This window comes from Desmodus rotundus, chromosome 2 (genome assembly GCF_022682495.2).
Source record: "Desmodus rotundus isolate HL8 chromosome 2, HLdesRot8A.1, whole genome shotgun sequence".
Classification (NCBI taxonomy): domain Eukaryota; kingdom Metazoa; phylum Chordata; class Mammalia; order Chiroptera; family Phyllostomidae; genus Desmodus; species Desmodus rotundus.
The window spans coordinates 181378270-181502759 of NC_071388.1; the positions used below are offsets into that span (position 1 = coordinate 181378270).

The 124490-nt window shown below is 35.3% G+C and overlaps 4 protein-coding genes, 1 non-coding gene and 1 pseudogene across 23 annotated transcripts in view; 3 read left to right on the top strand and 3 right to left on the bottom strand.

Moving 5' to 3' along the window:
- The window catches only part of NIF3L1 (NGG1 interacting factor 3 like 1), a 35463-nt gene extending 17629 nt beyond the window's left edge, over nt 1–17834 (top strand). For 5 of the 7 annotated variants that reach the window (XM_071220685.1, XM_024563749.4, XM_024563750.3 and 2 more), the window contains one exon: nt 1–3042. This exon is cut by the window's left edge. Coding sequence is in view for 2 of the 7 variants with exons in the window: in XM_045198037.2 (XP_045053972.2) it covers nt 6281–6303 (23 nt within the window). In the remaining 5 variants the exon portion in view is untranslated. Of the gene's footprint in view, nt 3043–6280; nt 6426–17133 lie in introns of those variants that run through there. The other 2 variants (XM_045198038.3, XM_045198037.2) reach the window with 2 other exon arrangements.
- Nucleotides 3275–42792, bottom strand: ORC2 (origin recognition complex subunit 2). Its single transcript, XM_024563761.3, has 18 exons — nt 42398–42792; nt 39334–39382; nt 38333–38436; nt 37523–37666; nt 31523–31612; nt 29247–29339; nt 28544–28575; nt 26664–26724; nt 24188–24381; nt 23083–23181; nt 20224–20333; nt 18017–18149; nt 17108–17204; nt 12460–12606; nt 11699–11870; nt 7344–7405; nt 6420–6538; nt 3275–4183 (listed from the first exon to the last, which is right to left on the bottom strand). The coding sequence occupies exons 3-18, from the start codon at nt 38424–38426 to the stop codon at nt 4097–4099; spliced, it is 1734 nt and encodes a 577-aa protein (XP_024419529.2). The 5' UTR covers nt 38427–38436; nt 39334–39382; nt 42398–42792; the 3' UTR covers nt 3275–4096.
- On the bottom strand, nt 6683–6815 carry LOC112308140 (small nucleolar RNA SNORA5). Its single transcript, XR_002975139.1, has one exon. It is a non-coding gene; the product is annotated as a small nucleolar RNA SNORA5 (small nucleolar RNA).
- A 503-nt stretch (nt 42793–43295) lies between the features above and the next one.
- LOC112307827 (large ribosomal subunit protein eL42-like) lies at nt 43296–47243 on the top strand (annotated as a pseudogene).
- Nucleotides 47244–51664: 4421 nt separating this feature from the next.
- Nucleotides 51665–111945, bottom strand: HYCC2 (hyccin PI4KA lipid kinase complex subunit 2). 12 transcript variants are annotated; one of them, XM_045198029.3, is made up of 15 exons: nt 111809–111945; nt 111001–111034; nt 109413–109526; nt 102274–102373; nt 87330–87408; nt 86373–86474; nt 81331–81510; nt 78466–78546; nt 76384–76499; nt 72425–72520; nt 69667–69783; nt 67281–67368; nt 64731–64890; nt 63807–63974; nt 51665–59329 (listed from the first exon to the last, which is right to left on the bottom strand). In XM_045198029.3, the coding sequence occupies exons 5-15, from the start codon at nt 87378–87380 to the stop codon at nt 58728–58730; spliced, it is 1761 nt and encodes a 586-aa protein (XP_045053964.1). In that variant the 5' UTR covers nt 87381–87408; nt 102274–102373; nt 109413–109526; nt 111001–111034; nt 111809–111945; the 3' UTR covers nt 51665–58727. The 12 variants fall into 12 exon arrangements, with proteins under 12 accessions (XP_045053964.1, XP_045053963.1, XP_045053966.1 ...); XM_045198028.3 differs by having other exon boundaries at nt 109413–109529; XM_045198031.3 differs by having other exon boundaries at nt 109413–109557.
- Nucleotides 111946–111999: 54 nt separating this feature from the next.
- Nucleotides 112000–121555, top strand: NDUFB3 (NADH:ubiquinone oxidoreductase subunit B3). Of its 2 annotated transcripts, none has more exons than XM_024563973.3 (3): nt 112000–112142; nt 118150–118291; nt 121266–121555. In XM_024563973.3, exons 2-3 carry the CDS (start codon nt 118152–118154, stop codon nt 121420–121422), a joined length of 297 nt encoding a protein of 98 aa, XP_024419741.1. In that variant the 5' UTR covers nt 112000–112142; nt 118150–118151; the 3' UTR covers nt 121423–121555. The 2 variants fall into 2 exon arrangements, with proteins under 2 accessions (XP_024419741.1, XP_024419740.1); XM_024563972.3 differs by having other exon boundaries at nt 112089–112259.
- The last annotated feature ends 2935 nt before the right edge of the window (nt 121556–124490 follow it).

Consider the following 124490-nt stretch of genomic DNA (forward strand, 5'->3'; position numbering starts at 1 on the left):
GTGCAAGGAAGAGGGGGATAACAAAATTGGGGGGGAAACTACAAACTCTAGTCAAGGATGACTAAAATCTATTAACATTCTTGGGAAGTAGCTCAAGTAATCCTCTCCTTAGCTTAATTATAATGGGATGTGTCATTTTAGGCCCCTCTGCCTGTGGTCTGTTAAAATATACTTAAAAAATTTGGAATTGTGACACTCATTTCTAGGTAGTAACCTCTAGGAGGTGTTATGGTCTGTATGTGTATTCTTATTTTTAGATTAGTAAACTTCCCCCTAAATTTCAGAATCAGATTTATCAGGATGAAGTTTGGTTTTATTTAATATACACAATCATCATTTATATAACTTGTTTTAGTGTTTCTTAGGTAACTGATCTGTAGTTAGTAATATATAAAGATGATTGGTTCTCAAATAATACTAGTGATTATTTATACCATATTAATTTTGTGCCACTCTACTAGGTGCTTTGTAAACATTTTCAATTCCTTATATACAAGGATACAGATATTATTCCCATTTTTAAGGACTAGCAAACTGAAAGTCATCTCACCTCCTAGAATGCAGAAAAGTACTTTCTGAACAATACTGCTGGCTCCACACTTGAATTAGCTGAGGAAAAAATGTAGACTTCTAAAAGTGTTCTTCATTTGGCGGGGGGCAGTGCCAATTGTTCATTTACTGTAAGTAGAATTCCCATTTTACAAACAAACCTCTTATTTATGGGAAGAGGTTCAGGGTTTCGGAATGTCTTTGGTACTTGATAACAAAGGGGCAGAAGTCCCCTGCTGCCCATGAAATAACATGCACTCCCAGGAGTATTCTACTCCAGAATTAAATACTTACAAAACAGAGTTAAGTATATATGGAGACATAGTGCATACAGGATAATCCCCTAGTAACCATGCGTGCCCTCCAATCTTAATCGGACTACAGTGTGCTTACTGTCCTAAGTCGTATCTCTTCCCCCACTCCTTACTCCCCATTTCTCTCATCTGGAATGCTGTATAAGGTCCTACTCACATACTGCCATTTCAAGGAACAAAGTTCCATCTAGCTACTAAAAGACAAGTCTTCCCTGACTACAGTAATGTAGGCTCTGCCCTTCTTTCACATTTATTAAGCATTTGGCTTTAATCTTTGTACTGCCTCATACTGTTAATTAGCTTTTCAAAAGTTTTTGACCTATCTTCCAATTAGATTGTAAGCTTCTTAAAGTCAGATTCCTATATTCTGTTTTTCCTGTATTCTTCACGCACCTATGTAGTAGATGCTCTACATATCCTGGTTTTGAAAAGGAACATGGGTCTACAGCCATACCACCCTGAATGCACCCGATCTGAAAAGGAACATGGTCAATCCAAATGTGACACAACATGGACATGTAGGGGTTTTTACAGACTTTTCTAGAACTAATCTATATTCTCTGTGTAAACATGGAGTTTCTGCTAGCCCAATAAATTTGTCTTTGGTATCAGAACTTGTCAGCTGACTCTGTCCCAGCCACAGGACTGCAGTTGTTCGTCTTATGGGAACTCAATTTCAACGTCATTAACAGAATTTGAACCGTCCTTCTGATTTTTCTCAAAAAGTTCATCCATCATGCTCTTCCTTTTGGCAAGTTCCTTTTCATCTAGTTTGCTCAGGTCTTCCTCGGGATCAGTGATTGCTTCCCATGCACTTTGTTCCATTGTTTTGCCAAACTCTGCCCCAACAAGTAACCTCATAAACTTAATAACATAGCTCAGTGGGTTGAGCATGGGCCTGCAAACTAAAGGGTCACCAGTCGATTCCCAGTCAGGGCACATGCCTGGGTTGTGGGCCAGGCCCCCAGGTGGGGGTGTGCATAGATGTTCCTCCCTCCCTTTCCCCACTCTCTAAAAATAAATAAAATCTTAAAAACACTAGCTTTCTGAGGGACACTTGTTCCAGGTAACTCTTGTGACATGGATTATTTGATTGTTCAGCATCTCGTTTGCAAGCTGAAAATTTTGAAGTTTCAGACAGGCATGATGTGCTGGCAGCTTTCCCCCTTCATTTCATTCTCATAGATCAAGAAAACAGCTTGAGGCTAGAACTTAATTCCACATTTCTTGGCAGTGCACGACTTCTCACATACACTTCATAGAAAATCAGAGGAAATCTGATGAAAATGTGTTAGTCACATAATGACTTCCTGGAAGTGGAGGTGGGGCTGACAGCTGGGCAAGCCAACTCCCAAGCCAGTGTGCTGGTGTCAGGGTCAAACTGGGGGCCCACCTAAAAGTTTTCTTAGTAATTTTTTTTAAATTTAAGCAAAATCTATTAACCACTCCCCAAACTCAGTGATCTTATATATGAAGGAATTCAGTCTTATGCCAACTTTGTAGGGTGTAAATATGTGTTACATACTCTGTGCCTTTTTCTTGGCCTATTTACTATTAAGAGCAGCCAGAAAAATCTTTTAAGGTTTTAGGTCTGTTCAATCGTGTCAAAAGCAAATAATAGCAAAAATTGGAAGCTTCGCAGTCAAACTCTGATAGAGGCTAAGGCACATTGACACTGAAAAAGTTAATGAAGAGCATGTATTCTACCAAAATCTTCATCAGATTTGTAAGACGCACTCAAAATTTTTGAGGAATTTCAAGATGTTTTTAGTTAAAAAAAAATACTATAAATGTAAGATTCTACCCAAATTGGCTTTTTATTAATAGTAAAGACTATGGACACATACTGCTTGCAAAAAGTATAGGCACAAAAATAAATAGATTAGTAGATATTTAAGGGCAAATGTAAAGTTTGCACATTAAGTCATTAAAGATTTTGTATACTTTTTTATACTGTATTTATAAACTACATATATTAAGCAAAAAAAAAAGCAAGGTGCAAACCAGCAAGAATATGCTAACATTTCTATTTTTAAAAGGAAAAAATATAGTCAAAACCCCTTACATGTGCATAAAGTACCTCTGGAAGATGAAACTATCACTGGTTGCCGATGGGACTGGATCAGGAATAGGAAAGAAACTGCTTTTCATTGAATAGCCTTTGGCACAATTTAAAATATTTTAGGGTTAATCATGTACAAAATTCTTAAATATTTTAATTATTGTATTTAACACTAAACCTTTAGTATACAAATTTAACATAAAATTGATTAGTTATATGCTACAAAGAAATGATTCAAAAACTCAAGAGTTTTAGGTGTACTTGATAGAGAAGTCAAGATTAATTTAAAGCCAGCCATTAATATGCTACTTACCTGCATGTTATTCAAGACAAGAAAAATATGTCAATATACAAGAATAATTAAATTTTTATTTTCTGTTGAAAATAATGATTAAAATGTAATTCAGAAATGTATTTCTCTAGCCTGATTTCTCACTTGTATCATGAAGGTGATGGCACATTAACTGTTCTGAAAATCATATTTCATTATTTTTCATGTGCTTTCTAGGCTGGGTATACACCCTGTCTATATACGTGTTATGTTTTCCCCACTATCCCAACTGAACAGTGTCATGCCCCCTCTCCTACCCTAGTACGTAGCCTAAATCCAAAAGGAAAAAGCCAGATCACCTACTTTTCCCCAATTTTACACCTATTGTTAAGGCATTTCGGAAACAGAAATGATCTGCCTTCTCCATTTCACCAATCAGTTCTGACAGACAGAACAACAAACAATGCAGTTGCTGTGATGCCAATGTCTTTGTACTTCCACACTCTGGAACAAGCACATTTGCAAACAATCAGCTCCAGGAGTGTTAAAAGGCCCTCAAAAAATTAGGAGTAATATCATCTCTAGTATAAAAGAATTCAAAAACATCCAGTTCCAAAGAGTCCCTGAGCACACTGTTCATTCCAGCAAGAATCTCCAGAGAGGTAATGAATGAAAGGCACATTTTCTCCAACTTGAGGACCACCCCTAGCACAGTACTAGAGGTGGTACACCAGCCATGCTAAGCAAGGTTCTAATTCATGGCATTACCCCCTCCCAATTTTAAATCTTATACACTGGAAAAAGTCTGATGTTGGACAGTAAACACAACACTTTAGACTAGAGGAGTGGCAGCTGGAGTGTAACAACCTTCCACAGAATATTCAAAAATAGAGAATAGCTTCAAGACTCCTCTTCTTCCTTTTCCAGGAAATCAGTTAATGTTCCATTGTCAATAGGAATGAATAAATACTCTACTCCATCAGTTCCCTAAAAGACATAAGAATACCCTGGATGTTAGTCATTTGTAAGAGATAAATTTGAGTCCTATTGTATGTTTAAAAAATGCACAATATTTATATATATATATACGTATAAAATTTAAGGGAAAAGGGCACACAGACATACATCTATTTAAATACAAGGAATTTATGGTTAAGCCACTTAATAGCAGAAAAGAAGACTAGGGGGTGAATAAAGGGTTATTTTCTTCATCCTCCTGCTCTTTCTAGATCTTACACTGTTGATTTCTGTTCATTTCCCGTCCAACTGAAACTTTTCCACTGGTTCTAAAAATACATTTAGTTATCTCCTATTTTTAAGTAACCCTCACTAGACTCATTCTTTTCCAAATATCACCCAACCTCTGCAGCTTTCCAGCAGAGTTGCTGATAGTCTCCATCTCTTCACTTTTCCCTCAACCTAGTCCAGCCTAGCTACTGCCAGCATTTTCATATCCCCAAATGAGCTTTTGCTTATTTTCATTTTCACCAGTGATTTTCATTCATGTCATGGCACACACAAACTAATGACTAAAGTTCTGCGGCACACCAAAAAAACATATTTTTTGCTGATCTGACAAAAAAATAGGTATAATTTTGAGTCATTCATACCCAATGGCTATTGTTGTGTTGGCAGTTGTCTTTTTTTTTTGGCTATCTAAGGGAAAAGAGTCCATGCCGCTGACTAGGTAGTCAGATATGGCATTGATTGAAAATCATTGGCTTATCACCAAGGAATTCCATAAATCCAATAGGTATTTTTAGTCCTCTTTTGTCATCTCAGCAGCATCTGACACTGCTAACCATTCTTTTTTTCTTAAAACATGCTTTTCTTGGCTTTTGTGATATCATACCCTGGTTATCTTCCTGACTCTGGCTGTTTCTCTCAGCTTGCAGGCCATTAAATGTCACACTTCTAGACTAATCCCTGGTCCTCTAATCTCACTATGTCTTCTCTCTAGGTAGCCCCACCAATGCCTGGTTTCAGTCACAACCTAAATACACAGGAATCATAATCTTGTATGTCTAGCCCAGATCTTTCCTCTGGTTTCTTGTCCCAGGAATCCAACCCCCTAGGTGACATCTCCACTTGGAAATCTCGAAGGAATGTCAAACACAGTAAATCCAAACAAACCAAGATTATGAACTCATGATCTGTTTCCCCTAAAATGTTGCTCTTCCAACAAGCCCATTTCTCATCCAATGAGCCCACCATCTCTGGTTATGCAAGCCAGAAACCAGGAATTACTCTCGACACTTTGCCTTAGCTCCAATATCCAATCTATTATCAGTTCTTTTCAATTTTGCCTCCTAAGTATATCTTGAATCCAACCCCTTTTTTCCCTTCACCCTAGTCCAAGTTACCATCATCTCACCCAGACTACTGACACCGCCCTTGCTGGGCCTGATACATTGACTTTGGGCAATCCCCATTCCACTCTGATGCCAGAGTCAGAACATTTGTTTTTATAATGTCTTCCCATTTCCATTGAATAAAGATTAAAATCTTTTCCCTGGCCCAAAAGTCATACATACATGGTTCAGTCCTTCAATTACTACTTTTTCAAGCTTATTTTATGCCATGCTGGCTGCCCTTCTCTTCCTGGGTCTCTTTACATGCTGTTCCTGCCTGGAATGCTCTTCTCTTCCCTGTAAGACTAGTTATAACTTAGTGTTCCTTCAGATCTCAGCTCAGAGTTTCTGATTCCACAGTTAGGCTGAACCCAACTGTTTTAATATGCTCTTTCAGAACCATGTACCTTCTGATCATAGGGCTTATCACAGTAGAACTATACATGTGTCAGATTGTTGAACACGTCCATTTCCTCCACTAGATTTAAAGTTCTATGAGAAAAGGTTTTTTTCTTACTACTATATCCTAATATTTAGTGCAATATAAAATATATAGTTAGTGTCCAATAAAACTAGACCAGATTAATGAATGGGGTAGAATGAAGAGAGGGAGAAGGAAATAGAATTATTTGACTCATAATATATTCCTAATGACCTTTTACTCTAGATTAGAACTCTTAGGTTTTGTACTTTGCTCTAAAACCAAGTAGTTCTACCTTGTCTCTTTCTACAGAACTCAAGTGGCACATTGCCTAAATGGATCCTTGTGATACACCATGGAACCTCAGTTTCATAATCAGATCTCAGTCAAAGGCCCACTTGTCCAAGATATGCTAGCCCTGGAATATAATGCCATAATAGCAAAGTCTCACCTTCTTGGTTCTTATAAGCTTGTGGTCCCTAAATTCAGTTAACTGGGCCCGAAGTGTCAGGTCACTGTTGACAAGGAATGCCTCCCGACACTGCTGGTAGAAATCTTGAAAAGAAAGTCCTGAAGATTCAAAAGGAGATTTGAACATAAGTCAGCATTTAAGACGTGACCTGCATAGGGATACCCCCCATACCAAAGAACACAGAAGAGTGCTGTGGCCACAGTATTTCAAAGGAATGACTAAGTATTGATTTTTTTTCCCCTTGGTGTCTGTGACCAAATTCATCCCTGAGGCCCAGCAGGGGATCAGGGCCCATGAATCACAGTGCTTCTGTGGCAGCCTGCGGAGCCGGGGCCTGCCACGTGTGCGGCAGGCCCCGAATTTGACTCGACTGCAGATGATTTTTTTTTTAAAGTACCTCTGGAAGAAGCAAAACTAGAAAATACTGTGGCTTATATCTTTTAAACAAAACTGATCGGTTGAAAATTGTCAACTGTTATCAAGTTATTACATAGCCCTGTGGGAAGTTTTAAGTAAAAGTGGGAAGAGGGAACTAGTAAGCCGTGAGAGCTGAACGATTATTAAAATGTTTAAATTATATTATTTTTACTCAAAGTGAGGAAAATCTGCTAGGATGCCCAATATAGTAAATATATATAATTGATCAACATATATCCATAATTAGCATAAGAAATTTAAAAAGCAAGCTGGGGCTGCCTTTCAATTCACATCAACAAGCAGCCTGCTCAGCAGTGAATCTGTAGGGCTGTTAGAACATTTGCTATGTGGCACACACACTGATCACAGAGCAAACCATTCCATTCACTGCGGTGAAAAACTGCAGTGCTATTATTAGATTCCAGAAGAAGGAATTTATGGGGTGAAACAAAAGTCATACAATTTAATATCATAAATATTGGATACCAAGGTAAGAAGGGTTATCCTGGTTACCCAGCTGATGCTTTATTAGTAGCCTGAAAATCCCCCTAAGGAAAAAAACAAAAAACAAATGAATTAAAATCTAAAATGTTAATATCAAAAGATAACAGCTGGTAGTAAAATACATTAAGAGAATGTGAAATACTTGGCTTGTCTATATTAGTTGCTTCTGTTCCTTTCTCCAAGGAACATCATATACTGGCCTATATAAAAAGGAAAAGCTTTTTTACTTCCTTTTATGGAAAATCTAGGACTATTTTTTTAAGTCAATAGGTTAGTCCACTGTAGAAAACTTGGACTATATGATAAAATCTAATGAGGAAAATATCAATCCCATAGCCCTAAAATAGCCACTAACATTTGTGTGGAGATATTTGTGTACGCTGCCTTCTAAAACCTTTATAGAATGAGATATGATGGAAGTACATAAATTCATGCATTTATATATGTTATATATGCTATTTTATACCTCATATGCTATTTTATACCTCACTTTTTCACTGATTTTGAATTATTTCTGTAGGAGAGTGGACCAAGGGAATTACGGGGTTGGAAGCAGTGCTATACAAACTAAGATTCCCAGGAGTCCTTGGTAGAGCAAAAATTTTAAACCTCTTTTTTTCATTTTTGTGAGAATCTACAAAATAATTACTATAAGCATATTTTGAATTATCGAAATGACCACTTAATAATTTATAAATTGACCCTGGAACAATAAGGGGGGGATTAGGGACACCAACCCCGCAAGCAGTTGAAAATCCATGTATAACTTTTGAGTACCGGTTGTCCGTCAGTATCCTCAGGGGGATTGGCTCCAGGACCCCTGCAGATACCACACTCCAAGGATGCTCAGTGCCCTCATATGAAATGGGTGGAACAATGCATAGAACAATGCATAGAGGAACAATGATCCTCAGCACCTGCAGATTCCCAACCATGAACTAAAAATACTGTTTTTGATCTGCAGTTGATGAATCCATGGACGTGAAACAAGGGGATACAGAGGGCTTACTTTATATTTATTGAAAAATGTCTGAGTGTAAAAAAAGTGGACCTGTGCAGTTCAAACCCCTGTTGTTCAAGGGTCAACAGTACTGCCACTAACTCCACAGCTACATTTTGGTTAAGAGTTTTGATTAATCACATTCATACAAAGTAAAGACTAAATGATATTAGAGTTTGCAGAATGAACCAAAATTTCATAGTAGTTTAAATATATTTTTTAGTAAGTATTGAAGGCTAGCATACATTAAAGTATGCCAAACTAAAAAATATTTGCTCTAGTGTAGCTAGTATATTTATTCTTGCATTTATATTGCACAGATCCCCAACTTCATACATAGCAACCTGCAGTAGTCCATTAGCACTAAGCCTAATAGTAAAGCTGAATAAAGATTTTTTCTGTTCCTAATTCCATCAAAAATCTGAGTAGATACCCATTTAATACCTATTTCAGTATTAACACAGTGCTGATCTTATTTCAAGTGCACAAAAACGGCTTTATAAAGTAATAGGATTCATTAGCATTTGAGGGTTAACATGAAGGAGACTTGTGATGATACAGTTGAGTATGTTGATTCTGGCTGTAGTTGTGAAAAGCTACCCATGATAAAACTGCGCAAGTGAACACACACGCATGCACACCCCCTCAAACACAAATGAGAGCGTGTATCGGTGAAATCTAAATAAGCTCTATGGATCAGGCCAAAGTCATTTTCATGGTTTTCATACTGCACTTTGGTGTGACATGTCAGCCTGAGGGCCAGTTGGGAAAGAGGTGCTGGGACTTCCCTGTACATTTCTTTGCAGCCTCCTGTGAATCTAATTATTTCAAAACAAAAAGTTTTAAAAAGCAAAGAGAAACAAATAAATGGATAAGAAATTGCTAGCAAAAAAAAAAAAAAAAAAATCTAAGCTCTATTTGAAAGTTCCTGTGTACCCCAGTCTCCTATCTATTTCCCTTCCTTCTTTCCTAGGATCAGTACTATTCTAAATTAGGAATTTTTCATATCCACCTACATTAAAAAATTTTATTTATGCATGTGTAAAAATTTTTATTTATGTATGCACACACATATATACAGGGGTGGACAAAAGGATATTTTAGAGTTGTTTCTATGGAAAATAATACAATAATTCATACATAATAATGTTACCGAGGAGACCCAAGTAAGGGAGCTACTTCTACTTGGTTCTTGTCTTGCTCGCAAGAGGGAATTCAGGTGAAAGAGAAACATGTACAGTGGAAATAAAATAGCAAGTTTATTTCTGAAACATACGAGCACAAAGCTGCAAGCAGGCACCCGGCTAATCTGAATGTCCCACAAATGGAGAAAATAAAGTTGTTAGTAAGTTTGTTATCTATACACTTGAGCCCCTGGCTACAAGTGGGCACCTACCTAATCTGAGTGCCCTGACTATTGGGATTCAGGGGTTATATACTTTAACCTAGGTTCCCCCTCCTCCTCTCCCTTCCAGGCCGTGGGACATTTACAAAGGCTTTCTTTCCCAGCTAGTGAAGATGATACACACAGAATTTCAAGGGGTCCCCTCCTGCACTATCATAGTTTTGCTTGTGATGTTTGGAACGCCTGGCAATCTTATGAGACGGGGTCAGGACTCCTGGGTAATCGGGTGAGACATGACTCCCTTTTGTTTCTAGCGTCCTGTTTTGAGTTCTTTGTTAGATTGTAATGGTGGGGGCCCTGCCTTATTTCCCCTCCAGCCACTCATTACTAGCTGCTACCTAACAATAACACAATAAACTTTGCTTAGCTTACTCACAACTGTAAACCTACTTACTTTTGCCCATCCTGTATACATAAATGTGAACACTATATAGTAAGTCCTATTTTACATGCTTTTTATTTTTACATCTATCATCCTGTCCAGTTTAATATCTATTCTGAACAAAAATGTCTGGGGTTTGGACAATAAATAACATTGTCACACTACTGTTATCTCACGTAAGTCAATTCCTGGCTGCCGATGCTGCTTCTAGATCCAGGACACAGCCGGACTGTGGCTTCAACTCTCTCACTGCTTTATGATTCTGTCCCATGGAGATGTTCATATTTTTGAGTGAGGCTGTATCTTTTATTTTTGTTATTTTATATTTAATCTATTATGCAGCATGTTTGGCCCAAGAGGAAATGAATTGAAGTGTTAAAGTATTGTGCCATCTTGTATACAAGTGTCCCTTCATTGCTCTTTAAAATTTTTTTTTTAATTTTTCAATTACATTCAGTATTATTCTGTATTAGTTTCAGATGTACAGTGAAGTAGTTAGAAAATTAGGTGTGTTACAAAGTGGTCTTCCCCTGCTTCAAGTACCCACCTGGCCCCATACATACAAAGTTATCACAATATTAATGATTATATTACCTATGCTGTAATCTACATATATGGGACTAATCTATAACTTCCCTCATTACACTTTAAAGAAAAAAAAGACTTTGTTAGTCTCACCTGCTTATCTAGTCTCACCTGCTTATTCCTAAAAATGTTTGTATTTTAATTTCAAGCACAGAAATCACTTACAATTTGATTAACTTATAGATCTAATACATTTCTAACTTGGAAGGAATTGCTACCTTTATAATAGTCATTCCACTCATCCAAGAATATAGTATTTATATATATTCAAATCTTAATGATCTATTCTCAATATGTGCTTAAAAATAGTTCTAGGATTCTATGCTTTGGGGGGTAGGTTGCTACTAAAAGCCTCTTTCAACAGGTTAATTTTCTTACAATTTAATTTTTTTGCTGGCTTATGCTATATCCTGCTTTTCTTAGATTATGTAAATCAGATATACCTCTTGGTTAGGCTGCTGAAATTACTTCACTGGAGACATCACACAAAGGTATTTAAAAGCATGAGCTCTATAGAGCCAGGAAGATTTGAATCAAAATCTCTGTGCCCTTTACTATAGTATCTACCTTACAGTGGTAGTTATGAAAATCAAATGAACTATTTCATGTGAAGGAACCTGTGTTTGAATCACAGTATTCATGTATCATTAAAAATAACCATCAAATTTAAGTAAAGTCCATCAAAATTCTTCCACAATGACTGCTAACATGCTCTTATGCAGAAATACAAAAAAATCTATTATGGAAAAAAAAATGTTGCAACTCCTGCTTATTTTTGGACAATCTGATAGATGACTACTGCTCAGCAGTCTATTACATAATCCAGTACTAGCAACCATTATTACTACTATTTTCTTAATCCTTCAGACTAAGTAGGAACTTTAGCATTGCCACTAAACATAACAGTACATGTCTTTAAATGTATAGTTTTTTTTAAAAAAAGAAACAATAGTTTTCATTCTTACCTTGCATTAGGGGTAAGGCTTCGTAAGACATGAGTCAGGGAACTAAGTGTCAGTGATCCAGATTGTTGAACCAGAAGAGAATTCTCATAGGAGGTTTCTTCAGTATAAGGACTATATGTAGTAGTTTCATACCAGAGCCAGTTATAAAGACTCTGCTTTACATGATCCCACACTAGAGCACATGATCAAAGAAATAAAAAGTTAGTAATTATTTTCATATTGTCATGTTACTAAATTCCACTCTAGGGAAGAATGAGAAAGCATTAAGTGAAAACCACATATTGAAAACTTCCATTTTCGCCATTTTCCCCATCCAAATCAGTACCTAACAATCTAATTTCATTGTTAATCAACATCTAATCTTCGTTGGTATATTAAATACAAGTTAAAATATATTAGCACTACTAACGCATTCTTTTTAATAAATTAACATTTTGTTCAATAAGTCTCTGAATTAAACTGCATAAAGCAAATGTTGCAATACCACAAAGAGTGGGAAAAGACCAAAATAATAGTTGGGTCTCCTCTCTTCCATGAAGCTTTAGGTGTAAAACACCTCCTTTAGAACCTGAATTTTTATTTCCAACAATGTTCTAAATCAGATTGAGGACACCTAGATTTTTGGCAACCTGGATCTTTAAAGATGCAACAAAAAAACTGAAACTGTACTAAAAAACAGTAAAAATGCTGTGACAACATTAAGAATATTAATTTTCTAAGACTGCTATCTCAGGAAGGAAAAACAGTAATATTTAACTTACTAAGAGGAGCATTGAGGTGATCAATAGATGCTATAAGGTATACATTACGTAAAGATGACAACTGGCCAATAATTTGCTGGCTTTTGTCTCCTCTCAACATTTGGCTATCCAAATTGTGGATGAGAAGGAAGAGTTCTAAAGAGGAGTCTAAAAGTAAAGAGAATTCAGTTATTATTTTCAATGATATTTGTGAATTCCCTACCACACACAATATGGATTAAAGAATATACGACAGGACAAAGTAACTATTGCTTAGGCATATGCAATTTATTTGAGAAGATATGTCAGTTATTCATAAAATAGACAAGACATTACTAAAGCCTTTGAAAATAAAATTCATTGAAAATCAATAGGGACTGGAGGGATTAGAGATTTCACTGGAATGGTTAGCACTTGAATCAGACCATAAAGAAAGCAGTTGTAATAAGGCATAGGAAATAACGCAAGATGCCCTAGACAGTATGGCTCAGTGGATTGAGCACGGGCCTGTGAACCAAGAGGTTGGTGGTTCATTTCTGGTCAGGGCACATGCCTGGGATGCAGGGGCCAGGTCCCCAGTTGGGGGCATGCGAGAGGTGACCAATCAAAGTATCTCGTGCATCGATGTTTCTCTCCCTGTTTTTCTCTTCCCCTCTCTCTGAAAAGAAATAAAATCTTTTTTTTTTTTTAAAAGATGCATATTGGATTGGAGGTGAATCTGTGCATGTTGAATTGCAATGTGGGAGTGGAAGGGAAATGTACACATAAAGAGAGAGACAGAGAATTCTCATTAAAAATCAAGAGTTAATTTAGAAAACTCTTATTATTACAAAAGCCAAAGGAGACAAAAACTAGGAGAAGGGTTTAGGACATTGCTCAAGGAATCAGGAAAGTGAGAGCAGTAATTACCATAAATCAATGAAGAAAGAATTTGGGAGATGAACTTTGGTCATGATATGGCACAGGTAAGCACAGCTCACCTCCTTGCACAACCACAGCAAAAATTACAACCAGACTACAAAACAAATATCACTCAGAATCGTCAGAATATCAAGTTGTATGGAAGTCCAACAACCAAGGAATTAAAAAAGTCACATTCATCCAGACAGGTAGGAAGGATGGATGGGTGGAGACACGCAGAGAGGCACGGAGGCTTGGAGACACAGAAGGGGTGGAGAGATACTTCACGAGCCAGGGATCCTAGCCCCATACCAGACCACCCAGCCCAGGGTTTCAGTGCCAAGAAGATAAGTCCCCATAACTTCTGGCTGTAAAAACCAGCGGGGGTTGGGGAGGCAGAAGAAACTGTGGGATTCTTAGGAGTCTCCTCTTAAAGGGCCCACAATGGACTTAGGACTTACTCAGACTCACTCCCTTTCGGCTTCACCACCAGGGTAGTGGCTCTAAGGGCACCAGTGGCATACAAGGAGAAATTCAAGTGTCTTGCATCAGGCCAAGTGCCGGCAGACAGCTTCTTCCAGAACAAAACTCAAGAGGCCAGGCAGCAGCATAGACCCTTTCTGAGCCCTCTCCCACACAGAGCAATAGAGAGGCAACACCATATCGGAGACTCAATCAACCTGGTTCACACAGGTTGCCCCACCCTGGTGATTACCTAAGGCTCTGCCCCATCCAACTAACCAGTGTGCTTTTCTACAATAGGCCATGCTACTAAGACAGGGAATCAAAGCAGCTCTACTTAATACACAGAAACAAACACAGGGAGGCTACCAAAACAAGGAGACAAAGAAATTTGGCCCAAAAGAAATAACAGAACAAATTCTGGAAAAAGAACTAAACAACATGGAGATAACCAACCTATCAGATGCAAAGTTCAAAACAATGGTTATTAAGATGCTCAAAGAACTCATCGGGTACTCAACAGCATAAAAAAGACACAGGCTGAAATGAAGGTCACACTAAATGAAATAAAGACAAATTTACAGGGACCCAACAGTGGCGTGGATGAAGCTGAGAATCAAATCAATGATTTGGAACATAAGGAAGCAAAAAACTATCAATCAGAACAGCAAGGAGAAAAAAAAATCCAAAAAACAAGGATAGGCTAAAGAGCCTCTGGGACAGTCAACATTCGAATTGTAGGGGTGCTGGAAGGAGAAGAGAAAGAATAAGAAACTGAAAACTTGTTTGAAAAAATAATGAAAGAAAACTTCCCTTGGTGAAGGAAATTGACATACAACTCCAGGAAGCACAGAGAGTCCCAAACAAGATGGACCCAAAGAGGACTACACCAAGACACATCATAAAGAAAATGCCAAAGTTTAGCCCTGGCTGGTGTAGCTCAGTGGATTGAGCACAGGCTGCAAACCAAAGGGTTGCCAGTTTGATTCCCAGTCAGGCATATGCCTGGGTTGCAGGCCAGGTCCCCAGTGGGGGCCACATGAGGCAACCACACATTGATGTTTCTCTTCCTCTCTTTCTCCCTCCCTTACCCCTCTCTAAAAATAAATAAATAAAACCTTTTAAAAAATGCCAAAGGTTAAAGATAAACAGAGAATCTTAAAAGCAGCAAGAGAAAAGCAGAGTAACCTACAAGGAGTTCCCATAAGACTGTACTGATTTCTCAAAACAAACTTTATAGGTAGAAGGGACTGGCAAGAAGTATTCGAAGTGATGAAAAGCAAGGACCTGCCACCAAGGTTACTCGAGCAAAGCTAGAATCAATGTCATAGGGACTTATTTAAGAAAAAGAAAATCAAAACTATGAACATTAAAAGGGCAAATTCACAACTATTAATAATTGAATCTAAAAAAACAAACTAAGCATACAAGCAGAACAGAAACAGAATCATAGGGAGATCATTTGAGGGTTATCTGCTGGGTGCAGGAAGGGGGAGAATGAGGGCAAAGGTGCAGGGATTAAGAAGTATAAGTTTGTAGGTACAGAAGAGACAGGCAGATGTTAAGCACAGTATAGGAAATGGAATAGCCAAAGAACTTATATGCCTGACCCATGGACATGAACTAAGGACAGGTGTTTTGCCAGAGGGGATGGGGGTCCCAGGTAAAGGGGCACAAAGGGGGAAAAATTGGGACAACTGTAATAGCATAATGATTAAATTCTGTTAAAAAAAAAAAAGAATTTGGGCTGGTATATTCCTCCACACCCATGCCCCTCTCCTTTCTTAAAGAGTGAATAAAAACTTTACTCCCTACACTTTCTCTTTGTGAATTCTTTCACAGCCCATGTCATCAACCATGCTAACTAACAACAACCAATCGATGTTTCTCTCTCATATCGATGTCTCTCTCTCTACCTCCCTCCCTCCTTCTCTCACTTTCTCTCTCTCTCTAAAAGCAATGAAAAAATGTCCTTGGGTGAGGATAAAAAAAACTTTAAAAAAAAAAAAGAAGAATTTGGAGGATGAAACTGTCAACACCATCAAATACTGCAGAGATTAAGATAAAGGATGAGCCAAGGCCAACATGTTTAGTAAGAAGGAAATTACAGGTGATCTTCAAGCATCCAGTTCAGGTAACACAGGATCAAGAAATTAAGGAAATAGATAAAAAGCAGAAGGCAGGACATGGCTTCAAAAACCCTAAAATCATATTGAAACAGGGAAATAAAACAGCATTGGAAGGGCAGTACAAAAAGGTAAAATTTTTTTCCTAAGATGGAAGAAGTCCTCTACATTTTTAAAAGGTATTTGTAAGTCTCTTAGGGGTGGATAAGAAATGGGACATTTGGCAGTTATGTTGGAGGATGAGCCTTTTAGAGAGAATAAGTAAATTTCTCTTACACTGGGGACAGAAGAACAAGAAAGACAATATAGTGACAAAGATTCTGAGATGACACATTTTGAAAATCTAAGGTTCCTTGAATTCTAGAAGCCACCAGCCAATAGTATTTAAATTATGTATAAGGGAACATATAAATTATATATAAATAGTATATCCTATATTTATTTATATTATATAATTATGTGGTTATAAATATATATTATATATACCACATGCTATATATTTGGTACATACATGTGTGTGTGTGTGTACCAAACATACCATATATAACATGTATGACATATATAATACATATACTATATGGGCATATATGAACTGACTCAGGCATCTATTTTAATGAGCATACAAACAGTATCAAAATTATCCATCGAATGAGTTAAGCATAATCAAGCACTCCTTTTAATTCTTAAGCAATGACTAAATGAAAATTGTTAGAGCCTAAATAACTTTATTTCTAATTTTTTGAAATGCTCACATAACCAGAACATTCACACCAAAATAACAAAAAATGTTTTTTATTCCAGATTTTAGTATGTGAAATTATTGAAATGCAGTGATATTTACTCAGAATAAATAAAAACGTTTTATAAAAATATTAAATATAAAAATATCAGACAAAGTATACCAGTCAGCTGGAAGCACTTCACAACTGCCAAATAAAACCTTAAAATTATTCTGAAATAAGAAGCTTTGGCTATACAAATTCAAGGTAGTAGGAATAGTTCTTTCCTACTAGGTAATTAGTGAAGTTCACATAAAAAGAAAACACAAATTACTTCAGAGCAATCTAAATCAGCACTGAAAAAAGTGACATTATTAATCATTTTTGTGTGCGTTAATACATGAGTAAGTAGAAGTGTATGCTTAGCTTCACCCTAAAACCAGGGCATCTACTTCATGTTACCTTCTCTGAATTTGTTTATTATCCAGTCTAGCTGATCCAGTACACTGCGGAAGGTACCCGTATGATCGAGGACTTCTTCTGTTATAGAATTCAGGATCTATATCATAAAAGCGCAAGAGGTACATCAATTTTAACTTATTCTATCATATAAGATAAATACAACTAGCAAATCAATCCTTTTTTACAAATTAAAAATAAATTTGGATTTCCAACCAACTATGAAAAAATCACTTTAAAAATTGTACTGGTAGTTAAGTTTATTTATATTCACTTTTTTTGCATAAGTTATGGTTAAAAGAAAGAAAACAGAGAACAGGAAAGATGCAAAGATAATATATGAAGGATACAAAAATCCCCCCCAAACCCAACAATATGAGAAACATTAGGAAACTATAGATCTATCAAAGGAAACAGTACACAAACATTAAGAACACTTTTAGAAAGGAATATCCAGCACCCAAAAGGTTTATAATCATTTTCAAATGATGAAGAAATACAAGCATTTGGAGTAAAAATGATCTATAAATGTGTTATAAAACTAGAAAGTACTTATATTTTTATTATTTTTAGAGTACCAAAGTGACATAAAAGCATTATAAAATAAATTTATGCAAGACCCCCATTATCCCGTCCTTCAGAAAAGTACTGTTGGTATTTGGTGCAGTACACAAAGCTAACTTTTCTCTAGGATTTAATAGTTATCAGTTACAAAGCAGGAAATTCAAAGATGGCGATTTGGAGCCAGAACCCTCTGAGCCCAAGCACATGATCTTAAGCATTCTGCAATTCTACTAGTAGGATGGCTAGAAACAAACATTGAATACTCCAGAATGAGAAGTAGCATCCTCATTAACATGGGGGTATAAACTGGCAGGAGATGTTGTTCCTTTTAATATTTTTGAAACTTACTGATTTCACACTGATTCCAGGAAAGAAACCATTGATGACAACATGAATGGAATCTTGCAGCATGGTGGCTCGAAACCGTTCTAGTAAATCTCTCTTAGAACCCAAACCATAAAGTACAATGTTGAACCCCAGGCTGTTAGGAAAGATAGCATTCATGAAATTAAAGTTCAGTACCTCTTATTGCAGTTTTATAATCAACCAGTTTCCTTAATTTAAGCTTATAGAAGAATACAGGAAGAACTGAGATGGCTAAATAACTATATTGATTCCTAACTCATACAAGGTAAAAGTATAATTTTATTCTTTGTATAAAATTGGAGCTTAGAGTTCCAACTTTAGTAGCTCTCTCTCCAGCTCATATTACATTTAAGACATGTAAGTGACAGGTGCCTGGAGGTAAAAGGACAACATGGTTGGTACAAGGTACTAAAAAGTTTTACAGGCTGAAGAAGAGTTTTAATTGACAGATTAAATTGGGAAGATAGATTAAAATGGGCCAGGTCACAAAGGTCTTGTTAAGTCAACTAAAACAATCAGATTTTATTCCAAGGACTGTGAGCGTTTGTTAGTAACTAGTCAGTTGTTAACGGAAAGGTTTTAAGTAGGAAAGTAACATGATCTTTTTAGAAAGATCACAGTGGCTGAGTGGGAGGAATGGAGAAGGAGGAGGACAAAACTGACTTGAATTAGGTATCAAGGAGAAAAATGTAAGATGTCAATTGTTTCGTAAGTCAGATCAATAGGATTTGGGAGGTAGTCAAAAGTGGAAGATAATGGAAAGGGAATATTGGAAGAATAACTCAATTTTTGGCATAGGCGTCTTTCCATGAATGGGGTGGCATTCACTGTGCGAGGGAGCAGGGGTGGTTGGGAATGTAAATTTTATGTACACTGAATTATTTATAGGACTTCCAGTATTCAGATACCCATGTCTGCTCTTGGGAAGTGAGTCTGAGCTGGGCTGGCCTGGAGATACAGTTATGGGAGTTATTCACATACAAAAAGCAAATGAGGCCCAGAAAATGAATGAGATGATGCAGAATGTGGCACACTACAGGTCAAACTAAAATTCAACTCCATGTTTGTGTATGGAGGGCAGTCAGAAACAGTATTTATGTGATGCTCTGTAGCAATGCATGATAGCCTAGAAATAGAAGAACAGAAGAGAGAAAACTCCAAAGGTAGAGATTAGCAAGATAGAAGCAGCAAAAAAAAAGTAGCAAGGGAATTCAAAGTGCTAGCAAGTAGTTGACTATAAGGTACAAGCTAGGAAGCAAAGCAAATCAAGTTATTAAAGTTGGCATACTGGAAGAAGGAAGAATTGATGGACTGGGGAACGGGAATAGAGTGAAGAGCTGCTTTATAAATTTATAACAAACAAACCACAAAGGGTTGAGAGGAGCTAAGGTCAGAGCAGGGAAGACAATCACTTTCTTATTATTATAACCCTTTGTCCTATTATTGGAAAAACAAAAACAAAAAAACCACCATAATCAATTGGGGAAAATTGTGGCAATTTCTATGTTCCTACTGCTTGGTGATCCTGCCTTCTTATTAATCTCATTATACTAAAGTCCTTTTAAATACAAGTAATAAAAGTAATTATAGTTTAAAAAATTAGTTTTTTGATTTTAATCATTTTTCTAGGTATTCAATGAAAATTTAAAATTTAACATGAGGTATCTGAAAAATGATAAAATTGAAAAAATACTGGAAGAAATAATTTTGAAATAGTAAAATAATGTTCAAAGGACAGATATCACCAAATTCTAAAGGTCTACAGTATGTATATAGAATGAGATTGAAAGAATAGAGATACATATTCTTTCATTTTAGGAACTTTACTATGAAAAACTGGATTAAAATATAATTGATATATCCTGACAAATTAGATTTTTAAATATTTTTATGAATAATAACCTATAATTTTAAGAAAGGCTATTTAACTTACAAATGCCTTTCACATCTGTTAAACCTAGAAAAGACAAATTTCTTGAAAACAAGAATATCTAAGAGCCACATAATGACATTTCTACATGTGCATCATAAAATTGGAAAAAACACCTACGTTTTCAAATTTTTATACATGAATAAAAATATTGTTTGTTGCAAAAAGAAAATTAAATGTTATATTATTTTGATTTTAATAGACATGTATATATATTATTCTTTATTTTACAAGGGTTTGCAATGATGACAGTACTTACTGTAACTGCAACATCCATTTATGAAATAATTGTTCATATTGCTGATTTAGTTGTTTGAGTTCAGCAGAAAAGGTAGGGGAAACCTTGCTCAATAAATTACGCAAAGTTTGCTTTCAAATAAAAAAGGGAAGAGAGAGGGAAGAAAATTACTTTCAAACCACATACGTTAAATCAATCCAAACTAAAAATATTTCCTTACAGGTAGAGTTTAAAGGAGGCCGTTAGTTTGGTAATGAGTGCATCAACTAAATACACATAATGTTTCAAATATGATTTAAATATTTGTTTTCTTAAAGTTTTTAACACTCTTCTTGGTTCAAATATGTGATAGCAGTGAAGAATTTGCTAAGATTTTTTCTGGAACCATTTATATAATTATAAATTTGAAATATAAGGCTTTAATTTCTAAAAAGATCATTACCATAAAGAAAGAATTAAACCTGCCTCCCAGCTTTGACAACAAATCTAGGGTTTTAAAAACCTATGGATGTGAAAAAATCTAAAAGCTTAAGGTAACAGTTCAACATTAATTCTTAGAAAACATTAAAGTTTCTTTATAATTTACCATTATTATTAGTAAAATAAACTTTTATCACTACTCCTATTCCAAAAGCTATTCCTAACAAATCCTTTAACTTTGATAAGTATCTCATAGCTTTTTAAACAATAATGTAAATAAATTGAGGAAGATATATTGCCCTGCATTCAAAACTTGGAAATTCATGCTGGTGAATCAGCTCATTTTTTGAAATAATAACTCTAGCAAAAAGCCTTAAGTGCATGTTTACCCAGGCACTACCATGTTTTCATGATTCTACCTTCTAAGTAAAACATTCTTTTAATACTGAAGACTAGTTTTAATCAAGGCACTCTAGCCTGTACAGTTTTTATTTAACCACGTACTTAAATAGAAATAGGTCATTTTAAGAAAAACTGATTAAGTAGTTTACATTTTTTTCTCTCATTCCTTCTGAAATTTAGAGCCTTGAAAAATTTCTAGCTCTCTGGTGTGGTTCAGTGAATTGAGTGCCGGCCTGGGAACCAAAGGGTCATTGGTTTGATTCCCAATCGGGGCACATGCCTGGGTTGCAGGCCAGGTCCCGGGCAGGGGGTGCATGAGAGGCAACCACACATTGAGTTTCTCTTCCTCTTTTTCTCCCTCCCTTCCCCTCTCTAAAATAAATAAAATTAAAAAAAAAAATCATAATCCTTGAAATATTTTTTAAAATTTCCAGTCATGTATTATGGATTATCAGAGCATATTCACACTTGAATATGAATTCTGGAATGATATCTCATCTGTGAACTTTCATTTCAAATTTTAGTATCTGTAGAGAATTGCACTATTGGTCCCCAAACTTCCCCCCTCTCTATATCCATTCCTTTTGCCATGTGACTTTGCAGTCCTTCCCACTAAAGAAGTGGAGTCTAGTTCCCTGATCTCTGACTTTGCATTTCACCCATGTGATTTGCTGTGGTCACTGGAATAAGACAGAAGTGACACTGAGTCAGTATGACACAGAAGCTTTAAGAGGTCTTAACGTTTTTCTACTTCTCTTACCTCTCTAACATTATCATGAAAAGAACATGCCTCAGCTACCCTGCTAATCCAAGGAGGAAGATAAAAATATATGGAACAAATCCTAGATCAGCTAACCCCCAGCTGACCCACCAGACATGAGAAATAAATGCTTACTGACACATGCTACTGAGATTGCATTGGTTAGCTATGTCCGTAATAACTTAAAGACCTTCCTTTTCCTCGTTATTGGTAACAGGTGTGCCTTTCACCCTCCTAGAGGTCTTTTAGCCTCTAGGTCCCACGTAGCCCTAGTTTGACCCTAGACCTATTTATCCTTCTCCTATGTTACTTACGTTGTATATAGGGTGGACAAAAGTAGGTTTATAGTTGTAAGTATGCAAAACAGCTTATTCTTGTATTATTATTTATTAATTATTGTATTATTTATTATGAACAACTTTTGCCCACCCCTGTATAAAAATATATGCACTAAGCAGATGTTAGTGCCATCACTTCCTTGGATCCATTTGGCTTCTTGATACATGTTTTCGGCTACTCCCTGATCTAAGTCTCCATACCAATAGGCCAGATGACAAAACAAAAACAACCACACAGCACCATGTCATCCAAGTCACAGAGACTTTTCTATTGATTGAAAACTCTTGTCAAAACTCTGTATAGTATACCTTAGAAAATTACACTACAATCTAGCTTCCACAGAATAATAAATCTTAATACTTTGAGCCAATAATAATTTCTTTATTCTTAGATTATCAACCCAACTTTGAAAGATTTTTCTCTCTTGAAGAAGTATCAGTCAAAACCTCAACAAGTGTCACTATATGGTATTTTCAATAAAATGAGATAATGGAACCATTAGTATATAGTAACTTGTTACATTACTGCATTAAGCATAGTTTCCATAATAGCAAGAAGCAATATACCCTCTTGCTTTTTGCTAGGTTTGTAACTGAGAGTCAGGTTACTTATCTCATGATCAGTGTGAGGTTCAATAAATATGTGGGTTAAATGAATAACAGCAATGAATCGTACATGGATATCAAATAAACTATGACCCTAATGATTATTATAGATCCCGAAGAAATAATAAGTGGGGGAAAAGTGTATAATTATAGTATGCCAAATAGAATTCTAATCCAGTGAGTCATTCAGTATTAATATAATAAAATATGCAAGTTATGTTAATTTGTGTTAATTTGATCAGGACAATAATTCTGCTTATGTGCACTTACTCTTTAAATTAGGTACTTATCTAGTACAATTTTCAGCTTACGATAAGAAAAACTTAAGAAGTAATAACATTCCTTGTAACCTACCTGATCCAGTTTAGTTCTCTTCAGTTTCTGCAGTGTTCTATCAGAGGTTAAAACTTTGGAACTGCTGTGAGCTTCAAAATACTCTTCTACTAAGTCAGTCTGAAAATGCAAAGTCAGTTCTTAGTTTCAGATATTTCCTTCATATCAAAACTAGACTAATATTAGTGGAAAATATGTGAAATGCTTTTTTTGTCAGTCACTACTTTCTATTTAAAGCAATAACAGATTTTGGACTAAGTGGATTTAATTGTAGTGATAAAACTGAGTAACTCTTAAGATTGTAAAAGTTAGAGAAATGACTAGATTGAAGTAGTTACTCCCCCAAAACAATCCTTAAGTCCCAACATATAATTTCCATTTAGACTTAAAAAAAGGGGTCTTTACATATCAGAACCTTCATCTTGCCTCACAGTCCGAGCAAATCCTTTAATTTAGTACAGTTGAGGTACTGTGAAAATGAGGAAGATATCAACAGCAAGGTAAAAAAAAGACTTGCTTACTATTGATCCAATTAAATGTCTTATACTTGTTCCACTGATCTGGGGCAGGGCTAACCTCCACAGTGGTTAGGAAGGGATGAGAAGCCATTCAACTAGCATGCTTCCTAGACTGCTCTGAATCTTTTCACAGAATACCAGGATAGTTAGCCTTTTCTCTAGTCATGGTGTCGAAGGTGTTCTTCCAAACAACTCAGCATGACTTGTATGGATCCATTGCCACATTATTTATTAGTTATATTGACTTGAATACATCAACAATGTTACAAAAATAAAACTATTTAAGAAGGTATACACTGAGAACTCTTGCCCCCAATTATCCAGTCAATGCACTTTTAGATTAAAATCTCACTTTTACACAACGGAATTGAAATAGCCCCTTCAGTATATATTGCGGTATTATTACATAAATAGGGATACAGATGGCTATGACAGAAAGTCCAGAAAATAACATACATGGGAATTAATGTGAGAGGCTGATAAAATATAGAAAAATGAAGAAAAACAATTATTCTAATTCCCCCATTTGGATCTCTTCTCTTAAGGTAGCATATCTTTGAGATACTACACAATTTTTCTTGAAGGTTTAAGTCTCTCTCTTCACTTACCGTTTTATCTCTTTTCATTTTCTTAGAAGATGTTTCTTTGCAAACAGGAGCTGAAACTAGTCTATTCTGAGCCTGACTCTTTGGACTCAATATGATTTTATTAGTGTCCTCTTCATCTTCTTGTGCAACCCCTTCATCATCCTCTGAGTTGGAAGCAGAATATTCACTTTCACTCTCAGAATGAGACCTTGGGACTGTGGTGGGAAAAACAATTGGGAAAATTGGACAGTTTGACAAGAGAGGCATTGTGGAGGTAATAAAAAACATGGGCTTTGAAGTAAGAGCATTTGACTTCTGGTTTTATCATTCCCTGCTGACAGTTTCACCAGAGCTAGTTATATAAGTTTTCAGAGCACTGGTTTCCTCAATTATCAAACGAAACTAATAGTGCCTAATTTAATAGACTATTGTGAAAATTACAGTAAAATGTATGTAGAACTACTAACAATGCCTGACACACAGAAGCTGTCAATCATACCTAATACTTCTTTCCTTCTTCCTTGCTAATAGAACTCCACTTTTGTAATATGCGGCAATGTGCTCCACCCGAAGGGATAAATAATCATGGTCCTTTCCTTTGTCAGAAACTTGCTTTCTCAGACTCCTTTGCAGCTAGGGTTGGCTATGTAACCCTTTGACCAATGAAACTTGAGGGGAAATTTGCTGGAAGCCTCTGAAAAAGACTTACCTTGCTTAAAGAAGGAAAGTCCCTTGTTTATATTAATAGCTTAAAACTAAGGAAGCCATTCTGCAATATGAAATATCAAACTTAATGATGAAATGCTGGTGATAAAGCAAAAAGATAGGAAGAACATATCAGCTAACCCCCAGCTGACCCACCAGACATGAGAAATAAATGCTTATTTATTTACATCAGGTCCTTCATGACACTGTTGAGTCACTACATGATGGAACTCTGTATCCCTAGACTTCTTATGATGTGAGATAATTAAATGTCTATGGTTTAAGCTGCCTACTGAAAATGTCATCTTAAGTGATACCACACCCAGTACATGGTACTTACCATTGTAAGTACTACTAATATACAGGTACACTCTATTTCAGAACTGATACAATTACATTTTTAAACAAACCATAGAAGCCCCCCATTCCCCCAAATAAAGCAGGTTTTACACTCATAAAGTCAGGCTAAAACGAGGTTTTACATTCAACAAAGTATAAAACTATTATAAAAAGTTAACTTCAAAAATATGAATAACTTTAACCAAATCAGTATATTTATTTTGAACAATAAATATATTTCAGAATATCCAGAGTCAGCACGTAACAAATATAGATATTAAAAGAGGGGGAATAAAGGCTTGATTCTGTCGGCATATATAGCTGAGCAAATTCAGATTTGCAAAGATTGCTGCTGCCCATGGTAGACACATGGGTTAGAAGTGGTAGGAGCTACCAGAAAATGTATCTACTTCATTTACATCATATACACATCATACATGTAAGTGTATGTATTTGGTGCTGATGACTGAGACAGAAGAGGAAGTTCATCTTTTCTCTAAAAAGGATTCTTATTTGGGGTAAGGAGAAAACATAGAACCTGAGATATATTTGACACAAAATAATAACAATCACAGTTGCACATATCATCTTTTACTGCCTCAGATACCCAATCATTTAGTACTGCCATTTTTATGTTGATTAAAAATGCAGTAGTAATAGAAGCTCTATGAAATCTATAGTTTGAGAAGGGGGTACAGCATAATTTGACAACATTAGTTAATATTATTGTCAAGAAGTAAACCCCAAAGAGGAAGCTGACATTTTTCTGAAATATAAAGGTAAACAAATTATTTACCCTGAAGTTAAATATTTAAAAATCAAAAACCACCTTTAATTTTCCAGAAGGTAGGACACATGTCTATTTACTTGGCTGTGTAAAGCATTCCGTACAACTATGAATATTTAACACTATTTCATTATAAAATTTCTAAATAACAGAAAGTACTTCCAAAACTGTCTCAAAACAAATAAACTAAAAGCCTTGTTATTTTATTAGAGAAACATTTTAATTAACCTCAATACCTACTGACTATAATGTGAAAGATATAATGCTAAGTGTTGGAGTCAAAAATATAAGATATTTTGGAATCTACAGTTTAATTGGGAATATGAACATATCCTGTCTTTCATGAAAAGAAACAGCAATAAGTAGCTATAAGGAAAAAAGATAATAATAGCTAACACTTGTTAAGCACATATCGAAGTCAAGCAGTACACTAAGCACTTTGAACATCCTTTATTTCAATTAATTTCAAAACAACTCTGGGGCTGGTTACCATTATTATACCTATTTTGCAAATAAAAAAAATTGAGGAATAAAGAAATCTCTAATAAGTAGCTGGCCAAAGATAAAAAGCAAGCAGTCTAAGACTAAAACCTGTATACTTAACCATCACTGCCCTTGTTTAGATGCCTCTTTTTATAAAAACTCAGTGTAAAAAGAAATACATACCTATTAATCTTTTCCTTAGACCATGAGGTGCTATTGACAGAAATTCACTTTTATCACTGTCCTGTTTAAATATAAAAAAAAGCAATATAGTTTAGTCAAAAAATAATGATGACATGGAAATTAATGATGGATCTGAGTGAAAGAGGCTAGAAAAGAAGAAAAATATTTTGTTTTCAATAGACCACATTAGAAATACTTCCCATAACTAGAAGACAATGACAAACACATTGGTTGGGGAAAAAAACAACAAAAATGATACAACAAACTCCAAAGGATTGCTAGAGTGATTCTGTAAGTTGTATTCCAGACATCTGTAAAGTATATATGTACTTTTATTACTATGTAAAGAAAAAACATAAGTATATCAGCATTTTGAACCACTTTTCACCCACTAGATTAGCAGAATATTTTTTTAAAATACATTAATGTTCATTACTGATGAATAAACAAGGAAACGGGCACTCCTATGCATATGGCAATGGGCCTTTTAATATGGTGGGAATTTACTGGTGTTAAAGCATCATGTTCTGTGAGGAAAAAAGCAGAGATTCATACTTTCTGCTTTTGTATTTTTAAATTTTTAAGCATTTTACAAAAGTATAAAGTATTTTCTTCTCAGAGAATGTAACATTTTAACACCATTATAATACTAGCACATTAAAATGCCCACTGTGGTATACACGTTAATTTTTCATGGTACTGATAAAAAGAAAAAGTAGCTTTGTTTTGGGGCAAGATGAAAATATGACAAAAAACTTAAGTCTTCTGTTTTGTGATAGGTTGTTGGTGCTAGTTACAAATGTTAATAAATTTTGATTTGGGATATCAATAATGTACTATAGCCCTGGCCAAGTAGCTCAGTTGGTTAGAGCACTGTCCCAATATGCCAAGGTTGCAGGTTCAATCCACGGTCAGGGCACATACAAGATCAAGCAAGGAATGTGTAAATAAGCATAGGAACAAACTGATGTTTCTCTCTCTTTCCCCTTTCTCTAAAAAATCAATAAATAATAATAATAATAATAATAATAATAATAATAATAATAATAATAATAGTACTAAAATAAGTGAGCTGGTTCCAATGGATTTATGAAGTATAGTACATTTCAAATTTTTTTGATCTACCTAGCTTACACCTAACTCACTACACTCCAACTAAGTGAGCCACACCAGCCAGGGCTGCATATTCACATTCTTACAAAAGGTATGAATTTAGCCTGTACACAAGTCCAGGCATGTCTAAATCTATAGCCTCCCAGACCTGACACACTCACCACTCACAGACTCATCATCAGGGATTTGTCCCTGCCCATCTGGGCTTGCCCACGTTCAGGCCAGGCGGGGCCACTTGACAAGGCATAATGAAAAAACAAAACCACAAAAACACAAAGGAGAGAATAAAAATGGCCAATTCCTTTCATCTACTCTGGTATGAATTTACCAAAGCCAACTTAATTTTCAAAAATAAATCCTAAAAGGGTAGGCTAATGGACTTAATGGATCTTGGGACCAATCCCAAGAAACAACAGAATATTTTATATAAAAGCAAGCAAAACAAAACAAAACCACGAAATTTCCAGGCGAGGTCTACTAAGTTGTAAATATCCAGGGATAGTTCTGACACAAAAGAGGCACGACAGTAGGGTCCAAAAGACCTGGCTTCATTTTCCAGCTTTTCTCCCTCCTAGCTAGGTGAACTTAGACAAGTCACTTCACCTCTCTGAACCTCAGATTCTTCATTTATAAGTTAGGTATTTAATTGGCAAATACCTGTAAATTATAAAGCACTACATAAATTAAAAGATGAAATCGATATTTTTCATCATGTCTTACTTTACTATACTAAGGTTTTTGCTTATTTAATTTAGTCAATTGCTTACCTTCGACTGGACTTCATCTGAAGTTGAATGCCCTAAAGAATGAAATGAAAGCCATTCCTTACTATGAATACTTCACTTTTCGTCACAATCTAATTTCATTACAAGCAAAGTTGCAGTTTCTATCCAGAAGCCACCACATATTATTGAATTCTCAATTAATTGCATCTACAGGCTGAATTGTCACTATTAATTACATGTTTACTCCCATTAGTGACAGCAATGTCCTGCATTTCTATAGCATTCATTAAAAAAAAAAAAGGAGCCCTTTTCATTGTTCTTTATTTAAAAGTACATGTTTAACCTAGTTGGAATGGGTCACTCAAAAACAACTGCTCCACAATTCTCCACAAACTATAAGACTTTCAAACCCCCAAAGCATTATTTCAAATATTACTTGCCAAAGCAAATATTCCATGAACATGTGGCTACCTCAGGCAAATGACAACAAGAATTTAAGCCTCTTTCTAGTTGGCCTTATCAATCCGCACAACTTCAACCAGCAAAAATATTTATTGATAGCTAAATATTGGTATACTAAAGCACACAGTTTTAGGTATTAACTGCATTTTGTTGAATGAATTTGCAGAACAGAAAATAAAAGATATAAAAATGTACTTATGACAAGGAAAGAAAAGTAACATACTATTGGATAACTTGAAGCAATTATGAAAACCCTCTTCAAAGAACTGAGGTAAAATCTCACCCTTGCTACACTGAGGAATGTTTGTCATAATTTCAGGATCATTCTTCAAATTGAATGACACATTCTTTCTTGGTGTTTTTGCTAGTTCTGAAGCTGTAGACAGAAGAAATATATAAAATACCTTTTAATGGACAATCATAGATGAAGGGGGGAAATAGCCTTATTTCACTTTCATAAATTCTTAAAAGAAAAAAAAAAAAAGAAACCTGCCTGCTACTATTATGTCTCTCATTTTTTTTTTTAAAGGGAGAAAATATAGTTGAATTTGTGTAAATTAAACCACTTTACCGACTCTTTCTAACCCATTTTAAACAGTTTGGTTTATTCTCCAATCTTGAAACTGACCCAAGATACTCATGAGAGTCCCCATGACAGAAGCAAATGCACTGGCTGCTTCTTTATTCCTTAACCTCCTTGGTTCTCATTCACTAGAGCTTTTCAATGTTTCTTTGACATTACTGTTCTATTTCGGTTCAGTAACATTATCCTGGTCCCCTGGCTCCTGTTGGTAGTTATTCCATCTCTTTCACTGCCCTCATCCTCCCCTCATCCTCCCCAACCATCTATCTTAGGTATGCCTAAGACTCAGGCCTTGGCCGCCTTCTCATTACACTTGAACAATATATGGATAACATTTTTAGACAAAAGGCTGCTGATCCACAGGATTGGAAAAAACTTCACATCAACAAAAAGCCCTGAAGTACAAAGCAACTCAGCTGGCATCATTTTGGTTTTATATTAAAACATAAAAATTATCTTTTCATGACTTTTCTTTCAGGCATGATGATGGAAACGTACAACATAACAACATTTAAGTTTCCTGCAGCACATACCGATACAACACATATCATTTTGGTTCTGTGCATGTTGATGATCTACTTGATTACTTCTCTGGGGTTCCACTCTTTTCACTATTAGTTCTCCTCTTTCTCCAACGTTCTTTGTCCTGCTTCATTGTCCTAGGGCTTCATTTTGGTCTTGGTGTCTATCTGATCCTCCCTCTAATAATTACATTGATATTTCTTCTCTGGTTTCTCAGATATCCTATACAGAATTCAGTCATTTTTGGAGATCAAAAAACTTTTACTTTCTTACTATAGATAAGAAGTATCAATTAATGTAAATTATTGTATATACAATGTTAGGTTCAAAATTAATGACTGTATTTGATATTACACTTTTCAGAAAAACTGAATTTTTTTTTTGCAATTGACTGAATCATATTATTTTCAGAAACAGGTCTTATAATTATTTCTTATATGTTCCTATTCAGTGTCAACACTTAACAAGAGAGCTTTTCTCTTGACCTTGAACATTTACATGATCATTGGCTAGAATGATTGCATAAAAATATACCAGTTAAGAAATATATGTTGCCCTGGCTGGGTAGCTCAGTTGGTTGGAGCATCATCCCGTAAACCAAAAGGTTGTGGGTTTGACTCCCACTCAGGGCATATACAGGAGGCAACCGATCCATGTTTCTCTCTGACCTGACATTGATGTTTCTTTCCCTCGCTTTCTCCCTCACTCTTCCCTCTCTAAAAGTAAATAAATAAAATCTGTTTAAAAAAGAAATATATGTTGATGCTTTATAATTATAGATTACAAACTTTCTTACCAGGTAGTTAGTAATTATTACTCTATTGCTCCTGACATTTTAGTATTCCCAAACCTTCCAATACTTATAGACCACCTTAATTTTCAAAGTACTTTCACATGTTATTTTCTTTCCTCAAGGCTTTCAAAAGTGATAACTCCTCATACCACAGGATCCAAATATAGTGCTATCTGAATTTTTTTCAAAGAATTAAATTGCTAGTTTAATTTTAATGTTATATGTAATTTATTATAGTCTAACTCTCTGAAAATCAGTAACTCATGTGTAATTGGTATAAGTGGTAACTTGAGTAAGAAAATGTTAGAACAGACCATTCCCAACAATTTATATAAATAGTTTTCTATACATAGTGTAAAATTCTTGTGCAATAAATTCAGAACATATCTTTGTGACTTAAGTCACTCATTTACTTAACAAAAACTTGTTAAGAACCTATATGAGATACAGAAAAGGAAAACAGGGTTCCTACTATGAGAAACTTCTAACCTCACTGAGAACAGAAGACATCTGAGCACGGAGAAACAAAAACTAATGACTTTAAGTATGCTTGATAATACATGAAATGACATCCTTCATCATTCTAGGGGATGCAATTGAGAATGTGGTTAAAGGCACCTTCTTCAGGTGAATAACAATTAAATCAGAAAAATTAACATACCTAATTTAGCCATCTTTTCAGGGTGTTTTCTACTCTGAAAAGAATAAACTTTATTCCCACCAACGGTAGTAGAGCCATTTTTCAAAGATTCTGAAAGAGAAAATACAACATGCATTTAGAAAAAATAGAATTAACAGGAAAAAAATCAATACATATTTATACATAAAATATTTTAAAATACACAACAGACTATGATACTGTTTATATAAATTTTAAAAAACACAAAAAATTTATTCACAGATACACAAAAATATATACATAGATAAAATTTGTTTTTAAAAGCCCACTACAAAAACCCTCCACACTAGAGGGCTATGCATTCAATTCATGATAGTAGCTGCCCCTGTGGAGGAAGCACAGAAGTGACTTTATTAGTTATGTTTCCTTCCAGAAGCAAAAATGCAAAGTACAATTGCTAATTGAGGTTAAGTTTAAACACCGTTGTTACATGGTAAAAGCTCTTACTCTCAAGACCCTGAGTTAACTTTATTTCTCAATCTTCCTTTTAAGTAACAACTGCTACCTATAACATACTGGACACTCACAGCTAGCAGCCTGCTCTTTAGCACAGCAGTTCTCAAAGTGTGGTCTGAAAGGTCTCTGAGGTCCTCAGGCCAAAACTATCTCATAATAACACAGACATTATTTGACTTTCTGACTTTCAATCAAGAGTGTATAGTGAGGTATTCCAGAGACTATAAGATGTGTGATGACATCACCACCCTGTTGGCTACTGGAATGTGAAGAAGCAGACAGGAAAATCCAGCTGTCTTCTATTAAGCCAGACGTTAAAGAGATTTGCAAAAATGTAAAACAATGCCCTCTGCACTAATTTCTTTTGTAAATAAATTATTTTTATGATTTCCTGATTCTGACATTTTGATTGACCAACTAACAATGTTTCTAATCACACTGGCCAAGAGGGCTTTACATTATATATTATATGTATTTATGTCCATATAAAACTTTGACATAAATTTTATATTACTCAATTTTTAAATAATTTTTAAATTATTCAAAATACATTATGAATATATAATTCAGAGAAGAAATTAAAGTGGCTAATAAATACAAGAAAAAAAATTAGAAAAAGTTGAGGGGCCTCAATACTAGTTGACATAATCTTCCCAAAAGTAATTTGGCAATATTTATACTTCATGAGGTTCATACACTTTGACAAATAATTCCACTTGTAGGAGTTTCTTATGTGGAAATAGGAGATTTCAACAAGGATTTATGTCCAAGGATAATGACTACTGCACTGGTTACAACAATAAAAAGTTAAAAACAACCCCCAAATCTAATATAGAACATTACATACTATTTACAGATTAAAATGCAGTATTAACAGTTATTAAACTTCTTTTTGTCAAGAGTATAATCTCTAAGAATTTAACAATATGTGGAAAATACTATGGCAGTTCCTCGAAATATTAACAATTACCCTTTGACCCAGCAAATTCCACTTCTGGGAATATACCCAAAAGAATTCACATCAGGGCCTCGAGATATTTGTACATCCACGTTCATAGCAGCATTACTCATAATAGTCAAAAGTTCACTGACAGATTAATGAATAAACAAAATGTGTCATATACATACAATGCAATTATTATTCAGCCTCAAAAAGGAAGAAAATTCTGACACCTGTTATAACATGGATAAATATTGAGGACATTATGCTAAGTGAAATAAGCCAGTCACAAAAGACAAATATAGTATGGTGCCACTTATATGAGGTACCTAGAGTACTTAAATTCATAAGGAAAAGTAAAATTTTAATTGTCATGGGTTAAGGGGATTGGGAGTTGTTTAATGGGAACAGAATTTCAGTTTTATAAGGTAAAAAGAGTTTTAGAGGTTGCTTACAAAAAAAATGAATGTACTTCATATTAAACTATACACTTAAAAATGGTTAAGAAGATAAATGTTATATTATATATATTTTACCACAATTTTTAAAAACATATTTCTTAGAGATTAACATGGTCTCTATGCAAGGATAATAGGCAAATTTGTGAAGTGTGCCATATTCTAAATAAATAAATAAAGTAAAAAATGAAAAGGTTTCTTAAAACTTAACCACAATTAGCCCTGGCTGGTGTGGTTCAGTAGGTTGAGTGCTGGCTTGCAAACCAAAGGGTCGCCCATTCGATTCTCAGTCAGGGCACATGCCTGGGCTGCAGGCCAGGTCCCCAGTAGGAGGCAAGCGAGAGGCAACCACACAGTGATGTTTCTCTCCCACTCTTTCTCCCTCCTTTCCCCTCTCTCTAAAAATAAATAAATATAATCTTGAAAAAAAAAATTAGCCACAATTAAAAACCTGTCATAGTACTTAAGTTCAAAAGTAGAACTATGAATAAGACAAAATTAAAAGTACTATGAATGGACCACATATTTGTATCAGAATTTTCTAACAGCCAACTTATAAGATTAAAAAACAAACTAATTAAAAAAAACCTAATTGTCCAAAAGAAGAACTGATAAGACTAATTGTTCTTGCATTTAATGCTTGAGATCACCTAGCACATCCATGTGGTGATTTTTCTCCAATTTAGATGCATTAATGTACTATGTGAATTACACCAGGCATGTCAAAATGTATGTTATTTATAAGAAACTTAAAAATACACTTTATACTTTATTAGAAAGTAAAGGGATTAATTAACAAAGTATTTAAAGGTCCTTGTTGAGAAGGACTTTTTTTTAACTATCCTAAAGATTGTTTGTCAAATGTCCCCCTGTGTTTTAAAAACAATGTTTACTTAGCCCTAGAAGGCTAGTTAAGTGGGTTAGAGCATTGTGCTGATATGCCAAGACTGCAGGTTCGTTCCCTTGTCAGGCACATATAAGAATCAACCAATGAAATGCATCAATAAGTGGAACAATAAATCAATGTTTCTTTCTCACTCTCCTTTCCTTTCTTTCACTCTAAAATCAATAAATAACCCTGGCTGGTTTGGCTCAGTGGATTGAGTGCCAGCCTGTGAACCCTAAGGTCTTGTCAGTCAATTTCCAGTCAGGGCACATGCCTGGATTGTGGACCAAGTCACCATCTGGGGGTGTGCGAGAGGCAACCAATCAAATGTACCATATTTTGCCATGTATAATGTGTTCCTGTGTATAATGCACACCTGCCTTTTTGGCCCAAACTTTCAGGAAAAAAACCTTTCATTTTAATTTTTTTATCAAAGTATTTATGTATTTATATTTAGATGCTTGTTTTTGGTGATATAAAGGAATTTTAGCATTTATTGTTGAACATCTTTTATGTATCAAATAATTACAAAACATAAGAACAGATATAAGGTATTTCAGGTACTACCCATGTATAATACGCATCCTTATTTTTCCCTCAAAAATTTGGGCAACACAGTGTGCATTACACATGGCAAAATACAGTATCGCACATTGACATTTCTCTCTCTCTCTTTCTTCCTTCTCTTTTAAAAGTAAATGAAATATTTTTAGAAAACTATATGGACAATAACTATGTATTTTAAAAAATAAATAAAATCCATCAATAAAAAATCTTTTAAAAGCTCACTTTTTTTTTCTGTTTATAATAAAAAAGACAGAAACTTATTGTTCAGTATCTAAAGTAAGGTTAAAGAAGGCTATGATAGATGTCACCATTCCTTCCCTGGAAAAAACAATTGAAAAAAAGTTTCCTTGCCCTGACTGGTATGACTCAGTGAGCTGAGTGACATTCCTGCAAACCAAAAGGTCCTGATTTAATTCCTGGTCAGGGCACATGCCTACGTTGGGGCCAGTACGTGCAAGGTAACTGATCGATGTTTCTTTCACACATTGATGTTTCTCTTTCTCCCACCCTTCCCCCACTCTCTAAACAAACAAACAAACAAATAAAATATTTAAAACGAAAGAAAGAAAAGAAAATTCTCTTTCTTACAGCTTATCTGAAACACCATTCTCCACCCCTATACACATTTTGGCAAACAAGAAAAAACTGGAAGAGTCATGTCTGCAAGACTTAACTATGTTATGGGCTCCTCTGTTGTACATGCCCCTAGCCTAATGAACAGCTCCATTTCCTGGACTGAGAGACTGTTGACACAAGCTTACATGTGTATACAAATAGATGAAGATACACACCAAAGAGAAGATATACAGCAAATTGTTAAACAATCCCATGTTTTCTAAAGCATGAATTTTCAAAAGGAACAGTATTACTCCTGTTAGAATAAAAACTGGTTCTAGGTGCAAGGAAGAGAAGTATGAAAAACATCTTAGATATTACAATGGTCTGTGGCCCTCCAAAGATCATAGTACATGAAGAGATATACAGCATATATGTAGTATTAAAATTTCATGGATGGGGTGATTAGCAGAAAACATTTAAAAGCACTCTTTAGAGAATGATAATTTTTATTTTAAAAACAGAGGTTGAGAAACACTGCTCCAAGGCAAAATTTCCCTACCCAGTCTGCAGAAATTAAAGGTATGGGTTACAGGTGAGCTGAGTATTGCTCCAATTAGGCGTTGAGGATGTCTGCAGGTTGGGTGGGAATAAGGTCAGAAGCCATAGGGCACTTGTCCCTGATCTGGGCCACTTTCCTTCATTTATTCTAGTATGTTTCCAAGTATTATTTGCTATTGGTGCTATTAGGTGAAAAAGGTTGGAAGCACTGAGTTTCTATTACAGATGATAAAAAACAATTTTTAAGAAAATACTTTTAAAAATATTGCTTTCAATTTATTCTTAGATCTAGCACAATAGGTAGTCAAGAATCCTAAGTTGTACTTACAACATGCCTTAATAATGTCAACTCTCCATTGGGAACACTTTTCAGAGAATCCAACCTGCCCACTAAGCCCATTGAAGGACAGTGGTCACTTTCTGTATTGTGTCATTTAACACTTATAACAAAAGCAAAAGCAATGACTCCAGATGTAACAAAAAAAGTCAGGAGTAATCATAATGGCTATTTATAAACCAAATATAATTAAGAGAGTAAAAAATATGTACACAAGGGAGACAGAGGCTACAGAGAACAGAACAGATACACAGACATGAGGGAGACTAGGAGACCCATGAAAAAGCAAAGTCTCAGTTTTTAATTGGTACCAGTTCCAATGGCCCTAGAGCCCAACAATACTGATTTCATTCCTTGATCTTTATTTTTTTAAGCCAACTACAGTAGACTTGTGCTCCTTGCACCGTATTATAAATCTGTGCTCCTTGAGCCCTAATTAAATATAATCCAAGTCTGCCCTGGTTGGGTGGCTCAGTTGGTTTGAATATCGTCCCATGTACTGAAAGGCTGTGGTTCTATGCTCAGTCAGGCCACATACCTAGGTTGCAAGTTTGATCCCCAGTCGGGGCACGTGTGGGAGGCAACCAATCGATATTTTTCTCTCACATCGATGGTTCTCAAGCCTAAAGAACTGTAAGTATAATCTGGCAGGAATTTGGTATGTATAGGTTAAAACAACATTATTTCTTGGAATATTCTTCTAACTCTTTCTATAAAGATCACAGTAATAGTGAAGTGACTTGCTTTATGAAATTATTTCAGATTGGTTAAAAAAAAATCTTAAAAAATAACTTTGGAGTGGCTAGTCTATAAAATCTGTGTTTCTAAAAGTAATTAAGAGCAGGACTAGTTGTTTGTAGAGAACAAACCTATAGTAGAAACTCGGTACTTCCAAACTTTTCAATTGTAGAGACTAAATGTGAAATTTAAAATGCTGCTTTTCAAATGAGAAATTATTAAGATAGCACGCCACATGAAAAAGAGTTCTGGAGCTAGATGGTGGGAATGGTAGCACAACAATATTTAATACAAGTGAACCAACTGAACTAAACTCTTAAAAATGGTAAAGATGGTAAAATTTTTATGTATATTTACAGTAAAAGAAAAATTAGAAAAAAATAATATGGCACACCATTGCCTAAGTTAACAGACTACTTTTATGTATCCTGCAAAGCAATTCTGGCTATTTATAAATATACATTCCCTCACCCTCCCCAAGTACCTTGAACATTTTGTCCTAAAACTGCCACATAGTTCTTATCTTTAAAGACTTCCTGGCCATCTTCCTCCAAATCATATTCTGGCTTCTTTATTATTTTTTTTGTGTTGACCAAAAGTTGAGGTCGCTCCTTCTTTAATTTAACTCCTGTAAGAACATCAAAAGAATCAGAACATGAAAGGTATAAATTCTTTGTAAACATTACATTTAAATAAGTAAACAAATTGTACTACTTATATTGTCATTACCAAAAAGATGGAAAAAAATTCAGTGTTCTCCCTTTGATTAAAGTACAGACCAAGCTTCCACAGCTTATACAACTAAGTTAAAAAAATAGAAAAACCTTGAAAGTGTATATTTTGAGGGGTCAAAATAACTACATTTCTATCACAATGGGTAGTTATTTACCACCACTATTGAGCATTTCATATTGGAAAAGGCTTATTTTTAATTTTCAATAAAGTTTGAAAGGAATGAACTAAAAATTAGTTTTTATTTAGATTCTTACTAGATCAACTACTTCGTGCTAATTTTCAAACTAGAAGGTTAAGATATTTTAAAAAGTGAAATAATCCAGCACTGATTTTTGTGGTTCAGTTGACTGGTTGTCATCACACAGGCGAAAGGTCACCAGTTCGATTCCTGGTCAGGGCACATGCCTGGGTTGCGGGTTTGGTCCCCAATTGGGGCATGTATGAGAGGCAACCAATCGACATTTCCCTCCTTCTTCTCCCTCCCTTCCCCTTTCCCTAAAAACAAAGTCTTTAAAAAAAAATCCATAACCATTACAAAGATTGTATGAACACCTAATACCTTCTTCTCTATCAAGAATATGATGAAGAACATCATCATCTCCCACAAACCGAACCTCCAGCATCTTGTCTTCCTTTAAGTTCAATTTACTCATCCTTGCCAACCTAAACGAAAGCAATAAAGCACTCAAAAGTGATGAAAAATTCATATCAACAGCCAAATAAATTAAACATTTACACAATGAATACATGTATATGTATAACACTTTCAAAAGTCTTCTTGAAGAAAAAAAGTCTTAATTATGAAAACCATATTATGCATTATTATATTGGCATAATGTTTCTGATAAAAATAAAAGAGGAAGGAGTGTCTCAGATTTGGAAAAAAGCCAAATTCAATCAAGGCAACTAAATGTAGTGACAAGAAAATAATTCTGCCTATACAGAAAGCTCTAACCAATATACAGAATAACATTACCAGAAAGGGAATGGTTAATACATGAGAGTTTAGAAAAGGTATGACCAAACAAAAGAATATGGTTTGGTGGATTTTAATTTCTGCTCACCAGGAAGATATAGTCCATTTGGAGAAGTGTGTGTACTTCACTGGTGTACCAAGCCTGGACCAAATAATCCTCAAGTACCTCCCTTTACTATTACTGCATGCTTACCAAACCACTTTAAAAATATGAATATGGCTTTCTTGGTATCTTGGTAATTAAACAGTAAGCATAATCTTTCCAATACATTTACAGTCAGTTCTTCACTGAACAAGCATGAGTTTGGCAGGCAAAAGATCAGTCAGCTCTAGCTACTCTGACAAAATTTAGCTTCATAACTTAAAATACAAATAGCCTGAAATTAATTATGATTCCAATCAGCAGCCAGCTAATTTGTCTACCCCCCAAAATTATTTTTTCCTCATAGAAATCCTATTTTTGCCTTTTCTCCTGACAAGAGGAACTACTAACTGTGCCCCTCATGAGTCAGCTATCTGCATGCAGATAACTTACTAAATGTTGTAAGTAGCACTTAAAATGACCTGACTTAGTTTTCACTTACCCTTAAAGGCACTGCACATTCTGCAGTTGAAAAATGCAGGTAGAGTCACCTGTAATTAAAAAAAGAAGTCAATCAGCATCAGCTACTAGGAAAACCAAAGCAACCAAAGAAAATCATGAGTTTTAACAAACAAAATGAATTGATAAATGTGGTTCTTACAAAGCCAAAGTTATTATGGTAGTTATTATTTACAGTAAAGGGTAAAATAACCATTACCATTTTGGCCAGGAAACTTTAGAAATTGAGATCTAGACTGGGGAGTGGATAGAGGGAGGAAGCCAAAATATGAGTACTTACTATACGCTAGACATAGTTTTGAATATTCTATATGTATTCTCTTTATTCTTCACAATGATTCTATTAGGTTTATATTTTTGTGTATAATGACAATACTTCATTTATAATTTATATGACCATTGCCAGTACAATATATCCTTTTGGGCCATCTTTCTAGTCACAATAGTGCTTATTACAGGAATACAGGTGTATAGAGAAAAAGGTTACTACATCTACATGACATTTGTATAAAATAAACTTATGATTTTTTTAATGTTTGTATAAAATAAAGTCTTTTTGAGGGGCAATTTGTCAGGCTCTGTTTTAGGCACTTTTATGTATACACCATCATTAAATCCTCAGATTCACTGAGGTAAAATATATATAATTCCCCCTATTTATAGATAAGTAAACCGAGTTAAATATTAAATTACTCAAATTCACACAATTAGAAAGTGTGTTAAGGCTAAAACCCAAGTTTGACTAATTACAAACTGATCATTCTGTTTAACCACACTTCTGCCATTAAATACAAATCTATTATCCTAAATGCCTGTTTTGACCTCTGTAAACTATTCACAGTATGTTTAATCACTTTCCCATAGGACAGTACAAATATCCAAAGACATCTAGAGCTCCTTTAGGTTTCCAGTTCATTAGGTTAAACATCACTAGTTCTACCAAGCATACTTTTAAAAGCATGGCCAGATTCAGCATAGTGTACATTATTTAAAACTGTATACTGCTGTGTTCTACAAAGGATTGGAAGCAGTGATAATAAGCAAATGCAATAAAACAATGATAAACTACAATTACCAATAGGGAGTTCCGGATCAGGGAAAAGATAAAGCAAAGCAGAAAATAAAATCATACAAAGAATTTTGGCTTTTTGTCCATTTCAATGCTTCCCATTAACTGTTGTTATATTACGTCTGTCATTTTCACCAGTGGCAAACTGTTATGTGTTGTAAAGCAGAATAAATTTATTAGTAACAATGAAACAAAAAAGAATTTTAGCTTTAAGCTTCCTAGCATCAAAGTGAAAATGGAGGAAAGTCAATTACCAGTACATTAATTCTCATTAGCAAAAGTTTAGTAGTTCCATCAGGAAGGAAAAAAGATTTTCAAATGAAATTTAAAAACAAATATTCCAGACAACTGAATATTTTCCTAGGCAATTTCCCTATGGTATTTTACTTAAGAATTGCCTGGACAGAGGTAGCCTAACTTGGTCTTGTAATTTCCTTTTCTAGTTGTTTGTTTGTTTGTGTGATTGTTTTTTTAAGAAAGACATCAATAGGCCACCTCTCCTAGGCTCCCAGATGTCAGGACCTGGGACCTCCAGTATGGGCGGGCCCCCACCAGTACAAATCCACGTGTGCCCTTACCAGAAACCAACCCACGACCTTCAGGTTTATGGGGTGACTCCCCAGCCAAGAGAGCCACACCGACCAGGGCCCCTTTCCAGATTTTTAAGTTATCTATTATACAGGACGGAATCATCAAGGTGAAGAAATTCCTACAAAGACTTTGAAAGAAACCTTTCCTTGCTTTTTCTCCAAGAATTCCTGAAAACAAAAACAAACAAAAAAAACCCCACAAAAAAACCTACCCAACAAATCACAATAAAATGCAGTCTTAAGCACTTACTTTTTTTTTAAGTGGACTCCTTTCAAGGAATTAACAAGGTAATATAGCAGCACCAAGCGAGTGTTAAAACAGCAACACTCTCCTTTGAAAGCAAATAAAGGATTGGCTGCAAATTTTAAAAACACAATCCTTTTTTTAAAAGGGGGTATAGATTAGTAGCTAAGTACCAATTTTAATATCAGATAAACTTGGGTACCGATGTTAACTCCACACTAATAACTGTGACTGAGACTTTGCACAAAGTCGTGGCTATTAAATGAAACCATGTGCTTGGCACATGAAAATGCTAAACGCTAGCCCTAACACTAACCCTAACCCTAAATGCTAATGCTAATTAAATGTTCTCTATTATGGGTACTTTTACTTTTAACTTCTACTTAACCATGCAGATCTCTTGTAGTTCTCTATATCCCATTTGAGAGAAAAAGGACTGAATGAAATCGGTCCATGACGCAAAGCTGTAGGACCACGCTATCGTTCTTCAGACTGCAATTTAACTAGGGAAAGCTGTGATGGTTCCATTAGGATTTCAGTTGTAAAATGACAAGTGACGCATCAACATCCTTTTAGTTTAAAAAGCTCTACCAAAAGAGCCTGGCTTATTGACACTTTAAAACCAAGCGTTGTCCCCAGCGACTGCTCAATTAGGGTTACTGTGGGGCTTCCACGCAGGGATGACATCAAAGGGTTTCGCTCCGGTGGTAGTTCTGGGACGAAATCGCTTCCTCCGCAGCGCTCGTGGTACCTGCTTCTCTCCCAGGACACTTTTTACTTCGCTGGGCCCCATTTCAGATATTTGCAGTTCTCTCTTTACAGTCACAAGAATCCTTACGCCGGGAAGCAGGCATGTCGTTACAGGCATCCCTTGCACAGAAGACTTACCACGGCCGGACAGACCGACCAACGGTCTTTCTAGGGGGAGCCTGTCACCCCAAATATTTACGGACTTCGGCCTGGGCCTCGCACCACTGGCCACTAGTTGGCTGCGCTCCGCTCGCCGGGGGTCCTCAGGACCGCAGGGCTGGGGGGACAGCCTAGAGAAGGAAAAGGGGGAGACACAGAGACCCTGCCCCGAGTGCCAAGGGGAAGCCCGGGACACGCGCGCCCCTGCTGGATCGCTAGGCTGGACGCACCTCACCTTACAAGCTGGAGCTAAGCAGGAGAAGGAGGCAGGCTGCACGCGCGCCACCCCCCCGCACCGCTAGGTCTCCCCCGGGCGCGGCTCTGGCCACCTCGTGCCTGCCCGATGCTACCCCGCTGAGTGATCGCGGAGGGAAAAAGCTTGGGCCCGAGGGGAAGGCCAAGTTCTCGTAGGAGGTGCGGGAGCCAGGTCTCAGGGTCGCACGGAAGCAGGATGCAGCAGGGCTGGCGCGGGGTGGGACGCCTGCTGCTGCACACCGAATCTCCCGCCCTGTTCAGGGGGCGGAGCCCCGGGAAACCAATAGGAAGAGGCATAGGCCGAGAGCGAAGGCTCTGCTGGCCACCCGGCGCAGACCTGCGGGCCCGGCCCGCCAAGAATCCTGAGGAAAACTAGTCCCGACGCTACATTTGGGGCCTTTCCTCTTTCCGTTTCCGGGGGAGGAAGAAGGAAGCTTTGGTTAGATCCCAGGAAGATTGCGGAGATGTGTCGGGCTCAGCGGTTTCTCTGTCTTGAGGGACTCTTAAAAGTGTTCTTTTGGCTTCTCTAGATACCTTCTTTTAAGGAAAAAACATAATGGGAATGAATTTGCGTTTTTTGTTTAAACTTTACTTCCTTTGGCGTGAAATGTAGGATCCTGTGTATCTCAAAGGTTAGGGGTGAGGAGGAGGGGATTAAGTCCTCTCTGTTAAGAGAATTAGAGCCCTGGCACTCAATATGGAGTTAGGATGAGACTGCTAATGGAATGACGAGACTGGGACCGGGTGGGAGGGAAGCTCGCCTGGGCTCCGCCTCCTGGCCCTCCGGCCACTCACCCCCACCACCGCTTCCCTGGAAAAACCGGTCCCTGGTGCCAAAAAGGTTAGGAACCTCTGATCTAGAGGATTATCCTCTTGGACCTGTCCAGAGACTAAATGCAGGACCGATTCTTCTTAAATGTACTTTTTACTGTAAGAACTCAGCTTTTCTTTTTTCTGTGGATGATTCAGGGTATGGCCTAGTGGTGCTTATTTATGGTTTGCAAACCATGAGACCCTTGAATAAATCTTCATCATTTATTTCTAGCCAAAGCCACCACCACACTCTTTAATGCAAAACCTACCAAATAATAAAGGTGTACTATTAAGTGAGCCAACGTAACTTCTGCCCTCACAGTAACTACTGTATGGGAAGATAATGAAAACACAAGAGTGAGAAAAATGATATGATATTGGAAGTCCAGTGTTTATTAGACCATAGTGTGGCAGGAATATCTAATTAAAGGATAGAAGGAATTATAATTTCCTTAAAGCAAGAGATATATTTTAACTAAACCTGAGAGTTGAATAGATTTAAGCCAGGAAAAGAAAAGGAGTAAAATTTTCCAGGTAGAAGGCCCAAATCAATACAGCAAGTGTGTGAAGTACCAAGAGGCAAATGCCAAGTTTTGGTCTGTTGTTTTGAAGGGCTAGTTTGTAATGAAAAATTACTAGTCAGATTTGTACTGAGAGATTACTAGATAAAGGGGGTAAGAGTGGGAGCAGAGGGAAAGGAGAGATGGAGTTACAACCATTTTGGAAGCTGTTTAGGACGTCAACTGAGAAACTGAAATGATGGAAGCCTGGATAACGTTTTCCCTGAATTCCAAACCGTTTACCTACACTTTTCTTTTCCTTATAAAAAGGGTCGGTTTAAAATGGAATTTAAGACAGTCTGTTAGGGTACATAGCCGGCCGTCTTCTCAGATCACTGGCCATCTGAATAAAGCGCCCATAAAGATTTAATCCCTATCTCTGCTTATTGGTTCTGGTAGTGACAGGCTGCATGAATACCAGCTTTTCCGGTTTCAGGTTTGAAATTTAGCGCCTGGCTTAAAAAATCTCTAATATAATCTGATTAAACATGGTGAATTGAACACTCTTGAAATGTGACTAAAATAACAAAAAAAAATTTTTTTTTAAGTTGTTGAGGAATAAAGACTCAACTGAATAAGTTTAACAACCTAATTGGCTTTATTGAATGATTCATGAATCTGGCAGCATCCCATCTAATAAACAGAAAGTTGCCCTAAGGAGTTACACAAAATGGAAGGTTTTTACAGGCATAAAGATGGTGGGACAAGGAAGTTAAAGGAGTCCATTATTTCAGGCAAGTTGACACTTCCCACGAGGCAGGAGGCGGGGTGGGACAGGATTCTTATCAAGCAGATTACCTCACTAGTGCTGACTAGGAAATTCCAGTTTGATTGGTTTAAAATCCTACTCCTGGGAGAGGCTGAAACTGCAATTAGGTTGGGTATTAAGTCTTGATGTGACTTGCCACAAGTGACTCCATTTTGGGTCTGTTGTTTGTTTTTAACAAAGTATAAACATACACACAATTAATATAACAGGCCGTGGCTAGTGTGGCTCAGTGGATTGAGTGCTGGCCTGTGAACCAAAAGGTTGCCAGTCCCAAAGAAGTGGGAGCCAAAGAAGCACACACCAAGGCACATCATAATTACATTACCCAAGATTAAAGATAAGGAGAGAATCTTAAAAGCAGCAAGAGGAAAGGAGAGAGTTACCTAGAAAGGAGTTCCCATAAGACTGTCAGCTGATTTCTCAAAAGAAACCTTGCAGACAAGAAGGGGATAGAAAGCAGTATTCAAAGTCAAGGCAAGGACCTACATCCAAGATTACTCTATCCAGCAAAGCTATCATTTAGAATGGAAGGGCAGATAAAATGCTTCCCATATAAGGTCAAGTTAAAGGACTTCATCCCTCAGCCCTTATTATATGAAATGTTAAAAGAACTTATCTAAGAAAAAGAAGATCAAACTCTGAACAGTAAAATGACAACAAACCCACAACTATCAACAACCGAACCTAAAAAAACAAAAACAAACTAAGCAAACAACTAGAGCAGGGACAAAATCACAGAAATAGAGATCACATGGAGGGTTATCAGTTGGGAGGGGTTGGGGAGAGAGTGGGAGAAAAAGTACAGGGAATAAGAAGCATAAATAGTAGATACAAAATCAGGGTTAAGAATAGTACAGGAAATGTAGAAGCCAAAGAACCTATAAGTATGACCCATGGACATGAACTAAGGGGGGTGGGGAATTCAGGGGGGAAGGTGGGTACAGGGCGGCAGGGAAAAGAGGGGACAAATAGGACAACTGTAATGGCATAATCAATAACATTTAAAAAAATAAAAATCTCAGAGATAAAGATTTTATATCTATAAAGCAAAGAATATAAAAAATGTGAGTCATCAAATTTACATTTTTAAATTATGATTTGCTGGAGTCCCAGGTAGTTCCTCTTAAAGACTAAATAAAAAATAATTCTTAAAGTTTTGATTAATTTTTGAGAGAGAGAGAGAGAGAGAGAGAGAGAGAGAGAGAAAGGGGGAGAGAGAACTTTCTGTAAGGAGTGTGGCAAGCATCAACCCCACATAGTAACACAGTACAAGAAGGGAAAGGATTCTCTGTATCCATGGGGACAGTGGCATTATGACAGGAAACAGAACGGCTATGGTGGGCAGACTAAGCCGATTTTCTGAAAAAAGGCTAAAACTACAAAGAATGTGTGGAGGCTTGACTGCAGTGAGCCTAACTGCAGATCTAAGAGAGTGCTGGTTATTAAGAGACAGAGCATTTTGAACTGGGAGGAGGTAAGAAGAGAAAGGGCCAAGTGATCCAGTTCTAAGCTTCATAATATATGACAATAAACTCTTGAGGATAAAAAAGAAATATAATCTAAACAGCTGTATAGATAGATGTCAGTGAGAGATCTACATTAACCAATGATGAGCCCTGGCTGGTGTGGCTCAGTGGATCGAGCACCGGCCTGTGAACCAAAGGGTCGCTGGTTTGATTCCCAGTGAGGGCACATGCCTGGGTTGTGGGCCAGGTCCCCAGTTAATGGCGCACAAAAGGCAACCACACATTGATGTTTCTCTCCCTCTCTTTCTCCCTTCCCCTCTGTCTAAAAATAAATAAAATCTTTAAACAACCAGGACGAGGCAGGATGAGGAGGGTCTTATGGACATTTGCATTGCCTCATTGCCTCTGTGGATGAAAGAGTGGGCAGATCATGATGGTTGATGGTTAGTCATTTCTCAGGCCTATACCTTCCCTAGTAAAAGGTTTATCTCAGGATGTAGTGCCCAGGGTATATCCCTTGCCCTTAAGGAACTTAGATTCTAGCTGGTAGGATCAGGTAATTTCAATGCAGTGAGTTGTTAAGTGCAATTATAGAATTTCCTGAGAACTATTAATTAGGACAACTACCACTTAGCTCAGCCTGGACGGTGGATGTTAAGGGGGCGGATACCAGAGGTGAGATGTATCCAGCTTCGAAGGATAGAGAATGGGGTGGAGAAGGGATTTCAGGAAGAAAGCACGGTAATACAAACTGGATGGGTGTGGTAGTACAAAGCAGTCTGGTGTTACTTCAACCTTCAGTGAAGTAAGAATGATAGGAGGAAATGGGCTGGGAGAAGTACATCTCAGGCTAAGGAACATAGACTTTATGCTCTATGATGGAACCATTGAATAATGGATCAATGGTTATACCCAGGAGACTGATAGGTGTTTTACATCAAACACTAAGGAACATAAATTTGAGAGGAACAAGGGGTCTAGTAAGGAGGCTATTGAAGCAGTCTGGATATGAAGATGAAGACACAAGTTGTAGTTGTGCTAGTGAAAGTGGAGAGGTAAGGATGGGCTTGAAGAAAAGACAACGTCAATAGAATTTGGAGGCTGAATATAGAGGTAAGGAAGAGGAAAGATAATCTCCAGGCTTCTAGTTTGGTTGCCTGGATATCAGAGTATGCTGTAAAAGAGACTACAGATACAGGGAAAGGATAGGAGAAGAACTGAGTTTGGCGTGGGGCATTTTGCCTTTGATGTGGCCGAGGGATATACAGTTATCCTGCAAGCAGTTGGATATGAGTTTGAAATTCATTCAAGAAGTCAAGACCTAGAAAGAGAAATCTGGGGATCATCAACATATAAGTCAAAACCAAAGGGGAAAAAATGAGAACCGCCCACAGATGTTAAGTAAAATAAGAAATGAAGCAAGAAACCACATCTTCTGAGACAGGTAGTAAGGGGATGAGGATAGTTGTAGTGATGGTTGACGTGGCAGGGGGAGCAGGAAATTAAGAATATTTTAACTTGATGGCCTTCATTTTATGGAGTTGAGGCTGCTAAGAAAGTGGTACATAAAGTGATGAAGGATTGGAACAGAAACCGAAGGGAATGAGAAAGGGGGCAGGCCAAGAAATTCACGGACCTCAAAGTGTTGGGAGCTTAAGTTTGGGGCCAACTGAAATGGTACTGATATGTATAGTGTTCAGTAATGGAACAGAGAAAGCAGATTCAGCATTGATAAGAATTAGTCTATTTAAAAAATATTGATGGAATGGATTAATACCTCTTTCTTACATTGTTACACAGAAAGAAGAAAAACTTAGGTATGAAGGCCAGAGATTGTTAAAGGATTAAAGAGAGTTTTCAATGCCAATTGCACATGAGAATTATCTGGGGGGCTTTTAAAAAACTGCTGATACCAGATCACAATCCCAGAGTCTGAATGTGCCCTGGTCATGAAAATATAAAAACCGAAATTCCCCAGATGATTTTAATGTGCAGCTAGGGAGAACTACTGAGCTAGGGGGAATGAAAAATTGACAATAAAAATTCTTGTTAGATATGCCCTGACCAGCGTGGCTCAGTTGGTTGGGCTGTCATCGTCCTGCAAAGTGGAAGGTCGCTGGTTCCATCCCCGGTCAGGGCACATGCCTGGGTCATGGGTTTGGTCCCTGGTTGGGGCATGTCTGAGAAGCAACTGATTGATGTTTCTCTCTTACATCGATTCTCCCTCCCTTCCCCTCTCTAAAAATAAATAAAAAATAAAATCTAAAAATAAAATTTTTTGTCAGATATGAAATGACCTAGATGCTATACATTAAGCACATACTTGAAGCAGATGCCTTAGCAAATAATCTCTACCCAGATTTTTTTAATTCCTTTTCTTTTTTCTTTACCCAGAGATTTTTTAAAGATATCAATTTGATTTCAACCATACTCAGGAAAGAAGTGATTATTTCTATCTGAACATCTAAGAATAAAGGAGAATACAGTAACCGGAACCTACTTTACTCCAGGATTTTTAAGAATTGATTTTAGAGAAAGAAATGTTGATTTGTTGTTCCACTCCTCTATGTATTCATTTGTTGATTCCTGTATGTACCCTGATTGGGAACTGAACCTGCACCTTTGGTGTATTAAGACAACACTAACCAATGAGCTACCTGGCCAGGGCTTCTCCTGGCTTTTCTTGTACCAGAGGTGATAAGGCCCTCATATAGCACACACGAATTAGTGAAAGATTTGGCAAAGTAAGCCTTAAAAAATGTACATATACTAATTCAAATTCTGGGAACTAGCTTTAAAATATCTTCAATACAGAAAGTTTTAGTGTGCATTAAAAGCCATGCACAATTTCAAAGCATTTTATTTTGATATGATTATTATAAAGTTAGTTTACTAAAAAAAACCACACACACACACACATTTGATCACCTGGCTCTATTTCCAAACTGTAACAGCTGTTAGTAAGTTAATTATCTATAGATTTTTTAAAACCCTGTAATTATTTTACTTTAAGAAAATGGAAAACCGGTTTGGGGAATTCCTAATCAGTGTTGGAGAGAATGAAAAAATCTTTTTGACTGTAATAGTGTTTTTAGTTAAATTATATGAAGGGTTTTCAGGAACCCTGTAATACAGAAATTATTAACCCATGTATAAAGGACACATGGATAAAACCAAAGTAGGGTAGGATCAAGGGTGGGAAGTGGGGAGAGCTGGGGTTGGGGGGAGTGATGGGGGCAAGGAATGGAGACAACTGTACTTGAACAACAATAAAAAAATGTGAAAACAAAAACAAAAAAAATCTTAAGCCTGTATTAGTCAGCATGACCTGGCCATAAAAAAATGTTTCCATTCCTAATGTGTATTAAACATTGTTCCTTAAGATAAAGTGCCAAAAATGACTGGCCCACCCAGGGAGTTTTAGTTTAGTTCCACCCCTTTCTAATGTAACATCTTGAACAAAACAAGGACTGTTTCGACGGATTATATCAATCCTATATATTTGGGTTATGGCCCAGGGCCAGATTGAAAAATGACTTTTCTACCCTCTCCCATGTAGTTTAAAATAACATTAAATCATAAAATAATTTCAAGTCGAACAAAATTCTGATTTCCTCCCAAGCTATCTGGAAGCTTTTTCTCTGCGGTGGTTGGGGCCAAGGGCCTATAAAATATTTTTTATTTTTGGGAGTCTACTTTGCTTTATTATGGTCTAAACTAGCTTTTCTCAACTGAGGTTGCTCATATGAATCATAGAACTGTTTTCTCATTTATCCTAAGAATAGTACATAATTAAGGATAATACACAACTAGAACCACTGTATATGTGTAGAGGTTTGGAGTATTAGGGCTTCTTTCATGGACTTAGTTTGCCTGTTAGCAATCTAACTCTACTGAAATCCAATCTTCTTCCTTCCTATCCCTCACAGGGGCCTTGACCTTGTACTAACACTTGAGAAGAGTCAACACTGTGTGAAGCAATATCTTATGAGGTTAAGTGCACAAGTCCATGAGCCTGAGTGGGTTCAAGTCCAGTTCTACCACTTACTAGCTCTGTGCACTTTCCTTTTCTTATAAAAGGAGAATAGTACTTATTGGATATTGTATTGAGTATTGAAGTAATGCATTTTCTTTAAAGTGTTTAGAACAGTGGCCTGACATATCCTAACACCCAATTAATATTAGTTGTTATTGTATAATTCACAAGAAAAAAAATCTTTGGACCATAAAATATTGTGACCTGGACCAGAGTTGTATGTGAGCGGAGGGATATCTTATTAATATTCACTATTTTATTACAATATCTTAGTGCCTTTTCTTTTTCTCTTTTCTCTACATTTTCTAAGGTTTTCAAAATGAGCAAATATTACATTTTTATTGATTGATTTTAGAGAGGAAAGGAGATCTATTTGTTGCTCTACTTATGCACTCACTAGTTGATTCTTGTATGTGTTCTGATCAGGAATCGAACCTGCAAATTTGGTGTATCAGGACGATGCTTTAACTCAGTGAACTACCCAGCCAGGGCCCATTACATTTTTAATAAAAGGAAAAATCTTAAACTGTCAACTGGTGAATTGTATTTTTCCTAACTAATGCAGATCCACAGTCAAGGAGAAAACAAGAGGCTTGGTGAGTTGTACAATTCCATCCTCTTCTGGAACTGCTAATCCATAACATATAAAGAAACCTAATGTGCTCTATCTAGCCCGTATGTTCAGTTGGTTGGGCGTCATCACACAAACTGAAAGGTTGAGGGTTCAGTTCCTGGTCAGGGCACATGCCTGGGTTGTTGGGTTTGGTCCCTGGATGGAGCATGTGCAAGAGGCAACCAATCGATGTTTCTCTCCCTTTCTTTCTCCCTCCCTTCCTCTCTCTCTGGAATCATAAAAGAAAAGAAACCTAATGTATTCAAACCAAATTGCTTGAATATGAATAAAAGAGAGAACAAAGCCTGGGTCTGTAAGTAAGGAATAATAGTCAAAGGGGGAAAAAGCACAAAGGAGGTTTTTCTAGGAAGTACATTAAAGGGAAAGGAAAAGAGGGTCTGGGGCTCAGCCCTTCATTAAACCATTTTTCCAAGGGAAGGCTAAAGTATACATTAGAAAACACAGTGTGGGGAAGATGAAGTTTAATGATGAAAGGAAATAGACACTTTCAAAACACACTGCTGAAGAGAGTGTATGTGGTACTGTAATAATGATGGCTACTTATAAGGACCCACGAAGAAAATTTTCTAACATTTCAGTAATACAAACAATTGTGCTTCACATGCAAAACTGATTTATCTTAATACATGGAAATCACATACTTAATCATACTTCTCTCTGCAATTAGCTACTTTAACGTTCAGAGATAAAATTTGTATCTCAATAACATACAGAAACGTATGGCAGTATTTTATGTATTAATTTTACTTCTGCCTTCATGTTCATTCTTACTTATTTTATGGTGCTAAATGTAGTTTTATATATTGCCTTAATAATTTTATAAATTACCTTTAATAGGGTGTCATATGAATAAAAGGTTCAGATATAAATAAAATAAATTGCTTTGAAAAAATGCAATAAAAATGCAAAGAAGGATCATTTTAAGATATGAAATTTAGGTTAAGATATAAAATCAACTCAGAAATCCAGTCAAAAGCCAAATAAAGCTATATTTTTATACTGTACAAAAGAAAATTTACATTCTTAATGTAACTAGATACAACTAGGGAAAAATTACACATCTCTCAGGAAACACAATATTTAACATCTCAGATATGTTTCTGCATTGCAGACTGATATTGAATTTTATACATCTTTATTTACAATACCTTAAAATATTTTTTCATCTCTGGAAGATATTTACAGGTCAACAGTGACTACATTTCACATTTCAACAATCAACAGTATTACCCAGTTCAGTAAGACAGTTAAGATGATGGCTTACATGCACCAATAAATGTGATCTTAACTGTGCGGTGTTTTTCTTCAGCTCTGAAAAAAAATGAAGGTTTTCACTAGCCCTAGGTTGAAAGGACATCAGTCAATAGAGATCATATTTTCTTCATGCCTATCATATTTAAATTTTCACCAGCAGTATTCTCTGAACACTTGGGAAGTTATACCAAATAGGTTGATGCTAGTTTTAAAAAAAGAGAGAGAGAGAGAGCTGATCCATACATTCCATATCCTTTTATGAAGCAAACACATGGAAGTGGGTTATCTCCTTTTTACTTGTCCATTTTGACAGAGATCAGACTCCATAATGCTCAAGTAGTACAACTTCAGAAATTGTAGCATAGGAGAGCCAATTATTATGGGGAAAATCATTGCACCATAAATACTGTTTTACTTAACCACTTAAACAATGCAAAGCCAGCATAATTTTTAGAACAAGAAAAAAAAGATTCACTGTAAAATAGTTGATGTACTTATTACAAATATCTTAAACAAAAGGAGCATTCAGCATTATCTCCCAATTCAGTTTGGATGATAAACCCCACAAACCCCACAAACCTACATTTGTAATTGTTAGAAAGCCAATCTTCTCTTTCTAAGATAGCTGATTGATACATTCATTATTTTTAACTACCATCTGACATGGAAGAAATAATACATAAAACCTGTTTGGAACATCAGTTAATATACAATTACACTTCATATTTTCCAAAGAAATCATTATTCAATAGTTTAAGTAAATCTTTTAGTTTTTATTGGTCTACACACTAAAAAAGAATATTTCAGTTTTCCATAATCCAACTGTTTTTCTCCAAAGTAAAAATACACCCGGAGTGATCATGTACATACATTATGTAAACATGCCATTCTAGCCCATATCATACTTACTAGAAATAATTGCCACTGCCCATTTGAAAAGGGGCATCTCCATAATTTCCCCCTCAATTTTACTTTTAAAAAGTCACAATATCATACAATGTACTAATTTTAGGAACTTGCTCACTTTTTTCTTCAATACTGATGAACAGAATCCTTAATTTGAGTTAAGGAGACATGAAAATGTGCCACAGTAATACCATTTTGACTTAACCTTCAACTGGTACTTTTGCTGGAAGTGTAAATGTTGACATTTTACTAACGTAATAAGAACTTCAAATGGAATCTTGTAGGTACTATATATCTATGTTCCAGACCAAAGAACATTTTAATATCTATTCCCCTTAGGGGTAGAAAGCCATCCTTCATGTTAAGTCATCTCATTCCTTAACAGTTAGGTACTTTAAAATTATATTTGGTTGAAACATTTTCTTTGGTAAATTTTGAAATCAATGAAGATGTGAAGAATTTCCTCTGATATAATTAACACTAAGCTGTTGACACAAATATAGCAAACCAAATGGATGTCAATTCTGTAGTTGGGGATAGACTGTCCAGTTAAGTTAATTTCTCTTTGAAAATTTAAAAAAAATCTGTATTTTTACCTACTTCCAGATACATGACTATTAAAAAAAGACTCATTTATACTTTAAGACACACCTAATTATAATTTTTTGGGTAAAGTCTATATTAAACATAGTAACATAATAGCAGACATTTGAATGTGTTTTAGTTTGTAAACATTTTCTCAAATCCAGAAGCAAAACACAGAACCTGCATTTCTGCACTATGCTGCCAGGTATTTCACTCACATCATTCCTAGCTTCCTGCTCACTTTTATCCTGAATTGTCTGTCTGGCATAAATTTCTCCTGTGACCAACGGCTAAGACTACAAGAATACTGAAGGGATCGAAGTTACCAAAATTTTGTGGGTTTATGGTCAAATTTAGAAGAAATGTGCCTACATGGGCAGGAGATGTTTTTAGGTGATGACGACGCCCCTGATTCTCATGGCTTGGGACCACCACACAAATTTCTGACACTGTCAAAAATCTGGTACAGTGTAAGTACACATTGGAGGATTCTATGAATAGTATTTTCTATGTTCAGTGCCAGTATGATATACCCATTAGGTACATAACATAGGTAATACCTAAAATTTATGTCTTTCATTAATCACCATAAACACCTTGGCAACGGAAAATCGTACCAATCTAGTAACACATTATGATTTTATTTGCACTGTTAACAATTTTATACAGCATTCCATCTTCTTATAATCTGGCAAATATGCTAATATTTAGAATTTCAGTTATCAATAATATCTAGCTGTTTTTCAAACAACTTGTTTCTAAAAAGCACTTTAGAAAAAAATTAAAGTATTACAAATAAGGGTCTCAACCAACAATAATCATTCAACTTGAAAGATAAAAAATATCATGTTCAGACTGTTTAACATAACCATAGTATAGGAAAGTTGCTCTAAAATTCTTATAGATTTTCCAACCACTGGCATGACCTACTAAACATTTTTAAACTGAAAGACAAACATGTAACTGAAATACTGATTTTAAAAAAACACAGAACAAAATTTACTTTGTAATCCAACATCAGAGATGGAGGGATCCTCCTTGCCAGTGTTTGTATAAATAGTGTGCTACCCCGAGACACATACTAATTTTTATTTACAAATGAACATGCAGAGCATTAAATGAGACACCTGATTGTCAAACAACTAAAGTACTCAAAAATGGACCCATAACAAACCTCACAAAGTGAGGTGTGAAAAACACCCTACTTCATTAAAATATTCACAGATATAGTGCAAACAAACCAATCTGAAAAGTTATTTTCAGTATTCCAGTGTCTAATAAATAATTATAATTAATTTAAAGCTACTGAGTGGAATTTAAGAATATAGGTTGAAAATATTGAGCTTATATAGCTGAAACTACCACATTTAAGATATTTTATATGGTATATATACACTCTGAATAACATGATGGTCACCATCCCATTACGCATCATGAGCTTTGCACTACAAACCTTTTTTAACCACGTAAGTAAATGTTGTTTTCATCTATCTGCTCTAAGCACAATCTTCTGACATTAGAAATTAATGGAATCAAGTTTCATCTTTACTTTGCAATACTCCGTTGTGCAATACAATTAACTTGCTATCTAGGTGACTGTGAAAGCTGGCTGATTCAAAAATCACTTTAAAATAGCTAGAAACACTGATTGAAGCCATTTCATTGGGTTTATTTTTGCACTTAAATAAATCCCCAGCAGTATAATCAACTATAAAATGGCAGCATACACTGTTATGTGGCAGAAAATAGTAAGGCATAAATTAGAATAAGAAAAATGTATCTATCCTTATATCTCTGGTATAGATACCTACATTTCTAACACTTCCCCATCTATGTTTAGTACTCCACATTATTCTGGACTTAATACCTTCCTTAATGTGCTATATTCACCAACTACTAGTCCAATATTCACCAACCACTAGTCCAAAACTGTACAGAACCGCAGGAGGAGGAGTGCTACATAACACACTTACCATAGTACGAGTAAAGGGAGGCAGTAGGGTGCTAATATGCATTTGACAGGAGACAGGAGTTTTATTCTGGCTCTGCTTCTTAGTTATGTGACCTTGACTATGTCACAATCTTTTTGAGCCTCAGTTTCCTGAGGATGGATATGGGGGTGGGAGGAGTGGGTGTTAAGAGACTATCGAGATTATCTCTAGGGTCTCTCTCGGCTAGCACGAAAATTCTGACTCTGTAATAAATAGGCACAGAAGAGTAATTAGGAGAATAAGGGGTCAGGATTTCACATTACAACCACCCCTCCAGCTTCTAAATTATTTTTTATTTAAAAATCTTACTTCTAACTTAGCTTTTCACTTTAGATTTTAGTTTGCTTTTTAGTAACATGATTTCAAATTAATGTCATAGGGAAGTTCCCCAAACCTTCAGATATTTCTTGATCTGACCTGGTACAGATGACATCAAACTATTTTATTATAGAAAACAAGTATTTTCTCCCTAAATAGCTTTTCCATAGAAGAAAAAAAAAGACTTTTTTTTTGAAAAAAGAAAGTTAGGAAGTATAAAACAAAAGGATGTTAAATGATAAAATATGAATATTGCTGGCATATATTTTTAACAAGTATTGTATATCTGAGAACTATTTTTGTTTAAATCCAATAAATAATGCAAATGAATAACAAAACTCTCACAAAATTTGACTTATGGTTTGTTTAAAGCAACTCATTCCATTTAAACAATATCGTGCACAGGAACTCTGTTGTAAAATCCTTAATGTAAAGTTTGAACTAAATTAAATGTTTCTTCAGTGGGGCCAAATCATCCCTCTTAAGAGAATGAAACATAAATGTTAAAGGCCATATAACATTAATGGGTTATGTATACGTAGAAAATATATACATATACACACAGATAAGTGAAACCTTCTAAGTTGAAAGTTTTCAAAACCAACTTTGCACATAAAGATTTCTAACAAACCAAAGGGAGATCTTATAATATTTATTACAGCTTTTGCTGTAATTTGATATTATTTGTTGGGGTTTTTTGTGCTTTAATTAAAACTTACTAGATACAAACAATTCTTCAGCCTCCTAAGTCAACTGGGCATTTCTGCCATAAAAGTGACTCACCTACAGCCATGGCTAAAATCTCACTCCCTGGTAAGTAAAATGTTCTTTTCCTTTCATACCTAAACTTTGCTGTCCTTACTATGTTACAGATCTTTACACTTTACAGATCTTTATTTTGGCTACTTTTAAATTCATTTATCTGACATCTCTTAGTTAAATTAGAAGTAAGGGATACCTAAAATATGTCTTTGTGATATATATACACACACACACACACACAAATCAATAAAGCTCTCTCAACTTTTAGCTTTATGCTGGACTTTGGCAATTTTGTAGACACTAGTTCAGGTTCTAGTTTTCCATTTTAATATGAGCTGAAAAAATGTTACAGACCACCAAATTCAAACAAGCATTTCACCGTCCTTATAAAGACTCTAAATCCCTTAAAAAACAAGCAAAACAAACAAACAAAAAAACCCTCTTACAATTGAAAAAAGGGAGGGAGATTTATAGGTATGGAAAAAAATGAAGCATTTTTAAATTTTATTTATCAAAATCTATTGTAATTTTAATTGGTAGAGATGACATTTTAAACTTTGTTAATTAGGAGAATACTTGCTTTCTATAAATTCAGTATATTTTTCTTTCACAATAATAAAATAAAAATGTCTAAATGTACAAAGCACTAAAATTCTGATGTATTTTGTGGAAGGATAACGCATAGCAGTTCAAGTCACAATATACTGATTTTAAAAAACCAATATATTCTTTTCTATTTCAATCAAGTATTAGAACCTGAGACCCAGAAAAGGTCATAATGAAATCTTAACCAACCAAATCAGAATTTTTTTTTAACCAATAATGCATTTTTGTAGCACAGTTACCAAATGCTACTTTACATACATTCAACATTCACCTTACTGGCATGATTTCCAAGTTTTATAAAAATGAGAAACTTTTTCAGATATATGATTAGAAGGTACACAAATTGCATTACATTAAACACAAAGGCAGTGTGGTCCTTGTAGGAGAAATCAAGTCAGTACCCCCTGGTAGAAATGTTCTATAAAAATGTATCACATTGAAGCGTCAGTGTTTTCAGCCAATTATCTGTCCCTGATGTATTTCCTTGGAGTATATAATATGTCAGGACTTCAGGTTTCTTAATCCAAAATATCTGACTGAACTTAGGTACATCTAGAAAGCAGCTGAAAGGGTTTCTCCTATAGTCTGACATCACAGAAAGTAGGTTGAGAAATCCCTCTCTTTACCTGAAGACGTACTTGTTCTACTTCAGTCATCAACTCACAAAGGAAAAGAAAGAAAACCAATCAATACTTCCCCTCACATACACAATCCCACACAAGCTAAACAAAAACCACCCCTCCCTCCACAAAACCCCAGCACCAAAGTGTCAGTCATTCCTGGAAAATAGAACATGCCCCTTGGATTCTCTGATTTGTTAGTTGTTCAAACTTCAAGGACAGAAATGACCTTATGTCCTTGTAGGGAAGAGGGAAGACAAGTTAATGACTATAGAGCCATTGAGAAAGTGCATTATCAATTACACAATCAACTTAGAGCCCTGACCTCCAATGGAGGTGGTCACAACTTGATTTAAATGCCTCAGTAACTAAACTTTTATGTCTTCAAGATAAAGGAGATGGGAGAAAAAGAGCCACTCTCATTTTAATGAAAAAGTGCAGCAGTCTATCACCTTTCCCCATGCTTCTCAAGAAAATGATTGCACAGACACAGAGAAGTCCAAAGTCATAGCAGAATCTCTGAGGCACTCCTGGTTAAGAGAGAAAAAAATATGACCCAGTAATCATAGTTTATAGATTATGAGAACAAACCCGTTTTTTCTTTTTTTTAAGAAAGCTAAAGAATCATTTCATAGGGATCATATACACCATTTCCTCTAACGTATCCTCAGTCTCACAGTGTTGAAATGGGACCGATCAGCCTACAATGGATTGCACATCACCCAGGGAGAAAGGAAGGCATGGAAAATGCAGACATTTTATACTGCTTCACAAACACATTTACAAGGAATAGGTGAAGAGAAGGTAGAGGAAGGAGGGGAAAGAAAACCTTATTGCTGTTTCCATACAAAATACAGTATGAACATACCTAAACTAAATCAAATCTGACTACAATGACCAATATTTTCACAATGTGGGATGAAGTTTCTTCTTGCACAATGAAATGTTCAGTTTAAAAGGTAAGCAGAACGATAAGAGAGGATGTCAAAACTACACCTGGGATATTAGCTGCATATTGAAACTTGGGGATCGAGACTGCTTGGTTAAGGGAGCCCCTGGGCTGAGGAGCTCTTTACCGTCTCCAGCTTGACCTAGCCGGTCTTCCTGTAGACTGATAGTTGAGTATCGATTAGCATTGTTAGCTGCTAAATTAGTAACTCCCTCAGTGCCAACCCCAATGCTGGTACTTGCTTGACTGACATTTACATAGTCAAATGATTTACTTGAGGAAGCACTGGCTGTCCGGATTAAACTTAAACTATTGGTTTTTGGCACCACCTGGCCAGCAGGCAGGCTCAGGTGTTTCTTCATCGGTGTCAGCTCAATTGAATCTACACTAAGATCAGTAGGTTGCTGTACATACTGTCTGCGAACTACTGAATCTCGAGGGCTCTCATTGGATTTGATGGCAGAGGGTGTTTCTTTATCCTTGACTGAACGCCCAGTTGCTACTTTCTTTAAGCTTCCCCTCTGAGAAGAGGAGGATGGTTTGGTCCCAATTGGCTGACTGCTAAGGGAAGCCCCTGATGAAAATCCTTCATCTGCATCATTCAGGTTTACTGGCTCCTCTCCTCCATTTACACCTTCAGCACCTAAAAAACAAATCAGAAAGACTCAGCAATACCTAAATTAAATAAGCAGTAGCTGTGAATAACAACTCAACTGACTATCTCTTAGGTAATGTTTGCTATAGGTTGGCAATGGCTTTGCTTTCAACGCTTCCCCTAAATAATTTAAGGGAAGAAATCTTAATTTATACAGAATTCTAATGTTATTTGTTCTGTTTATTTAGCTTTAATTAGTCCAGCTTTTATAAAACTATCCACAAATGAACTTAATATACTATCAGTATTTAGGAATACAAAACAATTTTAGGTAAAACACCGTATTTTGTCATCATAAATCTTTATAATACATCCATATCAATTTGAAGTGACCATATCTATTTAAAAAAACAAGAATTTTTCCTCCTATCTTCCTTAACCCACAATAAAATAGACATCCTTCTAATTTCAGTCACCCAGAATAATGCCCAAAACATTTATCCCTACAATAAAAGTTTATATTTCTTTAAGAGCTAACTGCTTCTAAATGGCTTTAAAATCTTTGACATGGAACTAGTAAATTTTCTAATCCAAAAGTAAAAAATCTTTACATTATTTCAAGTTACTTCCTAATTGTATTTTGTCTTATGGACATAACTACTCACTGGTTTCCAGATTTTCTTGATCAAATAATGTGAAGAAAATACTTGGTTATCAGAGGGCAAGCTAGGGAACCAGCAGGAATATTTAAGAAGGATTTTTACTTTCTGTATTATGTATTTCTGTAATATTTAAAATTTTTAGTTTGAGATGTATAATTTTCATAATCACAAAATACTACAGTACCCAATTATGTTTCATGCAGAAACTGCAGTTAACAAAAGAGTCCTTTTCTTGGCATTTTCTAAGGGGAGAAGCACATATAATACATCGAGCTTGGGGTTTCCAGAAAGCTCAATTCTCTTACTGAAAGTATGAACAACATTCTCTTAGAAAACTGTACATTTGCTTCTTTCAAAAACTGATAGCAGTTTGCTACAACATTAAGTATGTTAACCAGACTGTGACAAGTTTAATCTGAATCTACATACAGATAGCAACATTAAAATTAAAATGTTAGGGAAGAAATCTAAACAAGTATTACCTTGAAATAGGGTTACCTAATTAAACTATACAAGAAATATTTAAACACAATTTTAATTTAACATAGTACCTGAAAAAATAAAAATATTTTCTTAATTATATTTTCTCATAGGGATTACTTATTTTCTTCCTTCAAAAGAAAAATGAAATAAGCTACCCTTAAAGCAAAAGGCATGTTGTTATTTTTATCCAGCAGTTTAATAACCTTTAATCATCATGCAAAGCCATATGAAAATGCGGCTGACACCACTTCTCTCAACCCCTTGTTCAAAGCAATAGTATATAATGTATCTCAAATAAAAACTTTAAATTATATTCATATGATATCATCTTAGCAACTTACTTACAATTAATATAAAAACTCTCAAATGCCCAAGAAAGGATAGTTACTGGTTCAGAATTGATATCAATAATATAAAACTAGGAGTGAATAGAAATGTTATTGGGTATACACAGATGTAGGAAAGGAGACTGAGAGACATGGTGCTAGCTTTTGAATTTTGCCACATGCCGATCTGATGCACAAGCAACATGGCCATAAAAGAGATGATGATAACGTAAGAGCCGCCATGCAAGAGAATCTACAGGTATTTTATATACTAAAAATGCTGTTTCAGTAGAATAGAACACTGACTATAATCACAGGCGTCCTCAGTTTAATAATTTTAAGTCCAGCTTTAAAAGTCACCAATAAAATATTACTGGACAGTCAAGATAAAGGCAGGTGATGGGCTCATATTCCCTTTAATTTCAATATACAATAAATACACTTTTAATTGTAAATTTATTTATTTATTTATATATTTAAAAGATTTTGTTTATTTATTTTTAGGGAGAGGGGAAGGGAGGGAGAAAGACAGGGAGAGAAACATCAATGTGCGAGAGATACATCAATTCGTTGCCTCTCACATGCCCCCAACTGGGCACCTGGCCCGCAACCCAGGCATGTGCCCTGACTGGGAATCAAACCAGCGACCTTTTGGTTCGCAGGCTGACACTCAATCCACTGAGCTACACCAGCCAGGGCAACTGTAAAACTATTTAAAACCACACACTAAAAAACAGGTTTTCTTTTTTTAAAGGTCAATTATAAATGTTTATCCAAAAGTTCCAGCAAACTTCAGAATTACTAAAACTTCACATAGGTTTTAGTAATTTCCTTCCTTCTGTTTAAAGAACAAAAGGTAATTGTGCCTCACAACTTTTTTCTTAATTTTCTCCCTGAGTGGTAATAACACTATTGATGGTCCAAAGAAGAGACAACCGAAAAGGATTTTTAATGACCTTTTCCATTCATGTCTACCTCTCCTTATAAATTTAGTGTCTACTAATACTGACTTAAAACTACAATTAATCTAGATTATAAAGCAAAATAATTTTTGAGAAATTTCAAACACAATGAAGGAATTCATTCCTCTTTCCTTGTGGCTATACTCCACCCTCACAAACTGAAATTTTCTACTAGTGATAGGATATTATTTAAATATAATATTTTAATATTTAAAAGGAACTATCATTTTGGTTCCTTTTTCAAAGTGTATGACTTTTAATGAACTATAAGAAATGTTTCAACCTTATCCCACACTTTCTAGAATATCATTGTGTTAATTAATATAGCATAGCTACGTTTGGCACAAATACTCCAACAATCTAAAAATGGTAGGACATACCCATTAACTGGTTTATTTAGTCATCTAGAATGTTGAGAAACACCTAAAACCTGTACAGGGTCCGGCAGAAGTAACGCCTGCTTGAGTGTGGTTGGTAGGGTAATAATGTAGGTGTAATAATTTATAGTTTTAATTTGAACATTTCACCTAAAATGTCATATGGTGTGCTTGAGTGATATTGTTATGTTATAGAATTACATGCTTGATTTTGTAATAGAAAAGGAGTGTTATTTGTGCTGGACCCTGTATAATTTTATTAACCAATATCACCCCAATAAATTCAATTTTTTTAAAAAGGAAAAAAATGTTAAGAAATAGGCTGTTGTTCAATTTACATCAACTCTGCGTTCAACATCTATTCATATACTTATTTTTATGCCTTTTTACAAGATAAAACTGACTCCCAGAGATAACAAAGAGACACAGAAAAAATGAAAAGGGATCTCTGTAAAACAGCGCCGACTCTTTGGGTCCCTAGATCATGCACATGCAACACCGGTAAAGGACATGGGGTCGATATGGGAGAATGGGCAAGGGAACAGAGGACTGATTTACAATAGATTCTTACTGAGCATGCTCAAAATTTTAATGCACCAAAGAGCAAGAAACTTCCTTAAGATGGAAGTAACTGCTTCATGTGTGTTTGATCTTTAAGTAAAATTTTGTACCCTATTTTAAAACTACTTGCTGTATTTCATAAATTAGTATAAAGGTTATACAATAGCAATACATTAAATAATGAAAAAATGCTTAAGCTACAGTTCTCTCTTTTACAAAGCCAACTCCTATGGCATCACATGTAAAGCAGCAAATAAATACTTTCCTATAAGGGAGAAGTATTCTTTTACAGATAGTGGTGGTGGCGGCAGTGGTGGTGGTGGTGGTGGTGGTGGTGGGAGGGATGGGACAGTGGGGAGTTTGGAAGAGGGGGGATGACTCTCATTTTGAGATTCCTCCATTGTAGAAACAAGAATCTATTGGATACCTGACCTCTAAATAATACATTTCAATTCTGTTTGGGAGCTTTATAAGATTATCATTACTTACAGTAAATGTTAAATGTAGTGTGCACCAGGCTAGTACATTTATAGAGGAAAGATGTAAGTAGTTCACTAGTTAGACCCAGGCAATTTGACCTGCAGATTATAAAAAGCCAATCAACACTGGTTTACTCTTTAAAGAGATTAGAAATTCTTGTTAATTGACAACCTTGGGATTAGAGATAAATTGCTGGCTCCACTTTAGTTCAATTTCTCAAAGATAATGTATTAATGTGTTAAAATTCTCCTCACACATTTTTAAAGAATAAATTGCTGTATGGATTAAATCAACTCATATTGACTAAGGCGGCTCATGTTCATTGGGTGCATTTTTCCTTTCCTAATGTTAGAATAAACATGCTCAGTAATGAGAAAATTCCAAGCATTTGCAGACCTTTCGGAGACAGGCCTCTGCCTTGTTAGTAGCCATGCCAAGCTATTTTTTGATTACACAGGGATGCAGACTCCAGGCCAGCACAAATGGTAACTGAAGATTGTACTTGACCTGGCACTAGGCATATGGGGATTTGTGCTTTGCAAGGAGGAGCTAATATACTCTGGGGTAGTAGAAACACACACTAGAATGGAAAGATGTTCTGCTTGGAGTTAGAGAGCCAGGATCCTTCTCCAGCAACTGCCTCACTGATTTCTGCCTCCTCATCTCTGTCCTACCCTCTGTTGTGGCTGCTGCTGAGTTGGGCTCCGGTGAGCCGTGCTCAGGGGTCCTGCGCACCAGCACCTCCCCCTCTTGCACACGTTTGATCCCTAGGTCAGTGGAGCCGTGTTGGATCGGGGAGCCAGGAATACTCGAGTCAGCCTCGTTTGAGAAGTCAAAGCCATCTGGGATTCAACATATAAAATTTTAGTGCTTTTATGCTCCTCTATTCTTTTCTGAGCATTTTGACCCAGGCAGATAAGAGAATGTATATATGGATATGATATAAACACAAATGCTACTTATATAGTTACATGTGTGTGCACAGCATACACACACATAAGGCACATGTGAGGATGAACAATGTGAGGTTTGCAAATGAATAGGATAGAAAAATAGGGATCATTAAAATGGTAATTAATATCTCTTAAGCAAGACAGGTTGACTATTCAAGTACCGTATGACTGAAATACTGCTGGATTCAGCACTTCTAAAACAGGAAAAGCAAAGAGAAAAATCTAAAAAACAATAGTAACTTCTTTTATGATTTCATGAATAGCCTGCATTATACCATGAGTTTGGCTAGTTACACAGTTTTCTCCCACAATGCTCACACGTGCACCTTGTTTTCCCATTACAGTAAGAGGCTTAAAGAAACTTCTTTCCCATTGTTATTACTAGTTCAAACAAAGACAAAAATTAACTAGATTTTCTGTTTTAACATTCATAGAGCATTCTAAATAACATCTTTCTACTTTATTAAAAAATTGTACTAAAATAAATTCAGGCATTTAAACCAAATTTCTAATGCTATTTTTAAAAACTGAACAATTTTACTTTAATTATAAAGACTACTACAATATCATGTTCTAATATAGTCTATAAAAACAGTGATAAATTTACTTGAATCCATGAGTAAGCTATAGGGATTCTGTACTCACCTTCTCTCCTCCATCTATGGCGACGGATGGAAGCTGTTGTAATTGCAGTCCGAGAAATCCTCGGCACTGTTGGAGTGACTTCTACTTTAAGTACTTTCTGGCCTTCTTGTGAAGAATCAGGAGCATCGAATGGTAATGAGTTTTTCATGGCATTAGCAACCTAAAATGATAATTTAAGTCCATAGATATTTACACCCTATATACAATTTGTACTTATTCTACACTTCTTTGTGTCTGTGATTTTTTTGAGTATGTATTTAAAACTTGTACTATAAAATATGAAAGTACAAGGTGTCCAAATATTTGTATCTTTATTGTTCTGCATTCTTCTAGGCAGGCTTTTCAAATGAGAATTTATTTTTAAAAATGTCAGCCACCCTACCAATTCCTTGAAGTTGTTGATTTTCAAAGAAAAAAAAACATTCCAAAGGAAAAAAAATTATTTAATATTTGAACCCTGACATAAGAAAAATTATAGTAAGTTTCCAATTCTTCAGATGATAAATAACACACAAAATCTAATCTCTGATTTTAAAAAATTAGCCTCTTCTGCACTCCTTGGTTTCCATTAAGAACTTTCCCTCAAATATATCTGGCATTTTGTCCCATCACTTTTTGCCCTCCATCATTTTTGAGAATAATTGTCATTCATTTGTTTATGTTTCTAAATTGGGTAGTGCTAATCTGGCAAAGATCTTGAAATAGGAGTATTTATTGTTCTCCCTCCTCCACTTAGACAAGGATAAGTGGAATGTAGCAAGCCTTCTCTACCAACTCAAACATTCTCTCCTGGGGGCTGTTCCAAGGTCTAGATTGAGGGGTAGGGAGTAAGTCTTTCAATTTAACCATCATTAGTACTAAAGATGATGTTTGTTTCTCTGCCAACTATTTTAGCTACTTATCTCATCTGGCTCTAGATTTGAATACAGAAGAAGAGTGTTATTATTGGGTTCCTCAGAGATCCCCAATAATAAAGAACTATCCCAGGTCTAGAGATTACTAATCTCTTTAACTATTTTGCCTTGGAAATGCCCCTTCTACTTAATTTATAAAATCATTACAAAGATAAAACTATGAATTTAAAGAGTCTCACAAATGCAAGGTATTATTATAAATGTGAAAAATCTTGTTATCCATTTGTTCTAATGTACCTCTTAGATTAAAATTAGAGATGATGACTTAGAAAACAACGGAAATTTAAAATATATAAAGAAAATGGCCTTTATAAAGAGTATTATTTTAAAGTGCTGCAAGTAAAAATAAACAGTATTTTTAAAATACCATTACAAAAATACTATACAAAGTTTAGAAAACAGAAAATTGCAAAGAAAAATCATCTACAGCTGAATCACTTACACAACTATTGGCATTCTGTATGTTTCATCTGTCCTATCTAGATTTAAAAAATAGTTGTATGCTGCTTTCTAACTTGACACCAACTAGCATCTTTCTTTAAAATAAATTTTCAAATACATAATTTCATCAAGCAAATATTATATAACTTAATTATTCTCTGCTGTGGAATATTTAAACTGTTTTGATTCCTTTGAAATTAAAAATAACACTAATGCTGTGCTTACAACACCTTTTAAACATATTCAAAGTAGTTTTCTGGGATATGTTGCTAGACATGGGATAGTGAGTCCAACAAAACAAATACTGATTACAAAACTGCTTCTGCAGAGGGGTGTTAAGGGCTGCGTTACACGGCTCCTGGGAACACAAAGAACGCCCTCCTTAGCCCACTACTGGATATTTACATTTGGTTTTAGATGGCCCATTTATCTTTTGGAGATATATTTATTTTTTGTGGCGGAGTATAAAATCTTTCATATAAACAAAATATTAATTGGCTTTCTTGTCATGCTTGTTGAAAATATTTTATGCACTGCATATTAATTTTGTTTTTAAGACACTGATGGTTTTGAATTTAGATGTTTATATGGTCAAAAAAATCATCAACCTTTTTTAGTGACTTGTCATATCACTTGAGCTTAGAAAGTCCTTCCTCCTATAGAAATTTGAATAAATATTTATAACCTTTTCCCATCTCCTTCCTTAAAGAAGTTTCTCTCCCTCTCTTTTTCCTTCCTTAAAGGAAAACATGTAATTCTTTAATTAATTTGAAGTTTATTTTGATATATGGGAAAAGGAGAGGTTCTAAACCAACTTTTTAAAAAAGATTTTATGTATTTATTTTTAGGGATAGGGGAAGGGAAGGAAAAAGGAGGGAGAGAAACATCAATGTGTTGCCTCTTGCGCACCCCCCCCCACTGGGGACCTGGCCCACAACCCAGGCATGTGGTCCAACGGGGAGTCAAACTGGCAACCCTTTGGTTCACAGGCCAGCACTCAATCCACTGAGCCACACCAGCCAAGGTGGATCTAAACCAATTTTGTCTTCACTCCAACAGTTAACCAACTGTTACTGTGGAATAAACCTTTTTCCTCAGTGATATGGATTGCCTCATGTTACATACTAATTTTTTACCCACTTTTACCCTTGACAGGCACAGTTATGTTTAATAAAAAGTAAATACTTTCACTTACCAATAGCGGTTGAGAAAAGAGTTCTAGCTGCGCTCTATAAATGATGTCATCAAGGACTTCCTGGCCAAGGTCCCACTGTCCATTATACCTAAGGAGAAGCAGACTGTTTACTATCTATAGCAAATATCTCTAATACTCAACAACAACCTTTTTTATTGTTCCATGTCCTATTATTGTGGTTCTGAAACAAGATTTTCAACAACAATTTTCACATCATTCCATTTCTAAACTATCCCACTTTTACTTATAGGAACAAAATGAAGATTTCAGATATTTACATTTAAAATAGTTTACAAATGTCTCTTCACATATATTATTTTTTATCATATGTTGATATTTAGGGTACTCTGTTTATTGCATTCATGAAAAACTGGGTTATAAACTACATAGAGAGATACAGTTTTCCATACAGAAAACCTCAACAATTTCTAGACTCCAATTTAATAACTACTTATGTTATATTTTGGCCGTTTTAAAAAACCAAAAGGATTATGAAAAAGTATACACCAACAAATTGGACAACCTATAAGAAATGGATAAATTCTTAGAAATATACAACCTACCAAGACTGAGTCATGAAGAAATAGAAAATCTGAGCAGACTACTAGTAATGAGATTGAATCAGCAATCAAAAACTTCCCGATAAACAAAAGTCCAGGACTAGACAGCTTTGTGGGTGAACATTACCAAACATTTAAATAAGAATTAATACCAAACCTTCTCAAACTCTTCCAAAAACCAGAGAAAGAGGGAACACTTCCAAACTCATTTTATGTGGCCAGCATTAACCTGATACCAAAAACAGCCAAGGACACTACAAGAAAATTACAGGCCAATATCCTTAATGAACATAGATGCAAAGTTCCTCAAAAAAGTATTAGCAAACCTAATTGAACACTACATTAAAAAGACCATAAACAATGATCAAGTGGTGTTTAGCCCTGGGATGCAAGGATGGTTCAATACCTGCAATTCAATCAATGAGAGACACCATATTAACAAAATGAAGGATAAAAATCATATGATCACCTCAATAGATGCAAAAAAGCATCTGACAAAATTTAACATCCATTCATGATAAAAACTCTCAACAAAGTGGGTATAGAGGGGATGTACCTCAACAAAATAAAGGCCATATATGACAAGCCCACAGCTAACATGATACTCAACAGTGAAAAACAGGCCTTTCCTCTAGTCACTTTTATTCAACATAGAACTGGACAGTCCTTGTAAGAGCAATTAGGCAAACCCTGGCTGGTGTGGCTCAGTGGCTTGAGCGTTGGCCTGTGAACAGAAAGGTCGGTGTGTGGATTCCCAGTGAGGGCACGTGTCTTGGTTGTGGACCAAGTCCCCATTTGGGGAATGTGAGAGGCAACCGATCGATGTTTCTCTTGCACATGTTTCTTTCCCTCTCTTTCTCCCTCCCTTCCCCTCTCTCTAAAAATAAATAAAATCTTTAAAAAAAAAAACTCTAAAGATTCCACCAAAAAGCTCTTAGAACTAATAAACAAATTCAGTACAGTATACAAAAATCAGTTGTGTTTCTGTACATTAATAACGAACTGTCAGAAAGAGAAAGTAGGAAAACAGTCTCATTTACAATTACATCAAAAAAATACCCAGGAATAAGTTTAATTAAGGAGAAAATGACTTGTACACTGTACACTTACAGTTTTTATATAAGATACTGATGAAAGAAATTGAAGAACACAAATAAATGCAAACATATTCCATGCTCATTAACTGGAAGAATTAATATTGTTAAAATATACTACTGAAAGCAATCTACAGAATCAATGTAATCCCTATCTAATTTGTGATGGCATTTTTCACAGAAATAGAACAAACAACCCTAAAATCTGTATGGAACCACAAAAGACCCCAAACAGCCAAACCAATCTTGAGAAAGAACAACAAAGCTGGAGGCATTATACTTCCTGATTTCAAACTAAACTATGGTTATCAAAACAACATGGTACTGGCATAAAAATACACATAGATCAATGGCACAGAATACAGACATTGCAAAGAGTGTAAGTCTTAAAAGTTCTCATCTTAAGAAAAAAAAAGTTTGTAACTAAGTGTGGTAATGGATGTTAACTAAACTTCAATGCATGTTTCTTTCTCATATTGTTTCTCTCTCTTTGTTTCCCTCATCCTCTCTCTAAAATCAATAAACATCCTCAGGAGAGAATTTTTTTAAATAATAAAAAATAAATAAAAATGAAAAAGTACTGAGAGAAGTTCATATTAAGAAAAATAAGATAATGGGTCCATCATGGAGCAAAAAAGTTCACTTTTGTGCAAGTGATAAGGAAAAAAAGAGAGATATTAGGTTTCCAAACATTAGGAAGAATTCTCCCAATTTCATAGTCCACCTACTTACATGGCATAATAAACCCCTGTGAGAAGTTGCACCATAAATTCGGGATCCAATACTATTCGACCACAGAGTTCTTTCCAGTGTTTTTCATGTTGTCGTGGAAACCCACTCACACAAACCCTAGGAAAATATAGTATTTATCATGTGTGATTTCCTGTTTCATTGAATCAGATATTTTTGCTTTCATAAATTCCTCAAATATTTACTGAATACCTGCCATATTCTAGTAACTGTCCTGGGCCTCAGTATACAGTTGTGAAGAGGCAAAAAGGAAAAATAAATAAAAATAAAAACTGTGCCCTCATAAACACACACATCCTACTGGACTATATCAATAAAACAACTTTTCTCAAATAGCTAAGTCTGTCAAATTCATCTTTCCCTCTCTTCACATAAATAAATGCATAATTTTCTCGCATCCCAAATTTTATCACGACGAATTAGTGGGAGATATAGAAATCTAAAGCAAATAAAAGGACATTTAAACTACTAATATCAGAACCATAAACACTTCTCTACCATCCATCTTCTTAAAAGATGCTTCCAGAAAATTATGTTTAATAATTATAAAAAGTTGTATCTATATTATTTTAATCAATTAATTTATTAGAATAACTGCAATGGTGAGTCTAGAAGATATATTTTAGTTTTCAGTGCATTCATAGTCTCAGGAATTTTTTTTCAAATTTCAGTTTACATATATATGTTTGAAGTAGAGATGTATAATTAGGTGATCAATAAAAGACTTATAAGTATAGAATAGCATTATATTAGTATAAAATACATGGGTAAAATATAATGGAAATTCAATTTCAGGAAGGAAATGAATAATAAAGGGTGGGGCAAAAGTAAATTTACAGTTGTTTGTATGGAAAGTAATACAATAATTAATAAATAATAATACAAGAATAAATTGTGTTTCATGTACTCACAACTGTAAGCCTACTTTTGCCCCACCCTCTATAATGTCAGACTGTTAAAGAAAAGCTTGTTCATTTATTCCTCAGATGGATGATGGTGGGCATTAGATCACTGCAATATTCACATTATGCACATTTGACCCAACCACTAGTTGTCTTATAATGCCAATATTTACATATTAGAAATAATACCAATTTTTACTATTTAAGATAGGATGAAAAAATTTAAATGTTAACTTAAAAATGTGCAAGGGATATACAGTTTTTCAAAATTATTTAGGGGATGTGTGAACAAAAGTTTGAGGACCATTAAATCTGCCATCACTTCTGTTGTTAAAAAACTTTCTTAAATGCCACAATAGTGTTGCCAATTAAAGATTCAGCAGATTTGTTTTAATAAACCAAAAATAGTAACTTATAAATAAATTTATCTGTACATAGGCAATAAGTGCTTAAACAGTGTATTCTCTTGATAACAGCTTCTAGGTCAGAGACAAGAACTTTGTTAGTCATTAATCATGTTATTACAGGCAAGTGAAAATAATATACTTATTTTAAGATCATCTATAAAATCAAACTTACAGATAATTTGGATTGGCCTTCCTCCAATTAGCAAAATTTAATTTTGTTATCAACAGGACCACACTCTCTTCCCAGTAGCACAATAACATGAACTTGAGCAAAGAATCTGTGGTGAACCAACCCCCTTGGGGGCTGGGACCTCTATGATCTCTCCTTCCTGGTATTCAGGCCCTGTGTCATTTTCTCTTCTTGAGTGTGAGTGGGACCTGTGATTTGTTCCTAACCAATAAAGCATGGGTAAGGTGATGTGATTTCCATGATTATATGTACTTGATTATGTTATTTAACAATGTAGTGCAGGTCTCTCTTCTACTTTGAAGAAGTAAGCTGCCATGTTATAGGTAGGCTACGTTGAGAAGCCCACATGACAAAGAACTAAGACTGGTCTTTAGCAGACAGCCAAGAAGAAATGGAAGCACTCAGTCCTACAACTACAGGAACCAAATTCTGTCAACAAAAGTGTGTAATTCCTCAATCAAGCCTAGATAAGACTACAAACCTACCCAATGTCATAACTGCAGCTTTGTAGACCCTAAGCAAAGGAGCCGACGAAGGCATGACTCCTGACACACCGAAACTATAAAATAACAAAGGTGTGCTGTTTTAAAGTGCTAAGTTTGTGGTAATTTGTCATGAGGCAATAGAAAACTAATATAGTACTTAACACTTTTGGGGGCTCAGTTTCCTCAAGTAAAAATCAGTTGAACAGGATGAACTCAGGGTTCCTTCTACAACTAAAATTCTGTGACTCTAAATGTCCTCCATCTCCAAACTGATTTCTATTACTTAAATTTTCTTTCTATAGTGGACATTTCACCCTAGATCTGTCAAAAGTATTAGAAATTTTGCTTTAGTAAAAATTACGAAACACAAATACAAATGAGATATACAATTAGTACTATAACTAATTTTCTCATACAAAGCAGTGATAGTTATTTGTGAAATAGATAAAGAAACTGGTCCACATTTCTTAAGACTTCCTTTACATATGAAAATTGGTATATCACTAAACCACCCTAAGCTTAAGATACCTTGGCTGAACTTGATGTTCAGACACAAAATACTTTTTTAATGCTGTAATATTTTCAGGAAGTCATGATACGTAAGCTGATAAGGATTCCTACAGGAATATAAGCTCCATGAGTTTTATTTACTGCTATGTCATCGTAAGTTGTAACAGTGCTTACCATAGAGAATATGCTCAATAAATATTTGTCAAATAAATAAATATGAAGGGTAATGATAATTATTACTCTCACCTGGAGCCCATCCGACAAAGAGATTGATAAGATGAAGCAGGCATATACACAATAGCAGAATTGTAACACAACATGAGAAAACTCAGGACTTCAAACCTAGAAAAACAAAAAAAAGGGGAAAGGATTATAAACAATCATTTCTACTAGAGACTCTAGTAAGTGATTTCTTCATTGGATGGTTATAACAACAATGCCTTAATATTGACTTTCATGATTTCTTAGTCCGATTACCAGAGTCTCTTCCTCAATGCTTCCCATTTCCATTTTCCTTTTTTTTTAAAGGTCATATCTCTTGCTGTCATCTATATTTTCTTCCTCAAAAAATAAACCACCATGGTTGAACAGATGACTCCCCTATCTACATTAGTCCACTTTCCTACCGACTGAATGATGAAATCCAAACTCATCAAGGCATACAAGGCCCTTTACAATTCACCCTCAACCTCTCTCTCCAACCTTACCCTCCCTCCGCAGACTACCACATACATACACCACAGAACATCCATCTTCTTACCACTCTGCAAATATGCCATAACCTTTCATAACAACTTGCTTCTATGCTTGCTGTTCTTTCTCATTAGAACATACTTACGAAACTCCTGCTAAGGTTTCAAGTTCTAGCTCAAATTTTTACTTTAGACATAAAGCTGTTCATAATTCCCCCAGCTGAAGGAAACTACCATTTTTTTGCCATGTATAATGCTCACTTTTTGCCCAAATTTTTGAGGGAAAAATAAGGATGTACATTATACTCAGTAAAATATGGTATTCCCTTATCCGTGTAGCTCTAATATAGCATTTATTCCACTGAATCATAATTCTCTGTCTTTATCTCTGTTTTACCCATTTGGTAATAAACAATTTTAGGGTAGAGACCCTGATTTATCATCTCTACCTCTAGTATCCAACACAGTGTCTAATACATTATGATATTATAATAAATAGTTATTGAATAAATAAATGATTTCCTAATATTTACAATGTCTAAGAAAGTGGCTCCTAAACCTTAATGCACATTATAATTATTTAAAGACCTTTTGGAAAAATATATTCTTGTGTCTCAACCCAGACTGACCCATTACAATCTCTGTAGGCAGAACCCTAGGGAATTTGTGCTTCTAAAAAGCTTCCCACAGGTGGTGAAGAGTATATTGAAACTATTTGTACCATTTTTGCACATTTTTTGTAAGTCTGAAATTATTTCAAAATGAAAGGCTAAAAACTGAGTTGAGGGGAGGGGTGGGGGAAAAGGCAGAAAACTGTACTTGAACAACAATAAAAAAATGTTAAAAAAAAAACTGAGTTGAAAGTCTGACTCAGAAGCAGTCATGTTCAGGCCCCTTCCTCCCTATATCATTGGGTTTATTGAATATTTATATTCTGAAATTTAAAATTTCTTTTCTGAAAGGATAAAAAGGAAACTTCTACCTAGAAACCACCAGGCACAACTGTGGCTTGGGGTGGGGGTTGGAGGAGAAAGAGACCATACTGAAAAAAGCAATATAAAGTGAAACACACCTTACTGGAAATTAGGACCTCAAGCTCTCCTTCCCCACCTGGCTCCAGAGTGCAAGCAGCTAGCCCTCTACTTAACAGACTACTAGTTTTCTCTAGGGAGTTTGACCACCCTAAGAAGAAAGATTTAAAGACATGGACTTAAAAAATTCCCCAACTGAATGGCCCAGAGAGCAGTTGTGAAGTTCATGGTCAACCAGCCCTATTAACATGGTAAAAGCTTCTCAATCTTCATTCTCCTACTCTTAAATTTAAGGGAGAAAAAAGATACCTGAGGAAATCCATTAACATGAAAACAAGATCAAAAATAAAAACGTAGAAAAAAAGTACAATTTGAAGGAAACATAATATACAAAGAGAAAAAACTTTGAACAAAGCAAATTATCATTAATATTCTCAAAAATATAAGAGAATATGTTTCCACACAAAAAAATGCCCAGCAAAGCAAAACCAGAATTTATTTTAAAAACCACTCAGAAAATAAGAAAAACTTTTAGATATATAAAATAATTGTAGAAATTAAAAACTCACACACACAAAAAAGGTGAATGAAGTTGAGGATGTAAATAAATTAAAGCTGAAGAAAAAAGAGATGGCAAATAGGAGAGAAGACAACTCCAAGAGTTTCAACATCCAAATAATAAAAGCTCCAGAAGACAAACAATAAAAGACCAGATAAAATGGAGAGGCCAAAGTAATTAATGAAAATAACTCAAAAAATTTTCTCAGCCTCAAAGACAGAAATTTCCAAATCAAAAGAGTCCACTTAGTGCTCAGCCCAATGGAGGAAATAAGCCCACCCCAAGCAATATCACAGTGGAATTTCAGAACACCAGGAACAAAGAAGGAGGATCTAGGGTACAACCAACAGTAGATCCAGAGGAAAAAGATAGCATAAGAAGGAAGGAGATCCTGAGATAAGTATGTACCAGGCAAAGAGGGTAACACAGCCCAGACTGGAGTAAGTAAAAAGACTCTAGGAGCCCCCTTTTCAGGAAAATAAAACTGAGAGAATGATCAATGTGAATGAAGACTTGAAAGGAAATTACAGCAGTAGATAGAGAATTTGCAAGGACTGGATTACAAGGCACAAAATAAACAAAGAAAAAAAACAATTATGAACTCCAAGGAAAACAAAAAAGGTATAAAGGAAAGGAAAAGTAACCAGTTAATCACAAAGCTAAGCACTGAATAGCTCTGAATGAACCATGGTCATTCAGAAATCTGAATAATGAATTCCCCACAATTATAACATAACTACCTTGAAAATATAGGAGAATGATAAAGGTAGTGAACTAAATCATTATCTTTCCTAGAGATACGTTAATAAATAATGTCTACAACTGAAAAACTAAGAATCAGCAAGTTACTCAAAGATGAGGAGGTAAATATTAAGAGTCAGTTGAAAGCAAGATTTTTTTAACTTCAGCATTATTGTCATTTTGGGCCAGATAAGTGTGGGTTGTGGGGGATTGACCAAGGCATTGTGGAATGTTGAGTAGCATCCCTGACCTCTACACATGAGATACCTATAGTAGCCCTTCCTCAACCCAGTTGTGGTAATCTAAAAAGTCTCCAGACATTGCCAAATGTTCCTGGGGCGGGAGTGGTGGGTCCAGATCTGCCCTGGTTGAGAACCCTTGTTGAAAGTCATTACATTTGGGAAAGGAGAAATGGGAGAGGGAGCTGGTGAAGGCAGATTTTTACAATAAACTGTATAGAATTAGTACATATTTAACTTTGAATATATACATATATATATACACACACACGTGTCTATATTCCTGATACATCTGTACAAAAAAAATGAAAACATATGCAAAAACAAAACAATAGCACAATGAGATATCACTCTTTACTTAGTGGTAAGAGGGCTATAATAAAAAAGATGAAAAAAATAAGTGTTGCTCAGGACATGGCTGATTTCAATGTCTACCCTTTCCTTGAAATAAACTATAACTGTGAATATAACAACTTTCATGCATTGAGTTTTGTGAGTCCTTCTAGTGAGTTGTCAAACCTAAGAGTAATTATGGGAATGCCCCACCAAACCTTGCAATTGGTATCAGATGTGAGGGTATTCTTATGGACTATGCATTCAAACTTTGCAGTTTGTCTAACTTCAAGTAGGTAGGTACTCTCATTAACCCATTCTACAATGAAAAAAGCAAGGTGTAGAGACTAGATAAACTGCCCCTGAGGGCAAGCTTCTAAGTTTGGCTGACTTCATGCCTGCACTTTTAGGTTTTACATTGCTTTATACAAGATGACCATAACACAGTACCAAGCATTGGATGGACAGGTATTTTACTGCTATGATGTATTCACTAGTATCACATATTTAACTTTTTGCCTCTTCTCACACCAAACTTGAACCAAAGTAATTAGAGTTAACCACTAAGCATAAATGAACAATTCTCACTCTCTACAGTTTTGACCATTACCGGTTTTGTGCAGTGAATGTTTCCCTCTGAGGATGAAGATCGCTATAAACAACCCTGATGAGATCATGCTGACACAATGCCCCTTCCGTCAGAGCCATGGATCCAATTGTTGAGGGCTGTAAAAACAAGGCAGAGTATGAGATTGTGTCTCCAAAATGAACCAGAAGTCTGTACCAAATAATGATATTTAATTTTGTTTCAATAAAAGGCAGTTTCAGACCATTTCTTTTTAAAACCCTTACCATTTTTCAATTATACAAGCAGTGACCCCAAAACACTGGAATTGGTGGAAAATTGTGTATTTATTCTTACATGTTTAAACTTCAAGTCACCTTCAAAACACTACCCATTTGATGCAATACACCTGTTGAGATGTTTTTCCCACTGCTCAGTTCCTGAGCCCATTGATTTTGATACCTTTTAGTGCTTCTGCTATTTTTTGTTTCACCTCTTCCACATCGGCAAAACATTTCCCTTTGAGGACTTTTTTTTTTTCATCCAGGGAAACAAAAAAAAGTCACAAGGGGCAAGATCGTGCAAATAGGGTCAAAAACTGCTGAATGTGCAGTGTGGTGTGGGCAGGTGCACCCATAAATCACCCATCATGAAATGGGCAAATGAGTTGAGTCTTCAAAAAAAATTCACTGAAGCTGAATGCAGCCTCTCACAACAATGCTAGCTGGTACACTGATGCAGATGGGTTCCTAGAACACTCACCTAGCAGGGGAAGCCTGTACTACAAGGGGCCCACCCTCCAGAAGATAATTCTGGGGGTTTTTGGGTCCTTCCTATTCTACAGCTATCAATCTATCTAGATATCTGTTTGTTTATTTATTTATTTATTTGAGAGAGAGAGAGAGAGAGGAAGGAAGTGGGGGACAGAGAGAGAAATATTGGTTTGTTGTTCCACTTATTTATGCATTCAGTGGTTGATTTCTGTATGTGCCCTGACTGGGGATGGAACCTGCAACCTTGTACTGCTGTGACAACACTCTAACCAACCGAGCTACCCGGCCAGGACTCTATAGCTCTTTTTGAAAATTATGCTGAAAATATACTGATTTAATTTTTCAAAGATTATGAAATAAATCTATATTTAGGGCACAGATAAGAATAGTTGCTAAAAAGACTAAAGGTTACAAATACATCAATTTTAATTTGTTTGTACTCTACAACAGTGGTCCCCAACCTTTTTGGCACCAGGGACCAGTTCAGTGGGAGACATTTTTCCCCGGACCAGGTTGGGGGGATGGTTTCAGAATGATTCAAGTACATTACATTCAAGTTCACCTCCTGCTGTGCGGCCCAATCCCTAACAAGCCCGGAGATTGATTGGGGACCCCTGTTGTAGAAAACAAGCAGTCTTGAGGACTGCGCAATCAAACTATTAAGTTTATCTAACTTCAGGTAGGTGAGTACTCCCTACTCCCATTAATCTCATTCTACAATGAAGACAGCAAGGTGCAGAGAGTTATCATTACAAAGCACAAACAATATTGAAGGCTATGATCAAATGTCTCTTTAAAAGTGACATAATTGAGTTCATGTTTCTACAGTTAGAAGAACCATCCATTCATAAATGTTTCACTATCGTCCATTTTATTTCATAACATGATACACAGAACTTAATTAAAATTAAATTACTCAGAAATATTCTGTGCTAGAATGAGTCCTGGCTAAACAAGAAGCACTCTATTTCCAACACAAAACAAAGTCCCAGAGGGCTTTATTACGAAAAAAAATAGCTGCATAGAGCTATGAGACAAGAGGATACTGACTGTTGATAAGCAAATGGCATACATATATTTTTTAAAGATTTTTATTTATTTTTTTTTACAGAGAGGGGAAGGGAGGAAGAGAGGGAGAGAAGCATCAATGTGTGATTGCCTCAGGAAAATGTTCCATTAATTACTTTCTGTCTCTCTTGACAACAGCTCAACTTTATATCACTAATGGTAAACATTTACTTTTAGGAAGTAAATCAGTAAAGATGTGTTAGGAATATTTATCTCCAGTAAGAAGTTGAATTTTATCTTTATTCAGTATAATTTAAAATAATTCTACCTTTTCAATCTTACTTACCTCATGGTATATTGAAGGTTTAGATAAGGAAGGGATAGTAAAAGACAGAACTTTATTGTTTCCATCTTTATCAGCAATTTCCTATAGTTAAAGAAATATACAAAGATAATGAAATAATCACAGGACTTTAAGAAATAATACTTTCTTAATTTACCAAATATATCATTGGTAACTGAGGAAAATTTTTAGAAAAGTAATATATTAAAAAATATTACTATCCTAGTATAGCTTTGCTAATCTATTAGCAAATTTGTACACTTTGGTAGCTGAATTATTCTTTGAGAGATTTGAGTGTAATACTAAAGTAAATGAAATACAACATGACAGCAAAGACATAAATCAGGCACACACATCAATTTTCATGATAAATTTATATACAGGTCAGAGAGAGTACAAGTGATTAGATCTTTCAGTAAGGTAATTCTTACTGAAGTGCAAGAAAATTCTTGTGAATTTTAAAAGCACTTTAGCTTTCATTGAATAGGACAACAGAGTCCATCATTTCTACAGTCTCTGGCACCTCCACACTTCTACAGTTATCAATAAAAACCTGCCCACAGGCGCCCTCAATTAAAGGGATGAAATGCTCCTCCTGCATCAATCCCTTTCTCTACTGCCTCATTTTAGTTCTATGTTTCTTTTACAACTACCATTAGTACATATAATGGGCATACAATTCATAGAGAAGATTGTCCTTGCTAGACCTAGCAGGAAGGTGGTCAGAGAGAGACCTCAGAGTTAAACAACATAAAAGAAAGAAAACAAACAATAAAAACAACTACCATCACCAAAACACAAACCCAGAAGGACATCCCTAGAGGGCTCATTTCTGAGTTTTGTATGTCATAGGAGAGTACTAATTATATGTGAATTAATGGTCCTACCTCTAATTCTGGCAGGAAAATAGGTTTAAAAATTCCTTAGAGAGATTATTTAACTACTTTGTAGTCAAACTAGTTATTACCACATCTGGGCCATTGTGCCTCAGAGAAAGTCTATGCTAGCTAAGATGAATGGAGTTGATTAAGTTAGGCAAAAAAATTTTAATTTTTATTCCTAAATTTTTAATTAAGCCAAATACTTTTGATGTACATTTGTATTTGTGGAGAAGGGTGTTCTGAACTTTGTTTAAGCTGAAGGAAATATAAAACTCTCCTGAGGCTATCTTAAAGAAGTGCTAGGGAGGGAAAGAAAAAAGAGAAATGAACATATAAAAGAAAACCAGTGTGATAACAAAAAATGACAACCACAGAGAAGACAGAACACAGATATCAAATGAATTAAAAGAAGACAGAGAAGCCTGAGGTTACATTTCTGACATACAATTGAACAATTTTTTAATAATACACTCTACTTGAGATACCAAAAGATAATTGAACCACAGCACTAAGTACTGTCAAGAATTTGTCAAGCCTTCCACTATACAAAATATTTTTGGTTCATTTGTCCCACTACTGAATTTTGTTACACTAATCAAATTAATAAAAATGTCAGCATAATGATAAACATCATCTGAAACACTGAATTCAATCAACATTTACTAAGTACCTGTGCTAAGCACTACAGAAGACACATAAAACAAATGGAACAAATGAAACAGTGATGTATGAAACAAATTTCCTGCTTTTAAAGAAAAAAACAATCAGACAAATTAGCAAAATAGAGAATTTTATACCTGGAACAGGTTTTCATTTTAAAAAGTCATCTTCGATTTGATACTACTGCTAATAATGATAAACATTTATCAAACACCACAGTCATGATGTTGGATTTTTCTAATTATTTTTAATCCTATAACAATGTTTTATTTCTGCTTTACAGAGGAGGCAACTGAAGTCAAAATATTAAGTAACTTGTCCAAATTTAATACAGCCAATAAGTGGCAGGGCCTGGTTTTAAACAAAATATAAGTGACTCGAAAGGCCATCCATGCTCCACTCTTCAGATATATGTCCTAGTGATGGAAATGTTTTCTAATTATTTTTTTATTAGATTTTAAAGATTTTATTTAATTATTTTTAGAAAGAGGGGAATGGAGGGAGAAAAAAAGGGAGAGCAACATCAATGTGTGGTTGCCTCTCATGTGACCCGGATTGGGGACCTGGCCCGCAACCCAGGCATGTGCCCTGACTGGAAATCAAACCTGCAACCCTTTGGTTTGCAGGCCAACTCTCAATCCACTGAGCCACACCGGCCAGGGTTGTTTTCTAATGATTTTTAAGAGACAATACTTAGAGGATCAAGCACTGGTGCAGAACATTATTTATTGCGAGACTCAATATTTTATGAGGTACTTTATTGCCTCTCAACCACATGATGCTTCAACCAACTGAGCCACATGGCCAGGGTTCAATTATAAACCTTTATTTATTTTATTATGTGGAGTGTTTGTTTATAAGGAATACTGAATACACAAAATATAAGACTTCAAAGGGCAGTTTCAATACCAGTGTTCTAAAATGGGCACCACAAGAAATAAAACAGAAGAATAATGTTTAAGGTACTTCAGAATTCCTCTGAAAAAAGTTTCATAAACATTGTAGTATCAGAGATATAATACATTATCAAATAATTGTTAAAAACAAATTTTAAAAAGTTTAAATGTACAGCATTTATAAATAATGGTCAAGTGAAATAACTTCAAGAAATAAGTCATAAAAGATTAACAATGCTGTCATTTATAATAGTTGTACCTACTTTATAAAACATATTATCAGCAATTACTTATTAAGTACCTCTGTCCTCAATTTAATTAACTCAAATAGATTATTCAGTAGATATTTCCAATTTTTTTCTCTAAATATTCTTTAAGTATTGGTTCAGAGAACTTTTAAAAAAATTCCCAAATTATCATTTTCAACTTACCAAATTATAAATTCCTAACAGAAGTGCTTCAATGCAACCATTACTTTGTCTGTCTCGGCTAACTGTAAGCCGTAAATAAACCCACATTAACTCTGGCAAGAACTGCAGTGTGAACCTCTTAAGTCGAACTTCAGAGCTACGATAGAGTTCAAACAGCTGATGGCAGACAGGCTCCAGGAGCTAAAAGAAAAATAAAGTGCATTAGTTATTTCCATTCTTTTGGCTATAACTGTATTTTTTAAAGGCACATATATGTTTTCCAACTAAATTCTCAACATTAATTCTCGCATATTTTGAATCAATGCAACCAAAACCTTAATCTCTATATACAGAGACTACATATTAAACTAATATACTAACTATAAAAAGCACTTTGTGTCCATTTAATATCAACATAACTTTTAATACACCATACTATCAAATTATTAATTAGTTCTTTAACGAATGTACTACACTTATATTTAATGAGTTCCCTTTTACCAATCCTTACTTATCCCCCAGTTTTTAAAAAGCATTTTATTTATTTATTTTTAGAGAGAGGGGAAGGGAGAGAGAAAAAGAGGGAGAGAAAAATCAGTGTGTGGTTGCCTCTCACACACTCCCTATTGGAGGCCTGGCCTGCAACCCAGACATGTGCCCTGAGTGGGAATTGAACCAGCAACCCTTTGGTTAGAAGGTGGCGCTCAATCCACTGAGCCACACCAGCCCGCATTTAAATGCAGCTTATCCCGCATTTTTAAAAGTTTCTATTAGAAGAAAGTAATTTCAAATGATCTTGTTGAAAATAAACTTTAAATATTGACTTAAGACTATGATTTTAACAAATTATATACCACTCAGTAGAGAAAGGGATTTTTTTCAGTATGTAATATTTGGACATCCAAGTTGCTAGCTAGTATTTTAAATTAATGCTAGCTAATATGTAAAACAAAACAGATTACTTTTATGTTTGAAACTGACAAGTTCTACTAATTATATTTATTTGAAACATTTTGAAAAGGAGGAAGTTATACAGAAATAGTTTTTGTAATATTTAATTGGGTAATTCTTCATATGATATTCCACAACATGACTTATAAGGTACTTCATAATCTTGAAAGCTGAAAAAAATGAGCTGAAATAAATCTTCCCCCTTTCCCTAAACATGAACTGCCAATTTAGAATGGTTCTTTTGGAAAAACTGCAGACTAAAAAAAAGTATGACTTTAAAATGAAGGCAAAACACTGACAAGAAATTATAAAATAATGTTTAAAATTTAATACTAGCTTTAAAAATGAATTGTTGACTTAATTATATGCTTACCTCTATTCTGAATGATTAAGATAATACATATACATTTGGAAATCTGTTAGAAATAGTTATATATATATATCTGTAATAATCTAACACTCTAGAATAAAGTCATTATTTTCACAATTGTAAATTAATAGTCAACAAATTCTATGTTGACTGTATATGTTATATATTGAGATGAGTTAAGTTTAGCTCTTAAGGAGCACTCTACAGGTAAAAAAATTTATGCACACACATCCTAGTCCAGTAACTTCTAACCCTTTTATGTGAAATTACTATCACTGCATTTGAAATCTTAAAAAACATTCCAGCTTCCCCACTACAATGAAGTCTAGATCAGACAATTGCCCAGGTCACAGAAGTTAGTGGTGGAGGAAGACGCTGGAATTCAGGTCTTCCAACACCAAGCTGATGTTCCCATATACCCCATTTCTTTTATTAGAGCAAAGGTGGAGTAGGAGGTGAGAGTTGTTTAATTACAAATAGTATATTCCACACAGTGTCAATAATGAAGCCATAAACTTTTGAAAATGGTCAATTGCTGGTATCTTTTTAAAGTACTAACAATAATATTCAGGTCTTTTAGGAAATTAAGGAGTTGCTCTCATTATTTATTGAAAAATATATACATGTTTTAAATTTACTTCCCTCTTTAGTAACTAAGACTGCCTTCTCTAAATGTTATTATCCATGGAGCAATTATGATTTGTTTATGTTATAAGGATCTTAACTTCCCTTCCTCAGTAGCAAGAACCGCACTGGCGTGTAGGAGGCTATATTTTAATTAAGCATAACAAAGAAACATAGAGTGAGAAAAATTATCACTCTTTTTTAAAAAGTGGGAAGAGGGGTGGATGGCAATCCAGTAACTTTTAATGAAATAACACTACAAAATTAGATGGTTAAAAACTTGTCAATGCTATCTCTTAAAAATCTTTAATTCTAAGAGTATGTATCAGGCTGCTGTGTTCTAAATTTTCAGTATCATAGATGACGCTGACCTCCCCTAAATGACACTATCACCCACATCAAAAGGTGTTAAAAGTCATTGTATTATCCTCTGGCTAAAAAAAAGCTTCAGAATAACTGACACCCAAATTTAGCAAACAGTTTGATATGATAATTACTAAGAGGCAAGCTATCTAATGAACATACTGAGACAGTTTGGGTGGAATGATGGAGACTGAAGCCCAATTTAGGTTAAAGAGAGAATGTGAGGTGAGGAAAAGGGGTCAGCAGAAAGAGACTATACATAAGCAATACTTTATAAGGTTCACCTATGAAGAGGGACAGAAAAATGGGAGAGATGATTAAAAACAAGGCAAATCAAAATAGTTTTTAAAAAATAGAATACGAAATAGAATATGGAATAGAATGGACTATATTCCATTCAGAAGAAAAGGAAAAATCAATCATGGAGGAAAGAGAGGAGATAATTGCAGGATTAATCTTTGAGGTGCTAGAGAAGATAGGCCGTAGGCCTAACTGAAAGAGAGGCCTTTGATACACCCTGGGATACTTCATCCACTGAATAGCAGAAAAGGCAGGAGAGGATGGGTAGAGATGTTGGTACAGTGGTATATACATTTGAATGGGAAAAAAAGAGAGCTCCCTACTACTTTCTTATTCTTTTTTAATGACATAAAAAGTAAGCTGAAGATGAGTTAGGAGAGTAAAAGTATGAGAAAAGAGGTGTAAAATGAACAGTGGGAGAGTGTACCAAAGAAGTAAGACAGCAAGAGATTGTTAGTCTTGAGTTTAAAGTGCAGAGAGATGGACGTCTCCTTGAAGTGGAAGAACTGCTAGAGTGACTACGGTATCTGGGAGGAAGGAAAGGAGAAAAGAAAAACAATTTGTTGGTGTAGAGATTAAAACTTAAGTGATAGCAAAGCTGGCCATGATATGTAATATTAAACTTCTAGGAAATAAACTTTCTTAAGAACTTTTATGGCTGTTAAAGTAAAAATGTTTGTCATAACAGTGTCATGCGTTTCAAATAATATTATATATGGCATGTGACATTTTTCTGAAATAACTTCCCATTAACTAAATAACATTTGATTATGTTTTAGAATATAACAAAATCAGAACTAAAAGGACCTTCCTTCTAGGACTAAAATGCAGAATTGCTTTGAGAATCTATAGAGCTTAACATTCTGTTTTTCTGAAGAGTTAATACATGGTTAGAACTTGATGACCTGAGAGGAGAAAGAATGGACAGACAGACCTGCTCTGGCAACTGGTTGATTATAATGACTGCTGAGTTTTAACCTTGAATCTCTCAAGTTGTAATTTTTCCATTTCTATCCATGATGAGGTCTGACATGTTAACATTTTGAAGTAAAATAATGTGAATAACTTTTTTTTTAATGTCATAGCTTCAAGTATAACAGAAGGGAAACTGGTACTTTTTATACACTTGTTGAGTCCCAATGAAAATGACTGTGTTTTAGAATCACATTTTGCATTTCACCGTTCTTCTAATCAGTATTTATTAAGTGTTCATTATGTTCATGATAAAATACTAGGTTCTAGGAAGTAGCAAATATAGAATATATGACCACTGCCCATGAAGAGCTTACAATCTAAAGAGAAAGCATAAAACAAATTTTAAAAGCTTATATGTTAAGACAGTATAAAACAAGGGGTGGGGAATACACACATTCATTATTCAAACAGAATTTTGAAAACTCCTGACCAAGGATACGCATATATGTACACTACCACATCTAAAGTTATAAAACATTCATAAATGCACAGCAAGAGAAAAAAAAGCAAATGAATCCTGCAACTGCTGCTAGAAATAGCAACAGGAGCAAGTCTAACTGAGAGCCAATCCAAGTTTAGGAGATAGGAAAGAAAGAGGTCAATAAGCAGGCTTTTAGTGATAGGACAAAAATGAAGATGCACTTAAAGTTAAGCTGCTGGTTAGGAGATGATTACCTGAACTTCTTCAAACTCACTGCAGTACACAGCAGAGGCACTCGTGGAGGCTGTATCTGGGAAGATAAGAAGCTACTTTCCTGTGTGTTCCTTTTATTTCCATTTTAAATCATACATGAATCCAGTGGTGATAAAACTGTATGTCATACTATTGTGTTAATGAAAAGATAATGTGTGTATTTCGCATAAATTAACAAATAGATTCAATAGCTGCATTTTTTTCCTCTTATGACAAAACTGAATAATAGGACACTCTTATTCTAAGTTTTTAAATCTTCACTCTTTAGGTTAAAAAGTGCTTTCTCTGATCATTTTCAAGCTAAATTTACTAGCAGTATCATGTTATGTTACCAGTCTAAGTTCACTGGTTAGGTGATTATACATAGTTCTATGCTGTCAATAAAATAACTGCAAACAATACTCAAAAATAAATAAATCTTAACTAGTATATGGTTAAAATTTGGCTTCCAGAAAAGAAAACATTCCGAACCGGAAACAGAGAAGAGCTTCAAATTAAACAAATAATCTGAGTGATGGCCACTCAGATGAAGAATCAAAACATACTCCCCTCAACAGGAAAAAATTTGATCAAAACATTTAAAAATATGAAGAGAGAAGGCATGGGGAAAGCCAAAGCAACTATCAGAATGAAAAACAGCAGAAAGAAAGTTTTCCAGTCCCCTAAGAAGGATTTTTAAAAAAGAAAAAAAAGAGTAGGGAAAACTACAAAACTTAAATATATGTGTTTTAGTACACATATTTCAGTTTATTATGTTGAAGTTATTTTTCTCATAAACTCTCCTACCTCATTATTTGAATCTTGAATAACTTTATAGAGGGCTGGTACCAGTGTTTTTTTCCGATGTAAAGTTGCTGCATAATTGGTGATCTGAGTATCAGGTAATGCCTGAAAAAACATCAAAGGAAAATAAAAGTGAACTTAATATTTGAGAAGTCAGAAACTTTATTTTAAAGGAGCTCCTCTTAAAAATATATGCAATAGAGCCAACTAAGAAAAAATTAATTAATATAAGAAATAACCATGAATGTTAATAAAACAAATTAAGTTGTACAGGGTGGGGCAAAAGTAGGTTTACAGTTGTAATACAAATAAATAATAATTAACAAATAATAATACAAGAAAGTATACAAAACATAGATTTTATTCTTATATTACTTGTTAATTATTATATTATTTATTTGTATTACAACTGTAAACGTACTTTTGCCCCACCCTGTATAATTCTAACTACTCAACCATAAAAATGATTAGAAATCACGTATTGTACCAAGATTTGCTGAAATGGCTCATCTTAAACTAATCTACTCTAAAAAAGTAGTGTAGGATATATTCCAGTTCTTCCACATTATGTTTACAAAACCCTCATTTCCATAGTGTTCATAAATTATAGTTTTCAATCAACTCAACGAATGATTTTAAATTACAGGAAATAAAACATAAAAGGCAAAAATTCTATTTCTAAGCCTTATTAAAACTTGGAGGCTTCCCCTCTTTTATTCAAATAGTTTAAAAGTTATATCCTCTCAAAAATACTAACAACTATTTTCACTTTTACATATTGTCTTATCATTATTCACATTAGTGACTTTTTGAAGAGCTGCAATTATAGAAATGTCATTTCACATTTTGCCATTTCTACTTCGTATCATAATATTTCAGTTTCTCCAAAGAACACATATTAACTGTCTGAATTAGTGACATACAGAATCATGATACATTCTTATCCCCAAGCCAATTTACCTTGAATTCTGATAACCATTCTTCCACAACACCACGTTCGGATCCCAGCATCTTCTTCTACCTTCTGTTACTCTTAACTCTGAAAGAAAAAAAAGCTCTGAATTGAAGAGAGCAATACTATTTACAGAAACTACCAAAGGTAAAAGATGTGCACCTTTCACTAAAGGAGAAACTTATTTAGTATATATTTTAGAAGAGGAGGCTTACTTTTAGAACAGAATTCAATTAAACTAAAAATTTTAAAGAAAGAAATTCTATTTTTAATGGTACATTTGAAACCTATTTTCGTAATGCTTTTATATTTCCCATAACAATTATACTTTAAGGTGGCAAAAACAAGTTTATTGAGTGAAATTAAACTTCCACTACCCAGTGCACAGTCTGGAATAAGTTATACATCACAGAATAAACCATGTAACAGATTATAAATGTCAAAGGTAAAAAAGCTAGAAATCAAGGGTCATAAATTTAGTGAACTGACCTCAAATGTATATATACTACACAAAATAAAGCCTTTGAAGAAGACAGATTTCTCTTTTCTAAAATGGAAAAATGTCCAAGTAGAAAAGCAAGTTATACAATAGTATGAAACTATAATTCTTTTTAAAATTTACATAAAATATATATTTTAAAAAACCCTGGAAGCGTATACAGGCACGGGCAAAGTAGATTTATAGTTGTTCATATGGAAAAATACAAATAATAAAAATACTATAATAATTAATAAATAAGTAATGATACAAGAATAAACCATTTCACAACTGTAAACCCACTTTGCCTACCTCTGTATACACCAAATTTGAAGTGTTTGCCTCTGAAGGAAGGATTACTGAGGATATATTATGTAACTTTGAATTATTGAAAAAATAAATAAGCATGTATTTTTTATTTTTTGAAAGATTTTATGTATTTATTTTCAGAGAGAGAAGAAGGGGAAAGAGGGAGAGAAACATTGATTGGTTGCCTCTAACACGCACCCAAACTGGGGACCTGAACCACAAGCCAGGCATGTGCCCTGACTAGGAATCGAACAGGTGATCTTTTAGTTCGCAGGCTGGAACTCAGTCCACTGGGCCACACCAGCCAGGGCATCATGTGTTATTTTTAAAGTGAGAAAAACAATAAAAGGTTTTGGTTTTTAATTTAAGTCTTAAAAGGTAACAACTAGAAGAAATAAAGAACTTGTGGGAGGACTAAAGTGTCTTCAAAGCAACTCAAAGTTCCTTTATTAAAAAGGCAGTATTTCCTAAGAGTGTGTCGAATTGCACACTAAATTTCTACCTAAAAAATATTGGATTTTCCAAATCTGCCCCCCCAATCCCAAAAGGATAAAAATATCCCTATGTAATGCATTCTACCAAGTACTATGTAAGCAAGGAGTATAAAAAGGAGTAATACATGACCCTTATTTTCAAATAGCAAGTGTTCTTAAGATAGACTGATAAACTGAAACAGAAAAAGAGATAGTAGAGAAACCTACAGATTAAAAGAGAGGTAAAAAGAAAAATCAATAACCAAAGTGTGACCGTTATTTGGACTGTGATTCAAACAATTAAAAAGAGTATGACAAGTGGAGGAAGTTGAACATGACAAATTATTTAACGATATTAAATTAAGGATTATAGGTTATTTTTATATTTGATAATATATCATACTTTTTTAAAAACAGTGCTTACGTCTTAGAGATACATACTGAAATATTTATTAGTGAAATAATGACTGGGATTTACTTTAAACTAATCAGGGACAGAAGGGAGAGCCACAGGAGGACAGTGCAATGGGTATAGATGAAATATGACTGGCCATGATGAGTTGATAGCCACTGAAACTGAGTAATCGCTTACTGAAACTTATGCTTCATTATACTATTCTCTCCACTTTGTCACGGGTTTGAAATGTTGCACAATGAACTGTAAGAAAAAATAAAGAACTGATGAACTAACTCTACATATAAATCATGATATGTAAGATATAAAGCAATGGTTCTTAATCTTTTTGAGGAGGCAAAAGCAGAAAGTCACAGACCCTTTCCCCCTTTGAAATCTGAACAAAACTATGGATCCCTAATTCGGAAAAAGATAAGTATGATGCTCATATGTACGTGATTTTGCAAATAATTTTATGGAGTTCATAGATACAGTAAAGCCAAGGTAGACATGGATCCCATGTTAAAACTCTTGCTGAAGAAATGAGACTCTTAAAAATAACTTCACAAAATGGAGTACAACTACACATTCAAATGATAATGTCTTTCAATGAAGTAATTTCATCAGGCTCATTCATTTATTACAATGACTGTTCAAATCACTGTCAGAATTCCCTTTCAAATATCAGTTAAGTGATACTAAATACTCTTTAAAACCTAGTTCTTCACCTAAAAATGAATTTTGATATAACTATGATTACTGTGCATCTTATTCTGTGTAAATTATACCTCAATAAAAATAACAAGCATGGATTCACCATACATTATAATTTCCAGTTTGAACAACTGTCTAAACATGCTAAGGTAGTTGCCCTGGAAGCTTCTCAGAACTCAAGCAGACATCTGAGCAAAGGAGGGTCTGGTCAGAAATTCACTGATCTATTCCATAAATATTTAAGTACCAATTATATCCCAGCTATTATGCTAGGAGCTGGAATACAATGGTAAACAATACTTGATGTAGACTCACTCTACTGGAGCATTTGTCTAGTGGAAGAGATTATATTTTTGCAAAAAGATGTGTAAGAAGGAAAGGCACACAAAACCATAACGCAAAGGAAACTAACACCAATGAAAGCAAAAGAGGCTTCTCTGAGGTAGTGTTTAAATAGAGGTATCAAAGATCAGTAGGAGTTAAGTAGGAAAAGAACATACTAGAAAGAGGGAACAGCCTAAAGGTCCTGTGGCAAGAAAATACAAAATTTTTGAAATGTTTGCTCTATATCTGTGAAATATGTCACTGGTATTTTAATAGGGATTGCACTGAATATATAAATTGCTTCAGGTAGTTTGGGCATTTTGAAGATGTTAATTTTTCCATCCATGAACACGGTATATACTTCCATTTGTTTGTGTCTTCCTTAATGTCTTTCTTCAGTGTTGTGTAGTTTTCTGAGTACAGGTCTTTTACCTCCTTGCTTAGGTTTATTCCTAGGTATTTTATTTTTCTTGTTGCTATAGCAAATGGGATTTTTTTCCCCTGATTTCTGTTTCTGGTATTTCATTGTTGGTGTACACAAATGCCTTTGATTTCTGCATATTGACTTTGCATCCTGCTGTTTTGCCAAATTCACTTATTAGGTCGAGTAGTTTGGTGGAGTCTATAGGGTTTTCTATGTACACTATCATGTCATCTGCAAACAATGACAGTTTTGCTTCCTCCTTTCCAATTTGGATGCCTTTTATTTCTATTTCTTGTCTGATTGCTGTGGCTACAATTTAAATGACCCTGAAGAGCTGCAGCAATTTTGAGAAAGAAGAACAAAGTAGGAGCGATCACAATACCTGATATCAAACTATATTACAAGGCCACCATAATCAAAAACAGCCTGGTACTGGCATAAGAACAGACACATAGATCAATGGAACAGAACAGAGAGCCCAGAAATAAACCCAAGTCTCTGTGGTCAATTAATATTTGACAAAGGGGGAAGAAGCATAAAATGGAGTAAAAATAGCCTCTTCAACAGATGGTATTTGGAGATCTGGACAGCTAATATGCAAAAAAAATGAAACTTGACCACCAACTTACACCATACACAAAAATAAACTCAAAACGGATAAAAGTCTTAAATATAAGTCACAACACCATAAAAGTCCTAGAGGAGAACACAGGCAGGAAAATCTCAGATATTCCAAGCAGCAATATTTTCACTGATATGTCCCCTAAAGCAAGGGACATAAAGGAAAGAATAAGCAAATGGGACTTCATTAAGATAAAAAAACTTTGGCACTGCTAAAGAAAACATCAGCAAAATGAAAAGGGAACTAATCATATGGGAAAATATATTTGCAAATGATACCTCGGACAAGTGTTTGATCTCCCAAATATATAAAGAACTCGCATGACTCCACTCCAAGAAGACAAACAACCCAATTAAAAAACTGGGCAAAGGACCTGAACAGACACTTCTCCAAGGAGGACATACAGAGGGCCCAAAGACATATAAAAGGATGCTCAGCATCACTAGCCATCAGAGAGATGCAAATTAAAACTACAGTGAGATAGTACTTCACACCAGTCAGAATGGCCATCATAAACAAATCAACAAACAACAAGTGCTGGTGAGGTTGTGGAGAAAAGGGAACCCTAGTGCACTGTTGGTGGGAATGCAGACTGGTGCAGCCACTGTGGAAAACAATATGGAATTTCCTCAGAAAACTAAAAATGGAACTGCCTTTTGACTTGGCAGTTCCACTACTGGTATTATACCCTAAGAACCCTGAAACACCAATTCAAAGGAACCTATGCACCCAATGTTCATAGCAGCACAATTTATAATAGCCAAGTGCTGGAAGCAACCTAAGTGCCCATCAGTAAATGAATGGATCAAAAAACTATGGTATATTTACACAACGGAATAGTATGCAGCAGAAAGAAAAAAGGAGCTCCTACCCCTTGCCAACAGCATGGATAGATTTGGAGAGCATTATACTAAGTGAAATAAGCCATGCAGTGAAATACAAATAGCATATGGTCTCACCTAAAAGTGGAACCTAATCAACAAAACAAGCAAGCAAAATATAACCAGGGACATGGTAATAAAGAACAAACTGGCAGTAACCAGAGGTGAGGTGGTAGGGTGATGAAATTGGAAAGAAGGGGAGGGGTCATCAAGGAACATGTATAATGGACACGTGGACAAAGCCAAAGGGGGAGTAGGATCGAAGATGGGAGGTTGGGACGGGTGGGGAGGGGGAAAGAGGTGAGGGGGAAATGGAGACAACTGTACTTGAACAATAATTTTTTAAAATTTTTTTAAAGAAAATAATACAAAATGTTGTAGAATCTGAAAGAAGATCCAAGTGGCTAGGAGCACAGAAAGCAAGGGGAAAAAATTGAAGGTAGAGAGGTTGGCATGACCCAATGGTATAAACAGGACCTTCTATCACATTAAAAATAGAAAGTGAATGAGGATTTTAAGCGGATGGATAGTAAGATTCAGGGTTTAAAAACTCATTTGGCTATGAATAGGGAAAGGCTGGTGCTCCTTTCAGAGCTAGCTACAAATTTAATAGTATGAAGACTAAAAAAAAAAAACCTCCAGCCTTGCTGCTACCTATACTCCGAGAGTTCCTACAAAGTCTCTGGAAATTAAAAAAACTTGAATAGTGACTGATAATAAAAATGGTTTTTATTTACAAAATACCTGAAAAATAAGTAAGCTAGGTTCCATTTTCATTAAGCTTCAAAAAAAGTATAAAAAGTTAATGCAAATCCTATATTAGTTACACAGGAAATAGTTTTTTAAGGGATAAATTCTAACATCTTTTTTTTTAAAAAAGAGAGTAAAGATTTTATTCACTCTCCAAGAAAGGAGAGGGGCATGGTGTGGAGAGATACACCAGCCAAATTCTAACATCTTGATCTCCCTTTAGTATTTCACTTTCCTGCCCTGGCTGGTGTAGCTCAGTGGATTGAGCGCAGGCCTGTGAACCAAAGGGTCACCAGTTCAATTTCCATTCAGGGTACAAGCCTGGGTTGTGAGCCAGGTCCCCAGTTAGGGGTATGTGAGGGGCAACCACACATTGATATTTCTCTCCCTCCCTTCCCCTTTCTCTAAAAAAAAAAATAAAATCTTTTAAAAATTTCCCTTTCTTCCCAAGTCTCTTAAAGTATAAGCAAAAGGGGCTGTTTTGTTAGTATTACTTTTAACACTGTTTTTTTCTATCACCTCATATTGCTAGTAAGTTCAGTGGTCCACAAAATTAAGAGGAAAAAAAGACTGGATTTGACATTCTCTTTGAGAAGTACTCCAGAAAAGGAGGTACTTTCAATAAATTTATTCTCATGTAAGTAAGGAAAGAACAATTTCACTGCAGTGGTAACAAAAAGGACATATTTTTCCAAAATAAAATAGGAACTTAAAAAAACTACTATATCTCTATTGCTGGATATTAAGTTATAGATTTTTATTTTTTATTTACTGAAAAATTAAAAAGCTATTCCTGATCTGTACTTGAAGTATTATATCTAATTACATATCTTTACCTACAAATATAAATTAATAGTTGATATTCAATTATTAAATAATTTAAAATATTTATTATAAATAGTATATGCCTGTAAAACAAAGGCACTAAGAAAACCCAACTACTTATGCCACCCACGAAGATAAACAGAAAAACGGAATCAACCACTTGGTATGTACTTTTCTTCCAGATATACATTTATGTATACGAATGTATGTATGAAAATGTTTGTATATATATTTTAAATATAGTTATGTATTCATCATACAGAGTATTCTACAATGTTCCATTTCAAATGTTAAAAATATAGGTAAGACCTGAACATCTATCTCACTCTTTTTCACAGTCATAGAGTAATTAATTGTAAGTAAAATCTTGTAACTTGTTAAATAATTTATTGATGGTTTTCAACTTTCTTATATTATTAAAAAATGCTGCAACAAACATCTTTACACATATTTATGCATTCATGTTCTCTTCTGTAGTATAAATTCTAAGAATTAAATTAGAAATTGTAAGGTCACAGTATATAAATATTATTGATAACATATCCAAATATAAATTCTCAAAAAAGCATATGATTGTCACATATACAGAATAATTTCCTCAGCATAGAATTCTAAATATAAAAACTTCAATTGTTCTATATATTTATTAATATGTGTATATAATTTAAAAAACCATGGCAATAAAAATTAGCATCAGAACATCTGAGTAACCTATAGCCAAAACATTAAAAACTTAGTACACAGCTTTTCCTCCGTGGCTGTTTGAAGATTGGCCACCATCATGAACAACAGAGTAGCTATCTGAACCAGAAGTTCATGGCCAACAGACTACTTCGGTGGAAACAAATGGTCATCGACATCCTTCACCCTGGAAGGCAACAACAGTACCTACCAAAGAAATTCATGACAAATAAGCCAAATGTATAAAACAGTTGATGCCATCTTTGTGTTTGGATTCAGAACCCATTTGGTGGTGGCAAGACAACTGGCTTTGGCATGATTTAGGATTTTTTGGATTATGCAAAGAAAAATGAACCCATACACAGAATTGCAAGACATAACCTATATGAGAAAAAGATCTCAAGAAAACAAAGAAAGAAACGCAAGAAAAGAATGAAGAAAGTCAGGGGGACTGCAATGGCCAATGTTAGTGCTGGCAGAAAGAAGGAGTAAAGCCCTGACTAGTGTGGCTCCGGTGGTTGGGCATACTCCTGCAAAGCGAAAGGTTGCCAGTTGGATTCCCGGTCAGGGCACATGCCTGGGTTGTGGGTTTGGTCCCTGGCTGGGTGCTTATGAGAAGCAAATCAACAGATGTTCCTCTCTCACATTGATGTATTTTTTTTAAAATATATTTATTGATTATGCTATTACAGTTGTCCCATTTCCCCCCACCTCACTCCACTCCATCCTGCCCACCCCCTCTCTCCCACATTCCCCCCCTATAGTTCATGTCCATGGGTCATACTTATAAGTTCTTTGGCTTCTACATTTCCTACACTATTCTTACCCTCCCCCTGTCTATTTTCTACCTATCATCTATGCTACTTATTCTCTGTACCTCTTCCCCCCTCTTCCCCTCCCACTCCCTTATTGACAACCCTCCATGTGATCTCCATCTCTATGGTTCTGTTCCTGTTCTAGCTGTTTGCCTAGTTTACTCTTGTTTTTATTTTAGGTGTGGTCATTAATAACTGTGAGTTTGCTGTCATTTTTACTGTTCATATTTTTTATCTTCTTTTTCTTAGGTAACTCCCTTTAACATTTCATATGATAAGGGCTTGGTGATGATGAACTTCTTTAACTTGACCTTATCTGAGAAGCACTTTATCTTCCCTTCCATTCTAAATGATAGCTTTGCTGGATACAGTAATCTTGGATGTAGGTCCTTGCGTTTAATCTTGGGTAATGGAATTATGATGTGCCTTGGTGTGTTCCTCCTTGGGTCCAGCTTCTTTGGGACTCTCTGAGCTTCCTGGACTTCCTGGAAATCTATTTCCTTTGCCAGATTAGGGAAGTTCTCCTTCATTATTTGTTCAAATAAGTTTTCAATTTTTTGTTCTTCCTCTTCTCCTTCTGGCACCCCTATAATTCGGATGTTGGAACGTTTCAAGATGTCCTGGAGGTTCCTAAGCCTCTGCTCATTTTTCTGAATTCTTGTTTCTTCATTCTTTTCTGGTTGGATGTTTGTTTCTTCCTTCTGGTCCACACCGTTGATTTGAGTCCCAGTTTCCTTCGCATCACTATTGGTTCCCTGTACATTTTCCTTTGTTTCTCTTAGCATAGGCTTCATTTTTTCATCTGGTTTTCGAACAGATTCAACCAATTCTGTGAGTATCTTGATAACCAGTGTTTTGAACTGTGCATTCGATAGGCTGGCTATCTCTTCCTCGCTTAGTTGTATTTTTTCTGGATCTCACATTGATGTTTCTCTCCATCTCTTTCTCCCTCTCTACCCCTTCTCTAAAAATAAATAAATACAATCTAAAAAAAAAGAAGATTCTTCAGTAACTTTATTGATGTTAATTGTGCAGGTTTTTCACACAAGGATTAATAAATTGAGAACTTTTATGTGAAAAAAATTAATACACAGGATGCTGTAATGTATATGGAAGAAAGGGACATGGAAAAAGATATAATATATTTTACTGTATTTTAAAAATCACTCTGTTTAGTTGAAGCTTGAACCTTCTAAAGTTAAAAACCACATATATAGTTTACTCTTTAAAGAATCTAGAAGTTATTTTACAAAGTGATGTGAGATTAAGATCTAACAATGTTTTTCTCCCAAAAGTTCTCAATTGTTCTAAGTGTTTGCATGTTCATTTTTTTCTCACTAGCTTGAAATGCTGTTTTTGTCATATACTAAATGTCTCACATATATTTGAAATGATTTCTGAGTTACATTTTCCTTAATTTTGCACAAGGATTACAATGTTTTAAACACTGTGGCTTTACCATGCACTTTAATATGTAATAAGTCCAATTTTAATTGTTTTTCCTAAAAATATATTTCCTTATTAGTGCCTGCTTCATTCTCCCAGATAAATATCAAGTTATTGATAAGTTTCATTCCCACACTCAATCCTTATGTGAATTAAGTTAACAAATTAATTCCAAATGACATCTTCATCATACTGAGTTATCCCATACAGAAAGAAGCCTATCATTACTCTTTTCTAAAAATCCTCTTTTATATATCTTAGTATAAATTTTTTGTTTTCTTCATACATGTCAACACATTTCTAATGAAGTTGATTCTTAAGTAGTTAACATTTTTCTTGCTGTGACTGTGATTCTTTTTCATTATGTTTTGTAACTACCAATTGTTACACACAAAAATAAACACTTAAAAAATCAAAATGAACAAGTTTTCAATAAATGTTTAAAACATTGGGTTGGCCAAAAAGTCCAGTTGCTTTTTTCTGTAAAATAAAAAATACATTTTTAATTTTCACCAATAACTTTATTAATGTAGATATTTTGAATATGTTGGCCATCTCCTGCTATTGGCTTCTAGTGGGTAGAGGCCCGGGGTGCTGCTAAACACCTTCCAATGCCTAAGAGCGCCCCCACAGCAAAGAATTATTTGGCTAAAATGTCAATAGTATCAAGAAATTTCCCAAACCACTTTTGACACATCAATCAGTCACGGCATCTTCTCCATCCATTGCACAAATCTTTTTTTGCATTTCAACTGTGTTTTTACCTTTCTTGAAATAGTAAAGCATAAAGCGCCAAAAATGTGCCATATTTTCTTCCATCTTCAATATTAAAATGGCTATAATTCACCAATTTTGAAAAGTATTTTTCAATACCAATTTTGATAAGTATTTTTTAATATTCATCCTGATATGACAGCTGTCGCAGTACAATCTAACAAAATTGTTTCAAGTGAAGTTAAAGACAGCTAAGCATTACTAGAGCCATTGGATGGAAAAAAAAAAAAAAACTTTTTGGCTAACTCAATACTGAAATGCTTTAAATCAAGATTTCTGTTTTAGGAGCAATTTATAAACTGGTAAGTCATCTTTTTGCTAACTATAAAGAATTAGAACATTTTAAAAATGCACACTATTTTATAGAAAAGGGGAAAAAAGCAACTACAGTTACTGATTTTCTTCAAATTCTCTACAAAGAGTTTCAATTGCTTTTAAAGTAAAAGAGAAACCCAAGAAACCCAAATCTTTTAAATCTGATATATATTGCATCAGAATCCCTATCTATAATAGTGCCTGTAATATATATTTTGAAAAATCTCCCCAAGTAATCCTGATGACAACCCTCCAGTTAAAAAGAAAAAAAAAAAAAGTACTACACCTAGGTTAAATGTTTTATTTTAAATTCCTATCTGCATCTCTCCTATAACCACAAATTTGGAGCACCAAATCACTTTGGTTTCTTATCAATACCATTTAAAAATGACTGCAACTTCAATATCTTTTAAAGAAATATAGTTGTATCAACAATTATAATTATTTGACTTTGGGTGGTGGGCACACAATGCAATATACAAATTGTGTTATCATAGAAATGTACACTTGAAACTTTAATACAATCTTATTAACCAATGTCACCTTAACAAACAAATAAAATCAAAACACCATCATATTTCTTGAGTTCTTTGATACTACTAATTTTAAGACAGTGATTTATTAACAAATTTAAGTAGAAAAGCAATTATTAAAATAAAAACACTAACTATAGGACAAGAGCATAAGCTTATCAATAAAATCACATAGGAATTTTAAAAAATTATCCTTTATGTTTCTAGACACCTTTGGTCTTTCAACTAGCTACTAGGTATACTCTCCCAGCTCTCATATGACTGGAACAGGCTCAGTTCAAATGCCATCTCCTCAGAGAAGCCTTCCCTGTCTACTGTACTTAAATTGGCTTTCCCTAGTTCCTCCTCCCTCCAATCCTTATTACTCCGTTCATTTCCTTCATAGCATTTGGCAAAATATGTAATTATTTTGCTTATTGTTTAATTATAGTCTGTCTTTTCCACTAGAATCTGTACTTCATAGGGACAGGTGCCATATCATATCACAAGTGCTAGGCAGATAGCAGGTACTCAAACATCTACTGATTTAATTACCCGTACTCATGAATTCAACGACAGTTTTATTTTTGGCCATAACAAAACCTGAGATGTCTGCCTGCATTTTCAACTTGATTAAGCTTAATAATTTTATTTTTCCAAATTAAATATAGACAGAAGTTAACAGCTTGCTTAAAATCACTCAGAAACTTTGACAGGTAGATATTCTCCCAAATGCATGAATCAGCCATACTAATCTTGCCCAGGTTTGAAATGAAGAGACTGAGATATTTGGCAATTTTGCTGTCTTTGAATTAATTGGCATGTGTCAGGCAATCTGCTGAGACAATTAATTGTTCATCACAAAGCTGTATTATACTACGATATTTTGTAGACATTTTAAGCAACAATTAGGGATGCAAATTCAATTCAATCCTATGTGGTGCTACTAATATCAATTGAAATGATAACGGAACAAATGAATACACAAAGCTAAAGTCTCGAAATACATAAGAGGGCATGACTTACTGCTATTTCACAATTCATTTGCCTGGTTGCTGAAAAGTTTATTCGGACAACACACATTCTGATTTTAAAAATGTTAAAATGTGAAAAAAGTGTCTTAAAAGTTATTAATGAGCCTATCAAGCATAAACACTGTATCAGCTGTTTTCTATATTTTATCTGATTTAATGAGAGACAATAGAACAACAGAACCTAGTAGTCTGGAACAGCAACTCTCAAATTTTTGTCTCAGAACCACCTTTCAGTCTTACATTTTAACAGTTTGTTAATTCATTTAAAAAAATAAGCCCATTACATGTTAACATAAATAACATTTTTAAATTGAAAATTTACTTTTCCAAAACAAAAACAAATTTAATGAAAAAAGTAACATTTTACACTTTTTGCAAATCTCATAATTGCTTCTGTATTGTTAAAAGACCATATTCTTCACAGAATGACAGTAAAGAAGGCAAATACTATCTAAGTATTAATATGAAAAATAATTTTGATGCCATGGACCCACATAACAGATTCCCAGGACATTTTGAGCATGGACTCTGGAGCCAGACTAAGTTTAAGGTCCCTTCCTCTGCTATGTTTAAACCCTCTTACCTTACTAGCTATACTTAAAATGTCTGTACTTCATTTCTCTCATTTCAAAAAGAGAGATAATAGCAGTACTGGACTTATGTCATATAGTTATTGCATACTTGGAACAGTTCTTATCACAAGATAAACACTATATAAGTATTTCCTACAAGTGTTCTATGATTAATCTTCATGATACTGTGTGCTATAAAATAGGTTCTGTTATTTCCAGCTAATAGATAAGAAAATTAAAGTGTAAAGAGGTTGAATGACCCACACAAGGTAACACAGTTTAAGTGGCAGAATTCAGATTTGAATTTAACACCTACTGTGAAGCCCATGACTGAAAAAACTAACCTAGCCCTTTTCTTATAGCTCATACTATTCCCCCCATCATCTTCTATGTCCTGCCCAAACTCTTCTTTCAGTTTCTCTATGGTTTTACACACATCTTCACTCCAGGATTCTGGGTAGACTATTTTAGGACTGGAATGCTATCTTACTCCTGCCATTTAAATGGGTGGCTCCCACCCTGGTTGAGTAGCTCAGTTGATTAGAGTGTCATCCCGACATACCAAGGTTGCAGATTCAACCCCTGGTCAGAGTACATACAAGAATCAACCAGTGAATACATAAAATAAGTGGAACAACAAATCAAAGTTTCTCTCTCTCCTTTCCTCTCTCTCTCGGTCTCTAAAAATACATACATACACACATACATACATACATACATACATAGATAAGTAACTTAAATAAGTGGCTACTTTCAATCCTGTTAGTATTAGAAGACCTTTCTTGACCACTTTAGCAGTTCTTTTCCCTTCTCCAGTATTTTCCATTCCAACAAATATGGTTCATTTCTTCCCTAGAGCTTTGGATTTTGTACCTTGTTTATTAGACCTTATTACTTATTGTCTATCTTCTCCATCAGATTGTAAGTTCCATGAGAACAGGGTCCATTTCTGCTTTGCTCACATTTGAGTGCTCACTATGCACTCAAAACTAACAAGCATACTATGGTATCAGGACACATGTCAGGTACTTAATGCATATTTGTTGAATCAATGGACCAAACTGCTTCCATGACCTTCGACAAATCACTTGAACTCTTTGGGCTTGTTTTCTACAATGATAAGTTACTTTCTAAATCTAATAAATATATTTTAGTACCTTCATTTGAAAAATAGAATAGTACTCGTTACAGAAAAAAATTTTAAATTTCCTAACTAGACTCAGTATCTTTTACTATCTGGAGGTAGCTATGAACACAGGTATAAATATACTGCAAATTTTATTTAAGCACATGGCATAGAATTCGGCAGATCATTTCTCCTATTTTTTGGCACACCCATTCCATCACCTGGTATATATAAAAACTCTCTATAAGAGCAAAAATCAAGCTGATATTCCAACATGCAGCTCAATTCAGCCCATACTGTCTTACTCCCACAGTATATAACCAAGTAAAGAGGATATCACAGAATATGATTTTCTTTTTAGTGACCATGGAAATGGCAACCTTTATTAGTCAGCCCTAATAAAATATAATGAACAAAATAATCAACTGCTGGAACATGATCTAAAGGAGGTTAATAACTAATTGCTGGGGAGCAAACTCATAGTACTTGTATTGTCTCTTCATTACCTACATGGATAAAAATTGTCTTAGCTGACAATCAGCACATAACTTTTTAGGAATTGTCAATTTACAGAGAATCAGAATATAAGAGATGGTGTAGCCAAGTAGTTGAAGAGTATGGGCCCTGTCTGGTGTTAGACTGCCAGAGTATGAATTCCAGCTCCACGACCTACCAGCGATATGACCTTGGGATTCTTACTTAGCTTTTCTTCATAAAATGGGGATACTATAAATACCTATGTCAAAGGGGTTTTTTTTAAGATTAAGTAAGTTACATCAGTGAGCAAAACTAACTATAACCGCTCTTAAGGGTTTCTGGTGGACCAAAATTTTGAATAAACAAATCTACACAAGTATCAGGACAACATGTAAGAGTAAAAAGTGAACTTGCTACTGCAAATTTTCAAACTTAGGTCTAAGACTATTTAGATTAAGTTTGAAAGTTAAACATGTAACATGTGCTATTATTTGTAAATACCAAGTTCCCTAAGGAAAAACCTATAGCAATACTGTCCAATATAGCAGGCACTAGCTGCAAGTGGCTATTTAAATTTAAATTAAAATAAAATAAAATTTAAAGATTTAATTCCTTAGTTGCACTAGCTACATACATTTCAAGTGCTCAGTAGCTATTTGTGGTTTGTGTCTCCCATACTGGACTGCACAGATAAAGAACACAGACATCATCATGGAAACTGTACACCAATCTAGATATAGCTAAGTAATAGTTACACTGAGTAAATTTGATAAATCAGTAACTGTAAAGTTTAAGCCACAAAAAGGTTAAAAGACACAACTATTAAAAAGAAAACACTTTCAAAAGTAAATTTCAAAATGCATTAAGATGTGATTATTTCAACTCTCCTAGGTAAAATTGCTTTAAAATAGAAGATATCCACCAAAGATTACCAAAAATTCTAACATGTCTAACTGTATGGGAAATTCACTTTATCCTTTAAAAAGTTAAATTCTATAATTTTTACCTCTGTTCTGAGATCAATTTTCTAAAGGAGGAGGTGGCACAGGAATACAGCACAGTTCAAGTATGGAATTCATTTGTTGAGACTTAAATATTTTCCAACCCTATAAAAATGAAAACAGAAAACTGTAAAATATTGTGAAATATTCTCAAGAATGTAATACAAAGAAGAAAGAATAATTTTGGTAAAACATTTATAATGTAGTTTTCTAATTTAAAAAATAATTAGGGACTCAAAAGTTTCCATAACAACTAGCACATACTTCTGTGCCGTCACAAAACCTAATTTAAAAAAAACATCAGATTTAGAGAAATAAAGTACGAGTTTTAGTTTCATATTAGTCATTAATCATCTGTAAGACCTTGAATAGGCTACTTAAATTTTCTGGAGCCTCACTTGACTAATCTATAAAATTAAGATATCCAACCAGTAATTTTTTGAATCCAATAGTATAGTGATATCACGCACACACACGCACGCGCGCACAATCAATCATTAAAATTTTAACATACACCCTGGCTGATGTGGCTCAGGAGATTGAGCGGTGGCCTGGGAATCCAAGGGTTACCGGTTTGATTCCCAGGCTAGGGCACATGCCTGGGTTGTGGGCCAGGTCCCCAGTAGGGGGCATCCAAGAGTTAACCACACATTAATGTTTCTCTCCCTCTCTTTCTTCCTCCCTTCCCCTCTCTAAAATAAATAAATGAAATCTTTTAAGAAAATTGTCTATACAGTATAAAAACAAGCTTAAATACTAAGTATCAATGAACATAAAATCTTTTTAGATGAGTTTTAAGAACTGAAAATTTTATCATTTTAAAAAAGAACACAGAAAATGCTATTACTTGAATTTTGAGTACAAAAAACTTAATAGTTTTTTGATCAGAGAGAATGATTTTCAAATTGCTAATGGTATCCTTTTTTCACAAACTGATACTTATTTCCATGTAGTTGTTGATCACATGATGCTCTACCTCTCTGATTCAAAACTGTATCACAACTTTAAATCTAAAACACCAAAAGAAAATTAACATTTTAAAATATGTTCATTAAATAAAATGTGATTTGTTTAAATACAAAAAAATGTATCAATAAAATTCTCTTGAAGTTTAATTATCATTAAATTCAATGTTTTTCAAACTAAAGATGTGTCAGGACTTCCTACTCCAACCACAGCAGCTGACTTTCTTATTTATTGGGGTCAGCAGAATCATAGTACTAACTAGTCTAACAGACTACAGTACTTAATATCTTCAGTTCTCAGAAACCTGTATACAAGTTTACTACTCCTATTACTAAACCATAACCTCTCTAGGGTAGGGAGTATTTCTCAGTTGTTTTTGTATTCCTAGTTCCTAATAGGGCCTAGCACATGGCTAGCACTAATTCATGTCTACTGAATAAATGCCTTAACAGCAACAACTGGCCAGTCAGTAGCAGACTCAGCAGAGAAGGCAGGAAGCACGTATGGCAAAGATTACTAGTTCCCCAAGACAGGGATGTCCGCTCTCACTACTCTTATTCAATATAGTTCTGTAAGTCCTCACCACAGCAATCAGACAAGAAGAAGAAATAAAAGGTATCTAAATTGGAAAGGAAGAAGTAAAACTGTCATTATTTGCAGATGACATGATACTTTATATAGAAAACCCTAAAGATTCCACCAAAAAACTACTAGGACTGACACATGAATTCAGTAAAGTACTAGGATACAACATGTCCAGAAATCAGTTGCATTTCTATACAGCAATAATGGCTATCAGAAAGGGAAAAAAATCTCATTTACAACTGCATCAAAAAAATTATAAAGTACAGTATAGGAAATGAAGTAGCCAAAGAACTTATATGCATGACCCAAGGACATGAACAACGAACGGTGTGGGGACTGCCTGAGGGAGTGGGGGTTGTTGGGTGCAGGCGGGCAAAGGGGGGAATACTGAGACAACTGTAATAGCATAATCAATAAAATATATTTAAAGAAACATTATGGTACTGACATAAAAACATATAGTGCAATGTAACAGAATAGAGAGCCCAGTAAACACTCATGCCTTTATGGTCAATTAATACTTAATAAAGGGAGCAAGGACATACAATGGGGAAAGATGGTGTATTCAATAAATGGTGTTGGGAAAATTGGACAGATATATGCAAAATAATAAAACTAGACAACCATATCCTTACACCACACATAAGAATAAAAGCAAAATTGATTAAAGATGTAAATGTTAGACTCAAACCATAAAAATCCAGAAGAAGGGATAGGCAGTGAAATCACAGACATTTTTGTAGCAACATTTTTTCTGACATAACTCCTTGGGCAAGGAAAAAAAAAAGAAAAAATAAACAAACAGGACTATATTGAACTAAAAACTTTACACACAGCAATGGAAGCCATCAACAAAATGAAAAGGCAACCCACAGAATGGGAGAACATATTCACCAGTACTTCTGATAAGGAGTTAATATCCAAAATTTATAAAGAACTTATAAAACTTAACACCAAAAAACCCCAAATAATCCAACTCAAATATGGGAAAAGGATCTGAATACACATTTTTCCAAGGAGGATATATAGATGGCCAATAGAAATATGAAAAGATTCAAGATGCTCAATGTCACTAATCATCAGAGAAACGCAAATTAAAACCACATTTCACCTCACACCTGCCAGGATGGCTATCATCAATCAATCAACAAGTAAGTGTTGGCAAGGATGTGGAGAAAAGGGAACCCTCATGCAATGTTGGTGGGAATGCAGACTGGTGCAGCCACTGTGGAGAACAGTTTGGAGTTGCCTCAAAAATTTTAAAAATGGAACTGCTTTATGACTCAGTGATTCCACTTCTGAGAATTTACCTGAAGAAACCCAAAACACTAATTTGACAGAATATATACTCCCCTATGTTCACTGCAGCATTATTTACAATAGCGAAGATTTGGAGGTAGCCCAAGTACCCATTAGTAGATGAGTGGATGAAAGAGCTGTGGTAGAATACTACTCAGCTATTAAAAAAAAAAATAAGAAGGAAATCTTACCTTTTGTAAACATGGATGGACCTGGAGGATATTATGCTAAGTGAAATAAGCCAGACAGAGAAAAGACAAGTACCATATGATTTCACTTATATGTGGAATCTAATGAACAAAATAACAAACAAAATAGAAATAGACTCATAGCTATCAGAGCGGAGGTGGGTGGGTGGAAAAGGTGAAGGGATTAAGCAAAGAACAAAACAAAACAACAAAAAACAAAACTCTCATAGGTAACAGTACGGTCATTACCGAAGGGAAATGGGAAGGGGAGGGTAAAGGAGGAATAAATGGTGAAGGAAAGACACATGAGCTGGGATGGCGAACACACAATACAATATATTGATGACATATTATAGAGCTGTGTATCTTAAACCTATATAATATTATTAACCAATATGACCCCAGTAAATTCAATTAAAAAATTTCCACTGTGAGTTTTCTCTTTAACCACAAGTTGTTTATTAATAAATTTTCAAAGTTCCTAAATAGGTCACTAGTCCCTATTTAATACAGATCTCCACCCCAAGCCCCACTGTTCTAGTCTATATGCTCAGCTAAAAGCCACTTCTAAACCTTATGGCCAAATGACTTAAGTCCTGATCAATCACATCAGAGGAAATATTGTATGGGGAATTCTAGAAATGTTTCTTAAAAGTGTAAGGCATGCCCCTTTTGTCCTTTGCCTTTCTTTTTCCTTCCTTTTGCCTAAAACGTGAGTGTGATTACTGGATAACCATTCTTTGATCTTGAAAATGGAAGCCACATGCAAAAATGAGAGAAGACTGGGTCTTTGACAACTCTAGAGTTGCCATATCAATCCTACGCAGCCAATTTCTGAATGTTTTTTCACAAGCCCAAAATAAATTACTCTCTTATTTTTAAAAAATATTTATTTATTTTTAGAGAGAGAAGGGAGAGAGAAAGGCAAGAAACGTTGATGTACAAGAGATACAACAATCAGTTGCCTCTTGAATGCCCCCAACTAGGGACCTGGCATACAACCCAGGCATGCGCCCTCACTGAGAATCAAATTGGCGACCTTTCAATTCTCAGGCCAGCACTCATTCTACCAAGGCACACCAGCCAGGGCTAAATTACTATCTTGTTTAAGCAATGGTTATTTCTTATCTTTGTTTCTAGTAGCCAACCACAATTCCTAACTAATAATGTAAGAAAGAGATTCCAGCAACAAATGCGTGGTCTAAGATACCAACAGCCATCTCAGCTATGCTTCAGTCTACTGCTGATAAAGTGTACGGTATTTCCACAGAAATGGGAGTAAAGTAGAAAGCAAGCCTGAACAAAGAGCCTGTGCCCTGTGACGGTACACCACCGTTAAGAGTTCAGTTGGAGGGATGTTATTATAGTTTAGTACACTGACAAGATTTCATAATACAGTACTGTAATTTCTTGCCAACATTTGGGAATTATGTTTTAGAAAAGTAATTTGGCTTATAAAACTGTGACCATAAAGACCAAATTATATAAAAATAAGAGGTTAGGTTTAAACCTTTTCAAATAAAAAAATGAGCGACCTTTCTTCAGATTAACCTTCTTCAAGTTTTCGGGAAACACTGCTATTGCACCACAGTCAGATAAGGCTGATCCTCTTACATATCGTGCAGACTACTTCATGATTTCCAAATGTCTCACCTTGCTTGCCACTTAATGTCTTTTGTACTTGGGTATCTGTTCTTACTATTAAGCCTCAGCAAAACTTTTCACAAATTCTTATATCAATTGTGTCATTTTTTGACTGTTTTTCATCCTTAAATTAAGAAAATAGAAAATAGTTCCATCTCTCCATGGACCACTGTTATGGACATTTTTGCATCTCGCCAAAATTCATATATTGAAATAGTAACCTACAATGTGATTATATTAAAAGGTGAGGCCTTTGGAGGGTGACTAAGTCATAAGGCTAGAGCTCTCCTGCATGGGATTAGTGCCCTTATAAAAAGAGGCACCCAGAGCTCTCTCACCCCTTCTGCCATGTGATGACACAGTGAGAAGACAGCCGTCACAGAATAAGGAAGTGGGCCCTCAGCGGGCACACGATTTTCTGGCACCTTGATCTTGGACTTACCAGCCACTAGAACTGTGAGAAATAAATGTTTGTTGTTTAAGCCACCCAGTCTGTGGTACTTTGTTATGGCAGCCCAAACTGGTTGAGACAGAGGTCCTTCCAACAGAATATGGTAAAGGGCCATTATATTAACATAAGTTCAAAGCCTAAGCCTCAAACAGGCCTTGCAGTGTTGCAGCTTCTACCTTCACCTGTTTAGAACACTACCCTGAGAATGCCTTATAAGGATGCCAGATTAGCCTACTGGAGGATGAGAAGCCACACAGAGAAGACTGTAGCACTTTAGTAACAGACAGGCAACACCAACTGCAAACACGTGAGTGAGGACATCTTGGACCTTCCAACTCAGTCAACTCTCCAAGTAGATTCAACTGCATGGGGAAGGCAAATGAAACCAACAGAGGAACTGTTCAGCCAACCTATAGGATCATGAAAAATAAAAAATCTTTTTGTCTTGGGTCATTAGCTTTTGGGATGGTGTGTAAGGCTACAATACCAAACAAACAAACTTTAAAACAACAATACTTAATAGTTTCTTGAAGTTGAGAAAAATTACTTGAGATTTTTCTGTTTTTATCTTTGATTCACCTATTATAGTATCCTGGAGGTCATGCTGACTCCAATGCTTCATTCCACTATGATTAAAAAAGAGAAATTAATGTATAAGGGTACAACAGGGAGATGTTAAAAGAGTTTTGTGTGAAGTGACCAAAATGTGATAGGCACTCTGGTTGCATTATAGAGTGGCCTGGAGGGAAGAAAGCTGGAGAGTGAGGTGACCAATAAGAAGACTGTTGGAATGGTCCAAATGAGAGGCATAGTAAGAAGTTAGAGGCCTGAACTATCATGGCTGCTGCTATTATATTTATTATGTATTTATGATGCACCAAGTACTGTAATAAGAAACTTACATATATTAGCTTATTGAATCCTTGTAACAACCCTTTAAAATTTTTTTAAATTTTGATATAATTATAGACAGGAGGGTACCATGTACCTGTTGCTCAGTTTCCCCCAATGGTAACATTTATAATTCTATAAATAATCAAAGTCACTCCTCCTAATATATTACATAATTGAGTTTTTACTCCTTTCTTCAAAATTAAAGTCTACACATTTACTTTTTCTAGTACGTGGCTTTGTGGCAGATAAATACTCAAACAGAAAGTCTAGAATACATAAAAATGAACCATGAATTTCTAAACAGGACCTCTATCAAAGTCAACACATTCACAATTCCAAGTTTTACTACGTATCAATGAGTGAATGTTTATGCAAAAGCTAAATGTATACCTTCTTTGAATCATTGCAATATTGCAAAAAGACCTTTAATTGAGAAAATTTCCAATTCTTATTTTCCAATTGTAGTTTGATTCTAGAATTAGATAGCTTTCAGACACATTGAGAGAACGAGATATGAGTAAATATCTGTGCAAGTTCGCACAGGTCTGAATCATGAAAGAAATTACCTTGGTTTATGGAAAGCAGCTAAATGCCAAGTAAAAACTAATCCACACCAAAACATTCAGCAAAATTTTTATTTCTGGCAACTTTAATTCTTAACTAGAAAATCTATCCCAGCTATGACATTTAAGGGTGAAAATTTATTGAGCTATAAAAATATTGGTAGATTTGGCAGCCCTTTCTCTCAAGCAAAAACTACTGTTACTGGTTCATACCACAAGTAAGAGAGCTCTGAATTAGATCAATGATTTGAAAGTGGAAGTCAACGGAGAACCGTATCATCTGGAGATTTTTTTTCTTCAAAATATGTATATCTACCTTCCTTCACACTCATCCTACCACTAAGATTCTGAAGGGTAGTGGAGATGATGTGTGTGTGCCTTTTTAAAAAACTCCTAGATTATTCTGAAAATATATATAAACTCTACTTTCACAGAGATTTTCTGAATTAGGTCCAACTCTATTTTAATACTGTATCAATAGCAGGCAAAAGGAGCAGAGCTACAAAGTGACAAGAGCTCAGTAGAAGGCTCTGCAGATAAGGGGCTGTACTCACACCAGCTGTAAGCCGCCTTCAGAGCTTTGTGTGCCAGCTCCCTCCAGACTCCATTGCATCACATTTTAGACAACGGCAAATGTTCAGTTCATCATTCTGAGAAAAGCACATAGTCTACTAGCCAGACAAAAATGTAAAAAAGAAGCTATTTTGGGTGTCAAAAAAAACTAAGAAGCCACAGACATTGAAACACAAAAATTCATCTGTTTTTGCATTAAACGAACAATAACAAAGTACTATTTTGTGCAGCCGATAACTTTTTTGGACTCATTACTTTCTGCTCATGTTTCATCATTTTAGTTTTTTTATTATTTAGCATTGGTTTTACTATTATAAAGCTCAGTCAGGCTGAAAATCTTAATTATTCTAAAACTTATTAAAGATGCCAAAACTATTAAAAACAATCAAATAGACTAAATCTATTGCATGTAAAAATGGCTTAAGAGTTGGATTTAAAAACAAGCTTTCAAGGTCCATTTTAGAGCAAACAATTATACTTTCTTATAGCCATTGTTTCAAATTCCTTATAAGAGCTCCAATAACTGAAATGTGTCAAAAAAGTGGACTTCTAATTATGTATAAATAATCAGCCAATTATCATTATATTTTAATTTGGACTAGTGTTTCTTAAATCACTTGATAATTTCCTACTCAATTGTTCAACTTTATTGCATTCTACAATGACACCTACTGGCCATTCAAAATCAGCCATTAGTTCTCCAAGACAGCTCTAGTAGGCTGATTACATAATAAGACACACACACACACACACACACACACACACACACACACACACACACTACATAAAAGCAGATTTGTTCACGTGTACTCACACTACTAAAATAGAAGCAGAAGTATTCTTTGTGACTGAGAAATAGTTTTATCCTTGCAAAAAAAGTAAAAAGGCAACGAAACACCAAGTGTCAAAATTTTAATCTAAAGCATTGATAAATATCGCAGTACTCCAAACATTTCTGAACCAACAAACAAATTCCAACGATCCACCTCTCCCTACCAAATGATATTTAGACAAATAAATAAATTTTTTATTTAGGTTCTGGGATAAACTAATATGAACTATCAGTAGAAAAAGGAAAATTACAGTACACTTGCTAATACTACATTAGTCCTTATCTTCTAAGTAAAAGACAACGTTTCAATCAGCTTACATTTTAGCAATTTATAATGCTTCTTTTAAAACTGTTTTCCAGTGAGCTATGGAACCAAGTTTTTAATGTAATTTGTCCTTCCATAACATACTTAGTGAAATTCTTATATTAATTGTACATTTCATTGTGCAAGCAATGAGTTACTAAAACCCAGAAAAAAACCACATGATAATTCAGTTACTTATGTCTGTAAATACATTTTACCTGAGTTGAGAGGTTCAAAAAGCATACTTTTTAAACCTAATAAATAATCCATAACTAATTTCTCAGATTTACACAGCAAATTACTTAAAAGATGACTGTTGCATTCCCCCCTCTCCATTTAGACCACCACCTTATTTTCAGACTCTAACATCCACAAAATCTACGAGTAAAAATCTAACAACGGAATTTCCAGTCATTTTCCAATTTGCACTTACCTCCCACTACAGATTTTTGAGGCTCTCCACTTTCCTGAAGATGAGAAAAAAGAAGTATTTGTAGTTAGCCTTGACCCTCAAAACAAATAAATTCAGAAACTACAAAGCGTGAACCTGGCCACGCTCATCTCAAACTAACGAATCTCTCAACCCAAGCCCATATTTGGGATAAGGTCTTCGTGACTATTCTATCCTTCACCCGTCTGTTCTTACAGAGCCTGCGGGGCTCCCTGTAACCAACGAAACAACTATTCCGACACATCAATAGGTTACCGGACCTCCTTTTCCAAAAGGGACAACCTAGTTTTTAGGGTATATAACAGTCAAGGGTTATATAATGTATTGGTGTAGCTACAAAGAGTTTCAAGGATCCGAAGGCCAATAAATATCTTTCTTCTCCGCTTCCCCTTCCCACCCTGAGAAAAGGCCCTAGGATTTCTCTCCGATGCCTGCAATGTCGCATCCTTTTATCTGAGCTTCGTGCAAAAAATTCCTCCAGCCTTCACGACACCGTCCTGTTCCCGCCTCCCTCCCCTCGCTGCTGGCGCCACCGCAGCCCCCCACGCCCTAGGCCCCCCACATCGCCGCACTGGGCTCAGCCTCCACCCGCCTCAGCTGCCTTCTCCTCCTCACGACCCTCGCAAGCGGCTACCTGGTCTACGACAGGTTCCAAAACCACCAACGCTGCAGCTACCACCTTCCCAAACCACCCTCGTCAGATCCCCTCTACAGCTCCTGCAGCCGGAGGAGATGAAAATCCCTCCAGATGAAGCCCTCTGCGTCCGCCAAAGACAGCGCAGCCGCCTACCTGTCACCCCGCTGCCTCTGGCTTCCAACCGCCACCGCCTCCCGCAGCCGCCTGCCCACTGCAGCGCAATAACCAGCCCACCCACTGGGTGAGTCCACGCTCTAACAACAGCCTCACTTATTGGCTGCAGGATGTCCACGGCCCACCCCCCCCTGTTCAGGGGCTAAGGATTCCGGTCTCCAAGCAAGGGAAACAGCGCCTCTCTCCCGCCCTTCTGCCCTCCGCAATTTCTCTTTTTGAAGTTAGACTACGGATGCACAGAGGTGCGGAAACACTGTCGACTTGCAGCCTCCTTCACGTCATCTCCATAAATCTGTGACCCCGTACCGGAACGGTAAATGACTTCTTGGCTTTCCTGCGGAAAGGTACTCGAGGTGACAACTTCCGTTTCCGTGTGGCTCCGGCTGGAGGGTTGAATATTGACTGTCCTGAGAGGTCAGATTGCTGTCAGGTAAATTAGAGAGTCGGTGGGACATCTCTTAAATGGGAATAAGAATGAGACTCTATTCTGGGAAATTTAGCAAGGGAGAGGCTAAAGGATGATAGGGGAGTGTAGTTCCGGAGGGGAGGAGATCGAAGAACTAGCGGGAGAGAACTATTAAGTCCAGGGGTGGTGAAGGGTGGTTGTAGAACGATGCAGGCAGAACTACTGTGGTCGTTAAGTCCAGATATTTTTTTTTCCTTCTCTTCCACCAGCACTACCACCCCTACCCCTTGTTTTTTGGTTTACCTTTGAATTGAATAAAGGCAGAACAGTCCCCATATCGAAAATTTGTAAAGTAGGAATAATTGTAATGCCTGCCTCACAAATAAGTATAGTTTTAAGTGAAAATTTTCTGGTATGAATGTTTTTGACTCCGCGTTGAAGTGGAAAGAGTAGAATACAAAGTCACATTCATTTTATAGTGATTTACTCCAAAAGTTTTATTGTTTTAAAGTTGCAGGGACACTAAAAGTTCATTTGTCTTTTATTTTCTAATGCTCTAATAGTATCCACAATTTTAGAAATGAGAGGAAGTTGGGATATATACTTGAGTCTTTGGTAAACCATAAAATTACATGTAACGTAAGTGGCATTATCCTCTTATTTCCTTCTTAGGGATTCCAGCCCCTCTTGGTGGAGGTTGATCTTCATGAAACGTATAGGTTCACACCAAACATAAGTAGATAGCTTTTTAAAATGTCATGATAACATGTTTTTTTTTTCTTTTTAAAGATTTTATTTATTTTTAGAGAGAGGGGAAGGGAGGGAGAAAGAGAGGGAGAGAAGTATCAATGTGTTGTTGCCTCTCATGCATCCCCTACAGGGGACCTGGCTGGCAACCCAGGCATGTGCCCTGACTCTGAATTGAACCGGTGACCCTTTGGTTCGCAGCCGGCACTCAATTCACTGAGCTACGCCAGCCAGGGCTAGGTCTTTCTTTTTTTAACTAATTTCCTTGCTATTCTTGTTTGAACAGCTCTGAGCTGGAAATAAACACCTGTTGTTGAGTGCTTGGCATAATTTGTCACTTTATCTAAGTTTACTTTGTATTGTAAAGTATACATAACAGAAGGATGTATAAAATATAAGTACATTTTAAAGAATTATAATTAAGCAAACACTTGTATAAACCACCCTTCAGGTTAGGAAATAAAGCATTGCCTATAACTTAGAACGTGCATTCTCAAAAGAAGTAATTGACCTTCAAACGGGTGAAAATTGGTTTTGCGAGTTTGGAAGGGGAGTGAAAAAAAATCTTGGATACTACAGTGGTTTATGGCCTTCCAAAGAGCCATAATACATAAGCACATATACAATATGTCTGTGGCATTACAATTTCATTGGGGAGGTAGGTGAGAATGTGATAAGGAAAACAACTGTCCAGGAAAAGCTCCTTTAGGGTACAAGAATTAAAAATAGGTTGAAAAACACTGTCTTAAAATCTCTCCGTAGAGCTCTGATTTTATCTCCTCCACCAAGAGGTAGCTACTATCCTGACTTGTGATAAGCATTCACTTGTTTTATTTTAATTTTCCATCTGATGCATTCCTAAAAAATGAATTGTTAGGTTTTTCAATTTATATTAATGGGATAACAGTATATGTATTTTCTTATGACTTAGCCCTTGCCCATTATAGTTGTAAGATTCATTCATACTGTTGCATGTTGTTTTTCATTGTCTAATATTCTATGGGGGACTCTTTCATAATTAATTGGTTATTGTTGGATATTTGAGTTGTTTACTGTTTGGGGCTAGCTAGTGTGGTTAAAGGATTCTTATAAAATATATCTATTGATATATACATGCAAGAGTTTCTCTAGAGCAGTGTGTTGTCCAACGATAATGTTATACAGCCACATATATAATTTAAAACTTCTTAGTAACTGCCCTGACAAACCAACACTCAGTTGGACTTCGTCCTGCAGAGCGAAAGGTCACCGGTTTGATTCCTGGTCAGGGCACATGCCTGGCTTGCAGGTTCAGTCCTGGTCAGGGTGCATGTGAGAAGCAACCGAATGATGTTTCTTACACTGATGTTTCTCTCCCACTCTGTCTCATCTGTTTTCTCCTGTCTTTCTCAAAAGGAAAAAAAAAAAAATTTCTTAGTAATCATATTAAAATGTAAAAAGAAACAATTTAATAATATAGTTGTGAGTATATTCAAAGTATTTTTAAATGTAATCAAAATATTTAAAATGTAATCAGTGTTAAAAGTTATTAGTGAAATATTTTTCTTCATACTGTTTTCAAATTGATGTATTTTATACTTGCTGAGTATGTTTGTATGCTAAGTTTTCACAAATACAAACACTTGATATGTTTATATTTTATCAAATTTACTGTTGATAAAGTAAACCCATATATTTTCCAATAACTAATTTGAGAATCTGTTTTGAAATTTAAATTAATTATAGTGAAGTAAAAAGTCTAGTTCCCCAATTGCACCAGTCACATTCAAGTGCTAGTGGCTACTACCATAGTGGACAGTGCAGATTTAGAATATGTATACTTAGGAGTAGAATTGCTAGGCCGTAAGGTATTCCAATGTTCACTCAGCTTTTCTAGGTCATGCCAGTGTTTCAGAGGGGTTGTGCTAAGTCATATTCTCACCACCAGGGTGTGAAAGTGAAAGGCACATCACGATGTGCTTTCTCTGTTTCTCACACTATTGCAAGGTAGCTTTTATCCTCATGTTGTATGAATAAACGAGTTTAGAGAGATTAAATGATTTGCCCTGAATTTTACAGCAGTTAGTGGTGCATCCAGGTTTTGATGCCAGATCTGTACGGCACCAAAGTCTGCACTTAAGTAGAATTCCAAACTTGTCCCTCAAGTGGCAAGGATAAATCATTGTTTGATTTACGGCTGTTCTGAAGTAGAAATAATTTTTTAAAGAAATGAAAGTTTTCTAGAAATAGTGTTGTTCAGCTTTTTGAAAGGTCATTGAAATATTCTATTTAGTACTGAAATATTTTAATTAGGTATAAGAAAAAACATTACATTTACTAAAGGAAATTTGTTTCAGAAAAATTATACATACTTTCATGTTTTCTTCAAAAGATTTATCTTCCAAATTAACTAATATTTTGAGCATAGAAATATAAAATTGAAACATACTATGGTGATGTTTTGATTTTTATTTTCAAAATCAAACTTTTTTGTCAAAAAATTTTGATGTTTGTTTTGTATTCTCTTCCAAGTACATTGATACTCAATTAGGGTTAATATTCTAGAATTGACATTTGCCAAAATAAGGGTTTGGCCTGTAATCTCTTCAGACATTTTTGGAATGAAACATTGCTTAAAAAATATTTTTTTAAACATGGTTTGAAGAAGCCAAGACATTATTATTGTTATTAAACCATTCAAAAAGTTTTTTGTAATAAGGTATTGAATTTCAAAGGTCAGACTGAAATCTAAAAGTGTAATCTTTTCCTTTATATTATAGAATCTACCAAATAAAAATGAAGTAATTGATTAAATGTTTCATTCAAAGTTTAAATGTTGTAGTTTTAACTTTTGTTTGATGGGTACTTGGTTTTTATTCTCTTTCAAATGTGAAAGTCATCAAGGTTTTGTGATATCTTAACATCTTTAGATATAAATATTAAATATTAATTTGTCAGAATTAATACGTACAGTTTCCCCTTATATTCTGGGAAATATTGTTTAATGAAATGAGCATTTTATATAATGTATCTTTAGTATACACTGTCTAATAATTACCACTGTCTTCTAAAATGCAGTTTAAGAATCCAGCCTTATTATTGGGCCTGTTCATATATATAAATGCAAACATAATGGTAATAATTACTTGGTTTGGCTTTATTTCTGGAGAGCAGCGATTATAGAATTGCTACTGCTAACCTTATATAAATTTACAGTGTAGCATTATTAATTTATTCCCCCTTAATTTGAAATTCATAGCGGTTTAACTGGGTACTGAGCTGAAGTTTATTTTTACATCATCTATAAAATAATGCTAGTAAGATGTTTGAAATACAGGAAGTGGAGGTACTTCCAGCCAAGATGGGGGCATAGATAAATGCAATACTCCCATCCTCCGCAATCACATCAAAATTACAAGTAAAGTACAGAAGAACCACCATTCAGACCTCTTGAAATATGGCTGAATGGAAGTCTTACTAGATTAAATACGAAGCCACATGGAGACTGGTACGAGGGATGGAGATATGGAACAGGCTGGTCTCAAACCTACAAGCCTCAGATAAAAATCAGGAGGGATATCTCAGCCATGGAGTTAAGCCCTGAGGAGTGAAGGGTCCCAGCTCCACACCAGGCCCCCAGGCTCAGGGTTCCAGTGCTGGGAAGAGAAGTGCCTATAACTTCTGGCTGTAAAACCAGCGAGAATTGTAGACAGAGGGCTGCTGGAGTCCCAGACAGTTCCTCTTAAAGGGCCTACACATGGACTAAATCTTACTTCCTAAGCTCCAGTGCTGGAATAACAGCTTCAACGGCACCAGAGACAGCTTTCTCCCAGACAAAAGCACTGGCAGGGGCCATTGTTCCTTTGATGAGCCCTCTCCCCACAGAGCTGGCTGGTGGGCGCCATCAACCTGGCTATCGTTGTTTGCTCCAACCTGAAAAATCCCAGAGACACCTCTCCACCAAACTTGCAGGCCCACCCAAGCTGTTTCTAGTGGATTTTCATGTGAATGGCCTGTCTTAACTCAAGCTTCAGACTTTCCTAAAACCTCTCAAACAAGCAGCATCTAGCCTCTGTGTACCTCACACCTCTTGCTAAGTGTCCCCAGGCTCAGCACTAGAGGCATTTGACCTTGGTTTGCAGCTTGGCCAGTCCTGGGCACCTCCAAGCCCAGCACAAATATAAGCCATCTGCAGATCATTCTGTAGTTCATGCCAGGTTGCCCTAGCAGGACACAGGTGATGACTGACCTTGTACCTGCTGGGAGGCCCCAGAGCTGGTACACCCAGTGGACAGCTTCAGACCATGCAGTATTGTAACTACCACCACCATGGGCCACACGCTCAGGCGGTGGACTCCGTGAGCAGCAAAGCCCCACTGAAGCAAGTCCTGCTCCATAGGGTCAACTCTAGCACAGTAGTCCTTTACTGTAGTCACAGCTGGTCCTCCCAGCCAGTCAACCTGGGAATTAATCTCTTCAAGTGATGCCAACAGCAGTCAAGGTTCAACTACAACAGGAAAGTACATACAGCCCACAGAGGGGCACACCTGGAGCACCCAGCTTGGGCGACTGGGGAGGCTGTGGCACTGGGCCCTACAGGACACCTATTACGTAAGACCACTCTGCCAAGTCCAGGAGACAGCAGCTCTAACCCAGTACATAGAAACATACATAGGGAAGCAACCAAAATGCAAAAGCAAAGAAACAAATCCCAAATGAAAAAACAGGAGAAATGTCCAGAAAAAGAACTAAATGAAATGGAAGCAAGCAAACTACCAGGTACAGAGTTCAAAACAGTGGTGTTAAGGATGTTCAAGGAACTTAGTGATAACTTCAACAGCTTAAAAAAGGACCAATCAGAAATTAAGTATACACTAACTGAAATGAAGAATAATTTACAGGGAATCCACAGTGGAGTAGATAAAGCTGAGAATCAAATCAGCAATTTGGAATATAAGCAGCCAGAAATACCCAGTCAGAACAGCAAAAGAAAAAAGAATCCAAAAGAATGAACATAGCATAAGGAACCTCTGGGACATATACTAGTTATGTAAAAATAACGCTGTTTTATAAAATCTCTTAACTCATAATTTTCAAGTAATTATATTCATTCTCTTTTAAAAAGTAACAGTAAACTTTGTTATTTGATATCTACAATGTGCATATTTCTCATATTAATCTTCTATAGACATGGCCCATGGACATGGACATGAACATGGTCACAGTAAAATGGAACTTCCAGATTATAAACAATGGAAGATAGAAGGGACACCATTAGAAATTGTGCAGGAGAAGCTGGCTGCACGAGGGCTAAGGGATCCATGGGCCCGGTAAGGATAATTAAATAATTTAGAATTTAAATTTAAAGAATTTATCACAGAGAATCAGTATCTGTTTCTTTTTAGTGTATTTTCCTTTTTAAAAAATCATTGAAAATGGCTTTTTACATTACAGTTTTGAAATCAGTTTTATTGAACTATTTACATACAGTAAAATTCACCCATTTTAAGTGTTTAATTCCATGAGTTTTGACGAATGTATGCAATTATGTAACCACCACCACAATCATAATAGAGTCTGTTTGTATTAACCCAAAAAGTTCCTTCTTGCCCCTTTTCCACTCAGTGTCATCCTACCCCTGGTTCCTGGCAACCATTAATCTGCTTTTAGTCTCTATAGTTTTCCCTTTCCTGAATGTTATACAATTGGAATCATACAGTATGTAGTCTTTGGTCATGGCCACTTTCACGAAGTATAATGACTTTGAGACTTATGCACGTTGTTAACTTATATCTGTAGTTCCTTTCTTATTTCTGAGTAATATCCATGTGTGCATACACCTCATTTTGTTTACAGGTCATCAATTAATTGCCTTTTGGATTGTGTTCAGTTTTGGACTATTATGAGTAAATATGCTATAACCATTCCAGTATAAGTCTATGTGAACATAATGTTTTTATTTCTCTTGGGTAAATACCTAAGAGTGGGATTTCTAGATCATATAAGTGTGTATATGTTCATTAAAAAAACCACCAAACTATTTTCCAAAGTGGTGGTACCATTTTGCATTGCCACCAGCAATATTACAAGAATTTCAGTTGTTCAATGTCCCCAACAACACTTAGTATTATAGGTCTTTTAATTTTAGCCATTTTAGTGAATGTGATGCCTCTTATGATTTTGACTTGCAATTCCATGAAGACTGATGATCATAACGATCTTTTCCTGTGTTGGTCACTTGCGCTTTGTGTGTGTGTGGGGGGTGCACAATGGCTACTCAGATCTTTCGCCCATTTGTTTATCAAGGTGTTTGTCTTTTATTGAATTATGGAAGTTCTGTATATATTTTTAATATTTAAGTCCTTTGTCAGATATGTTTTACAAATTATTTGGGATCTTATTGAATCAATAGTGCAATTGAAGATAATTGATATCTTAACACTGTAGAATTTTCTAGTTCATTGACAATGAGACCCTCTTTAATTTTTCAGCAGTGTTTTATTGTATTGCTTTATATATAGGTCTTGTACATATTTTATTAAATTTATCCTGAATTATTCCATCTTTTTATACTATTATAAATGATTACCAATTGTTCTGGCTAAAATATAAAAATACAGTTGAGTTTTACATGTTGACTTTGTGTCATATTCCCTTGCTAAATTCACTTTTTAGTTCTAACAGTTTTTTAATAGACTCCTTAGAGTTCATAAATGATCATTTTGTGTTATAAATATAGTATTACTTCTTCCTTTTCAATTTATAAACTTTCAATTTCTATTTTCTTTGCATTATTTTACTGGCTAACACTGCTAGGGTAGTGTTGAATAAAAGTGGTGTAAATGGACATTCTTGCTTTTGTCCTAGTTGGTGGAAAGTATTCATTCTTTCACCACTAAGTATAATCTTACTTGTAGGCTGGTCATAGATACCCTTAGTCAAGTTGAGGAATTTCTCTTTTATTCATAGGTTACTGTGAGTTCTATTATTATTGTTATTGTTATTAATGGGTGTTGAATTTTGTTAAATGCTTTTTTTGCATCTATTGAGATGCTTACATAGTTTTTTTTATTCTGTTAATTTGTTGAATTACTCTTATTGATGTTCAAAGATTAAGCCAATCTCAAATTCCTGAAGTAAATCCTATTTCATCATAATATATTATCCTTTGCATATTTTGCTGGATTTAACTTCCTAAAATTTTGTTAAGAATATTTTAGTCTCTGTTTGTGAGGGATATATTACTCTGTAGTTTTCTTTTAATGTCTTTGATTTTGGTATCTAAATGATGTTTGATTAGCTCTCATATGTTCTAGTAAGTCAGATTTTTAGAGTTAAGGCTTTTATTCTTCATAACATGATTTATTTCCACTCACTTATCCCTGCCTGTGAGAGAAGAATTTTTTTTTCCACTAGAGGTCTCTGACTTCTGTTTATGTCTTTGTTTAGGGTACTCAGAAGGATGATTGCCAGAGTAGGAAATCAGTCTTCTAAAGTTCAGACTGCTATGACAGAGAAATTTATTAGCAGTAATAATAACGTCAAATGTGACATACTCTCTGTGCCAAAATATATCAATCGTTACCCTGTTTATTCTTTATAACAACACTAAAAGGTAGATAGTAATCATCTCTGAGTAGGAGAGGAAACAGGCCCTGACAGGTTAAGTAACTTGCTCACCTTAAAAGATTGTGAATCTAGTACAGGTGGCAGAGCAAAGATTAATACCCTCTAAGTACCTTTCTCCATGATGCTGTAATGACTAGTATGGGCAAAGCCACACAACTGACCTGTGATGCATTGGGCTAAAGAAAGTTTGGCATTTGAGAGTTTTGTAAAATCCTGAGTATTATGATTATGAATGTGAAATCAAGTGTTTTTCCTTCTATTTTACATGTGAAACATGGGCATATAGATCTAACTATCCTCTCCCACAGAAAGATGCCTATTGTGGTGCACTTAGATTATCCTATGCAAGGTTGCATTTACATCTGTTAGAAGGATGAAAATTAGCCCTGGTTGGTGTGGCTCAGTGGATCATCATAATATATGGTTGAGTGCCAGCCCATGAACCAAAAGGTTCGATTCCCAGTCTAGGGCACATTCCTGGGTTTCGGGCCAGGTCCCCAGTTGGGGGGTGCACAAGAGGCAACCACAAATTGATGTTTCTCTCTCTTTCTCCCTCCCTTCCTCTCTCTAAAAATAAGTAAATAAAATCTTAAAAATATGAAAATTAAATATATTTTACTCAATTAATGTACATAGTTGTGCGTGATTATAATTTTTTCCTTTTTTTTCTTCTAGCAATGAAGCCTGGAGATACATGGGCGGCTTTGCAAACAATGTTTCCTTTGTTGGTTTGTTATTGAAAGGATTCAAATGGGGATTTGCTGCATTTGTGGTAGCTGCAGGGGTTGAATATTACCTGGAGTCCCAGAATAAAGATAAGAAGCATCACTGAAGATAATATCTGGAAGTATCTTAGTGACTTCTTAACTCTTATATAAGAACAAGATTTCTTCACTGTAGCCTACTCATCTATGTGTTTGTCCATTAAAGAATACTAGTAAGATTGAATAAAGAATACAGGAGCAGTCTGTTTTTGTCATTCTTTAAAAAAGAAAAAAAAGTGTTTCCAGCCATTCAGATTTGCCTGGAGCACATGGAGGTTGAGTAGTACAAGCAGGAGCATATTCTGCATATAGCAGGCAGCCAGCATGTATTTGAACAAATGGATATTTCTAAACAGGATGTTTTTAATTTTTAAATTATAAAATTTTCCATCTTAACTATTTTTTAGTCTACGGTCAGTGGCATTAAGTACATTCATAATGTTGTGTAACCATCACCATCATCCATCTTCATAACTATTCATCTTTTAAAACTGGAATTCTACACCCATTAAACAATAATTCCCTATTCCCCCTTCCATCAGCAACCACCGTTGTACTTTCTGCCTTTGTGATTTTGACTACTCTGTCTAACCATCTCGTGTAAGTGGAAGCATACAGTATTTGTCTCTCTGGGACTGGCTTATTTCACTTGGCATAATGTCCCCAAGTCTCATCCATGTTGTACAATAGCATGTGTCAGAATTTCCCTTCTTTTTGAAGCTGAATACTATTCCATTGTATGTGCATGTCACAATTTGCTTAGCCATTCATTCACTGGTAAACTCGGGTTGCATCCGCATTTTAGCTGCTAGGAACATGTGTGTACCCTAATAGGTTTTTAAATGGGAGTTGGCATTGTTGCTTTTATCATCTTCTGCAGGTGGTTTAGAGAGACCTAGATTGTACTATTAAATACTTCCTGCGCAGTTCTGGTTGACATATCTGTGTATCGTGTTCATTTGTCTTGAGATATTTTCACTCTTACCTTAGTCCTCTTTCCCATGTTGTGAAAAGTTTGACATTTTTTTCTGTATGTCTAACAATACACTAGACATTTTCCCCACATCACTGAATTTTAAATTTTTAATTAAATCTCTAAAGTTGAGACTTAAAACTGTTGAAGGGGGCTACTATGTCATGCTTGAATAACAAAGCTAATATAAAACTTGAGTGATTTTTTTCTTTGTAAATTTTTGTTTATAAATATAAACTTGAGAAATCACTAAATAAATGAGACAGGAATTCCTAATAAGCTGATAGTCGTAAATGGAATGTAGTAAAATGTAACAAAGACTGAAAGAAGATGAGGAAAGGTTTTAACAAACAAAATGCTGGGTGGGGGGAAGCAAAGGGGGAAAACCTGGGACAACTTAGTAGCATAAAATATAATTTAAAAATAGAACAAGTAGAAACAGCAAGATGGTAGATTTAAACTTAAATGTAAATGGCCTAAATTTTAAATCCTAAAACATTCCCATTAAAAGACGGATTGTCTTGTTCTGGCCAGGTAGCTCAGTTGGTTAGAGTACCATCCCTATATGCCAAGGTTGCAGGCTCGATCCCTAGTCAGGGCACCTATAAGAATCAGCCAATGAATACATAAATAAGTGGAACAATAAATTGATGTTTCTCTTTTTCTCTACTGCCCCCCCATCCTTGCTGTCTCGAATCAATAAAAAAGATTGTTTTTTATTGCATGATGCTTTCAAAGTCCATCTGTGTCACAAATGGCAATTATTTCACCCAATGGCTGAGTAATATTCCGTTGTAAATATTAGGTACCACATCTTAATAAAAAATAAATAAAAAGATAGATTGTCAACTTGGGCAAAAGCAAGGCCCAATTATAAGCTGTTTACATGAAACCCCCTTTAAAGACATAGAGTAGGAACATTTGAGATCTTGCTCCCCAATATATGTCATCAGTTTGGCTCAGATAAACTCATAAGAATTATGTACAGGTTTGGACATTTCTTACATTGACACCACAGTCTTAGAAGACCCTCACCAGGATCTAGGTGTAAGAGGTAGGCAAGAAGATTGATGTGTCACATGACGAGTGGACAAAGGAATTAGGGCCCTTTATCGAGGAAAAGAGAACTCGAAGCAATGGTGTGAAAATAATCCAGACATATGAAGGAAATCAAGATGCTTCAGTGAGGAGTAGCAGCTACCTTGTGACCATGAGGGGAATCGGCCTTTCATGAAACCAGTGCTATAGATTGCAAAGACAGAAGGTGAAGAGAACCTGGGATTTTAATGATACCGTCCAGCTCACTGGATAGATCTGGCTGTGAACAGAAAAACAGCTCTGTCTTTGTGTCCCAGACTTCTTTCATACTGTGACCTTTGACTAACCTCACTGTCCTTAGCAAACATGAAAGCCTTCTAGTTGATGATTACCTGTGTTCCATAAAACGTAGCCATAAATATTTTTGTTAGTAAAGGCCAGAGTGGCATGACAACCAAGATAAATATCAAAATGGTGCTAGTACCAACCGTAAACAATCATCCATCACAAGACCACCAGGAGGTATGGCCTGCAGCTCATGCTGCATTCTTTGTCCCTTTGTCTTGTCAATCATTAGTACCTAAGGTATACTAGTAAACAGTATTAAACAGGTATCTGGTAACAAAGAATAATTTGTGCAGAATTGCTGGGTCATCTTTCTGCTCTGACCCTACATCCCTGTAAGTAAATTACCCTAGAATAAATTCTGTTATATTTTAAAATATATTTTATTGATTATGTTTTTACAGTTGTCCCATTTTTTCTCCCCTTTATTCCCCTCTGCCTTGCACAACCCCTCCAACCAGCACTCCCCCCCACTTAGTTCATGTCCATGGGTCGTACATATAAGTTCTTCAGCTTCTTCATTTCCTGTTCTATTCTTACCCTCTCCCTGTCTATTTTGTACCTACCATTTATGCTTTTATTCCCTGTACCTTTTCCCCCATTCTCTACCCTCCCCCTCCCCACTGATAACCCTCCATGTGATCTCCATTTCTGTGACTGTTCCTGTTCTAGTTGTTTGCTTAGTTTGTTTTTGTTAAATTGTTATTCTTTTTTTAAAAAAAGAAGACATCAATATAGGAGAGCGAGACCTAGATTAACATGCTAATTATCTCTTGTAAT

Coding starts and splice junctions, on each gene's coding strand:
- ORC2 (XM_024563761.3), bottom strand. CDS start 38,426: ATGAGTAAATTGAACTTAAAGGAAGACAAGATGCTGGAGGTTCGGTTT. Junction 20,334..23,082: donor AGAGAACTAAACTGGATCAG/GTAGGTTACAAG, acceptor TTTATTTGAAAG/CAAACTTTGCGTAATTTATT. Junction 12,607..17,107: donor AATAAACAAATTCAGAGAAG/GTAACATGAAGT, acceptor CTTTACTTTTAG/ACTCCTCTTTAGAACTCTTC.
- NDUFB3 (XM_024563973.3), top strand. CDS start 118,152: ATGGCCCATGGACATGGACATGAACATGGTCACAGTAAAATGGAACTT. Junction 118,292..121,265: donor CTAAGGGATCCATGGGCCCG/GTAAGGATAATT, acceptor TTTTTCTTCTAG/CAATGAAGCCTGGAGATACA.
- HYCC2 (XM_045198033.3), bottom strand. CDS start 87,380: ATGCTGGGATCCGAACGTGGTGTTGTGGAAGAATGGTTATCAGAATTC. Junction 81,511..86,372: donor TTCAAGATTCAAATAATGAG/GTAGGAGAGTTT, acceptor TTTTTCTTTTAG/CTCCTGGAGCCTGTCTGCCA. Junction 64,891..67,280: donor TCTTTTCTCAACCGCTATTG/GTAAGTGAAAGT, acceptor TTATCATTTTAG/GTTGCTAATGCCATGAAAAA.